We start from the raw sequence: 144,179 nt of genomic DNA, 5'->3' as shown, positions 1-144,179 counted from the left end.
CTGTAAGCAATTATAATCAACCGTATGACCTACAACGATCAGATCTTACCGTATTATGAGATATAAAAGGTCCGACAAGAAAAATATGGAACAATTTTATTGAGAAAACTAACGGCTTTATTTTCGATAAAAAAATAAAACAGGAAAAAAAACCACGACAACCACTTAACTACAGGCTCCTATTTTTCGACAGACCTTTAAAAATGTAGCGATGTTAAACATGTCAGTGAGCGCTGAACCCTCACCTAACATGAACAATAAGTGGTATAGCTCAACATGAAATGAATTAAAATGGCTTAACTCATCTGGTAGATACATTGTAGAAAAGGAGCTCGCATTAACAACAGCAAAATAAAGACAAAACACAAACTGTAAAAACCCGAAGTGTAGTGTATTCATACATCCCTCACACAAAAAATACAGACATGAGAGTACTCGTAGTTATTGGCAGGTTGATCATAGCCAATAACAACTTTTACAAAAAATATGAGTCTCAGACTAGAATCTGTTTAATTAACATTAAGTTATTTCAGTATAAATGTCAAATCTCCGGTTGAGTTGGTTGAGTTATTCATGGCATGCCTGTATATTGTCTCGGATGTTGTTTTTTTTTTTAAATTTTATATGTAAATGCTAATGACTGATTTTCAAGATACGATTTATAAATCCTACATACTTTTAAAGTACATTTCAATAATTAGAGAAACACTTCCGCATAAAGGTCTGATCTGTTTTTTTCAGTTTGTTACATTTGGTATCCTTTATGATTAATTATCGACTAATGCGTTTGCTTGTTGAACAGGTACAATGACAATTGATTAAACTACTTTTAATCTATTTCCCATCTACAATTTTAACACCAACATTCATATATTTTAGTTATATTGGAAAAGGAGATGAAGATAAACTAATTATGAATACCTGAATTTAGATATTTTAAGACAAACGTTTTACAATGTTTTAAGGTTTAAAATGTCAATTAAAATGCGAAGTTGCAGATCACAGAGATTCCAACATTCCGAAAGGTTTTGTCAAATAAAAGCTAAGGTTATCAATGTTTCAATGTGACGTTATCACAATCCCATTTTCACATTGTGACCTACTGAATAAGACTACCGTGTTTTGTACTTACAGGAGCAACATGATGGGTGTCAAATGTGGAACAGGGTCTACTTCCTTTCATTTAATATTGAAGAGTAGATAATATCAATTATGTAAGACCCGTTTATAGTTACTTGGTTGTATTTTGTTTGCAGTTGTATTATCAATTGATTTAACACACTATACTCTAACGTAAATCATGTGGTCCCGCTTTGAAAACTATTTGATATAAGAAGATGAGATATAAGTGCAAATGCGACAACTCTCAACCCAAGTCAAAATTTATATAAGTAAACCATCAAAGGTCACAGTACGGTCTTTCACCACAGAATCCTGGCTCTAACCGAACAGCAAGCTATATAGGACCCCCAACATATTATTACAACTACTGAACTACTGTATTATTTGTGCAAAACCATTCATACGGGAAATCGACGGTCTATATAAAAATCGAGAAACGAGAAACACTTATAAATCACATCAACAAACGACAACTACTGAACATTCAGTATTGTTACATTTTACGTTTTTTTTTGTTAGGTGCGTTTACGTATAGTTGAAACATCAATGATTAGTGATCTTTTTTATTTTGGGAAAGCATCGATACACGATAAATCACTGATATATTGTATCTGCAGAGCGGTTGCTCCCCTTTCCATGGCGATTGGCTGGCCCCATCTTACGGTTTTGGACAATTAAATTGAAAACTGTTGCATGGTTTAAATGTTTAAGAATGTGATGAGTTATTTGAGGGGAACCACGATAAACAAGTCAATACGTAACCACATATAATGCACATTTTAACAGCATAAATTTCCTTACATGTATGTTCTTCAATATAGATAATAAGTTCGTTATCACTTCACACATGCAATTCAAGAAAATTTAATAATGTTTGAACTTGTTCGAAACAACGTGCACATGTATATCATTAATCAACTGATTTTTTTCAGCTTGTTATTCATAAGTAAGATTTAAGGGGCACTAGCTGCCAAATTCATGTTCACCGATTTGACTCAAATTCTCATATTTTATTTATAACAATGTAAAATATTTTTCCAAACTATCAAAAGTATAAAATAATCAATTTACAGGACATGGTCTTAATAAAATGTAGCTTCGTTTCGTGTGAATTTTAGCCAAGACGCCATCTAATTAACTATCGAGTTGACCTCCTATTATCACAGTAGCGATGCAAACATTAACATAGATATAAATAGATTAAGCAACTCGTGCACTTGTAAATTTACAGGTCTGTTAAATTTTGTATTATAGATTAAAAAATTATGTTTATCGTTGTGTTTACCTAAATAAGAATGATGTTTTGTGGATCGAATCAGTTAATCAAATTATTTACCTGTGTTTCACTGTCAATGTTGACATTCTTATCCTTTAAATAACCGTACACGGACAATGCATGCGTTATTTGATCTCTTTTTACGGGGTTAAATTGGAGTTCATATGAATACGGATTTAGTGTGGTCGCGTTTTTCACTTGCAAGTGAATAATTCACTATTGGATGCCGTGTTGTGACCACTAGTAGTTGCTATTTACCCTTTTGGCGTCCGTAGGTTACTGGTGCATAATTTTCTCAATGGCAAGCTTTCTCATAATTTCTTTTTTTTTTTTGCTTTGAACATGTTGACATTTTACTAAAAAAAAATTATTTTGTTGAAACATCGAATGTGAGGTTTTGTGTGGTTGTCGTACAAGTTGGCAACTAACATCACTTTGTTTATTAAACCTTCTCTTTGTAACCTCAACATTTATACAAATTTCACTATAAAAATGGCCTTATATAAATTCGTTCGATCTGAATATGCATGCTATATTTGACACTGAACAAGCAAAAACCAATCATATTTTCGATAAATTCCCCGAGAAAACTCGCTTACACTTAATCTCAATTTGTTTTCAATAAACAACATTGATGAATTTTATAACATTGAGAATAGTACAAACAGTCACAGACGAGATTTATTAAGTTTGCATTGTGAAAATCGGAGAAAGATTAACGTTTTACGGCACTGAAGTTGATGTTTGATTCGTTTATTTTCAGAACGTCTCGCAAGATTTCTACTAAAATAACTTACCAGACCTTGATTGTCTGCTAGAACAGAAAATAAAGGTAAACGAGTAAACAATACAAAGTTGCATGAACATATGCTTAAATTTCTGCAAAACAATTTTCTCAGAAGGGCAGGATCTGCTTACCTTTCCGGAGCACCTGAGATCACCTCCAGTTTTTGATGTATGAGTTTGACTGTCCCTCTGGTATCTTTTGCCCCTCTTTTGTCATAAAAAAAATATAAAATTAGAGGTTGTTTCATATATGATGCATATTTTAGCAGCATGTTTTTTCACAATATATCTAAATAATAAGTTCGTAATCACTCTGCGTACACATTTTTTTAAAAGAAAAATATGAATAATGTTTGAACTTGATCGTAACAACGTGCAGTATAGTATACATGTACTTATTACATTAATCAACCTGATTTACCCAGTTTGTAATCAATAAGTTATTTGGATTATCTTGGAAATAAATTTAACAAAAATGATATTAATGATTTGCATGCATGCAACCAAAATAAAATAAAAATCAATTGTATATTTAATGTCAACAGTATTTTCTTACTTCCAATTTCATATACTAGTACATGTGTATGTCACATTACTCAATGCACTGTATTGTTGTTTTATATATTACATTTAGTTTGTTACTACTTTTCATTTGTTCTCGAAAAGAAATCTTCTATTGTTGTTAGTTATGCTGAACTTCTACGGCAAAGTTATTTATGCATTATGCACTATTCAAGATGGTGGGGCTTTTTCTTTAAAGCTAAAATTGAAACCAAATACCAACCTCAAAATGATGATAATTTTGTACTGACAGCGCATTCACGCACAAAAAACAAAATCCGAGGAAAATAAAAGGGGACAGTTCCTGATCAAATGGCAAAATCAAAAGCTTACAAACATTCAAACGACTTGACAACACCTGTTAATTGCCAGACATTGAACAGACATTTTCTAATGCGGCTTTATAGCTAGCTAAACCACTCACTTGTATGACGTTTGTATAACGTTCCATTATATAGACAACAATGTGTCAACAAAACAAACAGAACATAGTGTGAGTGGCACGTAAAATAAATCCCACCCAAAGCAAAACAGAAGTCGTACACACTATAATAACTATGTAGAAGATGAAATCACGCAATCACATCTTAAAACAAGGAAAGATAAAGCAATGTTCAAATAAAATTATAAGACTTGAATCCAAGACAAACAAAACATGGCAATTGCTACTTAGTTTCAAACACTCGCTATTAAGTCAGAATAATGTGTCCCATCAGGTCACATATATTCTTGTTACCGATGTATTCTAAAATCAAATTTTTCGCTTTAGTATAAAGCTCAGTATATTCTTATTAATATAAGCATGTCCTGAATGCGCATGTTATATTTTCAATTTTAGTTTTAACAATCAGTAATCAATCGGTAAAACCATACATATTTACTTCCTAGTCGACAACCGTCATGAAGGATCTGCAAACATAATCAAATCATTTGATAATAATGGTTAATTTGTTTATATAAACACAAATTATGCCATAGTATTGTACGTTTCTTAAAACAAATTTACATATTAAATCCAATTGCAATTGCCATTGCCTTAATACTTGACTCACGCAAACATGTAATTGATTTGAACTGAAAATTAAGTACTTGCTTTATTACAAACAGTAGGCGACGAAAAGATCAGATCAACTTAATAACATCGTTTGAGGACATGCACTTCTGCTACATTTGCAAAGGTCATTAGGTGACAAAATAATATTAGCATGAACCTTTGTTAATCACAATTACATATTACGTTATTGTAGAATATGGAAAAATCTGCTGTACAAAAAAGTATATTGTGAACAAGTTACAACCGATTGCATTGAGTTTGTATAGAAAGGTAAAATTCTTGTTTAGCCTCCTTTCAAAGTAGTCTAGTCTTACAGACAGATATCTTAGTTATCTGTATGACTAGACTACTCTTAAAGGAGGATAGTTTACCTTACCTAATAATGACTTCACACTCAATGCAATTGGCGTTAACTTATATCAGTTTTTCTTCCATCAGTTAAAAATATAATCAAAGGCCATTACACGTTCTGTTAAAAACATATTCACGCTGTTTTCAAATATCATTGACTTGTAAAACAACCAACCTATTATTGAGTTGGCATAAATGTCAGAACGTATGCTATTTAAAAAAAAATAAAGTCTAGGCCTGAAAATAAACCCGCTGAATTAACTCTTTAACGTGTATGCCAATGACTATTTATTTTCTAATGAAATATAGTTTTGAAATTAAATATTTTATGAATTTTCTTTGGTTTGTTTTGGTAATTTTACCTATAAATTGTCACGGAGGTTTTAATAAACTAAATTTGATGTCATAGAAAACAAGTTCCTTGTAATTTTATTGTTATCGGACTGAGTGAGCTAATGCAAACATATGTACTGTTGTCTGCTCTATAATCGGGTCGTTGTCGCTTTGACACATTCACCATTTCCTTTCTCAATTTTAAACTAAGTCCTGTACTCACAGTCTTTTTAAAAAATATTTCATATTTGTAACACTTTATCGACAAATAGAAATTCATCCAAGGATTGATAATTGGAAACTCAACTGTCGAGATTGAGTCCCACGTTTTGCCTGGATTTTGACATTGATGAACAATCAGCACGAAGGATATTGAGGACATATTAAACAAGTAAATTGACGGACCGAGGACATATTTTCAAAGTGTCCAATTTGTTAATTAAACTTCAAAAAGTTTTTAACATGATTTAAATGTATCAAATTAGCTCTTTAAAAACTGTTTTTTTTTAATTTATCTTTAAGCGTACGTGTATTTACATTCTTTCAATACCGGTTCCCTGTGCACTTACGCTGTGCTGTAGTTAAAGTTCTAAAGAGAGGTACAATGTATAGTAGCTTAGGTCAATTCATACGCGTAAATTCGGGCGCATTATAGTGTAGAGGAAGGCAATAATTCGATAGCAGTATATTGATAAAGATTTGAATTTCTTTTGTAAGATAGTTCACGCACACATGCTATACAGTACAACTCAGCGACTCCAGTAGATATGAAATATTAGATTTTAATTTATTTTATGTTTCATGTTTCATTATGATTTTAAACGTCATAAACAACGTTGTGTAACGTAACTTAAGACATCAATGAAATTCTTCATTACGTACACACAGAAAAACCCACAATACTGCACTTTTTATAAACAAGGTGAGTCCATGAGCCCTTAGCGCTCACAAACAGTTTAATATTTAATTAACGTGTCATCTTTCTTTCAAAAATGTAAACATACATAAAACATCTATTTATTATAGAATTCCAAAGCTGCTACAAACACAGTTATAAGATACGATAAAAGCAACACAGGATACATACACGTATATTACATTGTACATAATTTGTACATTTCTTACAGGATTATTAAAGGAATAGAAACCGGAATCTTTATATAAAAATAAGATAGCAGATTTTGGCACAAATTGAAACTACATTTGATTCTAATATAGGAACATAAAAATATCAAACATATATCTCATAAACATGTTTAACCCGCCGCATTTTTGTCTGTCCCAAGTTAGGAGCCTCTGGCCTTCGTACGTCATGTATTATTTTTAATTTTAGTTTCTTGTGTACAATTTGGAGTTTAGTATAGCGTTCATTATTAACTGAACTAGTATATATTTGTTAGGGGCCAGCTGAAAGACGCCTCCGTGTGCGGGAATTTCCCGCTTCATTGAAGACCTATTGGTGACCTTCTGCTTTTGTATTTCTATGGTTGGGTTGTTGTCTCTTTGATACATTCCCCATTTCCATTCTAAATTGTATTATTAGATATGTAAAGATTGGTATGTATTAATGTAGTACTCGTGCATCGCATTAATGATAATTAAAACATTGTAATAACGTTAAAAGTGTATTTCAAGGACAAGTGTGTACAAAATTTGTTAATTGTTGTACAAGAACTGTTCGACAGTTGAAAGGCTATATACATGTCATAAATCTGTCATGAACTAGAAAAAGAAATTTCAAGAAAGTACTAAGCAACCACTAAAAAAGGTTTTAACATGAATTATTTTTTATAAAAATATTACTTGTCCCTATTAAGAAAATTTATATATGTCCGTTCGATCATAATATGCATATACTATTTTTAACTACATTTTGAGCAAGCATTAATCAATCATATTTTTGGTTTTTCACTCGATTATACAGTTTATACAACACGCCAATTCCTTTCGTCAAACAAAATCAAAGCGTACATGAGTTTTATATGTATTATTACTAGCGCCGTCAACATATAGACAAATCAAGTGACATTGATAATAATGTAAACATTTACAGACGAGCGTTTATTAAGTTTACATTGAAAAAGAGAAAGATTAACGTTTTACGACATTGAATTTGATGTCTGATTAGTTTATTTCGAGCACTTCTTTCAAGATTACTTTTAAATAATTTTTCTCTTCCAAGACTTCGATTGTCTGTTTTATTTGTATTGGTGGTATAAACAAAACTTTAAACTAAAACTAAAACCAATAACTAAAAAAAACTTTTCCAGCTCTGTGTTACCAGTTTTTTGGAGGACAATAAAATGTATAATGTATCTGAAACAATGTATTTCAAAATAAAAACAAAAGATAGTCAACGCTTGGAAAAATTTAAAATAACTTATCAAAATCTCATTGTATGAACACAATTATAAAGGAATTTTCCTATTAGGCACTCTTCAAAAGCATATTCTCCTAACTTTAATATTTTTGAATCGAGTTCAGAAGTTCGCCGAACGTTTGAGAGCGTATCAATCGTTTATCAAATAATAATTTATGTTTTAACAACGTGTAAGCGTACTAAGATGATTCTTCAATTTGGTTTTCTCAGCTTGTAATCTAAATGTCAATCGGATTAACTAAGAAACTGATTGAAATATATGGACAAAAAGGATAATCGTTATAATTTGCCTGCACGGAACTAAAATCAAAATGACTTTTGTTTGTTTATTTTCTTTTAAGCCATAGCCTTGTCGGTTTATGTTTGACTAGTGCGTTTGAATGTCATTTTGGTATCCTTCGTGTCTCTTTTATATATATTCATTTTGACAGGTTATTTTTTTTTACCTTGATTATGTATATGTCACACTATTGAATCCACTTTTTTTCCTTTATTTCTTAAAATGTCCTGTACAAAGTCAGGGAAATGGGCATTGTTATATTATAGTTCGTTGCTGTGTGTGTTGCATTTTAATGTTGTGTTTCTGTTGTGTCGTAGTTCTCCTCTCATATTTGAAGCGTTTCCCTCAGTTTTAGTTTGTAACCCGGATTGTTTTTTTCTCAGTCGATTTATGAATTTCGAACAGCGGTATACTACTGTTGCTTTTATTGTCTGCGTTTTGTGTTCCTATCTTTAAATTGCTCGTATTAATCTGTTGTCTGATTGGGGTTTGAATTTACATTTTATCTGAATCAAAACATGGTTTTATGGTTTTAATATCTACGGTAACGTAATCTTATAGTCTTTGATGTAAACAAATATCTAAACCGAAATGAAGAAGCAATTACGTAACATACTATCAGAAGCAGTTGAAACACATAATTATTTGTCCACAAAGTCAATTTGAAGCCCTCCAAACATCATCTATTCACTCTGACTATCCTGAACATAATGATGTAATGTCCGTTTAAAAATAAGGGAAATCAAACAATTTTCGAATGAAGTTAACAGACTCAATTGAACGACAAACCAAATATGAAAATTGCTATGTGTGTGTCAAACCTACGACATTTATAGGGTTTAAAAAATATCGGAAAAGGGGTTAAATATTGTCTCAGCAAGTCATAACTCCCTATAACTGTTCAAATCCAAACAATGGGATTGCTCTTTTACAATGCCAAGCATGCGTCGATGGCATTAGCATATGCTTCATGCGCATGTAATACTTTCAATTGAAAATTTTAAAAACAGTTAATAATCAATTTGAAAAAATAAAACATTTCATTCATTGACAAATGTAATACAACCGTCATTGAGGTAATGCAAGCGGAATCTAATCATCTGATAATAATGGTCTACCCTTTTTGAAAGATGTAGTTCAATTACAATAGCCATAATATCTAACACGCAAACATGTAATGTATAATTGTTGAACAATGCCATTTATTAGTTGAACTTGCTTTTTTATTTTATAAGTAGGCGACGAAAATATCAGATCAATCGAACAACATTTTTATTGACATGCACTTTTGCTGTTTTCAAAGGTCATCAGGTTACAACATAATAAAAGTATAGAAATATTAGATGTGTTAAGATAAAATGTAGGGAAATCTGCTGTTTAGGACAGCTCATTGTGTACGTGGTGATATAAAGCATCTAAAGGCGAATAGTGTTTTACATATTCATAATAGATTGTTTGAGGCTTTTTTGCTAAAATGTTAACAACACACAGTTATTGAATTATGTTTTAATTCCAGTAGATTTTTTGAGGCTAGCGTAATAAAAAGTTGAAAATTTTAATTAAACATTATGCCATTGACATTCTTTCTTAAATCTTTGGATACACAGCTGAGGCGTACTTTGCTCATTTTTTGGAATTTTGGGTCCTCAATAATCGTCAAAGTACTTTTTTTACTTTTTTAGTTTTTTTTTTTTTACTATTTTGATCTGAGCGTCACTGATGAGTCTTATGTAGACGAAACGTGCGTCTGGCGTATTCAATTATAATCCTGGTAGCTTTGATAACTATTTACACCATAAGGTCGATGCCACTGCTGGTGAACGTTTTGTCCCCGAGGGTATCATCAGCCCAGTAGTCAGCACTTAGATGTTGACATTAATATCAATTACATGTTCATTTTTATAAATTTCTTATTTAATAAACTTTGAATTTTTCGAAAAACTAAGGATTTTCTTATCCCATACATAGATTTCCTTAGTCGTATTTTATCACAACTTTTTGGAATTTCTTAACCTGTTGTTTTTAGAATTAATTATGAAAAGCAATTTAACAATGTGTAATTTTGTTTTTAATTCTGTTAAAATTTCATGATTGCTTTAGATTGGTTGGCAGCTAATTTACAATGTATGTGTATTACTACTTTGTACCTTATGTGTTTGTGTCATTAGCGGCAATAGTCAGTTAAACAGACAGTTCTTACCCTAGCAACCTAAGTTACAACAGCATAAACACACAAAGAGGGACGAAAGATACCAAAGAGACAGACAAACTCATAAATCTAAAACAAACTGACAACGCCATGGCTAAAAATGAAAAAGACAAACAGAAAAACAATAGTACATATGACACAACATAGAAAATTAACATTTCTCTGGAAAGTATGAACACATGATGCACCGAACTGACCCGCAATTGTTGAATAATAAAATCACATCATTAAACAAATGAAAGCTCGAAAACGACAAAATCACATCAAACTGTTAGAAGTGCCCTGTGTCTTAAAATTTAGTGTAAAATTACAAAAGTCTACAAAATCATTGCACATTTGAATTATTGTACTACATTGACAAAAGTTCTGAATTCTTACTTTTTAATTCATAAAATTGAGAATGGTAATTGAGATAATGTCAAAGAGACAACAAACCGACCACAGAGCAGAGAACAGCCGAAGGCCATTAATGGGTCTACAATGTGGCGAGAAAATCCGATACCAGGAGTTGGGATTCATTTGGCCCTAAATCAAACGTGTACTAGTCCAATAAAATGGACATCATACTTCAAAACATATAGCTAAACTAAAATTAAAAAAAATGTCAAAACTGTCAAAGACAATACGTCTTCAAAAAAAAAAAGTGTTTATCAATTCTCATTATTAGCTGCTTACGTTGTGAAATAAATGTACTGCTCTACTATTTAAATATTTCGGTTAACGCAATTTTTTTAAAGGTAAACCAAGAAATATTTCGAAATTTCAAAAGTAATATTACTATGTCTCAACAATAATTATAATGAAGTGGTTTGAGTTCCAATAAAGGAACTCTCCTTTCAAGTTACAAAAGGTGAAATTAAACCATTAGGGGTCAAAAGTACGGTCTTCAACACGTAGAATAGGCTCACAAATGCAATCAGGACATGAATTCACCAAATATTACTAGTGTAAAATCATTCAAACATGAAAACCAGCAGTATTACCATTATATAAAAACAATTCAACACTTGTTAAACACATAAGCAAACAAAAACCACGTGCACTGAACATCAGTTGCAAACAAATGCAGCGGGTTTAAACTTTTTATTATGAATCAACCCTCATGCATCCTAACATGAAACAGTAGTGTAACATAACATAATAAAAAGGAACACTATAAAATATCAATTGAAATGGCTTCAGGTGGATCGGGTGTCTTCCGCCATCTTGGATTGTAAAAAAACAGATAAACTAAGGTCCAGATTTTCTATCAAGTAAGCAAAATTTGATGCAGGATTGCAGATATTTAATGAGATTTTTTCATTTAAAAGAACCAATTTATATTTCTATTGGTTTTGTAACAATTTTTGCCTCTATTGGTATTGTATCAATCTGCAACCTTAAATATTTAAATAAAAAATAGAAATCCAAGCGGGATGATGTATCAAATATGTTTCTTTTATACTTTTTCAAGACACAGTAGTTGACTTAACACGCCTAAACCTAAAAAGTTTTACTCGCCTTTCTCTTTGCGGTGAAATTATAGCTTATTTTGAAAATTCTACGTTTAGCAAACCATTTTCAGTATAACAAATGCCTGTACCAATTCAGAATTATGGAAGTTGTTGTTCACCTGTTCCGTTAATTGATATAGTTTGATTTTGTGAGTTTTTTTATGGACTTCGACATATTTGCATGGGAGTTTGGTATATTTGTTTAAATGTTTCAGTTAGTTTTTATTCAGTGCATATTATGGTTTCTTATGTTTCATGTTTTCTTATTTCATTTTTTTAACTTCTGTCAGATTTTCTTTGGTCAAATTATAAAAATACCCAACAGCCTCATAACTCAGTTAAAAAAAACATTTTGATTTCATGTCGTTTTTCAAATATAAGTTTCTTATTTACCGACTTCAAGTATTTAATTGAGTGGGCGAAAAATCCGAATAGATGCTATTTCAATACGACTTCACATTGATACTAAGACCAAGGCTATATACAATATTCAAAGTATATGTCAATGAACAATAGTTTGTCAGATAAATATTTTGATAACCTCTGGTAGGTCTTCACTACGGATTGAATTTGAATAGTGTTTAGTAATATTTATCACTGAGAGAAAGAAACGTGATAATTCAAAACACCACAGGAAGTTCAAATTATAAATAATCACGAGTGTTTTAATTAACTAAATTTAAAACAATACTGAACATCTAATAACTTAGTACACAAGAGTCTTAAACAAAAAGTATTTTAACGTATCATCATTGGTAAAATAAATCAAACATAAAACGTGTAGTAGCTCTAAAATTCGAAAGTCCCTCAGTACAGTTAAAAAACGGTAAAAGCTACACATGGTAACCGTCTGTCCTTAACATTTGTGGTTACATGACAATAACAATCAAAACCAAGGAGTAAACCAAGACTCATAAAACCAAAAGATATTACTTTTTTTTTTTTTCAACGTAACAATATCTTTATTGCAATCTTGCTGTAACAAATTACTAAGTTTACAGCTTTAACTTAGTATCCCTCATGTTAGCTTACCAAATAGTTAAGGGAAGCACTATTTGGTAAGGTATTATTTATTCATAATATTAGTATTCATAACATAAAATTTTTCGCAAAATATATTCTATAAATTAATGTGATTATACACATACATTACATTTTGTTTCTCTTTTTCATAGTATTTATTTTTTCCGGAATCAACTCCGTTATCGGTATGATCCGTGTTTCCATTAGTATTGGGCACAGTATGTGTTGTTTTTCGCATGTGCGTTATCGGGTATAGTTTGGATGTGTGTCTAAATTATATAAAAATTATCCACTGGATTTAACTATTATATATGGTGAGTTTACTATTTAAGTTTTCTTAAGTTATCTACTGATAATGTATGTGTGTAATTCACAAATAGGTAATTTAAGTGTAACAAGTTGAAACACTCGACATCCGAAATGATACATTACTTTTCCACATATATTAATAAACGAACGGATACATTTATACTATAACTTTTTTTTATCATTGTAAATACACATTTTAAAATTAAAAAAAAAATGCTGTATAATTTACATGTGGTGACTCATGCATGGCTGAACATGCTTACAAACATTGAACATGCATGGTTGAACTTGATAAAGATATTACATTCACAGTTATAAACAATAAATAAGAAACAACACGAACTCCATTAAAAACCGAGAGTGAAACCAAGTGCTCCGGAAGCGTAAACATTCCCTGCATCGTATACGGCACTCGTCGTGTTATTTCTTAGTTCAGTTCGGTAAAGATGGAAGGTTATTATAACTGAGTAAAAATATCAGATATGATTTTTGACACACTTTTTTCAAAATGGCCAATCAGTTCATGATGACAACCATCAAATTTCTTGAGTGATGACCTTAAATTGATTGATTCATAGCCAACTTTTGAGAAAGCAGTATTCCTCGTTCAACAAAGTCGACCTTCTGTTTGGCTAGCTTTAGAGTAAAGTGTCAATTGAGACACATATACTCCATATGCTGGTGCCGCTGGAATGTTGCTACACAGAAATGGAAAGTTGACTATTTGAAAATTAAAATCATCGCGTTTGTCATAAAGTTTGATATTTGACCTACCATGTTATTAACTTAAATACGAATGTTAGTTTCACCTTATCAATTGTGTCCCATTTTGTTATCTGGAAAATATTTATAGTTTTCTATTTGGGTTTCCTCATTGCTGAGGAGGTGTTGAAACCAGAAGTAACTGTTGTTCACCTTTTGTTGGTCATATAATAGAATTGTATGCGACTGTCATACAAGTAGTAGGTTAAGCGTGCTATAAAACAGGGTTAATCTACATTTTCTGCAAACAAATGTGTATTACCAAGACAGAAAGATAAAAGTTGTTGATCCATTCGTTTGTTGTGTTAACGCTTGAACTTCCGTTTTGAATTTTCCTCTTAGTTTGGTATTTTTTTTTATTTTACTTTTTACCTTTCGACTATTTAGTATGAGTTGAATACATCTAGCAATCAAACCATATTTCCTTATTTTTATATTTTGACTGTTACGTTTGTTTCCTTTTAGTTTGAATGTTCTTTTTTTTCAAAGTTTTTGAGTAAGCGACCACGCTAAGACATCAAAGCCCACTAGAAAAAATGTGTGTTATCCTTATATTCTTATATTCTTAACCACACCATTGGAAAACCGATAGCAACAATGTTTTATTCATTGGCTATGTATTGCTTTCAAATCAAAGGTTTTTTTTAAATGCTTCAAACACAATACCTGTTCGACATGATGACTCAAGTTCTTATATTTGAAAATCAAATTCTATAATGTATATTCAGGCAATATGTTCCAATGAAATGGTAAGCAAGCAACTAACAATGATGATTTTGTATTCATACCCTGACAATACTCTCATAAATATGAAAATGTTGTTGTGAACCTCGGTATCACACTTTAAACACATAATTAAACAAAACATTCAATTGTTTAAAATAAGAAAGTCACTACTTATAAAACATGATTTATTGTTTGTATGCTTTTGATGTATATCAATTATCAAAAAGGAAAGTGGATCTGTTACTTACAGTGTATTATAAAACAATGACAATATATATAGGATTTACAGCTCATGGTTTTTTTACCAAGGATATTCCTCAAAGTGTATAGGAGGTAACATACAGTCACAGACACGTTTAACGTTCCAAAACGTCTAGAATAGAGGCCTTTCAAACATCGTTGTTTCCACTCTGAATATTTCAGAATATGACGGGGGGATATTCATAAAAAAAAGAAAGGCAAGCAAGACAGTGTCCCAATTAAACAAGATATGACATGACTAGATAAGATGATGTATTACAACTGATGCACACGATCTGTGCTACAAGATGATAACAATTTTACATTACCAATTATATAATTAAACAGCTGCAGGCAAAATACACTATAAATACATAAGTGATTTCTTACAATAGAATTCAACTTAATATCACGACAAACAAAAAAAAAACAGAATAAAAACACGCGACAGATTGGGCTTTAAAAAAAAATGAATGGAAGGTCCAAATAATGTTTTTTTCAGTGGGTGACATGTTTTCCCGACAAACTTGGGGTTGACACATTCTCCATTCCCATTCTCAATTTTATTATTAGTTCTAGTTCATTAAAATGCAAGCTCTGATAAACAGTGAAGCATATTTTTAGTAACATTAGCATGAACTAAATTCATTTAAATTTTTCCACTGGAACTGAAACCGTCATTAATTAATCAATAATTAAATTAGATGTATGTTTCATTATAAGAGAGGGACGAAAGATACCAAAGGGACAGTCAAACTCATAAATCTAAAACAAACTGACAATACCATGGCTAAAAATGAAAAAGACAAACAGAAAAACAATAGTACACATGACACAACATAGAAAACTAAAGAATAAACAACACGAACCCCACCAAAAACTAGGGGTGATCTCAGGTGCTCCGGAAGGGTAAGCAGATCCTGCTCCACATGTGGCACCCGTCGTGTTGCTTATGTGATTATAAATCCGGTAAATAGTCTAATTCGGTAGGTCACTTTCATGAAAGGGGATTGAAGTAACGACGTAAGGAACATATCCGATATCATTTGTGAAACGGTTATTCCATAACGGTCAACCTACTCGTGATGGCGTCGTAAAATTTACGAAGGAATGATTTCAACTTCACCATTTGGAACTCTTGGTTTAATAGCTTCCTTGTGAGCAGTAACCCTCTATCAAGAAAATCATGATAGGAAATGCAAGCACGGGAATATCGTATCAATTGGGAGATATATACCCCGTATGCAGGTGCTGCTGGAATGTTGATACTTAGAAATGGAAAGTTCACAATTGGAAAACTGAAATCATCTCTTTTGTCGTAAAGTTTTGTCTACAACCGACCCTCATTGTCAATTTCTAGATGTAAGTCAAGATATGAAGCCGACTTAACTGTATCTGAAGTATCCTTTATCTCCAATAATTCGATGGGATAGATGCGTTTCACATAGTCACCAAATTTTGAATTGTTTAGTGAAAGAACGTCATCTATATAGCGGAAAGTAGAGTTAAAGGATATTGCTAACTTCTTATCCTTCTTCCTAAGAAGTGTCTGCATGAAGTCAGCCTCATAATAATAAAGAAACAAACGGCAAGTAGAGGGGCACAGTTTGTTCCAATTGGGATGTCGACAGTCTGTTAAAAAACACGTCCGCCGAACGTAACAAATATGTTGTCAATCAAAAAATCAAGCATCTTGATAATATAGGTTTCAGAGAATTTTTTGTTTGAATCAGAATGATTCTTTACAAAGTAGGATTTATCCCTCCCTAAGACAAGATACTTGTATCTACGTTGGCCATTCTTTTTTATGAAGCAAAGTAATACCAACTCTTTTAATTTTTCATTATAATACGTTATTTTGATTGGCCAACTGCAATCTCGCGTTATTCCTTAACCAACCTTATTACACAATAAATTGTACCATTCATAGTGACACCAGGTCCCACAATAATGTGCATTGGAAAAATTCAATAAAAACTTGATAAAAACCCTGTTTAAATAATCCTAGCTAAAATTTATTTAATCATCAGTATTGAATGCTTCTTTAAGTAACTTCATTTTTTTTTAAATAAGGCTTTTTTTTTTTTTACCTCAGGCATAGATTACCTTGGCTGGTTTTGGCCAAACGTTTTGGAATTTTGGTCCTCAATGCTCTTCAACTTCGTACTTTATTTGACCTTTTTAACTTTTTAAGATTTGAGTGTCACTGATGAGTCTTTTGTAGACGAAACGCGTGTCTAGCGTATATACTTTCGTCCTGGTGTCTATGATGAGTTTATTTCATAAAGTTATAAAAGCGTTGCCCGTGAGCACATTTTAAAAATGTACAAAATGGAATTCGATCAACGCTTTAACACACCAATGAAGTTACAAAAAGAAGCATACAACTCTTAAGTAAAATCAAGCATACAATTCTTAAGTAAAATCAAGCATACCATATCTGATGAAAGTATTTATCGACTAACCGTCGTCAAAATAGTAGAGTTTCAGCAAACAGAATCAAATCATTACATGATAATATAATACTTTTTGATTTAACAAAAATACACCTCAGTTTTGCGGGTTTTTTTTTTCGGCTTCAACATACTTAACCCATTTACAATAGCCATGACACTTTGCTCACGCAAACACGCAACTAATCAGAATCGAACAATTAGATACTTGTTATATTACAACAAGTAGGCGACGAAAGATCAGATCTATTTAACATCATCGTTTATTGACATGCACTTTTGCTGCATTTTCAAAGGTCATTAGGTGACAACAAAATAGGAGTATGGACCTTTGTTAATCAAAATTGTTTCAGATAAAAATAAAATGACATGTGGGAAAATCTGCAGTCTAAGACATTACATCCCGTACATGTCGATATAAACATCTAAGGGGCAAATATATATAAATATGTTATATTCATTTATAGATTGCTTAAGGCGCATCCTTTAAAATGTTAACAGCTAATCGTAATTGTATTATTTCTTCTATGTTTTAATTCCAATACTTATTTTGAGAGTTACGTAATAAAAAGTTGAAAATTCTTATTAAACAAGTTAACGTTGTCCTCCTTCATCTTTGAAACGCAGGTGATTTCTAAATTTGAAATGTCTTTCAACGTAAATATAATTAGCTTTTGCCTTAAAAACAATTGTCTTTCCAAAACAACAGCACCATCGTTTTGGACGATTTTGTCAATATTATAACTCTAGATTGTTTGAACTGATAAGTCGGTCATTGTAAAAATATGTATTCGGTTAATTATCATTTTTTCCTTTTATATTTTGAAGTCGCTGTTTTCAACAGTGGTGAGCAGTACTGCGATATCGTTACATTCGATTTTGTCATGCAGATATTATATGATGGTCAAGTGCAGAAAATCAAAATTTATTATTTGGACCTAATTTCACTGGTTATTTAAAAATCATATCGTTAATACTCTTACTCGCCAATTGCATAAAATTCTAACGTGAACATCCGTCTCATCAATACAAAATATGATGTATATCGTTTTGTACACTTTTGTTTCATTGTTTGTTAACGATTTGTATTTTGTTTTTACGTGTAAACATATAAAATGAATTAGACTTATTTTAAATATAGCGTCACTGTCCTTAAGTTTTTTTCTTTCTTTAATTCCGATACAAATGTTCATGGAAACAAAATTTAAAAAAAAAAAAAAAAAAAAAAGCCAATCCCTGTTAACATTGCAAATCAGATTTCTCTACATTGTATAAAAGTATAAAAAATATGTTAATAATGCACTTTTAAATAAACATAATAGTGATTTCGAAATGTCTGTCGCCTACATCGTAGTTTAAATTACTATAATGAAACAAAAACTAAAAGTACTTTTCGGAAGTTATCGACATTACATAATATTAAGACAACAAATGCAAATTATTATTCATCATACGGTAAAAACTGTTATGGAAACGTAAATTATGACAGTTAAACACCAAATAAATGATTGGTATGTATTGTTTTATTGATAGAATCTTGACAGTATACATAAATTTTTATTTTGTTATAGGAAGAGATATGATTTGCCTTGCATTTTGGTTTTATTTTTTTTTTTTTTTTTTTTTTTAACAACATAAATAAATATTTATTTCAAATATTGGCTTGTTACAATATCATTCAAGAGTCCAAGTTCCTCCTGATGTTCCCTGTTACAATCCACTAATCACTCAGGGTAGTGATTAGTTGCAAAATACATATTACATTTTTTACATCATATTAGATATATATATTAGATAATATCAATTAATCACGTAATATGTTTTCTAATAGTTGCTAAAACATTACTTTTAACCTTCAAACATACTCTTCTATTGAACTCATTGCGAAAAATTGAGTAAACATTGACATTTTTTGTCTTTTGATCAGATATGTAGTAGGCTTTATAAATTGAAAAGCCTACAATTGTTAAAAAATAGTTTAAGTCAAAATATTCTTCTTCAGAAGTTTTATATCCAAATACTAAGTGTCTTAGTTTTACCTTAAAAGTTATTTTACTGTTATTTAAAACTTCATTTATTTTATTCCAAAAAAGTTTTAAATACGGACACAGTATAAAGAAGTGATCATAATCTTCTTCTTGTGTACAAAAATTACAAGAACTATTGTTTACAATTTTCCACCTGCATAACAGTTTCTTTGTAGGTAGAATATGTTGTAGTAATTTCCATCTAAAAATTCTAAGTTTATTTTCTTTTAAATATTTGAATAAAAATTTATATAGATAATTTTGATATAACACATCATCTATATCAAATATACGCAGCCATTTTTTGGGTCCAATAGCTGGTTCAATTTTTTTATTTATCAGAGACTTATATACAAGTTTATTTGTTAATGCTTCTAATTTTATAGGTAAACCATCCAATATAAATTGGTTTCTTTTTATATTAACAATACTTTTTATAGAATTTTCCGATTTTAATATTGCTGCCCAGTCTTTTGGTATAGATTTCTTAACTAAATTAATTTCAGCCATCCAGTTTGATTTATTTTTTAGTTTATTTAAAATTATGTCTTGAGAAATACAACCTTTTTCATCTATGATATCATTTACATAAATAAGATCGCTTTTAATCCAATATTTTAAAAATATAGCTTTATTTTCAAATTTAATAAATTTATTGTTCCATAATATTTGTTTTCTTATATCTGTAAATGTTTCTGGTTTTTTTTTTTATTTTATTTTATAGTTTTGGTTTTAAGGTTTAGTTTTGTTTCTTTTATTGACATATTAAGCCTTTTGTTTTGGTGTTTTAGTTTTAGTTTTATCATGTTCAATAAAATTAACAATACGTTGTCAGCGTTGATTTTTTATGGTATTGTGTGCGTGCGTCTGAGGGTATGTGACTTTTCTTTTCATAATTAGTTTGAATCAGACTGGATTTATCAAACTTTGTTGTCTATTTAGTTGTCTATTAAGTCTGTTGTCAAACAGCAGTATATTACTATTGCCTTGATTGGATTATGATTTTAAATATGTTAATTTCATTCCCGGAAAAATTCATATGTTAGCAAACATGATTCACATATATCATCAGTCATTTCAGGAACATGTATATTTGACGATGTATAATCGGTGATCAACCTTCATATATTGGTACGTAAATTCAACATATAAAATTAACGTAAATTTCAGAGACGATCAGGAATGTAGAGGACGCGCGCGATCCTGAAGTGAAGAAAAATATTTTGATTCTCCCTAAGGCAAAGTAATTGTATCAGGTTATTCTTGTATGGCCCGTTTGGTCATATAGCTCCTTATTGCTTTACATATTTTATACATGAGCATGTCTGGTTTTCGAATTTTAAGTTTTGAGCGTTCCTGGTGAATGTTCATCGAGAAAAACACTTCAGACGGACACACTTATAAAGTGTTATTTTTATTTACCAGCACTAGGTTGATATTACTGCTTGAAGGCTGTTTTTTTTCGGGGACATCATCAGCTCAGTGTTTCACTCGGTGTGCTTTGCTCCAGACATCGTGGACATCATCAGCTCAGTGTTTCACTCGGTGTGCTTTGCTCCAGACATCGGGGACATCATCAGCTGAGTGTTTCACTCGGTGTGCTTTGCTCCAGACATCGTGGACATCATCAGCTCAGTGTTTCACTCGGTGTGCTTTGCTCCAGACATCGGGGACATCATCAGCTGAGTGTTTCACTCGGTGTGCTTTGCTCCAGACATCGTGGACATCATCAGCTCAGTGTTTCACTCGGTGTGCTTTGCTCCAGACATCGGGGACATCATCAGCTCAGTGTTTCACTCGGTGTGCTTTGCTCCAGACTCTGCCTTATTACATACGTTTGATTGATTCCACGTTTATTAATTAAAAAATCATTATCAATATTATGTTCCAGGAAAACTTGATCTTAAAGTAAAATAAATTTGGTAGTATTTTTTGGATGCCATTTGTGATAAAAATCCTCGCATTTTCATGTTTTATTTTTGGCATTCATATTTGAGACGAGGAAGTGACTGGGCGCTTTAACGAAGGTAAATCCAGAATTGCGCTTCGGAGGAACAAACTTAAATCAAATTTTATTTTCATTTTTCAACTCCTCCTGGTACAATGTGGTAGGTTCCTCAAAGATGAATTTGACTTTATTGGGTTTTTTTTGTTATTTTTCTGTTGTATTCATGTGTTGTGTTGGTGATAAAACTCATCCAGTTCATTTGGTAGATTTAATTTTGGATCAACATAATTTACACTCTATATTTGGTTTGCAGTTTGATCAGAAGAAACATCCACAAAGCTAGATAATACCATTAACTATCTTATAACTACTACAATTGAATATTAATTAGTATTATAATTTTTACTGTTCACTAATATAAGTTAGATAAGTCATACAAATCTAATCTTTTATCATTTTTGGTTACATAGCTAAGAACGCTTATGCATTCAAGGTCTGAGCATTTTTATAAAAATGGATCTAAAAAATACATTCGAACGACCGATATTTATAGTTAGAGGTAGTTTTTCTTTTTACAAGCCCTGTGTCGATACTTCTAGTGATAGACTGTCATCGGAGCTATCATAAGCTTACCAGTCAGTGTTTTGGATACTGCACTGATTTATGATATACTTTATTTATTTTACTTTAAATCTGTTCAGTCTTTTTTCAGACTATTAATTAAAATATTTTTACCTGGAAACAGCAACAAAATACTTGATTATCAGTACCGGATTGATTGCAGTCAAAAATTTTCAACAAGAAAAAATAATTTCAAAACTTTAACACTTCAATAGACTAGTATAGTGAAAATAATTGTATGAATTTCAAGATTACATATTCGTCAAATGAATTCGTACCTATTCTTTTTATCCTGTGCTGTCGTGTCATGGAAGATTTTCGTTGTTATTCTGTTGTATTCATGGTGAAACGACTATTATGTTTTAACTGACTATGTGGTATGGGCGTTGCTCATTGTTGAAGGCCGTTCAGTGACCTGTAGTTGTTTTAAAATGTCTGTGTCATTTTGGTCTTTTGTGGATAGTTTTTTCATTGGCAATCATACCACATCTTCTTTTTTATATTATGTTATTTATTTGTGCGTTTCTCTGTGCTGAGTGTTTTGTGTATTTTTTTGTTATATTCATTTCAAATAGTGTTATCATTTTAGTAGTAAGTGTAATTTTGCCATATAAGCAGGAAATTTTGCTAGACATAAAACCAGGTTCAATTCACCATGTTTTCTTAAAATGCCACGTATCAAGTCAGGAAAATGACAGTTGTTATTAAAAACTTCGTACCTATACATGTTGGCGTTAGTTTGTGTTGCACTTCAATGTTTTTGTTGTGTAGTTGTTTTCCTTTTTAGAGTTGATGTTTTGTCTGTGGGTTTCAGTTTGTAACCCGGATATACTTTTTCAAATTCGATTTGTGACTTTTGAACAGCAGTATACTATTGTTCCTTTATTTTACCAGTTTATGTTCATATTTTGCAGTTGAAGTTAGATAAAATGTATTGAAAACTAAAATATTATAATCTATAATAATAAATATAAAATATTGAATACTTTAACTCTTACTTTTCCATATTTGTTAACCACAAGATGTTGAAAAAAAAGAGTTCCACGAGATTTAAATTGTAAGAACGGTCAGTAAATAGTTATCAAAGGTACCAGGATTATAATTTAGTACGCCAGACGCGCGTTTCGTCTACATAAGACTTATCAGTGACGCTCATATCAAAAAAGTTAAAAAGCCAAACAAGTACAAAGTTGAAGAGCATTGAGGATCCAAAATTCCAAAATGTTGTGCCAAATACGGCTAAGGTAATCTATTCCTTGGATAAGAAAATCCTTAGTTTTTCGATAAATTCAAAGCTTTTTATAGAGGAAATTTATAAAAATGACCACATAATTGATATTCATGTCAACACCGAATTGCTGACGACTAGGCTGGTGATACCCTCGGAGACGAAACGTCCACCAGCAGTGCCATCGACCAAGTGGTATAAATAGTTATCAAAGGTACCAGGATTATAATTTAGTACGCCAGACGCGCGTTTTGTCTACATAAGACTCATCAGTGACGCTCATATCAAAAAAGTTATAAAGCCAAACAAGTACAAAGTTGAAGAGCATTGAGGATCCAAAATTCCAAAAAGGTTGTGCCAAATACGGCTAAGGTAATCTATTTCTGGGATAAGAAAATCCTTAGATTTCGATAAATTCAACGTAAACGCCAAATTCCAAAGTGCTCACGGTTATTACAATACTAACAGTTAACAATGTTTAGAAAATTAGACCACCGTGGCGATATGATATCAGCTGTTCTTTCTTAAAGGGGCACTAGCTACGAGATGCATAAAAAATTAATATATGATTTGTTTTTGTTCAATCAATAATAAAAATGAAATAGTGAAATAATAATTCGCATTTAGCAGCCAAAATGGTTCAATTTATGGCGTTTATCGCGATTTGTTTGCAAATCAAATTGCAGACAATTTGTTTTCGACTTGTGATTTATTAGAATTGTTTTCTAATTGGTTACTGTTTACGAGAAAGTTGCTCAACTAAGGGTTCGTTATCACAAGGTGATAGTAACCTATTGAACAAATAAATCACTTGGCTGACATTAAAGGAAAATGTGTGTCATACATGAACACGGGTTACTATATTTATCTTCGTCATAACTTTAAAAATTATTGTGTTTCTATGATCAATACACGTATGCTCTGTTCAACGGCCTCCATTGAAATAATCTTTCTCGTTCACAACTTTTTATTAAGAAAACTTTTATCATTGAATTTCTATATGTAATGAGAGTGAAATTGTCAATAGAATAAAAGACATTACTGACATTTTAGATTAAATGAGTTGAATCCTGATTTTTCTTAATGTTTGTGTTGTTCAGTCTTTATGTTCTCTATACTGTTCTGTTAAATATATTTTTTTCCATGTAATTGCATGGTATGTCCTCCGATTGATGTGTTCGTATCCATCTAACTGATATTTTTATGTTTTCTCAATAACAAATGTTTATCAATCTGATGTTAAGTATTAGTAAAAACTTGTAAATAATGATGTATAAAACTTCTATAACCCTCATGACACCAAGAAGAAGTTCATGAGATGTTAATCTCCTAAATATATTCAATAAATATCTGTAACTACAAAACTGTCATCATATTTCAAAATTAAAGTTAATTCGTGCAGATATTTATTACATTTTGTAACCAATTATCTTAGATGTAATCAATTCAGATATGAATTCTCCCGCAACATTAGTCCCTTTCTCGATTAACATCTCAGGAACTTCTTTTTGGTGTCATGAGGGTTATAGAAGTTTTATACATCATTATTTACAAGTTTGTCTTTTTCATTTTTAGCCATGGCGTTGTCAAGTTGTTTTAGATTTATGAGTTTGATTGTCCCTTTGGTATCTTTTTTCCCTCTTTTTTTAACTAATAAAAATAAAAGTTTACACGAATCCACGAAAAATGTTACCCATGATATGCTGTTTCTTTATTTTCGTGGGTATCATTTTTCGTGGATTTGTGTAAACTTTTATTTTTGTGGATATCATGTTTCGTGGTTTTATCAATCCCTGCATACAAGGCATATAGACAATTTGTCTAATTTGAATATTGAATAGATATAAGAATATCTGGTATGAGTGCCAAGTCACAATTTATAAGACTATATGTACCATTATATGTCAAAGAACGGTCTTCATCGCGGAGTTATGTCTCACACCGAACAGTAGGATATAAAGGGCCCAACAAGTACTAGTGTGAAACATTCAAACTGGAAAATTTATGGTATAAGGTCAAGTTACAGTGAATGGGCATTATTACAGGTTTCAGTAAAATTTGGCATACAACTCGGGCTCGGTGAACTTCAACTGAAAATCGAAAAAATATTGCATTTATCTCATTTAGCATTTGAAATATTGCTGATTGAATTCTTACAAAATGGGTGAACATTTGTATAGAAAGCACATAAAATCGGCGAAAAACCTTCTAAAATTTGGCTTAAAATCGCAAAATCTCTAATTCTACTCCATACATTTTTCTTAAAAAACTATATGTTGTTGATACATAAATTTCCGTTATAATGATGCAAAATAAAGATAGGGTCACCGACTTTGTTTTTACGGTATAAATCATGCAAAGTTACGTTCTTTGTGAAAAAATCCAACAAAACGTCGAAATAATCGTAACGTTATCGCGTTGCAGGCCGTAAAACGTTGATTTATGACGTTTTTCACTACCAACAAGGTAACACATTGATTATTATACAAAAAACGAAGTCGGTGACCCTATGATTATTGTATATCATTAAAACAGAAATGTATGTGTCAACAATATATAGTTTTTTAAGAAAAAATCGATGGAGTAGAATTAGAGATTTGGCGATGTTAAGACAAATTTTATAAGGTTTTTCGCCGATTTTATGTGCTTTCTATACAAATATTCACCCATATTTAAAGAAATCAATCTGCAATTTTTCAGATAATAAAAGAGATAAATGTAATATTTTTTTCGATTTTCAGTTGTAGTTCAACGAGCCAAGGTTGTATGCAAAATTTTAGCAAAAAAATAGCCCATGTACTGTTCCTTGACCATAAGTTATATATAAAAAAAAAAAAAACGAAAAACACTTATGAACGACATCAACAAACGACAACTACTGAACATCAGATGTATGGTTCAACTGTACCCACGTACCCATCAAAAGCTGTATCAAACGAATAATAATGAGTCATCATGTACATGAGGAGTTTCCTATGAAGATGCACATACAATACTCATCAAAGACAGAAGTCTTAACAATTTGTAACACAGGCTGGGAGCGTTTCGTCTACAAAAGGCTAATATGTAGTTACCAGAGGTACCAGGATTATAATTTGATACGCCAGACACGCGTTTCGTCTACATAAGACTCATCAGTGATGTACATATCAAAATAACTCTAAGGCCAAACAAATACAAAGTTGAAGAGCACTGAGGACCTTAAATTCGAAAACAGCTGTTCCAACATTCATCAAAGGTACCAGGACGAATAATCCAGTACGACAGACGCGCGTTTCGTATACATAAGACTCATCAGTGACGCTCATATTAAAATTACTATAAAGCCAAACAACTCCAAAGCCGAAATACGGCTAAGGTAAATTATAAGTGACGCGTGAAAAAGAATTCAAAGTTGAAGAGTGTTGAGGGACACCACTATTGAAATTCTTTGATATGCATTATGTACAAAGGAATAATTTAATCTTGAAGGTAACGCGTCTTCTGATTGGTTGACAGTGTTTTCATAAGCAGCTCATAGACATTATTTTGTCATGTGACCATGACGTCATCAATATTTTTTCATAATCTACATCGGCTTAACATGGAATTTAAAATTGAATTATAAGGGATGACTGTAATGTTTTTCTGTCGATTAGAAATAACATAAAAAATGTGGTCCACACTTTAAAATACGCGGGTTATTCAGTGTGAACCACATTTTTGATGTAATCTTTTCTTTTCATCGTCTACAAGTAATTATTTTCATAGACGAGAAAATAAAAAATAACATAGTCCAGGTATACGTAAAATGGTTAAAATGGAGCAACTTCGGAAATTAAAAAACAATAGAACTAAAAGGATATTAAATGTCAAGTTTAATGTTTACATGGAGATGAATTGGAAGTTTCATTGGCGTTATTAAGACTTCGTCTAAGTAAACACTGTTCATTGAAGATTCTTGTAACATTGAATTGATTTTATAAAATTTGCATCATTGCAAAATAAGAATGTCATTTAGATCGTAACTGTTCTACATATTTAAAAATTGAAAAAAATTGTCTTCATCATTCCATTAACAGAGCTTTTTTCTTCCAAAAAAGTAGATTCAATGTTTTATATACTAAGTCATTAAAAATGTTATTTTGTGGGACAAAATCTCACAGATTTCCACAACAGTTACAAAGGAGAAGAAATATGTCATAAACATAAATGACTTTTCGGTTAACATGGAGTGATATTAAACAGGCAGGCAATTTTGAAATAGTGCACCACTACTGATTGCAATAAGTGCTTACATTTAATATTTCCTTTAATTTACCAATTTATCCAAATTCCGATTGTGACATGATTACTGAGCTTGAATTCGTTTATATTGGAGTGATGTCCACCATACCAACGCACCTGTTTTTGCTCCAATATAAGTTCATGGCATATAATCAGTTTATGTTTGTTACTTTGATTTGTCTCTTCCTAGTCGATTTACGAGACTTGAAACCCGGTTAACAAATGCCGCATTCATTTCAAATGGTGCGTAGAATTAAAGATAAAAATTGAAAACCGCGTCGGGGGCAGAAAAATTCAAAACAAAAATGTAAAGACACGTGTAATTTTTTTTTTTCATCTTTTAATAGACATTTCACTGTACATCTCTTTTTACATTCCCACACATACAAATAAATCTGACGGAACGTGTGTCATCCAAAATGTTCTGTCTTTCTACAAAAGAAAACCACTATTTCCTCTCAGTACAAAGCATCAACCATTAACCATTATTTCAGAATTGCTATTTTTATAGATATTCACTTACAAGTACAAGCAATATGGATGTTGTCAATATTTGGTAAAGTGTAACGAATAAAATAAATTGTGTAACATTAAAAACGGTATTGTTTGTTACAAAGATTCATACTGTGGCACTTACATGTAGTAAGTAATATGTTCTTTGAATCATATGATTGGTGATGCATATACAGCATGCAGACACTCATGCACCTTGAACGTTTGTATTTGACCGACATGAATGCATTTTAATAGTTATCATCGTTCATGGCCCTTAAATTCAATAGGATTGCGAAGCATTAAAGTAGAAAATTGAAGTAAAATAACAAATGTAGCCAACTCTATGGGAAATTCAAAAGAGGAAGTACTTAATTTTAAATGGCATTTTTTCAAAAGTGGTACTGTAATATACTTGAAACTATTAATCAATGAAAACATTTTTAACTATGAATTTCAATGGTTAAAAACTAACTCGTGTGTAACATTTATAGAAATTCAGTGTGGGCGGTTTATCGTTAACACGCGATCAGAAGTAGTTATCACTGGGTTGTTTTCAAATGACCATACATCAATCCAAAGTTCTCAAAATTAGATAATTGGTCACATGAATTCGTTAAATCGATATAAACCCAGTAAGTAAATTCAACATGTCATTCGAGATTTGCTTGCTCTCGACCAGTATATACTTACTGGTCACGTATATACCATATTTTAATAAAAGAAACATGTAAAATCATTGATTTAGTTTAATAAGAATGATTTAAGTTATAATTTTCGCAACGATCAATATTCGTGTTATTTTTCTTCTCGCAGAAGTCACGAAAACAAAAAGTTCACTAAAATAAGTAGCTATATGGTAGACACAGTAATAAATTCCACATGGGTTTCGAGCTTCGCTTGCTCTCACCCTTTATATAATTACTGGTCCCGTATATACCATACCAGTTCACAAGTACAGAAACATTTGATATAGTGCCAGTTTTAACAAGGAAATTCTTAGGAGAAACAAATATATACGTTTAGAAAATTACTGAACTCCGAGGAAAACTAAAAACTAAAAAAATCAGTAATAAAATGGCATAATCAAAAACTCAAACAAATGGCCAACAACTGTTATAATCCTAACCTGGTATAGACATTTATTTCCTAAAGTAGAAAATGGTGGATTTAAACTGGTTGTAAAGGTAGCATAATCTATCACTTATATGACATTTGCATTTAATTTTATTTCTTATTTCTTATTTATAACTGTTGATGTTAATGTCCTTTTTTTTTTAGACTTTGTTTACTCCTTGGTTTTGATTGTTATTGTCTTATTTCCATTATATTGACAACAATGAGTGAACAAATAGACAGACATAATGGGTAAAAATGTTAAAAGCAGGGGTACAGCAGTCAACATTGTGTTATCATATTTTTCGCTAAAATATCAAACAGATATGGCACTTTAACACAATGCCGGGGTGTATAAGTTCATATTATTATGAACAAAGAAATACAGAAAGGCAGAACACATTTATTCGGTCACGGTGTATTAATTTACGTTCTTTGATTGAGTTACGCCTGCCAATTGATATTTTATCATGTGTTTTTCTATGTTGTGATGTTATGCTATTGTTTCAGAAAAAAGGAGAAGGTTTGGTACCATTGAAACGTTTAATCCCGCTGCAAATGTTTACACCTGTTCTTAGTCAGGAATCTGATGTACAGTTGTTGTCGTTTGTTTATGTTATTCATACGTGTTTCTCATTTTCTTTTATTTTTATATAGATTAGACCGTTGGTTTTCCCGTTTGAATGGTTTTACATTAGTAGTTTTGGCGCCCTTTATAGCTTGTTGTTCGTTGTGTGCCAAGGCTCCGTGTTGAAGGCGTACATTGACCAATCATGGCTATTTTTTTAAATTGTTATTTGGATTGAGGGTTGTCTCATTGGCACTCACACCACATCTTCCTATATCTATTTAAACAACGCATATAAGAAAAAACGGAAGACAAGAATACATAAAATAAAATTGTCACAATAAAAACGATTTTATTATAGGGAAAAAAAGCTACACTATTGTGTTACCACTGAAGCTAACGCTTCAGAACCATCAAAGATTTTGGTCGTTATAAAAGGATTTGAAGCATGTATTTGAAGACTCAAAACCAAAAGAGTACAAAGATTATATTTACAGATGCGTAGGAGCCCATTTGTATATTCTGTGTAGATAGAATTAAGCTATTTTGTTTGTATCAATTCTTGTGCATCTATTTAACCTTCTTTAAAGTACAAGATGAATGTTTCACAATAATTTATTCAGTTGTAGAGGAGTGAAGCAGAATTATACAGTATCATATGTTAATCCCTGAAGATTTTCATTAAACGCAAATAGTTTTCTCCTGAAATATAAGCATCAATAGGGACTTCAATGATTGTCATTCACGAAGGAAAGAGTAAAATCAATTGTATAGATTTGATTAGATATGAAACGAAAGCTTGAAATTTGATTCCAGATTTATAATAATGTTTTTATTCCGTCTTTATTTGACGCTTAAGGTAAATCATACATAATTTATATTGTTTTCAGGACAACCGTTAATACAAGATTTATTGAGAGAATAAATTCTTCTACTTGCAATAAAAAAAGAACCATGTGGGCTAATTCCATTACATAGCATAGACTATTGTCTTGCCAATTTGATAAAGAATATATAGACATAACCCTGTGCATTGTAAGTCTAATCACCATTAATGTTCATTTATACAGTGCATTTCCAATAATTTTCAAGGTTAAGGGAGTTGTTCGACAATAAAATTCTTACCTCGTATCTTTTTATTTGTCTGTAATGTTTGCAGTCAAAATAGTTTCTGTTTCATTATTTTTGACGAAACTAACATGTTGCTCACGCTGTAACATTTCATGCGCTACGATACTCTGATTATAAATTTAAAGTACTTTTCAACTCGCCTAACGTAGTTACTTGTAGAGACTGCCTTTAAGTAAATAACAATGTTTTATTATGATTTTTCAATCTCTGTAAATAAACGGAGATGCGTTGTATTTATCGACGAAACACCATCACAACGCAAAATAAATCTAAAAAGACATCTAAAGGTAAACAAACGGTATGCAATTGAAATCAGGTATCTAAATAAAAGATATCTCTATATAGAACAAACACGGATAAGAAGGTCACATATATGGTCTTCAGAACTATGTATATGTTAATTAGTTTTGAAGGTATGTCTATGTTAAATAATAAACTAATTAATCACAAGGATATATGCTATTACTTTCTAAGATTGAATTTATGATATCGATAATGGTAAAAATAAGGTTGGTGTTATACCTTTTTATCTTTACTTTTAATGCATAGATGGGTTGATAAGTTTTATAAAACACACACACATATCAAGTCCACACCATGCAGTTACACAAACTGCATCATTGCAAGGCAAACCAAGAAAAAATTGGTTGTCTTCTTATACATATGTATATGTAAAATCAAATCCAAGTATGCTTCGGTCATATTGAAATACATACTCATACTTTTATTATGTGTTTTATTTTGATTTTTATGTTGTTATATTTAAATTTGTCATCTCACTAATATAGCAACACTGTCGATCCACTTTTAAGATCCTACCTAAAGGCTAACTTGAAATTGTCTAATTTGTTCTATTTCTAATATATTTATAAAGTACTTGCCCGTAGTCATACAAGAGAACTACGAAATTTGAAAGAGTAGCTCATCGTTATATCGTAATTTTAATCGTATCAATGACCAGATGACATATTTTTATGCAAATATTCTACATAAGCGTATACTGCTGTTCTTGTAATCTGAAAAAAGAAAGAAAGGGGTTTTATGGAAATTAAAATCTTACACATAGTTCATACTAACACTCACTGCCTCGAGATGTGTGCTCTAATCTTAAGTATTGAATTTGCAATAGGATTGAAGATTGGAGTAAAATTATGACTTTTTCATTTTGCATTGTATTGTATATTTCTTTATAAACAGTAATTTTCTGTCGACAAAACAATATAAAATAAGATGAAATGTGGTATGTTGCCTATTCGACAGTGATTCAACAAGTTAGACAGCGATGAAACAACCACAATCCCTAAATTACAGACTGCTAACTAGGGACAGGCACGTGTAAAATGTGGTGGGGCTGAACATGTCTGTGAGCGCTCAAACCTTCCATAAACTGTAGCGGCACCGCATAAGAACAAACTATAAAAATCTGTAAAACATGGCTCGACTGCTCATATTGACACGAGCACAAATCTATATAAAAAAAAAGAACGACACAAAGTAGCAATGTGAGATACTTGCAGATGCTGAAATTAAGTTGAAAGTTGATAGCAACTATTAGATAAATAATGTACTCCAAAATTCTTCAAATGCCACAATGAAGTACAGAATATTGGCAAAATGTATGAGCTAAATGTTTCAAAAACGTGTAGCAATATATATATATATATTCCACAACTGTAACAAGTGTATTACGATAATTCGCCACTTGAGACAGTTAAGGTGGTATGGGTGTCGTCCGCCATTTTGGATTGTGAAAAAAACCCAGAGAACCTAAGGTCCAGATGTTCTATCCAGTAAGCAAAATTTGATGCAGGAATGCAGATATTTAATGTAAATTTTCATTATTTTAAAGATCCAGTTTATAAGAATAAGACTATTATATAGTATTTAAAAAGTGTTGATTATATTTTATATAATTGGTTGTTTTTAATGTTTTTAAATTGGCACTTTTAGTATAGGTAACTCTAAAACAGTGCATTTTCTGAAGGAATCTGCATGGAATTTTCATATTTAGTATTTTAGCCGGAAAAAAACTTACTCAATTCTATCATTTTGTTTGGTTTGTGGTCACAAAATTGTGTTTATCCTGTATAATCCATACAAAAAGTGTTATTTTGTGACAACCTATAGCTTGAGAAAAGCAGTGACCTATCATTTTTATTATATTTTTTAACATATATCAATAGAAACTACATTTTGGCAAAGTGTGAAAAGATTCTATCATTTTTATTTTAGACTCCCATACCACCTTAAGTTTTAATATTTAAAGCGCGAGGCTTGCCGAGCTTTTTAAATAATTACAACTTAACTGTTGAGTGGAGAAATATCGTAATACACGAATTACAGTGGTGTAATCTGTTTCTCTAATGATTTTTATCCTTCCTTTTCAAAGATTTGAGGACAGTGGTGTACTTTTGATGTAATGTCATCAGGCAGGGTCGCCTTTTTTCATGACGTCACAATAAGAAAGTTCAGAAGAAAACAAGGAAATTTAACGTCACCATTAAATTTCAACTAATCATTTGCCGAGAACAGAATTTTCACTAGTGAGAAGAAATATTTTTCTCACACCGGTCAGGAAATATTAAAAAAAGCACAAATATAGAGATATTTGATTATGCTAATCCATTAAAATCGACCGATAAAAACAGTATTCAAAGATCTTACCACGGTGTTAAATGATATACTATATTGTACAATAGTTAGTTTGTTTTCGGAGAATCAATAATTACTTAACATTGGTTGTATTTTAGTTTACGTGATTTATAAACAACATTATTTGTAACCCGGAATAGTTTTCGCTTGATCGATTAATTACTGTTAATCAACGATATTCTAATGATTCCTTGATAAGAATGTGAAATCGCATCTTTTATAATAATGCTATGCTTACCTTTAACAACTGAGTTTTTGATGTGGTTCGTGTTGCCCGGATTTCTTTTTTTTTGTGTACAGCTGTTCGTCTGTTTGTCTTTTTCTTCTATAAAATCAAGGTGTTGTCATTTAGTTTTGTACTTGTTATTTTGAATGTCTCTTTGGTATCATTAGCCTTCTGCCTTTACAGTACATACAAGTTGAAAATACAATCGATTTATCTATGACCAAAATTAGCAAAAGTTTTGCGTATAAAGGGTAACGAACTCCAACCTCTGATTAAGTTATTTACCAGATATACACAAATAACTTTTATTAAATTCAGACAAGAGCATATCTAACGAGTTGGAAAATGTGTACATCGTAGAACGGACAAAAGAAACATCACCGTACAAAACAAAAAACAAAAAATATACTGAACGAAAAATCATTAATATTCGTAGAGGTTTAACGTTTGAAACTGAATTACTATAACTATGTCTTGAAAAGGACAATAACAACTGTTGATTTTAAATTTATATAACGGCAGTCCCCTGTGGTATATTTTCACAGTATAATTATAGAAATCTTGATTAGTTGAAGTAATAATATCATCTAGGGTACGGTAAGTTTTTTCAAATTGATCAATTAGACGAACATTTACTGAGTTTGACCATAAACTGAATAATTAAAATTACTGGCAAAAACCTGTCGATAAACGTATATGAATGGAATGCCTGTTTAAAAGCAAAAGTACAAATTTAATCATTGCATTAAATTTAAAAAGTAAATCTATTATTTTAAAGATGAACACCTCTGAGGAGCCAATTAAATTTTAAAATAGTTTTTCTTAACCCTTTTTGTTTTAGGCTTGTATGACTGTATAACATAACTGGTGAATAAAAAATTGGTAGTGAACTTCCTGATTTACTACGGCCGTTTGAAAGTGACCAATTCTGAAGATTTATCTTTTTTTTATTTTATCAAATTTAACCTATTTACAGGTCTATTGTCATAAAGAACATTATAGTTTCATAATCAACATTTTCTTTTCATACTTTTACTCAAGATGACGAGAACCAAACTGAATAAATTTAACTCTAATAAAGGCAAGTGTTAATATTAGAAAATTATATAAGATTTGGTTGTTTTTCGTATCAAATTTATCATGCTGTCAATTTTGTAAATTTTGGATTCCCAATTGTCGAATCTGCTGTTCTTCTTGTTGTCTACAAAGATGTGTTTCAAGATGAGAATTGTTAATCATATTGAATATTGTATATTTTGTCGATGATGCGAAATAAAGTAAACAACTGATCCAATTATATACAAAATGGTGTTGCAGTCATCATTTATTGGTGTACAAGTATCTAGTTTATATAAATAATGAATTTGAAAATAAGATTTGGTATCATGTTTCAAAGCTTATACATTTAATGTAATCCCTTTTTACCGTAACCAGAGTTACCTCCCATTTTACTTCAACATACAGCTGGTGATCCTACAGTAATCTCATTTGTGAGAAAACTAATAAATGTTTTAAAGACACAGTATCAAGTTACTCTTAAATTATATTTCTAATTAATTTTGAAATAGGCAATTGACCAGAACCAACAATTTAAGGAAAATATAAAGTGAAAGTTGTGAATGCTGTGACCAACCTTGATAGTGGAGCCAATATTGTAAAAAGTAACATTCCAGAGATTACTTCTTTGCACAACTTCAAGTTTACAGAAGATGCTCTAGTTGTTTGAAAAGCATATAACATTGGAGAGGGTAAGATTTCACATGATTTAAAAATCTGCATTATAAAAAAAGGGAATTTACACTTGATTGTCCTTTTGTCAGACTTTTAGTTTCAGGATAGTAGAGAAATCTTTTTTAATGTGGAGAAATTTGAATCGGATAAATTGGACCCAAAATGGCATTTAACATTATGAGAATAAAAAAAGTAAATGTGGTATGATTGCCAATTCATCAACTACAAGTTTGTATATTTAATACACATCCTCTTAAATAATTTTTGTAAATGAAGATTATATGTTTTAAAACTTTATATAACTTTTTAAGAATAGCAAAAACAAGGTTTTATGTTTACTCTATTGTCACATTTTTCCTGATCGGACATTTCTCCATAACCAGCAAACTGATTTCCATTTGTGAAATAATTTGAAAAATGTATTGTTTAGAATTGAGAATGGTCTTAAATATAAAGATTTACATGCATCATTTATTTTTATCACACAGGTAAAATGTTTCTATGGACACAACTCAAAAGCAATAGCAATAAAGAACTCTCTGTTGTTTTAGACTGGAGAGATGTTGCTCTTACTAGATTCCAAGAAGGTATGTTATATTTAGAACTTTGAAAGAGGGTGATAGATAACTATGGAACACAATCAAACTCTTATTTAGAAAACAAAATGACTCTAAAACATTTATAAAAAATAGAAATCGACAACACAACAATCTAAAAACTGAGCAGCAAGAACTCCACAAAAAATGGATTGATTGCAAATGCTCTTGAAAAGTAGCCAGATCCTGCTTTACATGTAGCACCTGTCTTACCTGTACATCTGTATAAACTTGGTTGCAAATTTCAAATGTTGGTGTCACTTTTAGAGGTAGTTACTTATCGATTAGGAATTGACAAGTGGTATAAATCAGTGCATAAGATGTGTGTTTCAACTTAGAATGTCATGTTTGAAGTCAATACAAGAAAACAATTTCTTAAACACTATTTTTCATGTCACACCTTGTTTAATTGTTATGTTATAAAATCACATGAAATTTTTAGATAAAAGTGAAAAAATAGGATCATTTTAATTGCCAAAAAAAAACCATTTTATTTTAAAAAGCATATAATATACGCGCGTTATTCTGTGTGCACCACATTTTTTATGTTTTTTTCTGCATAGCCAGAAAAAATATAACAGTCATTCCTTAATTGTATTTCAATGTGTTGTCGACATGTCGTATCTTAGCATTTCAGTATAAATAGATATAGGAAGATGTGGTGTGAGTGCCAATGAGACAACTCTCCATCCAAATAACAATTTAAAAAAGTAAACTATTATAGGTCAATGTACAACCTTCAACACGGACCCTTGGCTCACACCGAACAACAAGCTATAAAAGGCCCAAAAATTACTAGTGTAAAACCAGTCAAACGGGAAAACCAACGGTCTAAGTATATGTTTGTAACTTGTAAAGAGCAATCTGTATAGATAAAATAATGTAAAACTAAATCAGTACATTCAAATTCAATAGCTTTTATTAATAAGACCCTTCATCCTACAATAAATGTAGAACAATCCAGATATCTTTGAAAACAAAGCTGGATCTCCCAATTTCTACAATTACATTGTTTCCATTTCAATTCTGGTGCATGTGCCTGTTCTGTACTTCTATCCATTCATCTGTATTTTAATTATAATAAGTTTTGTGCTCTTATTACGATTCATAAGAATGTACTTTGTGTTGTCGGTCATTTGGCTGCTCATCCACAACTAAATGTAGATAATTCAATCTATAGTTTAAGGAAAACGGTATTAATTATACTGCCAAAGGCGAAAATACTAACATTTTCTAAATCGTACACTTTTTTAAAATAGCAGACAAAAACGTTAACGTTATATGTAGCACTATATTATTCTGTTTTATAAATTGAAGTCAAATAGTATCAAGATTATCTTCAAACGAGTTAAATTAGCAATATCCATGCCATCCCTTATTTTAAATCAAATTGCTGAAAATTTGGAAGTCTTTTTGAATAAAGTTCCAAGAAAATATTTCAATGGGTTTCAAAGCACCAGTAGTTCATAGATTAGTGATAAATTATATTGTACCCTTACATCTTACTACATCGCTCCAAAATGTACTTCCTTCATCTGACTGCGTACACAATAGGATAACCTAAATCCGCGGAAATGTGAAACTTCTTTTTTTTTCTCTCTAAGGACATTGATATGTTGCACAGCGTAGATATTTTAATTAATAATTTTCAGCACGTACAACATTAATGCCAGAAACTCTACAAAAAAAAAATAGATTTTCTCTAATAAAAAAGTTGTCGTAAGAACTGCGGATATCTCTATGCAAGATATCATTTCTCTACTATTTCTGATTTCCCTTTTAGCACTTTGATTTGCTTCTATATATTTCACCTCGTATATATTTTGATTTATAATTCAAGCACGTTCAACATTGCCGGAAACTCTGTAAAATGTTGACTTTCTTCTATCATTTGATTTCAATAAATGTAAGTTATTGTGTCGTAAGAGCTGTGGATATCTTTAAGCAGGATATAATTTCTCTTTCTTCAAAAGAGTATCGTCTTCTCAAATATTCAGGTCAACTATTGTGGTTCAATGAAATGTTCTCATTGAATGGTTAAAACATGACTGGCTTTCTTATATACACAAAAGATGCCCTGTTCAAAGTAGTCCCCATGGTTCTGACTGTACTATTATAGTTTATATTTGTTTAAGTTTATGAACAAGATAAATCTACAATTTTGCAGTGTTTCTGGCATTACCGATTAAACACGGTGAATTGGCATAGAATCATAATAACCAATGCTACGGTTATTATCTAAATAAAGGCAACAGTAGTATACCGCTGTTCAAAACTCATAAATCCATGGACAAAAAACAAAATCGGGGTAACAAACTAAAACCGAGGGAAACGCATTAAATATAAGAGGAGAACAACGACACAACACCGAAACGGACCAAGCAACAGACAAAACACCACGAGAATAACAAATATAACATCAAAACCAAATATATGAATTAGGGATAGACAAGTACCGTGCCACGTCTTATCTCAAAAATAAGAGAAAAAACATGTATTTTCTGGTACCTTTCTTAACAGAATGTTTTATTGTTTTTTTTTATCTTCAATTTTCTATTTCGATTTAATACACTGTATGATTTAAACAGAAATTAAAGGTTATACCGAGCACTCTTTTCTTTTCAAAGTATAACGTATTTGAATTGTCTAGTCATTATAATCATAACATAGTGCATTGCTTTGTAATGTTTGATGACTGTTATGTGTCTAGCTATCAATTGGATAGTGATGACCATGATCCATTTGCACATGTCATACATTTCTGTTACTGACGACCTCGTCGGTTGTTTGTGTTGCAGTTTTGTCACGTTCTACACACGTTTGCACACGTGAATGTTGTTCTGACATTGATTGTATATTTGACGCCTTCTTATTTGTCCGATTTCTTTTTTATTCTTCAATGTAACTATCTTTTACCTCATTGCACTGGTCACGGCACCAACATTTGAACGGACTGATCTAACATTCACATTCAAAAGAGGCAAAAGGTATGAGAGGGACATTCAAACTCATAGATCGAAAATATACTGACAACGCTATGGATAAAAGGGGGAAAACAAATAGACAAATAATAGTACACAGACCACATCATAAAAAAACTAAAGGCTAAGCAATACGAACCCCACCAAAAAGTGCGGGTGATCTCAGGTTCCCCGGAAGTGTAAGCAAATCCTGCTCCACATGTGGCACTCGTAGTTTTTACTCGTGTTAGTACAAACCCGGTTATAAGTTTTAATCGGTAGGTCACATTGGTGAAAAGGTAGCGGGATTATAGTTACAACATAAGGAACTTATCCGATAGCATCTGTATCATTACTGGCAAATAGCAAATACTCGTACATTCAGGTATTTCCTAATGTATGTCTGTTGGATTGACCCTGGTCCTACTCTTGTATCGCTGGCCATATTATCATTTAAAAAAAACCCGTTTAAGTCAAATAAATACTTTAAACAATAAAATATAATCAAATGATAAAAAGAAAAAAGAAATTACAAAAAAAAACATAAAATTGGACATTACCAATCAGTTAAATTGGGCTTACTCTGGGGAACACATTTTATAATTTAAGGTCATATAACAGCATCTATGTCAATAACACATTATTACGTCTTGAATATCTGCGATATCAGGCAAGATTTAGTTTCATGTGATAAATAGCGATAATACAATAAAAAGGCTTTCTTGTATCTATTTAAACAATTCGGATAATTGGCAATAAGTGACTGTAGTTAATTTTCAGGTTTACTTTTCTAATAAAGGTTATTTTTATATTATTGTGAATGTCGCATTTCTATGCCGACTATAATAAAAAAATAATATAGTTTGCAGATAATTTTGGAAGTGTTTTCTATAGTTTAGTCTTTCTTTATCATTCAAAATTTGTTTAAATACGTTGTACCAAACAAAAACTCTTAAAATATAACAACAATAGTCTTAATGAATGTTGAATATAGCCTTTGGAATTTCCTGTCTGTCAATATTCGAGCTTTGAATTAAATAAATTTTTAAACTTCGTTGGCTATAATTCTAGATTGATAACACAAATCCTTCCAGCTAGTTCATTCAATTTTACATGGATTTATAACGAAAGATTTATTGCTATGTCAAATACAAAACAACACATTTTGCACTTAGTAATTGCATTAGGCAATCCCTGTGTTAAATACATAATCAAGAAACATCGGGTTTATGACAGGTTTTTATAAATAAAGAAAAGTTTTTGACAATGTTTTTGTACTACAGTAGTCTTAGAATGCAATTTGTCTTAATGTGATCATTATCAATTTATAGCTTGCGGTATAAACTTGTATACTTTTATGAAAGAAAAAAAACTTTGTAAGTTACTCCCTTCAATCGGAAAAGGAAAAAAAGTAACGTTTTATCTAGACTGGTGTATTTTTGTGATTGAAGTAATAATATGTCTGATTGTATTTTAAATAATCTTTTAGCTGCCATGTTATCAATATAAGAGCTCAAAATTTGTAGATAGGATATTCCATCTTTCCTTATTGTAATGTCTATACTCAAATAGTTTTTATTTACCAATATGTATATTGGGTTTTTTATAAATATCATGTATGAGAGATGATTTTATATAAATGATTAAACATTTTATAACGTCATACTGGTTGGAGAATCGTTCAGCGTTTTTAAGTTCGCGCATGACCATGATGACAGTAGTCTCTTGTACTGTCGACGCACCACGTCAGTCTCGTTTTGAGTACATAAGATTCCCTTTGTTTTTTAGTGAAATTTATTTTGATTTGTTCCTTTTTGATGGAATTATAATATACGCTTGCCTATTATTTACATCTGTATTTCTAACATTACCCAAACAACAAATGTATAGCTTAAATATAGAGGTCAACTAATAGCATCACGATGACCCAAGAACTTAAAGTGATAATTATAATCGTTCTTTTGTATAACTCACTGTAATCCGTATCTAATAAATTAATATTTAAACGATTAAAAAGTTTGTATGATATAAACATAATTCTAGATAACAGTGAATGTAATAAAATAATTGCAAGACATTAGTTAAATCAATATATTTCAATATGGTTACTAACATGAAACTTGCATTGTTCTATAAAAAAACAATGAAAGTAAGTTTGTGAAGATGAAGAGGGAAGCAGTGTACGTTTGGTTTCGATTTAATTTTAATCGTTAAATATTAATTTCTAAGATACGAGTTAAAGTTGGACTATTGGATAATAAAGTTGATCTTCAACACATCTATAATTCTGAAGGAACGAACTTGCGAAATTTTCAGGAAACGCATGCGTTAAAAATAGTAAGATATAGGTATGAGTGTGCATGTTATCTAAATTATAATCCTGGTACCTTTGATAACTATGTACACCACTGGGTCGATGCCACTGCCAGTGGATGTTTCGTCCCATAGGGTATCACAAGCCTAGTAGTCAGCACTTCGGTGTTGACATGAATATCATTTATATGGTCATTTTATAAATTTCCTGTTACAAAATTTTGAATTTTCGAAAACCTAAGGTTTTCTTATCCCAGGAATATTTGCTTAGCCGTATTTGACACATCTTTTTGGAATTTTGGTTCCTCAATGCTCTTCCAATTTTGTACTTGTTTGACTTTATAACTATTTTGATCTGAGCGTCCCTGATGAGTCTTATGTAGACGAAACGCGCGTATGGCGTACTAAATTATAATCCTGGTACCTTTGATAACTATTATCATCACATTAAAATACTCGATCTTAAAGGGGCACTAGCTACGTGATGTATAAAAAATCTAAAGTTTGATTTTTTTCTGTTCAATTAATAATGAAAGTGAAATAGTGAAATAACAATTCGCTTTTTGCAGCCAAAAAGGTTCAATTTCGTCAAATTACGTTAAGAAACATTGATAATTAGTAATTCACTTGCAAGTGAATGAGTCGACCTCTTTAAATCCGTATTCATGTGAACTTCAATTTAACCCCTATAGCTAAAAAATGACAACGCATGCATTGTACGTGTACTGGTTATTTAAAGAAAAAGAATGTTAACAATGAAAGTGAAACTACGGTAAATCATTTGGTTACTAATTCGATGCACATAAAATCATTCTTATACGGTTAAAACAATGAGAAGCATCTATTTTCAATCTTTTAAATCAAATCAAACAGACCTATAAAAATCCAATTGCACGTGTTGGTTTAATCTATTCATATCTTTATTTATGTTTACATCGCTTATATGGTAATGTGAGGTCAAATCGATAGTTAATTAGATGGCGTCTGGACTAAAATACACACGAAATGAACCTATATATTATCTATCTCGTGTTCTTTAAACTGATTATTTTAGACTTTTGATAGTTTGGATAAATGTTTGACATTGTTACAAATCAAATATGAGAATTTGAGTCAAATCGGTGACCATGAATTTGACAGCTAGTGCCCCTTTAAGGCATGCACTTGTATTCCTAGATCTTTAATTTAAAAACGTATTCTCGATGTTCTTTTGTAAATTAAATTCTTCCTACAATCACAACCTCTAAAATGCTTGAAGACACATATATTCATAATTGGAACTTAGATATATGCACACACGTATTTACAGCATTTTCACTGTACAGTGAAACTGTTTAAATGAGAAAGAGGTTACTCAATGTAATACTTATTAGGGTTCGGTTGATTTCTCCTTGACGTGTACCGAACATTTCCTTAAATGTATTATAATACCGATATCTCTATGGTATAATCAATCGAATGCCTTTACCAACAATCATTTGACTGATTTACACATTACTAGAAAATTCATTCTAAAGTGAAATTTAGGGAAACTAAAAAGGCATTCCGTTAAACAACCAGTCACATCGACAAAATAGTTTAGTTGTCGTAGCACTTTCCCTCATTCCTTAATTATGTTATGTTATAAAGATACGGATTTGTATCTATATAGTTTATGTTAAATTGAATAATACATGTATACGTTTATAAAAGTAACTCTTCTTGATAACAATGGACAATACTTTCTTCATAAAAGCTTCATACTGAAGTATTAACATGCAGATGATATTTTAAATACATTTTGGTCTATTTGATAACTATCAAATGTTATATATTATAAAGTTTGTTTATATCCACAAAAAAAAAAGATGTGGTATGATTGTCAATGAGACAACTCTCCACAAGAGCCCAATTGACACGTAAATTAAACTTTATAGGTTTTTTTCCAGCTTTGAAAGTATTCAAATGCATCACGAACTATCGTAAAAAAGGGAAAGTTTTTCGATTTTAGTTAGTAAGCCGGATTTGTTTTCTTTCAATCGATTTATGACTTTTGAACAACGGTATACTACTGTTACCTTTATTTCTAGATTTTGAAAAAAATATATAACTGTCAGGATTGCTTTTCAATGCAAACACACCTTGTATCAGTTTTTTTTTGTTTATTTTCGTATACATTGTTTTACATTTGAATTTTTCATCAAGGGTTTAAACTTACTGTATGCTTAGGCCTATAAGGCCAAATAAAATAATATGTGTGTTTCCTGTTTCATCTTTAAAAAAAAATAGGGTAGGTAGGTAGGGATTTTTTTTTATTTTACCATTTTTTTTTACATTGAGTCTATGGGAGAGAAATCCTGACTTTAACAGTGCTTATTGAAAAATGACAAAAAAAACTTTAGGGTAGGCTATTTCTAAGCTTAAAATATAGGGTAGGTAGGGAAACAGGAAACACACATGCTTTTTTATTTGGTCTAACTAGAGTGCTCTTATTTCGATGCTGTGTGTCTATTACTTATATGCTAGTGTTGTTTTTGTGTGCCTCAAACCAACCTTTTGAGTTCAACTAATGGCGCTTGATTTTTTTATAGTTTGTTAATAACGTTTTCGTGTTGTGCTGTTACACCACTGTCTTGGTTAAAAATAGAGTTGAACGCTCAAACATATTTGTAAACCCTACCTTATTCTTTATATGCTTTCAAGCTAAAAGTCTGTAGTATAATGGTTGTCGTTGGTTTATGTCTGTGGTCGCCTTTTTTTTTTGTTTTTGTTATCAACATTCTGCACAAAAATATTCGTTTAAATGTAACTTCCTTGTGTCTTTATTGGGAATACTGGTACATTTGTACTGCCATCGGTTCTCCTATGAACTGTTATTATGCAACCTACATGTAACGAAATTCAGATTATAGTAAAAATCTTAGCGGTTTTATTATCTCTAAAGGTTATTTCCCTAAAGGTGTTAGTACATGTATGCAATGTCTATAGGTTTTGGTTAATGATGAATGTCGTATGTTTTACTTTTAATTGTTCATAATTTATCTTCGTGATACATGCACTCTGATACACTCTAATGTATACATGTAGTTGTCTCTTGCAATTATAAAACAGTCGCGCGTGGACTAGCTCTTAAATTAACAGAGTGCATACTGTCGCGAATGTACTCTTCAGTACATACGCGACACAAAGTTTTAAGTGCGTTTATTCTTAAACAATGTTAAAAGCACTGTCATGTTTTGTGATCTTATTAGTGCTAGCGTACAGCACATTCAAAGTAATTCATGTTCTCTGTTTTAATTGTTCAGCAAATATTTTTTCATTAACTAAACACAGAAACTTGTATTTATACTCTATATTATAAAAACAAAGTTGGTAGGGATCATTTTGGTCGAGCTTCCAGGAGCCCTCTTTTCATTAATTTTTAGCATCACATGAGCTTAATATTTTATAGTTATTTTTCAAGTCACATTGGTCAGATGTCAAATAGAGTAAAACATGTATCATACACATTAGTATATTGCATGAAACCTTGACATTTGAACTTGAAGACTAAAGGTTCGCCTCACAAAAACTCGCTACATTCGATATAGATGACCTATTGTTTTAAGCATCTCTATGATCCAGACATAGCCACAAATAAAATGAATATTAACCGATGGACTATGAAAATGAGGTCATGTCGGATTTGTCTGTGTGACTTTTTGTGTTATTTTGATACATATGACGTAGGTCTATACTTCTGCTATTGTGTTATGTTTCTATTATAATTTTTGTATTCTGATCTTTCATATTTGCTAATGCTTTGTCTATATGCCATTTTGGGTGTCTTTAGTACGCATCGACGTTGCTCATTTTTTAGAAGAAATACACAATAAGCCAATAGACAAGCGGCAAGAAGGAATGGTAAACTTCTTAACTACATTCTGCAGAAGGATAAAAGAACTATTGACTGTATTCTTACATACTTTGAACGACAAAATTATTTGATATCTCTATACATGTGTGACTTTTACATTCAAACCATTCTCTGCAAGTACTAAATCTTACAATCGTTTATTAAATAAATTAATCATAAAACTGAGGTCATGGACAATGGAAAGATAACAGACGGGAACTTAGTTAGACTTTATAACATAAGACATCTGCAAAACAAGGTATGAAGAGGCATAATTGTCTTATACCTTTTAAATATCATTTTATAAATAGTTAACGCCGTCGACCATGCCGGATAGTAATCATCATTGTGTTCGCATTCTCAGTGGCACAAACATGATCAAATCCGAATTGGTGCCTTGGGGTATACACCATGGTGTCTCATTTAAAGGTAATGTGACCTTTATAATATGTTTTAGACCAACTTAGTAGAATCAGATCAGTCTAGATTTGTATAGTTTGCTAAAAAGTAACCAGATGACTTGATGTGATATTGTACCTAGTATAATTGAGTTAATAAGCAGAACTCTTTTTAAGGTTCAATATACGTGCTATTGCCATTAATATCATACCACGTTTACTAATAAGGATGAATTACATTCAGGTCATGTATAAATCATTACTTATTGTGGGCTTTACGTGACATATCCTTTCTGATAAATTTCTCATAATGATCGTAGAGCAGATCAGTCGGTGCAGTAATCACTGTTCAAATTATTCCGGAAATAGTCAGGAAATAAGAAACAGGTGGTAAAATTCACAAACAATTAGCAGATTTCATTTCAGATGGATATACAATGAAAGATACCAGTGAAGAAAGTGAGGAAAATTATATAATCAGACACATTTAAACTACATAAAAAGTTTTATAATACATATTAGCACTACATAACTTCTGATCATTAAAACACGAACATGCAACAAGTTCAACACAAACATGAAACAGATACAAGACAAAACCTATCATCAGTTTTATATTTTACATCATCACGATCCTTTAAAGCACAGAGACATACATGGTTACTTCCGGTTCATATACACTGTTTGGTCTGTTTGATGCATTGCTCCATGGGTCGGACGTGTTGAAGTATAAACCAAAGGGGAGGTAATCCTCACTTGCCTTTTGACGTATAGGTAAAAGGTCTGTTCGAATATTTGCCGTTACACTGTAGCTGTATCTGTTTTTGAAGAAACATGTGTTGATGATAGGCCTAGCACAAAGATAACCGATACCCCCACCAAGCGTTGCTGAAAGTAACATCCATATGTTGTAAGACATAATACACATCATTAAAAGGTACCCGACAAACAGTTTCAGCATACGGACTACTGACAGAAGACAATGGGTTCCTATGAACGACTTGAATGCGTACCTGTAAATAAAGGGAACAGTATTAAAATACAAGGTCACATTGAGTCACATTGAAAGGCAGTTCATATATATCGATCTAACTGGTTCAATATCATATAATAAGTGTTCCATTAATTTTGTATTTACAGTACATTGTAGCTTTAATGTCAATTATCAACTTATTAAAATCTCAGCGTTTTACAAGTATTTGCGAGTATTTCCACATAGTCCACCATGAAAATAGTGCTGGGGTGTATACTACAATATTGTTGACCTGTTCCTCGTCACTTTGAAGTCGCTCAGTTTTAGTTAACACATATTCATTTCAAAACCATGCAGTTTTTAAATTTCCATATCAAAAATGGATGAAAACAGTTTCAACTCATCAATTCCGTGGATGAGTTCAATAAACTGAAAATGATTTTTTTGACTTTTGAAAAAAAACAAAAAACATGTAGTATATTAACATCTGTATAACTTTGAAGTCTAGGATAAAAATTATATTTGTAACTCCATAGTCAAAGTTGCACACTTCTAGCCGTAAAGAGTTCCTATGGATAACTGGTTTCACGTTATTAAGTAATACAATTCTGTGTAGGTCTTCATTTTTGAACCCTATGACTTTTTCATATATATAGTTATTGTATTATTTAAGTTATTTTCAGACAGCTGAACAATTTTATAATAAATCTTACAAAACGAGAATATATAAAAATTGATATTGCTTAGTATTATAGCCAATGAGACAATTTTCCATCAGAGACAAGAATTCAGAAAAAATAATAAAGGTTACCAGATATTGTGTATGCTTTATAAGCTATTAGCTATTTTATGTTCAACAGTCGTTAGTTCAGACCCAATACAAGAAACATCACTTTTATTGTTTTTGATAAACTTTTAGTTGCAAAAAGAGTGAAAGTGTAACATGGTTAAAGTTTGAACTGACTGATTAATGACAATAGTTACAGAAAAGGAAGCACTCAAAGGGATAGGACAAATGTATTTACGTTTGTTATCTCCTTATATTTTTGTTAACTAAACTCCTAGAAAACATACTAAAAGATTGTATTCTTGATGATGTTGTTATCAGAGGGAAAATCCAAGAAATATGTTGCTGGAAATCCGTCTCATGAGGAGGGAGGTAAAATCCAAATGTTCACCAAAAATGTTTGCACAATACAAATAGGTTTGATTTAGAAGAAAGAAAAAAAAAACTCTTTTATCGTCGTCATGTAAAAAAAAAACACAATTTGACCATTGTCTCTTGGAGTAGATAAATAATAAAATTTAAAAAAAATGCCTAATCATAAATTACTTACTTTCCATTCCGTTGTTGTAACAAAGATTCCCTGAGCTGTATATAAAAAGTAAGAACCTCATACACAACTGCAAAACCTGTGGCTGCTAATAATGCGAATACCAATCCTAAAAAAAATTGTTAACAAAATCCATAATGCGAAAAAAGATATATTCCATGTTTTCATTCTTAATTTTATTCTTATATGACACCGTTAAAAAGACAAACCTTTAATATAAAAAAAAGAAGATGTGGTATGATTGCCAATGAGACAACTGTCTACAAGAAACCAAAATAACAGACATTAACAACATTACTATAGGTCACCGTACGTTCTTCAACAATGAGCAAAGCCCATACCGCATAGTCAGCAATAACATTGGTTTGTAAATTCGCTTTGAATGACACATTTAACAAAATGGGTTTATAATCTTATCATCCGATTCACTTTGGGCGTACTAGGTTTAAGTGTTCCAAATCATTTGGACCAAATGTATTAATTTTAGGCATTTGTAATAATGTTACATGAGAACTAGAGAGAACATATATGATGTTGCGATCTGTTATGACCACAGTGAACATTGGAAAGATTTTTTGTGAATGGCCCTTGTGTGAAATATTATAGGAGATATTTGACCTACGTCAGTTATCTTATTTTTATCAAACTTAGATAAAAACAAGTTTCCCTTCTATTCATTTCATACCAGGGCCCCATTTAAAAGGTATAAATAAAGCAAAACTATACGAAATGTTTTGATATTTTGGATTTTCATAAATTTAGGACTCGTTGAACAGCAGGACTAATAGTTATCAACTTCTGCGCAATTTCCTACTCTGATTGAGTTCAACTTGTCTCATTGGCAATCATACGTGTACCACATTCTTTTTAATATAAAATGGATCCAATTAACAGTCTCAGTAACTAAAATAACAGTACAAAATACGCATTTTGTTCTTTGAATAACAAAACCGACAGACTCAATCGTAAATTTAGGTTTTAATGCATGTTTATTTTTGTAATTTTCTGTACTTTAAATAGCTTTTTATAATTGGGTATATATATGCCATTTTCTTTTAAGTATCGGAGAGGGATGGTATACCAATAGCTGGTTCTGGTATACAAATGTTATACAGACTGATGCAGATTTTGCTCGGTTTTCAGTCTTATATTATATATTATTGTCAAGCTAACGTACGTCAAGATCAAATAAGAGTGCCCTTTCACCTAGTTTTTGATGTTCTCTGCAGCACATGTTTGTGACATAATAAAAGTTATTTGAATGGACAACTTACCTTGTAATGTTGACAGATTCCAGTCAGCAAATAAAAAGGGGGAGTCGGTCTTAAGGGTAAAAAACTGAAAAAGAAATTCGATTACAGTCGAGAAAGAATAACCTATGGCAATATAGACGTATGGAGGTAAACTTGCATCACAAGAGTTCGTATTGCTTCTTATTTTGGACAAACGAAAGATAACTCATTTATGTAAAAATGGCTTCTCGACACTCTTCTGTTTAAAATGGAAAAGATCGGGGTGATCCAGATGCAATGATTCTATTCGAATTAAAAACAGGATCATAGATGTCCCCGTGACATATTTCTGTTCAGTTTTTTTTTTAAATTTTTGTTGATAATCCGGCTGTAACTTTAACTTATAATAAACATTAACTTTTAATAAACGAATTTAAGAAAGATGTATGCTTATATTATTTGTTCAAATTAACGTGTACCATTTAGAATTACCTTACTTTATTAGACAGAGTGATCCAGAAATTTACATTGTAAACTTAAAAGACACAAATTGTAAAAATATTCGAATTAGCTCTCGCCGCGATATAGCCTTTTTGTGCTAATGCGGCGTGAAGCAACCAACAATCAATCAATAAAAGACACAAGAAAAGTATTGAATAACGATTTTCCAATATTATTCAATATTGTAGTTTGTGTTGTTATGTTGCTGTTTCGTTGGAATATACGGTTCCGAGTACACAGTTATCATTCTTTGATCGTTGTTATCATGCACATATAGTTCCTAGTTTGGGAAGTGTTTAAGTTACTGTTGCACATAATTTCATACGCTTTACATATTTCTGTATATTGTTGTATTTAGGTATTATGCTAAACAATCCAATAATAGGCGGACTAACTGACAAAAACTGTTCGTTTAACAAATAGGCGGACTAACTGACAAACAAATGTTCGTTCAACAAATAAAGTACAAGAAAAAAGGACATGCATACATGTTTATTATAATAAATATTACTATCCCCGGCTAAATATAACAAAACAATACATACATGACCTACATAATTAAAGTACTTACATTGTTTGTAAAAATGATATTTCAAAGAAGAATGCTTAAACTAGGCAATAGTCGTGAATCGAAAAATATATATGTATAAAACAATCACAAACATTTGTATATCATGTTACTATATTAACATACCTTGTTCAACATTTTCGGAGCGTCTTCAACAGAATTATGACATGATTTCGCAATACTTCGAATGATATATTATTACTGAGCTTGGCCTCTTCATTAGTGATGAAATACAAAAGATTTTGAGTAATATCATTTCTTTGAAATCCTAATTAAAATATTTATCATTCATGTCTACATGCCTATATTTAGCTGTAAGCTTGGTAGATTAGTAGCGGCATAGATTGATGATATCGACTGATTATTACCGAAATTTATGATTACAATTAATAAGTATTTTTTAACCACGTGACGTGATAGCTATATGCATTTTTTTCCAAAACGGAGAATGGCTATACAGAAGATACATGTAAAGCTTCAGGGTATGGTCATTAAATAATAAATCAGTGGACAAAATATGAAAAAAATCATTGTTTGCCGGTAGAGACCGAAGGACAAGCTTTTCTGAAATAGTATTTTTTTATTGTATCTTTTATAATTAACACGTTTTGAATTCGTAAGTCCTCAAGCCTAAACTCCGTATTTCAAATAGAAGGTATTTTAAACACTTTCTGTATAAAGCATGGAAACGAAATCCTTTCAGTTTCTGTTCGGCTCCACAGCTGCCAAAAATGGTCCGTAAATCTCAAAGATAGACGTTCCTGATTGAACTACTATATCTATATAGGATTTCGGACTGAAAAGTGTATTAATTTGTGATCTTTTAACAATATCATTTTATTGAATTTCATTACACATACTTCAGTTACAAAGGTCATAATGGTAGAAATAATAATTTATATTGTTTTAATATACTTTGTTATTTTAATGCATTATAAATAATAAACATAGCAATCAATTATTATAGACAGTTTATAACCTATAGTTTTCGGACGTGGAATAAGCACAGATGGTCTGTGTATTCGAGATAATTTCCTTTACGCATGTACTTATATGTAGACAAATCAAAATGTCGGTCTACATAAAATGTTTTATTTTTCTCATCATTTTTATGGAATTTGATTTTTCATCGCAGCAGGTAAGAATGTTAATAATGAAAGTACAAGAAAAAGTGTTAGAATATGGGCATACATGTATTTTTTTTCATATTACACAATTCATGAAAAAAAAACAATGGTCCTGTCTTTTTGTCGAAATCATGACTTTATAAGATGGGGGCTTTATAATTGAATGAAATATTTTTTTATACATTTGATTTGATTTGAGTATAATTAGGTGAAATATATATAAGAAGTGTTTGAAGATAACAAGTGGTAAATGAGGAGACATAAGAAAATCATATTTACATTAAAATTTTAACAGGAATATAGTTATCTTTTGGAAAACTCGCGATGTACAAGTCGGAACTAAACACATTTATTCTAAAAGCAGTTGTTGGCATGACACATGTTATGTTCATCTCATATATGTTATGATGGTATGATACTAAACCCCTGACGGGAAGGATTGTGCCTGATGTTCATATGATGAAGACATAATCTTTCAATCAGTTTAATTGAAGTCTGGAGCTGGCATGTCAGTTAACTGCTAGTAGTATGTTGTTATTTATGTATAATTGTTATTTTGTTTATTTCCTTTGGTTACATCTTCTGACATCAGACTCGGACTTCTCTTGAACTGAATTTTAATGTGCGTATTGTTATGCGTTTACTTTTCTGCATTGGTTAGAGGTATAGGGGGAGGGTTGAGATCTCACAAACATGTTTAACCCCGCCGCATTTTTGCGCCTGTCCCAAGTCAGGAGCCTCTGGCCTTTGTTAGTGTTGTATTATTTGAATTTTGGTTTCTTGTGTACAATTTGGAAATTAGTATGGCGTTCATTATCACTGAACTAGTATATATTTGTTTAGGGACCAGCTGATGGACGCCTCCGGGTGCGGGAATTTCTCGCTACATTGAAGACCTGTTGGTGACCTTCTGCTGTTGTTTTTTTATTTGGTCGGGTTGTTGTCTCTTTGACACATTCCCCATTTCCATTCTCAATTTTATTGATATGGATGGTTATTAAAACATACTGGCTGCCAGTCTCCGGATACCCTTTGGGTATATTTTTAAATTCATCTTCTGCCTCTAAACATTCTTGTTCAATCAACCTTTAGACGGGTTGGTAAATCCACCATGACAGCATTTTCCTAATTTTCCAACAAAACACTAGTAAAGCAGATTCGTTTTATTTAGTCCGTTTGGAAACAGATTGTCAAGTTTAAAGTCTTAACAAGTATTAGCCTTTCAAAAAGGGCTAGTCGTCTCTTAGTTGATGCAAATGGAAAGTGTTCTCGCTTTGTAGATTTATTCATTTACTAGAATAGACATGTGCACCAACCAACAAAATTACAGAAGTAGTACATGTATATATCGTTTAACGTTGATATTTACGAAAATCAAGATGATTTATAGATAAAAGTTACCCGTGTACCAATATCATGAATATGCATGATTAATGACCTGGCAAAATCTAACTGCTAAAAGAAGGACGAAAAATATTAAAAGGACAGTCAAACTCATAAATCTAAAATCAAACTGACAACGCCATGGCTAAAAATAAAAAAGACGAACAGAAAAACAATAGTACACACGATACAACATAGAAAACTAAAGAATAAACAACACGAACCCCACCAAAAACTAGGGGTGATCTCAGGTGCTCCGGAAGGGTAAGCAGATCCTGCTCCGCACATAGAGAGGACACATTTGATACTCTACGGGATTGAAGGACATTAGGTCTTTACTAGGTTTGGATTGTCATAACCAACCAATCAATTAACTTTGATTATTCACGTCTCGTATCAGGTAAAAAGAAGCATTCACGCACTAACTGTCCATCGTTCAATTCTTAATATCTTCTCCTAGGAGACGATAATCAAACCATTTTGTAGAAAAATGATAGTGAATACCAATAATTTACATGTGTATATGCAATGCACATATTTCAAATGATTGCTTTAATTATATTTGTTTGGTGCTTTTATAGTTTTAGTATCAAGTAAATGAATTTTGTTTTCATTTCAGGATGTTAGTTGTGACATACATGACCGAACTAACTCTTGCCCAGATGGGTTTTGTTGCGTCAGAGACCAGTTTCTTCCCCAATATGTGTACTGTAAGAAAATAGGTCAACCAGGATCTCATTGTCGACACGTCCAAGATGAATCTGTGTGTAACTGTGACGTTGGACTGACGTGTGTTCCAAACTTAGACGTTCCTACTTTTGTCTCTATTTATGGCACGTGTCATAATTTAACAAAACCAACATAATTATGATTAAGATCCTCCAATTTCTATATATAAATACTTAAAATTATCGTGTCCCAATGCATTTCACAGGATGACGCAAGAACCATCATGTTGTCGAACTAATAGGACTTCGGACTAAGAGATGTTCGGGCTTATTAGAATGAGGGATATTTTGGACCATCATCTATTTATTTACTGACTGGCAAAATAGATAAGTCGATTAACGAAGATTCATAAATTGTCACAATGACTGAGTTTATAATAATAGTAAAGTATTAATAAATAATATACATGTATACAATTTGAAGCACCGCATGGTTTACACAAAACTCAAAAGAGACAAAAATAGTATGAATATATAGCACTACATGAATACACATTAAAGCACTACATGAATACACATTAAAGCACTATAACATATATAATACACATTAAAGCATTATTACATGAATACACTTTAAAACACTATTGCATGTGTAATCTTTACAGACAACAATTTGAAGCTTATTATTTCTACATAACATTATATTTACATTATTTGAAAATGAGAAAAAAAATATTTAAAAAATCTACAAACTACAAATGGCCTGTTGTTTGTCGAGATCACTAGTTTATTAAACATGACACAATCTTAATACATGTAGGTGTTGCATTTCTTAATTTCCTATTTTGAAATGTGTTATTTTTTTTAAACATATATGTACATGTACACTGGATCTGATATATTCAAATTAATCACGTGATACCATTCCATCAAAGGTCACTAAGCATCCGATTACAAACATCATCAGAAATATGAAAATACCGACTCTGTCAAGCACCGTGGCTAAGTACATCCATAGCGTTAGGCCTTCTGGTAGAGATTCGTTCACCATTTTATCTTCGTCCTGAAATCAGAATATTGAACAGTCGAAACTGAAATTATACATTGTTTGGATAACAAAACAATCAAAAATGATAATATGCACTATATGTAACATCTTCGCTAGCGAAGATGTACTATCTTTACAACATGAAGGAAATTAGTATATCTCAAAACATTTGCAGGTTTACATTTCTAGAAAATGTTAGGAACTATCGGCTTGTAATTAAACTACATTTTATATGTACACGAAATCATTTAAATTAATTTGCATCACACAGTACAAATGAAATCACTACTAATTGTAAGCACTATATTTTGCCAAAAGCAACATCACTGATGAATAATTCACTTGCATCCGTATTCATATGACCATTAGCTAGGGATTGGAACGCATGCATGAGTCGTGGTCAGTCATTAAAAGGAAAAGAATATCAAGATTGAAAGGGAAACACATGTGCGCCATTTCATTGACTGATTCGATCCACAAAAAAAATATTCTTATGAGGTAACGACAATTAACTTATTGTTTTAACTTAAAACATAAAATCAAACAAACCTAGAAAAATCCTTGTGTACGACGTCGCTATTTATATTTATGTTTATGTATATATCGCGCCCGGGTAATGTGAAATGTCGGCAGCCATTACTGTTAATCTTGAAAGTTAACAAAAATGAGTTTAGACTCCAGTATTCATGAAATTCTTACATAATTATCGAGTGCATGTACATGCAGTGTTAACTGTTTATTTCAGACTTACTGTAATTTGAATATACGTTTAAGTATGTAATAAATTAAATATGAGAATTTAAGTTATTTAGGAGAACATAAATTTGACAGTTAAAGTCGAAAACCTATCATAATTACTGTCTTAATCATCATCACAGCATTCTGCGTAAAAAGAAACAGTTCGTTATGATAATTACATGTATGTTAACGTCAGTGCTAAATGGTATAGCTACGTAAAGGAATCCCAATATACAGACTGAACAAAAACTACAAAGTTTGAAAATGCCTTGAAAAGACAAAAGCAGAGAGAAAGAGAACAATGGCTTACCTCTAATTGACCATCTTGAGAACAAGTACGTTGTAAACCTGGAGTTCCGACACCTGATACTAGAGCAAGAGGGTAGAGAATATATCTTTTCGTCCAGTTGGACATATCCTTATCTTGGAAATGTACGCTTATAACCAGAACTTGCAGAAGACTTGCCACCCCACATAATATTAGAGTGAAACTCAGGAAGACAGCTGAAATACAAATCGTAATATTTGAACCAACAGAGTTCGGTAAGAGATCGCACTCGCAACCACACATGTCATATCAGGATTGATCCGGTTGATGTAATTTATTCGAAATATGTTAATTTAATTCCCAAACCTATAAAAAGATATTAGCATGTTCCAGGTATTTTTTTATGAGCTAGAATAATATAGCTTGTATAGTTTCAACATTTAAAAGTATAGGATCTTAGTAACCATTAAAAAAAGAAAAGGAAAAAAATGAAAAGCAATTTGCTGATATAAATACATTATTATAATAATTTATTGCACATATTTGACACTTTGCTTCCTTGTTTTAATAAATTGCTAAACGCCTATAATTTTTTAAGCAGTCACAAAAACTGAAATACTATACTGGGCTCTACAAAGATTATCTTTGCCCATCATACACATTTTTTTTTAGTCTCGTCATTTAAATGTATTATATAAAAAACAGTCGACGACTTCTTACATATCCATGGCGTAGAATCTGAAGAAGGCGGTAATTGGTCTGCTACAAGTACTTGGAATACAAATATCGCCAACATAACTGTCAGTTGTAGCCCAACTTTCTCTCCTGATTCAACCGGAATTAAAAATCCAAGCGCCGATATGAGAGTGATCAAAATGGATGGTATTATGATATTGGTGACGTATGATGCTGGCTTTCGTCTGATGTGAACGTAAAAAGTTACGTCGGGATACGGCTCTGGGTAGAAAACTACATGTCTTACGATTGGAACACGTTCAACAACCCATTCCACGTGGTCTTTTATAGACGAAACATCGGCAAACTTTTTACTCGAAAATACATCTAGATCCGATCCTGAATATACCCAGGATCCGAACGTTAATAGACATATTTGAGTGTCATAGGGAAACTTCAGTGCATCAACTTGACACACGGATTCTACTAAAGTGGGAAAATTATAATATACTGTTCCGTCAAACATAACCCTAGGTCTGTAGTCTCTATAGCCATAAAACTCTTCGGCTACACTGCAAAATAAAATATAAACTGTTAACACAAATCAAATCAAATCAAATAATAACCAGAGTGCACACACTGAAATGTCTCGCCTCCTTTACTAATCATTGTTATAATGGTGATAGTCCTAAGTATAAAGCTTTATTAAAACGGTCACATAAAACTTAACATTAACCAAGATAGCTAAACAAAGACCAATGAACCATGAAAATGAGGTCAAGGTCAGATGAACCATGCCAGGAAGACATGTACAGCTAACAAAGCTTCCATACAACAAATATAGTTGACCTATTACTTACAGTTTAAGAAAAATAGACCAAAACACAAAAACTTAACACTGTGCAATGAACCGTGCAATTGAGGTCATGGTCAAATAAAACCTGCGGGACTGACATATAGATCATAATATATTTCCATACACGAAATAAAGTTGACTTTTGGCATAAAATATTAGATAAAAAGACCAAAACTTAAAAACTTAACTTTGACCACTGAACCATGAAAATGAGGTTACGGTCAGATGACATCTGCCCGCTAGACATGTACACCTTACAATCATTCCATACAGCAAATATAGAAGACCTATTGCATAAAGTATGAGAAAAACAGACCAAAACACAAAAAATAACTATAACCACTAAACCATGCAAATGAGGTCAAGGTCAGATGACACCTGCCAGTTAGACATGTACACCTTCCAGTCCTTCCATACACCAAATATACTAGCCCTATTGCTTATAGTATCTGAGATATGGACTTGACCACCAAAACTTAACTTTGTTCACTGATCCATGAAATGAGGTCGAGGTCAAGTGAAAACTGTCTGAAGGGCATGAGGACCTTGCAAGGTACGCACATACCAAATATAGTTATCCTGTTACTTATAATAAGAGAGAATTCAACATTACAAAAATTCTGAACTTTTTTTTCAAGTGGTCACTGAACCATGAAAATGAGGTCAAGGACATTGGACATGTGACTGACGGAAACTTCCTAACATGAGGCATCTATATACAAAGTATAAAGCATCCAGGTCTTTCACCTTCTAAAATATTAACCTTTTAAGAAGTTAGCTAACGCCGCCGCCGCCGCCGTATCACTATTCCTATGTCGAGCTTTCTGCAACAAAAGTTGCAGGCTCGACAAAAATAGAAAACCGATATTACAAAGTCCGTGGACCGTGGACTACATGTATAAGGTTTCACCGCAAAATAATTTTTATGGAACTCGACTTGCAATTTACGATGAAACAATTGCATATCAAATATTGTTGGCTTTCGCAGTCTTTAGAAAGTCAGATTTTTGCATGTAAACTGTTTTAAAAGCACACTTTTTTTTTTAAGAGTCTTAAGATAGCAAACGTAGTTTAAAGATAAACAAAAGAAACTATGAGGTATACGTCAATGAGACAGCATTCCAATGACAAAGGAAAACAATACCTGTATATATCTAGAGGCAAACACACAGTTTTGTTTGAAGTGCATTAGGTTTTTAATACATTGACTTATAGTTCCCATCTCATTTTATATACTTAGTAAACAAACCTTTCGTATAAGGTTAGATCTGGGGTCCACAACAAATCAAAAGGCAAAATAACTTCTGTGATGTTTCCAAAATCCTCAGGATTCCAGTATAATCTACAATCAGTCCATTTCTAAAAAAAAATGTTAGGTCATCATTCATATAAACCTATAAATATCTACATTTTACGTCCATTTATATTGTTCCTAGAGAATCAGACGGGTATTCTCTGAATTCAGAACATGAATTTTCAGAATTGTAGGTATACTCTGCAGTGTGTGACCTACACTAGTATGTTTGATTAATATTTGAACTACATGTAGAAGATCATGATTATCCAAGATATACGTTTTACAAAAGAGGCATACTTATCAAAGTTATTCTTTTGAGATGTTATGTGAATTTTTAGAGTGGTCTTTGTTTTATTTATCACATACATTCATATCTTTTTAAAGATAAGAATTTTAAAAGTCATACAAAAGTAACAAAGACAACGACCTCCAGGGTAAATTAAAATGAGTAGTCTATAACACTGACAAAATCAAGTAGTCCATAACACTGACAAAATCAGGTAGTCCATAACACTGACAAAATCAAGTATTCCATAACACTGACAAAATCAGGTAGTCCATAACACTGACAAAATCCAGTAGTCCATAAAACTGACAAAATCAAGTAGTCCATAGCACTGACAAAATCCAGTAGTCCATAACACTGACAAAATCAAGTATTCCATAACACTGACAAAATCAGGTAGTCCATCACACTGACAAAATCAAGTAGTCCATAACACTGACAAAATCAAGTATTCCATAACACTGACAAAATCAAGTATTCCATAACATTGACAAAATCAAGTAGTCCATAACACTTACAAAATCAAGTAGTCCATAACATTGACAAAATCAAGTAGTCCATAGCACTGACAAAATCAAGTAGTCCATAGCACTGACAAAATCAAGAAGCCCATAAAACTGACAAAATCAAGTAGTCTATAACACTGACAAAATCCAGTAGTCCATAACACTGACAAAATCAAGTAGTCCATAAAACTGACAAAATCAAGTAGTCCATTGCACTGACAAAATCCAGTAGTCCATAGCACTGACAAAATCAAGAAGCCCATTGCACTGACAAAATCAAGTAGTCCATAACACTGAAAAAATCAAGTAGTCCATAGCACTGACAAAATCAAGTAGTCCATAACACTAAAAAAATCAAGTAGTCCATAGCACTGACAAAATCAAGAAGCCCATAGCACTAAAAAAACACAAGAAGCCCATAAAACTGACAAAATCAAGTAGTCCATAAAACTGACAAAATCAGGTAGTCCATAAAACTGAGAAAATCAAGTAGTCCATAGCACTGACAAAATCAAGTAGTCCATAGCACTGACAAAATCCAGTAGTCCATAAAACTGACAAAATCAAGTAGTCCATAAAACTGACAAAATCAGGTAGTCCATAGCACTGAAAAAATCGAGTAGTCCATAGCACTGACAAAATCAAGAAGCCCATAAAACTGACAAAATCAAGTAGTCCATAAAACTGACAAAATCCAGTAGTCCATAACACTGACAAAATCAAGTAGTCCATAAAACTGACAAAATCAAGTAGTCCATTGCACTGACAAAATCCAGTAGTCCATAGCACTGACAAAATCAAGAAGCCCATAAAACTGACAAAATCAAGTAGTCCATAAAACTGACAAAATCAGGTAGTCCATAGCACTGAAAAAATCAAGTAGTCCATAGCACTGACAAAATCAAGAAGCCCATCAAACTGACAAAATCAAGTAGTCCATAGCACTGACAAAATCAAGCAGTCCATAGCACTGACAAAATCAAGAAGCCCATAAAACTGACAAAATCAAGTAGTCCATAAAACGGACAAAATCAGGTAGTCCATAGCACTGAAAATATCAAGTAGTCCATAGCACTGACAAAATCAAGAAGTCCATAAAACTGACAAAATCAAGTAGTCCATAGCACTGACAAAATCAAGTAGTCCATAGCACTGACAAAATCAAGAAGCCCATAAAACTGACAAAATCAAGTAGTCCATAAAACTGACAAAATCAGGTAGTCCATAGCACTGACAAAATCAAGAAGCCCATAAAACTGACAAAATCAAGTAGTCCATAAAACTGACAAAATAAGTAGTCCAAAACACTGACAAAATCAAGTAGTCCATAGCACTGACAAAATCAAGAAGCCCATAAAACTGACAAAATCAAGTAGTCCATAACACTGACAAAATCAGGTAGTCCATTGCACTGACAAAATCCAGTAGTCCATAAAACTGACAAAATCAAGTAGTCCATTGCACTGACAAAATCAAGTATTCCATAACACTGACAAAATCAAGTAGTCCATAACACTGACAAAATCAAGTAGTCCATAAAACTGACAAAATCAAGTAGTCCATAACACTGACAAAATCAAGTAGTCCATAACACTGACAAAATCAAGTAGTTCAAATAACTGACAAAATCAAGTAGTCCATAACACTGCCAAAATCAAGTAGTCCATAAAACTGACAAAATCAAATAGTCCATAAAACTGACAAAATCAAGTAGTCAATAACACTGACAAAATCGAGTATTCCATAACACTGACAAATCAGGTAGTCCATCACACTGACAAAATCAAGTAGTCCATAACACTGACAAAATCAGGTAGTCCATAACACTGACAAAATCAAGTATTCCATAACACTGACAAAATCAAGTAGTCCATTGCACTGACAAAATCAAGTAGTCCATAACACTGACAAAATCAACACTGACAAAATCAAGTAGTTCAAATAACTGACAAAATCAAGTCGTCCATAACACTGCCAAAATCAAGTAGTCCATAAAACTGACAAAATCAAGTAGTCCATAAAAGTGACAAAATCAAGAAGTCCATAACACTGACAAAATCAAGTAGTCCATAACACTGACAAAATCAAGTAGTTCAAATAACTGACAAAATCAAGTCGTCCATAACACTGCCAAAATCAAGTAGTCCATAAAACTGACAAAATCAAGTAGTCCATAAAACTGACAAAATCAAGAAGTCCATAACACTGACAAAATCAAGTAGTCCATAACACTGACAAAATCAGGTAGTCCATAACATTGACAAAATCAAGTAGTCCATAGCACTGACAAAATCAAGTAGTCCATAACACTGACAAAATCAAGTAGTCCATAACACTGACAAAATCAAGTAGTCCATAAAACTGACAAAATCAAGTAGTCCATAACACTGACAAAATCAAGTAGTCCATAAAACTGATAAAATCAAGTATTCCATAACACTGACAAAATCAGGTAGTCCATAACACTGACAAAATCAAGTATTCCATAAAACTGACAAAACCAATCGTTGTCTAACTAACGGAACGAGTGAAGTACAACTGTCATATTCCTGTCTCGGTAGTAGCATGGTGGATGTTACCTGGTTTAAAGTAGCTAAACCTTCCTGTTGCATTGCAGTTCTGTATAGTTTCCTATATTTTGACAAAACTGGTTGAGCAAACTAAACTGACGCAAAATATCTTGGAGTTACCATCAGCTCAGATTTAAATTGGAGTACCCATGTTCATATCATCTGCCAAAAAGCAAATAAAACTATTGGGTTTTAAAAAGAAATATAAACATCACTAATAAACAACTGAAAGAAAATGCATACACGTCATTAGTACTTACCAACACTAGAATATACAAGCGCAGTCTGGGACCCCCATCAACAAAACAACACAAACAAAATTGAGATGGTACATCGCAGAGGGGCTAGGTATGTTTCCAACAAATACCGTAACACATCATCAGTAGATGCCATGATAAAGCAACTCGAGTGGCAACAACTAGAAGAGAGGAGATCAATAACAAGGATGTGCATGATGTTTCCAGGTTCCTCTTTGTAGAACAGATATAAGGAAAATGTCATTCTATCCAAATTTATACGTAAAATTGAGAATGGAAATGGGGAATGTGTCAAAGAGACAACAACCCGACCAAATAAAAAAAAACAACAGCAGAAGGTCACCAACAGGTCTTCAATGTAGCGAGAAATTCCCGCACCCGGAGGCGTCCTTCAGCTGACCCCTTAACAAATATATACTAGTTCAGTGATAATGAACGCCATACTAATTTCCAAATTGTACACAAGAAACTAAAATTTAAATAATACAAGACTAACAAAGGCCAGAGGCTCCTGACTTAGGACAGGCGCAAAAATGCGGCGGGGTTAAACACGTGAATGGAATGCCTTACCACTTTCCACTACCACCGCTCCGAGTTTTGAATACTTTAAGGCTCGGTTAACAAAATAGACATACACACTTGTTTTTAAAGAGCACCTGTATAAAGGATTTTAAGTTTCACAAAATGTGAACATAATTAAATTTTCATTTGACTTTCATGCGCAACACACAGTGACAGAATAATTAGACAGTTGATTGTGGTCGCTTAACTGGAAGAAGTACAGAAGACGCTATAGGGCAATGTGATAATAATTGGGATACAGCAGCCATTCATGTGTTATTATATGCATCAAGACATACAACACGACTGACTTAAACATCAAACAACGATACAACACGACTGACTTAAACATCAAACAATACAACACGACTGACTTAAACATCAAACAACGATACAACACGACTGACTTAAACATCAAACAAATATACAACACGACTGACTTAAACATCAAACAATGATACAAATAACAACACGACTAAATTAAACATCAAACAAAGATAGAACACGACTGACTTAAACTTCAAACAAAGATACAACACGACTGACTTAAACATCAAACAACGATTCAAATAACAACAGGACTGACTTAAACATCAAATAAAGATACAAAAAACAACACGACTGACTAAAACATCAAACAACGATTCAAATAACAACAGGACTGATTTAAACATCAAACAAAGATACAACACGACTGACTTAAACATCAAATAAAAAATACAACACGACTGACTTAAACATCAAACAACGATACAAATAACAACACGACTGACTTAAACATCAAATAACGATACAACACGACTGACTTAAACATCAAATAAAAAATACAACACGACTGACTTAAACATCAAACAACGATACAAATAACAACACGACTGACTTAAACATCAAACAAAGATACAAATAACAACACAAATGACTAAAACATCAAACAAAGATACAACACGACTGACTTAAACATCAAATAAAGATACAACACGACTGACTTAAACATCAATCAAAGATACAACACGACTGACTTAAACATCAAATAAAGACACAACACGACTGACTTAAACATCAAATAACGATACGAATAACAACACGACTGACTTAAACATCAAACAAAGATACAACACGACTGACTTAAACATCAAACAACGATACAACACGACTGACTTAAACATCAAACAACGATTCAAATAACAACAGGACTGACTTAAACATCAAATAAAGATACAAATAACAACACGACTGACTTAAACATCAAACAACGATTCAAATAACAACAGGACTGGCTTAAACATCAAACAAAGATACAAATAACAACACGACTGACTTACACATCAAACAAAGATACAACACGACTAACTTAAACATCAAACAACGATTCAAATAACAACAGGACTGACTTAAACATCAAACAACGATTCAAATAACAACAGGACTGACTTAAACATCAAACAAAGATACAAATAACAACACGACTGACTTAAACATCAAACAAAGATACAACACGACTGACTTAAACATCAAATAAAAAATACAACACGACTGACTTAAACATCAAACAACGATACAAATAACAACACGACTGACTTAAACATCAAATAACGATACAACACGACTGACTTTAACATCAAATAACGATACAACACGACTGACTTAAACATCACATAACGATACAACACGACTGACTTAAACATCAAATAACGATACAACACGACTGATTTAAACATCAAACAACGATACGACTGAATGAAACATCAAACAAAGATACAAATAACAACAGGACTGACTTAAACATCAAACAAAGATACAAATAACAACACGAATGACTAAAACATCAAACAAAGATACAACACGACTGACTTAACATCAAACAAAGATACAACACGACTGACTTAAACATCAAATAACGATACAAATAACACCACAACTGACTTAAACATCAAACAACGACACAACACGACTGACTTAAACATCAAACAACGATACAAATAACAACACGACTGACTTAAACATCAAACAAAGATACAAATAACAACACGACTGACCTTTACATCAAACAAAGATACAACACGACTGACTTAAACATCAAATAACGATACAACACGACTGATTTAAACATCAAACAACGATACGACTGAATGAAACATCAAACAAAGATACAAATAACAACAGGACTGACTTAAACATCAAACAAAGATACAAATAACAACACGAATGACTAAAACATCAAACAAAGATACGACACGACTGACTTAAACATCAAATAAAGATACAACACGACTGACTTAAACATCAAACAACGATACTAATAATAACACGACTGACTTAAACATCAAACAACGACACAACACGACTGACTTAAACATCAAACAACGATACAAATAACAACACGACTGACTTAAACATCAAATAACGATACAACACGACTGACTTAAACATCAAACAACGATACAAATAACAACACGACTGACTTAAACATCAAATAACGATACAACATGACTGAATGAAACATCAAACAAAGATACAAATAACAACAGGACTGACTTAAACATCAAACAAAGATACAAATAACAACACGAATGACCAAAACATCAAACAAAGATACAACACGACTGACTTAACATCAAACAAAGATACAACACGACTGACTTAAACATCAAACAACGATACTAATAATAACACGACTGACTTAAACATCAAACAACGACACAACACGACTGACTTAAACATCAAACAACGATACAAATAACAACACGACTGACTTAAACATCAAACAAAGATACAAATAACAACACGACTGACTAAAACATCAAACAAAGATACAACACGACTGACTTAAACATCAAATAACGATACAACACGACTGATTTAAACATCAAACAACGATACGACTGAATGAAACATCAAACAAAGATACAAATAACAACAGGACTGACTTAAACATCAAACAAAGATACAAATAACAACACGAATGACTAAAACATCAAACAAAGATACAACACGACTGACTTAAACATCAAATAAAGATACAACACGACTGACTTAAACATCAAACAACGATACTAATAATAACACGACTGACTTAAACATCAAACAACGACACAACACGACTGACTTAAACATCAAACAACGATACAAATAACAACACGACTGACTTAAACATCAAACAAAGATATAAATAACAACATTACTGACCTTAACATCAAACAAAGATACAACACGACTGACTTAAACATCAAATAACGATACAAATAACAACACAACTGACTTAAACATCAAACAACGATACAAAAAATAACACGACTGACTTAAACATCAAACAACGATACAAATAACAACACGACTGACTTAAACATCAAACAAAGATACAAATAACAACACGAATGACTAAAACATCAAACAAAGATACAACACGACTGACTTAAACATCAAATAAAGATACAACACAACTGACTTAAACATCAAATAACGATACAAATAACAACACGACTGACTTAAACATCAAACAACGATACAAAAAATAACACGACTGACTTAAACATCAAACAACGATACAAATAACAACACGAATGACTAAAACATCAAACAAAGATACAAATAACAACACGAATGACTAAAACATCAAACAAAGATACAACACGACTGACTTAAACATCAAATAAAGATACAACACGACTGACTTAAACATCAAATAACGATACAAATAACACCACAACTGACTTAAACATCAAACAACGATACAAAAAATAACACGACTGACTTAAACATCAAACAACGATACAAATAACAACACGACTGACTTAAACATCAAACAAAGATACAAATAACAACACGACTGACCTAAACATCAAACAAAGATACAACACGACTGACTTAAACATCAAATAACGATACAAATAACAACACAACTGACTTAAACATCAAACAACGATACAAATAACAACACGACTGACTTAAACATCAAACAACGATACAAATAACAATACGACTGACTTAAACATCAAACAACGATACAACACGACTGACTTAAACATCAAACAAAGATACAAATAACAACACGACTGACTTAAACATCAAACAACGATAAAAATAACAACAGGACTGACTTAAACATCAAACAAAGATACAACACGACTGACTTAACATCAAACAAAGATACAACACGACTGATTTAAACATCAAATAAGTTAACGTTTGACTTACCAAGCGCAACCACATATTGAATTTCACGATTTGTTCAGGTTCATCCTGCAAAGTATCATTGAAATAGAATTAGAATTTTTAAACAAATAAAAGGGATCAAATAATATATATAAAAAAATGCAGCCAATGGCACTTACAAAATACATTTGCCGAAATCAATCCGCTTACAAGGAAGCTATTGAACTAAGGGTTCGTCATAAAAAGGATATGAAGTCACAAATTGTACATGTTTTACCACTGATTTGTCCATATGTCGTTGCTACATTTATTTGATGTTGTAAGTGCACTAGAAAACAATAGATGTCAATAATGGAACAGTTACCATTTCGTTTTTGAATAACATGAGTTCGTACATGTATTCCTCAATCTTAATTGTTTATGGTTATATTTTGAAAGTTGTTGTTGGTCTTTTTTCCCGTTACCCAAATGTCTTGTATGTCATTTTCTATCTGGTTATCTTCGCCTTCAAGTTGTCTCAGTACTACACATGCTTAATGTTTCACGTATCTATATATTTAAATAGAGTCAGCCTTATAACTGGATGTTTAAAATAGTGTAAAGAAAACACGTCCATTTTGTATTTTTAACAAGTATTTTCTTGCAACAGAAATGAAACCGTTAAAATGCTTGGTTTTTTTCTAATTTTATAACGGTGCATCAGTTAATACTAGTTTAGTTTTTTTGATAAAAATAAAGTCTATGATATCGAAACAACTATGAACTTTTAGAGGATGTACTTACGAGTAATATCAGTTGTCTTACAGCCATGTTTATGTCTAAAACTACTCGTTTCCGACCGGTACATTTCGGCAACAGTGCTTGGTCATAATTTGTTAATATTGTTGCCGTTAAGTTTGCCAACAAAGAGGCCTCCCCTGAAATAATAGAGTTGTTTGTTTTAGTCAATGGAAAGGATGAAAAGCGTTTATATTTTCTGTATACTATTTTTTTTATAACTTGTGGACTTATGATATTATAAAGAAGCCAGGTAGAAAATATATACAGTACTGTTACATTAGTTGGTTGTCACGACTGCAGTGAATAATCGGAATTGGTTGAATTAAGAAACTGACTTGAAATGAGTTATTAACAAAAAATAAATGTTATTATGATTTTTGCAAATATTATTGATTTTTGACAATTCGAAGAATGTTGATTAAAACTAAGAGAAAAGTCTGTATTCTACCTAAAACATGATACATTTTACTTAATATATCTTTATATATAGAATCGATAAAGCTTTAATATCTCAATTTTATATTTTGGAAGTTAATGTCGGTTTTGTCTTTTCTTGTGTTTTGCATGTTCTCCCAACTCGTTCGCTATGATTGCATGTGTCTGCGGGGAAGTTGCTGTTTCAATAAATTTCGTCTAATAAGGAAATCGACGCATTTAAGAAGTGTTGTGTGTAAATCATACAGTACCGTTGATATTTGCTGTGTTTGTGGACGAATCGCCACTTTTAGATGCTTTGTCATTCTTTTCCTTATTCAATAACTTCTGATCTGTAAAACCTATCATAAATAACATTTTCTTAGATACATGTAGATATAGGAAGATGTGGTGTGAGTGCCAATGAGACAACTCTCCATCCAAATAACAATTTATAAAATTAAACCATTATAGGTTAAAGTACGGCCTTCAACACGGAGCCTTGACTCACACCGAACAACAAGCTATAAAGGGCCCCAAAATTACTAGTGTAAAATCATTCTTAGTCCACTACAAACTGATTTTCTTGCTGCGGTTTTGTTAAGCCAAGTTTTGGTAAAAAATATCTTAAAATCAAAATTTCATATTTAAGGTTCAGAAAAAAATCTAAAACTCCCACTGGTTCGAACAACAAATACATTGTACATGTATACGATATCATTAGTGCTAGTTATTTTGGTCAACTTTGATGTATTTCTTTTCAACAAATTGCGGTGGGCCAATAGTTCATTTTACATTGTAATCTGTATATATCCAGAATGGCCGACTTGGTTTTTTTTTAAATTCTGAGTTTCGATAGTTTCCATAAAAATTTCTTAAGGTGTTCCGCAAACCCTCTGTTTATTATGCTATTGCTGCTGTCCGTGTAAAAGTGTTATGTTGACTAAAAAATGATTGATTTATCAGTAAAATACAGATATTAAAAAACAAATCAAACTTATTCTTTGGATTATGTTCCATGATCTCGAAGACAAGTTTCTTTTAACAAAAAAATAAAAACAACACATTATAAATTGCATGCGTTCGAGACGCTTTTCTTGATTTATCTTCATCAGGAACACTAAAAGTCGAATATTTGAAAGCCTATGATGTATGAAGAACAAAAATCGTTTGTTTATGTGTTACATATTTGTTTTTTTCTTTCATTTTTTTACATAAATAAGGCCGTTGGTTTTCTCGTTTGAATTGTTTTACATTGTCTGATCGGGGCCTTTTATAGCTGACTATGCGGTATGGGCTTTGCTCATTGTTGAAGGCCGTACGGTGACAATATACTATAGTTGTTAATGTCTGTGTAATTTTGGTCTTTTGTAGATAGTTGACTCATTGGCAATCATACCACATCTTCTTTTTTATATGTTGAAGAGTTATAAACCAAAAAAAGTCCTAAGAAAATTAATCCATCTACGGTCAACGTTGCTTGAGGAAGTGTCTATACAATTTCAAAATTTAAAACAACAGTTTTAGATAGTTAGTTATAAATCATGGCAGTACCGAAGTACTGACTACTTAGCTGATGATATCTCCAGGCCTACAGGGGCTGATAGTACAACAGCAAATTAAATGTATCGACATCACATACACCAACAGCGTATTCTAAATTACCAACAAAGATACATGTACCACCTCTCCACAATATCAACTAGGGAATGAAGCACTTTATCAGAAAAAGTCACAACATCTGCTACACTAGCAAGGTTCAAGGACAGTCTTACCATACTACCAGAGGCCTTGACAGGAGCTTCTCACATCATAAACTCTATAGATCCTAGATGTAAAAAGTTTTAATTTGAAAATAGATATTGCAATACCAGCTACTGCTGGATTTGATAATGGAGGAGGAAACTTATAAGGTATAGTGATTAAACCAGCAATAGTCATGTATACACTCGAGGTTCTGAATCTTTATTGAAAGAAGAATAAGACAAGGCTGTCTTAGAGGTATGAATGCCTTGCAAGGTAAACACACGAATCAAATATATGTATCATATATAACTCATAATGAGAGAGTAATCAAGATTACAAAAAAACCCACTTTTTTCAAGTTGTCACTGAACCATAAAAATGCGTTAAAGGACAATTGACATATGACAGACAAAAACTTCACAAGGCATGGTATATACAGTTGTATATGCAAAGTTGAAAGCATCAAGTTGTTTCCTTTTTGGAGTTTTTAAAACAGTAATCAGGAAATTAAGGCAGTCGGATCACCTTCCAGTTTCGCTTTCTGCAACATAAGACTCAGGCTCAAAGTAAAAACTGAAGATAGCCAAAAGCAGAACTGCTTTAGTATACAAAATATAAAAGCCGTTTATAATAAATATGTTGAAAAAGAGACAACAACCCATAGAACAGACAAAAGCAGAAGGTCACCAATAGGTCTCCAGGTGTAATACCACCATTGATATTCCCCTATTAGTCTTTGTTAAATTTGCACTTTTCAAAAAATTGTGCAGAATTTATCTTTGTTTCAAATAAAGAAATACTTGGCATGAGTAAAGTTTTATCCTGTCCAGTTCTATAGAAAAAGTTTCACATAACATTTCATTGCATATAAGAAATTATATACCTATATGGAGTTATTTTCTTTCAGAACGTCAGGTCATTCTTTTTCAGAATCAACCCGGACGATACCATGTTTATATGGTATATGCTCCAAGGCATAAAATAATTACCTGTGTAAGGTCATTATTTTCCTTAATAAACATGAAATCTACGATTTATTTCAAAATTTTATTCGTCTAATAGTTTTTTGTTGACGATTTGGAAATTTATTTTCTAAAGTTCAACCGATGATAGTTGTAAAAGAAACCGTCATTGTAGTCCCGCAATTTAATTTTAGAAATAAATAACGTGAAGTTTTGTTGATTTATCGCTATAATAAAGAAACATTATCATATATGTCAGATGAATTTTAATGTAGACTTTCATAAAATAAATCCAGATTTAACATATTCGTGTGTAAGATTTTAAAAATCTTATTGAGTCAAACTGAATAGGTTGATTGATTTTTGGTTGCTTGCTTAACGTCCAGTGGCAAATATTTCATGCATGTTCAGAACGATACACACTGAATAGGAAATCATACTGTGACCTACATGTATTTATATTCGTCTTCGTGTCAGTTCTTATCTTTTTTTAAATTTATGTATACCACTTACTCTATATCAAATGATCAACTAATAAAATAATCTTATATTCTATTGAATAACATTAACGTAACTCACGAAAGGGTCGGGTGCGAAGGGTATATAATTTTATCCTGATTATCTTATATTAATAAAATGTATTGCTATTCGAAAGACAATCTTTCTGAAATTTTCATTCGATTCTAGTAAAATGGTTAAATAAATAACAACTTTTCCGCGATAGAAATAGCATACCAAATAGAAAAAAGCATACCCCTCTCCCTTTTCCATAAGCTAAGTGGTTAAATAAATAACTTACAATTTGTCTTACTTCATGCAGTTACAGTAATATTTTTATTGTGTATGGATAACAATTTTAAAAGGTTTATATCTAAATTATTTAGTGAGTTTTATTTCACATTTTAAATGAGCCGCAGGGCGTATTAAAACCCGAACGCATTAGAAAGGAATATCCCACTTTAGTGATGTCGGTAAAAAAGGATACTAAATTTTACAAATCTTTATAAAATTAATATTTTTTGACGGTATATAAGTCAGATAATGCATATTTTAAGGTTTTTCTTGTCGTAGAACACACCTTGGGGTGTCAGGATTGTTCAAAGAAAGACCTCCCTCCGGTCGGTCTTTCATTTGATCAATCCTGACACCCCTCGGTGTGTTCTACGACAAGAAAAACCTTAAAATATGCATTATCTATAACGTAACCTCAAGATTACAAAATTGTCTATAGAAATCACAAATAAAAAATAATGGTGTTTTGAAATACCCAACACATGTGTTTATGACACAGAAATAGTTTTACTGCAATAAAATGTAGGATTAATTACCTACAATGGTCAAATTCAAGGGAATATTTTTTTAGACCTACTTTCGGATGTGACGTACCATGATTTGGTGGTATTACACCTTCAATGCAAGGAAAATTCCCACACCCGGAGTCGTCCTTTAGCTGGCCCCTAAACAAAGGTATATACTAGTTTAGTGCTACTATGATGAACGCCAAACTCCAAATTATACACAAGAAACTAAAATTAAAAATAACAAAGGCCAGAGGCTCCTGAGTTCATTAAAACTATAAAAAGTGCATATTATAACGTATAATGTTACTGTATGTGCATGTCAAAACAGACTTTCAACAAAGGTTTATCGACAGGTTGTAGGTATCCCCATGGGCACTTATTGTGCCTCTTTAATAGCAGACTTGTTTTTGTTCTGTTACGAGTCACAGTTTATGACTGAACTCAGTAAAGACCGGTCGAAATTGCATTTAATTGATAAATTCAACAACACTTACCGTTCTTGATATTTTTTCGTTAAATAATCAAGAATTTTCTTTCTCAATATACTGCTGAAATTTACCCCAAGGAACTTACTTTAAATAAATCAAATGTATTCGGTAATAACTGTCCTTTCTTGGATTTAGATATTTCGGTTTTAAGCGGGAAACTACACACTAAAATTTACGACAAAAGAGACGATTTTTCGTTCCCTATTGTTAATTTTCCATTTTTAGATGGTGATGTTCCTTTGGCACCGTCTTGGCGGTGTTTATATTTCACAACTTGTTTGCTATGCCCGTGTCTGTTGTGACGTTTTTGACTTTAACGAACGCAACCTATGTATTACTGGTAAATTATTAAACCAAGGATATCGTAATAATGAATTACTTAAAACCTTTACTAAATTTTTCCATAGATATAAAGATTTGGATTTGAAGTTTGGTTGTACCTGTAAAAAACTTATTTCAAACGGGATAGCACATCCTCATTTTTACGGAAATGTTGTTAACCGTGCCCGGAAATTTAGAAATTATCCATGTAAACTTGTTGCTCCTTTAAATAAACTTATTCTAAAAGGTTACCTATAATTCATCACTGTAATAAGATCATTGAATATTGTTTTTATTGGTATAAATATTGATTTTCTGATCAGAAGATTAAAAGCTAACTAAATATTACTAATATGTTATATACATATACATTTTCATGGATCTTCAATCTGTAGATACCTGTAACTTGGCATTGCACAAGGTCATGTTCTTCTCTGGCTGTTTATGACGTCTTTATTCAGGAGCCTGTAATTCAGTGGTTGTCGTTTGTTTATGTGTTACATATTTGTTTTTCGTTCATTTGTTTTACATAAATAAGGCCGTTAGTTTTCTCGTTTGAATTGTTTTACATTGTCTTATCGGGGCCTTTTACAGCTGACTTTTCGGTATGGGCTTTGCTCATTGTTGAAGGCCGTACGGTGACCTATAGTTGTTAATGTTTGTGTCATTTTGGTATTTTGTAGATAGCTGTCTCATTGGCAATCATACCACATCTTCTTTTTTATATTTCGTAGATATACGAAGATGTGGTATGAGTGCCAAAGAAACAGCTCTCTATCTAAGTAATAATTTATAAAAGTAAACCATTATAGGTCTAGGTACGGCCCCCAACAAGGAGCCTTGGCTCACACCGAACAGCACTAATAGTAAGTAGGAGACTTCTTCTTCCGTAATTCCATCCGGTGTAGGAGCATTCGGATGAGACAGGTACATTATATATACAAAACTAAAAATAACAGAAGGTGTAAATTGTAAATATGACAAATAATTATTACTTACCGATTTTCAGCATAAATATAAACGCTAATATTGCTGTGCTTGCCAAATTCTGTTTGATAAACATAGTTAGTTTTTCACAGTTTAATTTCGCTGCAAACTTCAGAACCTGTTTTAAATTTGCCAGTGAGTCCCGAGTACTTTAAATATCGAAGACTTAGAAATGATATATGTGGCTTTAACTGATTGACTAATGTTCAAAGGTTGACCAAGAAACCAATTAAACCTGAGGCATATTGACTGTAAAGTGTGTTTTGAACATTACTCTACAATTCTTAAAGGTCACAATACAAGTTTATATCAGTTTTCATTGTGAAGCAATGTTTTCGAGAAAAGTTTTTCTTGTTTTCTATGTTTTGATGATACAAGGTAAGATTTTTTTGCTTACACATTTGATAATTCATATTCATATTTTAGTTTGTTCTTATGGTTTCATATGTCAGCGAAAATTAAAAAAAAATCCTATCTCTAACGTTGTTAAAAGTGATATCCCTTTTTGCGATTTATATGAGAATAAAAAAAAAAATTTGAGCCATATATATGTACAAGTACGAGAGACAACTCATAATAAAACTTGACATGCAAAATGACTTAATACAACCATAAACCTTCTCGACAATTAAGACGATTGCATTTGTTTATTGTGTCTTGCCTTATTTGTTATTTTATTTTGTGTGCAGCTTCATGTTCATTACAGTAAAACAAAATCACTAACCAACCAATACCTTCAGTCTACACATGTAACCGAGTGCGTTTCCATTGATGAAAATGCTGGAATATCTTGGAAGAATATGACCTCTACGGTCACAGTGTCTAGCATTTCCATGTTTTGGGAAATAAAACAGGGAAATGCTATACATGTATTTACATTTTTCAACACAAGTGCTCGAACAACTTATTCATCATACGTACTGGCAGTCTTCAAATATATACATATAGAGATTAAAAAGCCCTATCCTGATTTTTTTTTCTAATTAAGTGTCAAAGATGAAACATTTAAAATGACTAAAATATAAAATATGTAAATCTATTAACCTTATCATCCTACGGGGCGCCGAATTGGACTCTTGTGGTTTTGTACTCGAAATTCAATTTTGTACGGACAAAAGTGACTTTTGTGCAACAAAAATGAGTTCAGTTTAACAAAATTTGTAACATACTACAAATTTAAAATTTTGTCATACAAAATTATCTTTCAATGAATACATGTAGTTTTACATCACTGGTAACTTTTTGTTAGCTTAATTCATCTTGGTACTATAGTTTCTCTTGTATACTTATGCGAAGAATCAGAATTCATCAGGGATAAGTGTATCTTGAAATCGCCCTGAACTCTTTAAATATTCTCTTATCATATTCACTGTTCTCACTTATCCCTCTGTCTTTGCTGGTGGCTAGAAAGAGACCTGAAGATCTATTGGGATGTTTTTATCTACAGCTGTCTTTTTATTTATTATCTTTCCTTGTGGTATATCTTACGATTAAGTAGGTAGTGTTCTGTGTTTTCTTCTCCACAACATTCGAAGAATGACGTACGGGATTGGCCTACATGTATCTGATTGCGGTATTTATTTATTTTTTAATAGCCTGTTCTAAATCCTGACCTGGTTCTCTCTATAACTGGTTTCTGATAATCAAGTGGATTGGTCTTACTTACAATATAGGAACTAATTCATGTAGTTGTATCCCTGTTTTACTTTTCCATTTAATTTTTGTTGACATCTGAACTGCACTTTAACATCTTATATTGTGGCGTTATACTGGTCCTGAAGACTGGTGCATCTTTTGCTGACTGGTCCGCTACCACGTTCCCTGCTGTATAACCATGACCTGATATCCAAAAGTAGATTTGTATGCCCTCTCTCAGGAGGGTCCCACTGCTTTCTACAAGTTCTATAATGTCTGTGATAGTGTCGATGTAGTAGGTTGACTTTCAGTTGAGCGTAAAATACCAACAAAAAAAGGGGGCGAAAATATTGAAGACAGTAGCCGTTTTCAGAGAAATTTAACCAGAAATATAATTTGCCTATCTTGCAGCATTATCAACAGCCGATGAAAATACTTCGACAAATTCTTGCATGACTGAAACTTCAACTGATGTCAAAACATCTACGTTTACAACTGATGTCAAAACATCTACGTATACAACTGATGTCAAAACGTCTACGTATACAACTGATGTCAAAACGTCTACGTATTTGACGTCAACTACTCCAATGACAACCACTGAAATGAATTCAAATTACAGTGTTGATTTAGAAGGCAATGAAACAGAAGAGCAAGTGTCATTTGATTACAGAGGTAAATCATATTTATATTAATATTCACGTATATGATCGTCGAGTCACATGCTCAGTTGTCGACTCTAATATCGTCGAGTCACATGCTCAGTTGTTGACTCTAAATATCACTCTGAGTCTCGGAGCATTATTGATCTCATTTAAAAAAAAATCATAGGAGAAAAAATAATCATAATTTTCACTTCAGTATAAAATGCTATCAATGTTTATCATTAGAATTTGTTTATAAGAGCCCAATGGCATGTGCGATTTTAGTAATTTAATACCCCACTTCGATTGTGAGTTTTCCGTTTATACATAATGTGCTTTAAATTTTGCAACAACCGAATGTGAGGTTGAAAAGATTTGGCTGTTATGGTTCAGCTTCTGGTTTCCTCTATATCATTTAACATGTGTATAATCTCGAACATGTCCCCCCCCCCCCCCCCACCCTAAAAAAAAAGAGTGAACAGAGCAAACAGATAAATATAGATTCTTACATTGGTACCAGTGGATTATCGGATTTATCCAATCGAGATAGTTAAATTAATATCAATTTTAAAGTCCGAGCCGCCTTTCACATTGCACGAAGTTGTCAATTTCATTAACACCTGTTATAGTAATTTGATTCATTCCTGTTAGCTAAAAAGGTCATGACCCTTAAAATCATCCAATGATCTTCTGAGATCACCGGCAACCACACGTTGATTAAATTTTTTTATACAATGGGTTCGGAAAGGGATAAATTTACATAGAATTAGAGAAATTCTAATTCTATAGAAATTTATCCCTTTCCGAACCCATTGTATAAAACAATTTAATCAACGTGTGGTTGCTGGTGATCTCAAAAGATCATTGGATGATTTTAAGGGTCATGACCTTTTTAGCTAACTGGATGAATCAACATTTGATACCAGGTGTTAATGAAATTGACAACTTCGTGCAATGTGAAAGGCACTTGAAGGGGATTTTCGGTTAACAAAAAAAAGAAAATGTCTTTTTAATCATTAGAGAAACAGATTCTTACATAGCTACTCGTGGATTATCGGATTTATCCAATATCGATAGTTAAATTATAAATTTTAAAGTCCGAGCCGCCTCGATAATTTAACTATCTCGATTGGATAAATACGATAATCCACTGGTACCAAGGTAAGAATCTATATGTAACTATCTACTTATACATATAACTTTTATATTTTTCTGTCTGTGCGGCCTGTCACGCTTCAGGTTAAAAATTTTTATCAAGAAAGTTCTAGTTATACACAATGTCATAATATTTGTCCCAGGAGATATTATTTCAGAATATTTCTTTATATAGGAAAAAGTATTATGAAGGGAATTATTTCATGGCAACTGAAGTAGTCAAATGTAATTATGATTATAAATCCATTGTGGCAGTAAATGTTTGTCAAGGTGCGAGTGTTCCCTGATACTAGCAGTATAGTATAGTTTTATTCAGGCAAATTCAAGTACATATAACAAGACTGTGTCCATAGCACACGGATGCTTGAACAAAACGCTTCACCAAAAATGTTTAACCTTAAGCGGTACAAACGGACAAACGGACGGACGAACGCAGGAACGCACAGACCGAAAAATATAACGCCCATAAATGAGGCATGAAATAATTCATAAGACAACAAAAACAAATCATTATATATTAATGAATACAGTGCTTAAAAAATCCTGGAAAATTCCATAAATTCTTACATAAAAGTGTTGTATAAAAAAGAAATTCAAAATGTGGTATGATTGCCAACGAGACAAATCTCCACAAGAGATCAAAATAATTTATGAATTAATAACAGCTATAAGTAACTATACGGCCTTCAACAATGAACAAATCCCATACCACATAGTCAGCTATAAAAGGCGTCGAAATTACAAAATTAATGTAAAACAATTCAAACGAGAAAACTAACGGCCAAAATTAGTGTACAAAAAAAAGAACGAAAAACCAAAATTTAACAAACAACAACCACGGAATTACAGGCTTCTGACTTGGAACAGAAATATAATATACAGAATGTGACGGGTTAAAACATGTAAGCGGGATCACAACCCTCTCTCCTTAACCTGGGACAGTGGTGTAACTGTACGACATAAAAAATATACTGAGTGCCAATGAAAACGCAACACTTGTTGTTTCAAAAATAAAATTTATAGTAGAAATAATAATCTTTCAAAATAAATTGTTCTTGAAAATTAACAATTTTAACAATAGATCGATATCAAACAAACATGTTTCATAGTCATCTTTCGGACGCAATAGGTAAACGAATCAAACATTGTCGAATCATCAACTCACAGTCCTAACAAAAAATGTTACAACCCCGTGATGCAGCGCAATCTCGACAGCGTCGTGGAATTGATCACCCCGGACGTTGATATTGATGATGGTTTTCATCGTCTAAACCATGTCAAATCTGATGCAAAATTTGCTAGATCGGACCAAAAAACCGGCGAAAAGCATGACTTTTGGCCAAGGCGGGTGTTAAATGTCTATGTAACCACCACTGACGAATTTGGTACATAATTAATGATTTTTTTGTCTACATAATTCGATGTGTACGCCAAACGGCCTTTTAGATGTCACTATAAAGAAAAACTGTGGCGCTCTTTAACAATTTCTGCGCAAATGGTGCTTTACTGAAATTGCTCCAAAGGTTCTACCTTGACCACCATTGAACTCTTGTGACCTTTGGACAGCCATCAGAGTCAATGTCGGATATGTTAAAGACCAAATGTATCGGTCTTGCTGAGTGTTTCTTGCTTTTTGTACCCCGGGATGTGGCTTATTATTAAATGATCCATTTTGGTTGAATTTGTGGATGATTTGGGTTATTGTAGAGGCTAGAACCTCAGTCTCCACGTAATTGTATGCTGTGAAAGGCTTCATTGGATCATGCCCAAAACTGCATGTTGCTGGTTGTCAGAAAGTCCTGGCATTTACTCAGATGTTTATCAGAATTTCTTAACAATAAGGGCGGGAACATTCATGATATTAGTCAAGATCTAAATGACAAAATCGTGAAACTGGTGCGTTTGTTGAAAAGCGGTGAACTCGGTTTATGTCTATTCACAATAACCCTTACTTAGCATATGTTCCTAAAATCGCCCAACTGTAACGTTGTCGACAATTGTTTTAAAAGTCATTTTCAACCAACTATACAAAAGTTCTTATATAAAAGAAATAAAAATTATAAGATTAAAAAAAAAAGTGTTGCGTTTCCATTGGCACTCAGTATATTTCCAATGTTTGAAAATATATAAAAATAATATGTTAATGTTATGTTAAAATTTGACATTCACAACCATAAAAAAAAAGGAAGATCATTTGACAAAGGTTGACATGGAAAAAAAATCAAAATTCAGACACACCTTTTACATTCAATTAATATTTGGCTTTAATGTAGGTATGGACACCGGTTACATAGATTTGTCACTGGATATCGGAGAAAGTTATGAATCAAGCGTGATTCCCTACTGTGAAGCATCAGATAAGGTCACTGTTACTATAGACATTGCAATACGTCAGCTCATCAATTTGGTAAGTTACTAATGTAACGTGTACACAGGGTAAGCGTGTCTGTTTCTATTTTAGAATGAGTTCGTTACCAGTTTGATACTGGATCAAAAATATTCTATTAACAAAATACATAACCATTAAACTTTATTCCTATATTTACGTCAATGAACCAAAATATGTGCAACTGCTCTTTGCGTTCTCATAAACTATAATATACAATAATTCTACTTCAAATATATACAACACTATTACAAACTTTTCCTGGGGTCAGGAACAAACTTGTCCTCCTGGCACAGTTATGTACCTTACAAGTTGATAACACAGACTCACACTTGTCCTTGTTCTCTTGGAACTATTTTGCACCTTACAAGTTGGTCACACAGATCCATACTTGCTCTATACATGTTGATACCCTTCAAGCTATGACTTGTCTTAATGGTACATTGTACCCTACAAGTTGGTCACACAGATCTATACTTGTCGGAACTAAACACATTTATTCTAAAAACAGTTGTTGGCATGACACGGGTTATGTTCTTTCATATATGTTATGATGGTATGATACTAAACCCCTTACGGGAAGGATTGTGCCTGATGTTCATATGATGAAATCATAATCTTTCAGTCAGTTTAATTGAAGTCTGGAGCTGGCATGTCAGTTAACTGCTAGTAGTCTGTTGTTATTTATGTATTATTGTCATTTTGTTTATTTTCTTTGGTTACATCTTCTGACATCAGACTCGGACTTCTCTTGAACTGACTTTTAATGTGCGTATTGTTATGCTTTTACTTTTCTACACTGGTTAGAGGTATAGGGGGAGGGTTGAGATCTCACAAACATGTTTAACCCCGCCGCATTTTTGCGCCTGTCCCAAGTCAGGAGCCTCTGGCCTTTGTTAGTCTTGTATTATTTAAATTTTAGTTTCTTGTGTACAATTTGGAAATTAGTATGGCGTTCATTATCACTGAACTAGTATATATTTGTTTAGGGGCCAGCTGAAGGACGCCTCCAGGTGCGGGAATTTCTCGCTACATTGAAGACCTGTTGGTGACCTTCTGCTGTTGTGTTTTTTTATTTTGGTCGGGTTGTTGTCTCTTTGACACATTCCCCATTTCCATTCTCAATTTTATTGTCCTGTACGGTTAACTTCATACTTGACAAACTACAGTTGAACAAGTATAAAGAACAGGCACAAAACTTGTTCTTTGTTGCATTACATCATGAATGCAATTCTATATTAGAGAATATGAACAGGCACCAACCTGTTCTTTATTACACTTAGTAATAGACTGATATAAGAGACAACAATCTCAAATATCCTTTCTCTAATCACGTACCGTACGTATCATTGTCATCGTCTTTGTAGCATCAGACGAATGACAAAGAGCTAGGATTCTATCCTGCTAATATACCCCAATGATAGCCGTACTATTTTTGAATGAGGGGTGTTCTACCAAAGTGTATCGTTACTCATTTGGACAGTTTCCTTTGGAACACCCCTTCACATTTGACCTGACCCAAAGTTTACCTGCGGAACATCTTATTCTGTTATACGTTTATTAAATAAAATTGAGAATGGAAATGGGGAATGTGTAAAAGAGACAACAACCCGACCAAATAAAAAAACAACAGCAGAAGGTCACCAACAGGTCTTCAATGTAGCGAGAAATTCCCGCACCCGGAGTCGTCCTTCAGCTGGCCCCTAAACAAATATATACTAGTTCAGTGATAATGAACGCCATACTAATTTCCAAATTGTACACAAGAAATTAAAATTAAAATAATACAAGACTAACAAAGGCCAGCGGCTCCTGACTTGGGACAGGCGCAAAAATGCGGCGGGGTTAAACATGTTTGTGAGATCTCAACCCTCCCCTATACCTCTAACCAATGTAGAAAAGTAAACGCATAACAATAAATTAAATTAAAGTATGTATACAAATATATAAAAGAAGGCTCCTGCCGAACTGTAACTAAATTATAAATGTAAACATTCTTACCGAAGATACAAAATCATCACACTAATACACCTTAGATTATTTTTACCTGATAAAAAAGTGCTTATATGCTTTCGTTTAAATGATACGTAAACACAAGTATAGTCCAGCAGAAATTGTTAATATCTTTTATCGTAATTTTTGTCGAGCCTGCAACTTTTGTTGCAGAAAGCTCGACATAGGGATAGTGATCCGGCGGCGGTGTTAGCTCACTTCTTAAAAGCTTCATATTTTAGAAGGTAGAGAACCTGGATGCTTCATACTTTGTATATAGATGCCTCATGTTACGAACTTTCCGTCAGTCACATGTCCAATGTCCTTGACCTCATTTTCATGGTTCATTGACTACTTGAAAAAAAGTTCAGATTTTTTGTAATGTTAAATTCTCTCTTATTATAAGTAATTGGATAACTATATTTGGTGTGTGCGTACCTTGCAAGGTCCTGATGCATGTCAGACAGTTTTCACTTGACCTTGACCTCATTTCATGGATCAGTGAACAAGGTTAAGTTTCCGTGGTCAAGTCCATATCTCAGATACTATAAGCGATAGGTCTAGTATATTGGATGTATGGAAGGACTGTAAGGTGTACATGTCCAACTGGCAGGTGTCATCTGACCTTGACCTCATTTTCATGGTTTTTTACTTTTGTTCTATTTTTCTAATACTTTATGCATTAGGTCAATATATTTGGTGTATGGAAATATTTTATGATTTATATGTCGATTACGCAGGTTTTCTTTGACCATGACCTCATTTTCACGGTCCATTGCAAAGTTTTAAGTGTTTGTGTTTTGGTCTGTTTTTCTTTATTTATAAGCAATAAGTCAACTATATTTGTTTTATTGAAGAATTGTTAGCTGTACATGTTTGCCTAACATGGTTCATCTGACCTTGACTTCATTTTAATGGTTCATTGATCAATGTTTCATTTTTGTTGAGCCTGCGACTTTTGTCGCAGAAAGCTCGACATAGGGATAGTGATCCGGCGGCGGCGGCTACGGCGGCGGCGGTGTTAGCTCACTTCTTAAAAGCTTTATATTTTAGAAGGTGGAAGACCTGGATGCTTCATACTTTGTATGTGGATGCCTCATGTTACGAAGTTTCTGTCAGTCACATGTCCAATGTCCTTGACCTCATTTTCATTGTTCAGTGACTACTTGAAAAAAATGTTAAGATTTTTTGTAATGTTAAATTCTCTCTTATTATAAGTAATAGGATAACTATATTTGGTATGTGCGTATCTTGCAAGGTCCTCATGCCCGTCAGACAGTTTTCACTTGACCTCAACCTCATTTCATGGATCAGTGAACAAGGTTACGTTTTCGTGGTGAAGTCCATATCTCAGATACTATAAGCAATAGGTGAAGTATATTGGGTGTATGGAAGGACTGTAAGGTGTACATGTCCAACTGGCAGGTGTCATCTGACCTTGACCTCATTTTCATGGTTCAGTGGTTATAGTTAAGTTTTTGTGTTTTGGTCTGTTTTCCTTATACTGTATGCAATAGGTCTACTATATTTGGTGTATGGAATGATTGTAAGGTGTTCATGTCTAGCTGACAGTGTCATAAAAAAAAATTATGACCATGACCTTATATTCATGGTTCAGTGGTCAAAGTTAAGTTTTTGAGTTTTGGTCTTTTTTTCTATTACTATATGCAATATGTCAACTTTATTTGGTGTATGGAAATATTTTATGATCTATATGTCAGTTGCGCAGGTTTTATTTGACCTTGACCTCATTTTCACGGTTCATTGCTTTGTGTTAAGTTTTGTGTTTTAGTCTGTTTTTCTTAAACTATAAGCAATAGGTCAACTATATTTGTTGTACGGAGAATTGTTAGCTGTACATGTCTTCCTGGCATGTTTCATCTGACCTTGACCTCATTTTCATGGTTCAAAGGTCAATGTTTAGTTTTCTTGGTTTGTTAAATTTATGTGACAGTTGTAATAAAGCTTTATACCTAGGACTATCAACATAATATCAATGATTAGTAAAGAAGGCGAGATGTTTCAGTGTGTGCACTCTTGTCATGTACAGGTTCATTATGAGTTTCATTGAGTCAGTTATACAACATAGACCCAAGAACAAGGATGTAAATAATTATAAAACATCAAACAACCTTCAACAACCTTCAACAAAACCCAAACCGTAGAGTATTGATCTATGTAAAAAAAATCAAAGAAGACCACCAAAGTTAATATGCTTTATAAAAAAATTAAACAAATACAGCAACCAACGAAACCATTGAGGTATATAATATCGAACAAGGGAAAGAACAAATTATATGTGGTAGGGTATGAGCTCTCAGCCGCTTTATCTTCTTTACCTTATAACTGTTATATTCTGTCGTAAAAGAATTGTTTTTTTCTTACATTATTTCATTATTAAAAACTAAAATTACCACTGGAAATTATATGTTAACGAACCAATCTTATGCAAATTTAAGAAGGAATATCATTCATATTCTATGTTTGGATTTGACGGAAATAACCAGTATAAAGTTACAGTGCCTGATAAGTTAAATCTTTAGAATGATACATATACAATAGCCCCGATATCGCTTACCTGACATGTGAACGTTATAATTTTACGACAGGCAAAACTATATTTTTAAATGTACCTTCAATGTTTTCTTTGTTGCAGGACGAACCAGAACAGATATTAGTACTCAGTGCATGGATGCGATGGGTAAATAACTATAATTATAAGAGAGAGGGAGCAATATCTCTCTTGAACGTACATTGTAAAAGACACCCTAGATTTCGAAAAAAGAGAAGGCTAATGCCGCTACATGGCAGCACTCGCACCAGCAAAGCATAAAGGGGTTGATATAAGTTGTTATAATTTGTTTTTACAATCCACTACAAATGAATATGTTTAAACTAAATAGTGTAAAAGTGAAGAAAAAAAATAAAAGTAACCATATAAAGCAAATATACGAATTTACCTGCCAGATGTGTTCATTGTTTTTCATTATTATCATTTCCATTATTGATTTCAATGCAAATTAACCTATTTCTTTTGAATGAAGGCATGTAATTATTGCATCATTTTAATCCTTCACACAGGGCTGGTTTGACTGTAATTTGGTTTGGAACGTAACAGATTACAACGGAACAAATAAAATCATTTTACCGATAGAATCTGTATGGATGCCAGATATCAGTCTATATGAAAGGTACTTATCCTTTTTTCTGCTAAAACTTGCTAGCCGAACAAATAGCAACTGACATAATTATAAAGTTCTTTGTTAATTAGGAGATAACTGTATTGTATTATAAGCTCCGACGGCATCAATTGGGGATTTGATGGTCGCAAATTAAGTTTACTGGCGACGCGTCAGCGGAGACAGTAAACGGGTATTTGCGACCAGCAAATCCCAAATTGATGCCGTCGGAGCTTAAAATACAATATTGTTATCTCTATTCTAATGAAACTGATAAAACAACGTTAAAACATGTATTTTAAATCTGTCATATGCCGTCTGCGCTTACGCGTACGTTCCATAGCATCAATAGTCAATTGATGCCATGTAAATAAGTGACGTTATCCAATCAAAATGAACGTTACAAAGTTGTTGCATTAGAATATCACATATACATGCTGAAAAAGTATATTTCTTGCAATGCTGTGAAATTTTAATCTACAGTTACAGAATTCATTTGAAAATAGTTTATTTTAATATTAAAAAAACTGACGTTGTTTCAACTCGATTTCTTCGGTTGCACGAAATGCAAAAGTCACGTTTGCCTCTGGACTTCAAGCAAATAACAATGAATTGGTAAATATTCATGAAAATATAGATGAGAAAAAAACAAAGAATCTTATAAATATGACATTCCCAATATTTTTCAGTGTTGCAGAAGAGTTTTTTGGATTGCTTGATTACAGAGCTATACTCCACAATGATGGTACTGTGAAATATACGTTTCCAACAAAACTAGAAACCTTTTGTCAGTTGGATGTGTCTCGATTTCCTTTTGATTCACAAATTTGCACGTTAACGTTTGGTTCATGGGTTTATAATGGATTCGAAATCGATGTCACTTCACTGGTTGGTAAAGTGGACCTGTCCCAGACTAAAGAAAACGCAGAGTGGAGTATCACCAAAGGTGAAATCGTCCGACATGAAGTTATTTATGGATGTTGCCCAGAACCGTACCCGGATGTGACAGTTTACGTCTATATGAAAAGGAAACCAACCGGTTATGTAATTAATATTATTATCCCGTCAATGCTCGTAACGTCTATTGCTATTCTTGGATTTATACTTCCAGTTGACTCGGGAGAGAAAATAGGATTACAACTAACTGTGATGTTGACCATTTCCGTTTTCCAGATGTTGGTTGCTGAAAAATTACCACCTTCTGCCGATGTTGAACCTTTGATATGTATGTAGTCTTTTTTTCTTCTTTTGTACTGTTTTTAACGTCCTCGGTTTGCCTTCCTCTGTCAAATAAAACCTGCCTGTCAAGGTCGCTAAAAGTGACAAACAAACTAACTGACTTTCTTGTCAATTATAATACATGTAGTTGTAGTCTCTGATGCATGATTTTTTGTTATGAATTGTTTTTGGCTTTTAACTAGCTGTCAGTAACTGCGAGTACTCCCAAATCGTATTTTCTTGTTAAATCGACCTGTTGATACTGTTTATAATGCTTTTTGTTATTTTATATTAATATGGATCTTGTCTATATACCAGCTTTGATTGTTTTGAATATCTTCTAATTTTCACTTACAAAATTTGTATAAATTTTAAAATTTATCTGTATTATTTTTTCAAAAGTGATAATTTTCGAAGGGTTAAATATTTCGCAGTGGTGTCTTGCCATGGTTTTGTTTTGACTTGTTTGTTTGCTTTTTGGCCTTGAATGTTTGTCCCTAATATTTTATTAACTGCATTTGCATTCAGATATCGCAGATCAAATTTATGATTCGTTCATAGTGTATTAATTTACGTTTTTTGATTGCCAATTGATATTTTATCGTGTGTTTATCTATGTTGTGATGTTATGCTATTGTTTTAGAAAAAAGGAGAAGGTTTGGTACCATTAAATTGTCTAATCCCGCTGCAAATGTTTGCACCTGTCCTAAGTGAGGAATCTGATGCATTGTAGTTGTCGTTTGTTAATGTAATTTACACATGTTTCTCGTTTCTCATTTTTTTTATGTAGATTAGACCGTTGGTTTTTCCGTTTGAATGGTTTGACACTAGTAATTTTTGGGCCCTTTATATCTTGTTGTTCGGTGTGAGCCAAGGCTCCGTGTTGAAAGACGAACATTGACCTCAAATGGTTTACTTTTTTAAATTGTTATTTGGATGGAGAGTTGTCTCATTGGCACTCACACCACATCTTCCTATATCTATATGTAAATTTTGTGTGTTTTTTAATTGTATAGGACATGACAACTAAACAGGCAGAAATAAGATAATACTTAATTTTACGTCGCACCTTCTGAAATGGTTTATGTTAACATAGAACTTTAATATACTACAACAGTCTTAACAGTCTGATGAAAGAATAAATATTTATAATTATAATATACAAAACCTACAACAAAAATATTAATGTAAGTTTGACCTTCAATCATCAGGTCAATTTGTGATTGAGTTTGAATCATCATAGATATCAAGACTAAAACTATATTCGCTAGACACACGTTTCGTATGCAAAAGACTCATCAGTAATGCTCCAATAAAAATAACTTAAAACCACCAAATAAAGTTCCTAATTCATGGCTAATGCATTTTCTCTTTGTTTCAGCAACGTTCCTGAAGTTTACACTTGTATTAAGTGGTGGATCAACTCTAATGCAGGTCTTAGTTTTGAATGTATATTATAAAGGACACAAAAAAATGCCAAAGAGTGTCAAGTATTATGTCTTACAACCTCTGTCAGTTGTAACGCTGGTTCCAATACCAGGAATGAAAAATCACATCTGTAAATCTAAACCAGTAAGTGTTCTCTAACAATGTTTGTTAGTACAACGATATATATTTATATAGAATTGAATTATCTTTTATTAAGTCTTTCTTTTGGTGGAAATTTTTATCAGCGATGAAAGCAAGTAAGCTTTATATTTTGCAGGAATCGCGACCTTATATTAAAAGATTTTGGAAAGAAAAAAAAACACATTTGCGGAAGCCCGTTTAGTTCCTGGGTATTCGAGATCACATTATTTGTTAACATTTAATCTGAAAACACAAAATTACGACAAAAGTTGGGCAGAGTGAGTGGAAGCAATGAGTAAAATTCAACGTGGAATGAGTGGAAGCAATGAGTTTCATTCCACGTCGAATCAATTGTAATACGGAATCTGATGAAGTTAGCATAATGAAGACAAGACAACTATAGTGAAATATTTATCAAATTACAATTATTTTTTATTTAGTCAAGAATTTTTATATAACACAAGGAAGATAACTTAAGAGTTTCATTTTTCTTTTAGTTGCTCTAGAACTTATTCAGTGATCCAGGCTTAACAAAACCCAATCACAATCAATAAACAATCACGTAATACCGATTTTGATATGTTTCTTGTAGGATACACAGCTGGTTAGACTATTCCATGGAATGACTGGCCGGAAGTCGCCATCAGACGACATAACGATGGAACCAAATGACCCTGACCTGTGGATGTACCTGTCTGTCATACTTGACAGATTAGGCTTTGGTTTGTTTGTTCTTGTTTTGATCAGTGGTACAGCGCATATATTCGTGCGCATGAACACAGAATAATCCTTTTCGGAAGGTGTAAAAATAAGTTGCATATTGTACATACGTATATTAAAATTAAAAACATTATTTTCAAGATTTCAGGAGAAAATGTGTCATTGAGTTTCATTTAATCTCTCATGTTATAGAGAACACATATAAAATATGTGATTTCTGTTTGTTTGTTTGTTTTTTATTTCATCATTGATGATAGACCTTTAAAATCAAGCCGTGTTCATACACCATATATATCATCTCTCTATCTCTAGTTAGGTTTCTTGAAACACAATAAGGGAAGTAAGCAAAACATAATAAGTAACAGGACCAAACTTTAAACTTTTGGAAAATTTAAAAAAGTGGACAATTACTTTCAGGGATAGAACAAAAATATAGCATCATATAAATAAATGGCCAATCAATTAATGTTGTGAAAACGTCAATATAATATGATGTACAACACGTAAATGCAGCACACATGATCACCCCCGGTCCAGTTTTTGGTGGGGGTTCGTGTTGTCAATTCATTGTTTTTCCTTTTTTGCCATGGTATTGTCAGCTTGTTTTCGGCTTATCAGTTTCAAAATCATATTTGAATCTTACCTCACGCTTTTAAAAAAATGTGAGGTATTTATGTATACTTAGTAGCGGTTCCATATGAAGGTCATAAACGATAAACATGCAATATGTAGCAATTCAAATGAAATTGCACTCAAAGAAAACAACTTTATTTTAGCCTATGTGTTTTAATAATTCGTTTTACTTACTTGAAGTATTTTATATACACATGCACGCCGATACAGTATTGCAAGTACATAGTTAGTAAGTACATTACACAATGTGTTAAACATTCCAAATAAGTATTGATATAAAATTATTTATAATTATATATAAAATTGAGAATGGAAATCTTGAATGTGTCAAAGAGACAGCAACCGATTAATCAGCAGAAAACAGCCGAAGGCCACCAATTGGTCTTCAACACAGCGAGAAATCCCACACCCGGAGGCGTCTATATCTGGCTATGCCACTATCTGTTATCAAGTTTGGCATATACATTGTACGTTAGGTTATTGCCTGCATGTATATAAAAGTTTCTTTGAATCCTCATTCAGATTCAGCGTTTGTGATGTTTCCGAATACAACAATACAACCGATAATCAAAGTCAATGATAATAATGCTAGACCAAGTCTGTCTATAGCGTTTGAAAAACATTTCCATATGGTAGCATTGTCAGAAGTTCCTGTTTCCAGTTTTCCTTTAGTGAATTTTTCGACATCATCCTAGAAAATAATAATCACAGCAGTTACATTGTATGTTCAGCACGTTTAAAGTATTGCAGGTCACTCTGTCAAGTATTAGTTTTGATTTGTTCGAACAGTCCAGTATGTTAATGTTGTCATTATTTAGTGTTGTATTGCAGAATCTACGCTGATAAAGAAGAACATTTTTTTTAAATCAAGGCAAATATGAAATAGGCAAGTCCATAAAAACTGATGAGAACAAACGCTTACCTATCAATCAATGAAATAGGTGAAAAACAAATGCGATAATGATTCTGAGGTATCACACCACCAATTACTTCCTCAAATTTAGACCGTAGTCCTACTCGGACGAAAAATAGTGCATTTGATGTAATTGTTTACTTTAACTTCCCAACAAATTTGCAGAAATGAAACTTTTGGTGCAAGAGACCCAAATTTACTTGTCGATGAGTTGACATTAAAGATGTAAGATTAATGCGCTCCATAGTATACTAATTTAAGATTTCAAGAAAACAAGGGGTTATTTTTAGTACTACATCAGTTCGGAAGGTCTCTTCTTTCTTATATGGCTTTAAAGGTTTGTTCAAAATTGGCACAACGAAAGGTGATACCTATGCGATTCATGACATACCTGGTTTGTAAGGGGTTAAACTTAAGATAAAATTTTTAGAAAGCTATGAAAATTGCAAAAATTGGTTGAACAGATAAGGACTTTTAATTGGTGGTCTGACACCTTTGATACCGAAGAAAATGATGGGTTTTACCTGGTTTTATAGCTAGCTAAACCTCCCACTTGTATTGCAGTTATGTATCGTTCGTAATATTGACAACTGTGTGAGCAACCCGAACAGACATAATTCTTTATTAAATTAAAGCAAGAGGAAATCTCTGTAATTTTAATCATACTTTTTCCCGCCAAAAACTATTCATGCAATGGGCATTAGAAATCTAAGCTTAAAACCAATACATTATTCTATCCATGGTACAATTCAAACGAATATAAAACATATACCTTTTTCGCGCAGCAGTTGGTTCTTTCCACGCCAGGTAGAGTAACAAACGTCATCAGGCATGCTGGTATAATCACACCCTTCATTAGCCAGTGTGGTATGGCTTGCTGACCCCGGTAAAACACATTGATTACAACTCCCTGGAGGATGGTTGACACCCCAGATAATCCAAGTATAAAGTTGAAGAAGATAACTTAAACAAAGATACATAGGGTTTATATTTAGCACATAATACTACTAAACTCAATTGAATGCATGTATCTGTGTTGCTAGACCTTTGTATAAATAAAGAGTAAAAAACGTGAGCACTCTTACATTAGACAAACCCGTTGACTAGTTCTGAAATTGGTCGTGTAAGTTTTCTTAGACTATTTTTTTATTATAATTTCACATTATATAGATAGTGATTTCATAATGTGTATATTACTTATACGTGATATTGCTGTGTTCTCATATTCAATCTCTATTTAAATAATTAAAAATGCAAAACGAACGTCAATCAGTTCTATCGAAATTATTAATTTCTGTGTATAATTTGTTTATGTAAATATCTCAGGAATTCGCTAACTCAACTGTACATATGCTTTTTAAATGACAATGTATTAATTATGCGGCTTAATTAAAGTAAAATGATACAATTCTTACCAATCCATGGTGTTGCTTCCGCTGACGGAGGAAGCTTGTCCGCAACAAGAAGCTGGAAAACAGACATTGCTAACATTACGGTTATCACTAGCGATACTTTCTCACCGGAACTAACCGGAAGTATAAATCCAAGGGCCACTAATATCGTAATCATAATCGACGGTATTATTATATTCGTCACGTAGAACGCTGGTTTTCTTTTCAGATGAAAGTAGAATGTAACATCTGGATAGGGTTCTGGGCAGCATCCATAATAAACAACGTGTCGTTCTACGGTTAGTTTCGGAACCTCCCATTCAACGTTCTGTTTCATTGATGATAAATCGACAGCACTTGATCTTGGAGAAAAGTCTAGAGAAAATCCATGATAGGCCCAAGAACCAAAAATCAACTCGCATTTTTGGGAATCGAAAGGGAAGTTTGCAACATCAATGGGACACAAAGCTTCAATAACTGTAGGAAAGTTATAATATACTGATCCATCAGAGTAAATCGTTGGTCTGAAATCTGCTAATCCAAAGAACTCGGATGAAATACTGAAACGGAAGTGGATAATGTTTTCAATTGAAATAATCATGAAATGTAAATATACATTTATGTTTTAGGCACACTTGTATATGTATTCCGAATATACACCCCAAAAAATCAAAAGAATAGGAAAATGGCCAAGGTGTCATCTGCCGTCATATAATTGTGTATTTATTATTACTTCAATATATTGATCTGAAAGTGCTAATTTATAATACTTTCTAACTTATAAATTTGTTTGGAAACTCTATTTTCATATGAAACAATCATACTTATATTTAATTTTGCTAGTATACAACTGTATACAACTGCATACTAGACATTTGCTTTACAAAAGTGTTCATTAATCTAAAAGCGCCTCAGTAACCGTTTTCTCCTAAAATGAAACAACGCATGTCATATATTGTATGTGTTTAGTAGATTAAATAGCAATATGTTATAGATAATGCATTTTAAAGGGTTTTCTTGTAAAACACATCTAGGGCTGTCAAGATTGGTAAAATATATTTTGACATCTCTCTTTGGGCTACATGTATCCTGACATCCCAAACAGAATACCATCAAATTTGGAGAAATTTCAAGTGCGTCAGTAAAACAAGGTATGAGTGTAATTAAATATTTCTTGTAACCATTTGATTTTTAGGGGGGGGGGGGGGGGGGGGCTAGGATAAAATTTGAAAAAATAGGCAGGACAGGAGTTTCGAGTAAAAAAAAAAGCAGGATGAGACACTTGCCAAAATGTCAGGATGACAATTTATGTAAAAAAAGTCAGGATAAACTGAAAAAAGGCAGGACCGGATAGAGTGAAAAATAAAAAGGCAGGACAGAGATTACAACTAAAAAAAATGCAGGACAAATTTTTCATCCTAGCCCCCCATAAAAATCAAATGGTAGCTCCCTTAATATTGTATACGAAAAAAATGTAAAATAGTCGTACGTTTAAGGTACCATTGTTATAGTTTATTCAACTTGGCTGGCAACGAAAATCACATCGCCCCTTGCATTTGAGGTAAACGGATAAAATATTTACTACATTGCAATAGTACCAATATGAAGCTGTAGCGGCATTCACATCAATACTGTGGAACTTTCAATTAGGACTGTATGTTACCTGTCATAAAGGGTTAAGTCAGGCACCCAGATCTTTGTATAAGGTTCGACTGTATGTTACCTGTCATAAAGGGTTAAGTCAGGCACCCAGATCTTTTTATAAGGTACGATAATGTTAGTTATTCCATCGAAATCATTTGGATCCCATTGAAGAAGGCAATCATTCCATTTCTGAAACATTTACATATTATTATAAATCAAAGGTGCACTGCGTTAAATAATGAACACTGAAACACGATTCAAAATTGATTATCTCATATTTTTTCATAATTATTTCAACTAATCTGTTGTCTGTGTTTTAATTTGCGTGGAATTTCCGTACTTTGACCTATTATGGTTTACTTTTACAAATTGTGACTTGGATTTAGAGCTGTTTCATTGGAACTGATTCTGTACCACATCTTTCTATATCTAAACTAGAAGAAGAAAATTGTCATCAAAGATGCCAACATCTAGTTGTGTACGCCAGACGCGCGTTTCGTATAAAAGACTTAAAAAATGTAGCAGTGACGCGCGAAAAGAAGATAGAGGCCAAATAAAATACAGACAGCATTAGTGACTCAAAATTCTGAAAAGTTTATCGAACACAACTATAAAATTAAGGTAACCTATCCATTGGGTAGAAAAATCCTAAGTATTTCGAAAATTTTATGGTTTTGTACCAGTTAATTTATAGTTATGGCAATATCAATGATACAGTATTTCCTGTCAACACAAAAGTGCTGACTACTTGGCCGGAGATACCCACAATTCGGAAAGTTTTTTTTAACCTCCACTAGCAGCGACATTGACCAAGTGAGAGGTTCTTAAGAAAACACAACAAATAAATTACCATTACATATATTTTATTTCATGCGATACACCAGGTAAAATAGTAAAGTTATATACACTTTGTCGGTTATTTAGCTTTTTTCTCTTTTATATATATATAATGAGCGCAATCAGTCATGTGTAAATGCTGGAACCATATATCGGTCAAATACTTAATTGGGTTTACATGGGTGAAATGTTTTACCATGATAAAAATTTGAACTGGTTTCCCAAAATGTTTCCCTGTATGCTAAAACTATTTATCAATGCTCATAGTTAGAACAAAACATACCAGACGTATCCATAAATTCAGCTTGATAACTTGGTTAGGCTCGTCCTGTTAAAACAAATAAATAACGTAACATATATTATAAGATAAAACAGGAGTAAGCCACATTTTATGTAAAGTGTACCAAGTCAGTCTATCTTGGATATGTGCTCTCTGTTATTTTTGTTTGTTTGTGATTCTTTGTTTAGGAAGTCGGACGGTTTGATCAGCTCTATTGCTAAATAGTTTAGTAAATTTATTTAATAAACTGCAATAATAAATAAAAGCAACAGTAGTATACCGCTGTTTAATAGTCATAAATCAAACAAATTCGGGTTACAAACTAAAACTGAGGGAAACACATAAACAAGAGGAGGAAAACAATAAAAAAATAGAAAAACTGAACTACAAAAAAAAAAAGAGAAAATCCAACATACATAGAAACGGACTATGTTTTGTAACAATTGCTATATTTCTGAATTGATATAAGCCTTTTTAAGAAAAAAAATAGTGCGTTGAACCGGATTGAATCTGGTTTTATAGCTAGCCAAACCTCCTGCTTATATGGCAATGTTAACAAATACCGCTAAAATGATTAAACTACGCGACAGGAATACAATGTAAATTTTGAATAAATGCAAGCACATGCAGGACAGAGAAATGCATAAATGAATAATACGATAGTGCATTACAACATGATGCAAACTGAAGAATAATAACGGACATCTGCCATACATTTACGACAGCACACAAAGACACCACTAACGAAGTATAAACTGTTTTGTTTAGCTCCTGGTGTATTATTCCCCTTAAATTGACTAACTTGTTCAAGGGTATTTTTACCTAGAAATTGGCCTTGATTTGCTAACGTCTTAAAATTCAACTTAATTTAATGATGGTATCGTCATTGTCAAAGTGATGGATGGTGTGTTCTGACAAATGTAACTGTTATGTTTAATGGTTCAAATTTGTCTCAAGTAGCTATGGATAATAGATATCATTCTAACATTTAATGATCAACCCCTTTAACAAATATTTGGAGTACTAAAGTGTTTTCACATAAATCTACAGGCTATCATTTCGATGTCTGTTTAGCTTCAGTTAACAATACCCTACAAACTATAAGAAATAGTAAGTTATATTACATACCAATTCTATAACTTGTCTCAATGCAATGCCTAGAGTAGCATTAACTTGTGTAGTCCCATTACATACTGGTCTTAAGCTGCTATCATAGTCTGCAAATATCACATCACTAACATTCTTAACCGGGCTTGTAGTACAATAAACAGCTAGAAATACAAAAATACGATGGATGCATCAACATGATCTAAATATTTCTCAAAAGCAAAACCTCTACGAGTGACTTCTTTAGGGATGAGAGACATGTAGGTAGTAGCAACAGGATCAATCATAATGGAATTCCAAAATATTTACACTTTTATCCATTGTATGCATTGTCTGGTCTGTTCAATGAAATTATTTGGAAAACCATAATCGTAGGCAACGTCATAGACAGTTTTGAATTATTTATGAATTTAACCAACATACTTATGTACAATGTATTTGCAGTTAACTCTTATATAAGATCATCTTATTTGTTATCCTGTTTGCTTTGTTTATATATATGTAACCCAGTATAATAACCTATATGGGATTTGAATGATATTTACTGGTGCATAGATATTGGGGTTTTTTTTTCAGAGAAAATTATAAACAGGTGATTAAAAAATTTATTAACTACAAAATAATAAAGAAAAAGTATGCTGACAAGAAAAGTTAATACATGTTGATTTTCAAATGATCTATACATTTTTTAAATTAATATATGTAAAGGAGAGCCGTATGATACCGGAGGGAATTGAAACAAGTAAAGAGGAAACCGATAATGTCATTGCAAAATTGACGACGAAAAGATAAACAAGACCACGAAACAATGCATACACAACTAAAATCTGAGCAAAACGAACTTCACCAAATATTCATGTGATCTCATACAATCTAAGCAGTTCTGGTCCCAATAATGGCACCCGTCATGTTGCTCATGTGATGTTATGTACTGAACAAAATTGTGGTAGTTTGTGATACAAATATTTCATAACGGTCAATCAACTTGTGATTGGGTCACTTTATAATGAAGTCATCATATTATAAACGTTTTATACTTATTTCGATAATAATATTGAAAATCTGGTTTGTTTTATTGGTCGGTTTCAAAAGGCTTTTACAAAAAGCATTTAACAAAAACAATCTAGTCATAAGGCAAAAGACATGTTCATTATTAAAAGGTAGTGCTAGTTTGACATCAGTGGGTTTTTTTTCTCAAAAAGAACTACTTCAATATTTTACTAAAATACTTCTGGATTCAAACAAAATTATATATCTGAACAAATGTAATTTTGACAGAGGTTGCAAATTTTTTAGTATCGATACAAAAAATATAATGATACAATGAGCATGATAAGCACAAATATCATGCTACAGAAAAACGTATAAATATAACATGTATATTTCTTTCGTCTTTTAGTTTACTTCTGTGATAAATCCAGTTCCTTTCAACAATAAGGTTGGTATAGTCTTTTTTTCTATTCTAATACAAAATACGTATTTATCTTAAGTGTCCAGACAGCGTAAAAAGGCAGGATTCTCAACATATAGACGATATAATACTTCTGATATATAGATATGATTTTAAACACTGTAATTTGAAACTTAACGTTAAGAAACGAATTAAAATTTACACAACATCATCAAGTCTCTAGTAACTAACTGATAAATTACAGAAATTGGGCGAGCATTTGAGGAATTCAGTACTACTTCTGACATTGTTACCTCTTGCGTCTGTGTGTTTTGCTCGCAAGTCGTTGTCAATATAATAGAATTTGATGCAACTGCCATACAAGTGATGTTAGCCAGGTTTAATCCATCATTTTCTACATGCATGAGAAAAAGTCTACACCAAATTAGGAATATGACAGTTGCTATCCATTTGTTTGTTTTGTTTGAGCTTTTGACTTTGCCATTTCATAATGGACTTTCCTCCGAGTCAGTGTTTTTGTGATTTTTATTTTACAGACGAAGAAAATGTGAAAGATGAATCATAATCAGGGAAAATTCAACTTAAACTCCAAAGAAACTCAGGGATGTTAACCTTGACGAATGTATGTATATGAATCGGAATCTATCCAATCCAACCTGAAAGTAGTGTTAAACGGGACATTTTAAAACGAATTAATTCAATACATTTTATGTCAGTCGATAAGGCACTGAGAAATGTTATCACATTACACTCCGGGTATTACCAAGAATAACTGACCAATGGAGGATTCTATTCATGGTATCAAACATAGTATCGACCACATACATGTAATGAGAAACATTAAAAACCTGGTCTTCGAGTGTTAAGATTCCTTGAGCTTATTTAGAACATGAACAAGGAACGTGTAAGATCTGCATAAAGTACGCGAATCACAAACGGAAACAACACAATCACGATTATGTTCTTATGCTCATTCGAGCAGAACGCTTTTCTAATTACTTCAATATGAAACAACTGACGTGTATGGATTGATAGAAGCACCAATAAATAATAGTGGATGGACTAGAGTGTTTCAATATAACATAATAATGAAGTTATTAGTAAAATCATTATGATACCTTTATGTTCCATTGTTAATATACAAGGCTTCTTCCTGACGATATTGATTTAAAGTCCCACTTACCCGGAAGAGAAAACTATTTGTCTTACTTGTATCACTCAAATGTTACCAACAACGTCATCAACGTAAACTTCAATGGATTTACTGCAGTGACATATTACGCGTTTTGGGAGACTATTTTTTAGACTATGTTTTTTTAAACCAATAAAAGATGAAGATGGTTATCAATTCAGTGGTTTTAAGCGCTATTTGATATTCCGTAGAGGCCAGTGTTTAATGGTAACGGAAGCCTTAAAGCCCGAAGACAGTCAACACCATTCGGCAAGGACACTGACAATCGTTGTGACAGCATGCTGCAAATTATGTTTATTTTTTCATTAATATAAAAACAAAAAAGCTTGAGGGGAACTTAAGAAAAGGCATTTTCAATCTTTAAAAAAGGACAAATTGTGTTCACTTGACATTTCGAGACATATTTTGTTTGATTCCCGCTGCTTACAGACGTTACGGTTAAATACTGATTGTTGTCGACTTTTCCTAGTCCGCCATTGCTTTAGAATTATCTCCTTAGAATTGTCTTATAACGATATTTTATAAAACATATCGTAAGGTATAATAACCTCATGCATGCTTAGGACCTCTCTTACCATCGAGTACTACGACTTCTATTACGATGACACTTTGGATATATTATAAACGTTAGTAAAGTTATTTTTATTTTCCGAAAGCATACGCATTGGAAACTTCCTTTTGTAAACGAAAACATCGTCTGCAATAGAACCATGTTCAGGCTTTCTTTGATTGACACATATTTTATTTTTATTAAACCATATGTTAACTTATTTTGCATCATACGTATAAAAAAGACCTGTTGTGAAAATTGTTATGACGTTATTTGTCCAAATACACAGCCACATCCTACAGTTACAGTGAATATAAATAAAAGTATGCCAAGTCTGTCTAGTGCAACAGAAAAACACTTCCATAAAGCCGTATTACTCGGTTCTTTGTCTTTCTCAAATATATCTTTAACTTGGTACTGCAAAAAAAAACAGTAAAGAAATTAATCTGCTTATCAATTACAAAAGAGGGACGAAAGATACCAAAGGGACAGTCAAATGTATGTACTAAATTCAAAGTGTAAAGTGGAAATCAACCATTTCTCTTTTATATTGAATTATCATCCTAAAAAGGTTGATGCGCTATTCATGGATCTTACGCCATGCTTATCTTCACCAAATTCAGAAAAAGGCATACATTCAATTATAATAAAAACCCTTACATTATCCTTAAGGGGCATTATTTACGAGATATAAAAAAAAAATATTGATGTTTTAGGAGTTAATCATAATTGAAAGTGAAATAGTGGACAATAACTCACTTTCGAATTACCAACTATGTTTAAACGTTTTATAACTTCTTTTAACTAGGCGGCATTTAAACATATCATCTCCAGTAAATTTGATCAATTTGAATTACCTTTTGGCTACATTTTGGTGAATTGTATCCTGGAATCTGAACCATTGTTATGAAACACAGTGGTACTATAATATACTTTGTCATCCACGCTAACACAACCTTCTCTCCACGGTAATACGTATTGATAACGGCTACCTGTATCATTGTGGAAACGGCAGACATCCCGAGAATAAAGTTGAAGAAAAACACTGAAAAAGAGATAAAAAAGACCTGTTGTGTCATTGATTTTTGTTTTCAAAATTTTCTGTTAAATATTTTGGACGAAAAACCAACACTCTTTAAAAGAAACAGCTTAATTACACAGAACACAACAATTTTATAGCCAAGGATGTTTAAGCGCAGAAACACGTGAAGAGCTATATGACAAAAATGGACTTAAAACATAGGACCGGACCTACAAATTTGTTTTGAAAATACCCTATTTACGCTGATATTGGAAATGTTTACGACTAAGTAAGTCAAATTTCAAATAAGCTTAGTTATCCACTTTAATGTCAATGCAAAATATAAGATTCCTTCAATCAAAATGGATATAACAATACTTAACTATCCACTTTGCATTTGAAACAGTAAGGTGAAATTTTAGATATAGATATTTAAGATTATCTTTCACTGCATCAATATTTAACCCTTATGATAAATAAAGGCAACAGTATTATACCGCTGTTAGAAATAAAAAAAATCGATAGAGAACAAACAAATCCGGGTTACAATTAAAACTAAGGGAAACGCATCAAATTAAATATAAGAGAACTACGACACAACAGAAACACAACCTTAAAATGTAACACACAAAGAAACGAACTATAATATAACAATGGCCATTTCACTGACTTGGTAGATAAACTCATCATAGATACCAGGACTAAATATAATATATACGCCAGACGCGCGTTTCGTCTACAAAAGACTCATCATAGGGCATTTTAAAATAAAAATGATGGGTTAAACCTGGTTTTATGGCATGCCAAACCTCCCGCTTCAATGGCGATGTTATTTATAAATTTTATATGACAAAATTGCATGACAGGACTACAATACAAAAAAATCGGAGAAAATATAGGACAGAGAAACAAATGAATAAAAGTCTTAAAAGGTTGTGATCAATACGCCTGGGACAAAAACATAATTATTATTAAGAATAATTCATACTTTTGAGAACAGTAATTCTTACAAAATGCCTATATAATATATCTACATGATGAAACTGAAGTGGTGACAAGCAATATAATAAAATCGAACTCATTACAAAAATCTACAGCTGTGTTAACTAAAACCCAGTGTAACGTTCAAAATGACGTCACATTTGAATTTGTAAAACGAGTTCCCAAGAATTTGTATGGACTTCAAGATTAGTTTTGTATGACTATCTAATATTTATTATATATCAAATTCTAGTAGTAATTATATAATGAATAGTATTATTTAGCTATGTTGGTGTTTCTTCTGAAATAAACTTGAAACTAAATATTCGTTTAAAGGAGTAGATTCAGTAAGACCCCTTTTTGGCCCCAAAATATAACAGTTTTACAAAATTGTTTAAATATAAACTTTAAGTAATTTTTTGGAAGGTATAATACCTCTGCTACATACATATGGGTTTATTTTGGCATTACAATGCACATTTATCGGGTACTTGCGTCATAAGTTCATGCTAAATTACTGAAATCTTCTCAATTTCAGCAATTTGGTTAAATTTTAGACGGTTACCGTCTGAACTGAAAGTGGCCGCATTCGTGTTCATTCTTGATATTGAAATGTAAGTTGTGTTAAATGATAATACATAACATATATAAAGGTCGTGGATGAACACGGATGCGGCCACTTTCATTTTTGACAAAATCATATGAAAAGTTACAGTTTTTGACATATTTGATAGATTTTTCATACATAAGCTTGAATCGGAGCGTTTTTTAATGAGTTAAAATCTTTTAAAAAAATATTGAAATAATTGAAATAGACATTAAGTGTTTAAAAAGTGCCCAAAATCTTTCGTCAGATGAACGTGAAAATTGAGGCCAAAACCAGCCCTTACCGGACTTACTCTTTTCGTAGTCATAAACTAAGATTTAATAAATGAACTGGATGATAAAACTGTGATGATAACATAAGAACAACTTACTTAACCAAGGTGTTGCATCAGCGGATGGTGGTAACTTGTCTGCTACAAGTAACTGGAAAACTGACAAGGATAGCATGATTGTGATGACTAAAGACGCCTTTTCACCAGATTCTACTGGCAGGAAATAGCCAAGGATAGCAAGCACGGTAATAATCACTGACGGTATAATTATGTTTGTTACATAATATGCTGGTTTACGTTTCAAGTAAATATAAAATGTAATATCTGGATACGGTTCCGGACAACATCCGTATTTTAAAACATGTCTTTGAACTTCAACCTTTTCAATTATCCATTCAACATTCTTCTTCATAGATGACAAATCACCAGGATTATTCCTTGCCTGAATGTCAAGCTGCAACCCATGGTATACCCATGAACCAAAAACTAGAGGACACATCTGAGAATCAAAGGGAAAGCAGGTAACGTCTATAGGACAAATGGATTCGATGAGCGTTGGGAAGTTGTAATAGACTGTTCCATCAGGATAAACAATAGCTTTATAGCTTTTCATACCGGAAAGTTCAATGGTGATACTTAAAAGAAAGAAAAAGGTAAAGGTAAAAACACAGATATCACATTCGGCTAATTTCTGTTTTTTTAACAAGTTCAGGTCCCGGCGCCATAAAACTTTTTTTTTTCTGAGTAAAAAAATATTCTCAGAATGAATAATTTTACTCAGCTAAGAATGAGAACTTTTTGATCCGCCAAAAAAAATATTCTCAATGTTGAGAATATTCTTAGCTGAGAATTTTTTTTCTTTGCTGAGATTATTTTTCTCAGTGACGTAAGCGGTAAAAAAGTAATCTAAGGTACCAGGATTATAATTTAGTCCGCCAGACGCGCGTTTCGTCTACATAAGACTCATCAGTGACGCTCAGATCAAAAATATTTATAAACCAAGTACAAAGTTGTAGAGCATTGAGGATCTAAAATTCCAAAACGTTGTGCCAAATACGGCTAAGGTAATCTATGCCTGGGATAAGAAAATCCTTAGTTTTTGAAAAAGTTCAAAGTTTTGTATACAGGAAACTTATAAAAATGACCACATTATTGATATTCATGTCAACACCGAAGTGTTGACTACTGGGCTGGTGATACCCTCGGGGACGAAACGTCCACCAGCAGTGGCATCGACCCAGTGGTGTAAAAAGTTATCAAAGGTACCAGGATTATAATTTAGTCCGCCAGACGCGCGTTTTTGGCATAGACAAAAATAGATGTTTGAAAATTAAAAAGTATACCACACTTCACTAATACTCAAGTTTTATTTCTTTAGCAATAATGTAAAACATAAAAAAGAATCTATGATAGATAAAATGACAAGTAGCATTTTGTAAGCATCGGTAAATGGAAAGTTTGTAACCACCTGTTATTGTTAATGGACAAAAAGCTACCGGATTATCCGATACTGTATAAAGTAGGCAATTGTTTTAAATTATAAGAGACAATTCCTGAAATATTTTGAGTTATTTACTCTTTCGTTCTTATAAATATATATTACTTTTAATATTTATTTATTTTGTTCATATATCTTTTTAATATAGTTTAAATGTATTCTTCGTTGACGTTTACGTGAAGAGTGCTTTCTTTCACGTCCGCACTTCTATCGTGTATGGCATGCCAAGTCAACATTTGCTACGGATCAATAACATTCATTATGTATTCAGACGACATAAGAAGACACCATGTGACAATTTTAAGTCATTTGTTTATTAAAGTGAAAAACAAAAAAATACATTAAAAAACCAGATGTTTTTCATTTGATTTTCTGGGGGGTGGGGGATTTTTTTGGATTTGTTTTCAGTTTTAGGAGAAAGAAATTATTTGTTTTTGACCCTGAGAAAATAAAAGTTTGTTTCACCCTCAGCTGCCACTATATTTAATGCTAAAAGTGACAGAAAAAAAATCTTTTCGACAAAAAATTTAATTCGTTTTCAATATTCGAGATATTGATACAGAATTTAAAAGTTTTAATACAATTTAACAATTATATGCAAGTAGTAAAACTACTCTGAGTTAAATATCATATTGCCCTGTCAGAAAGAGAAAATGGAAGTACAACATCGTGTGAGAAGGCATAGCATATTTTATTAGTCATTTCATTTATTAACAACACCTTGTAAAAACATTTTTTTCGAAAATAAAAACTGTTTAATTTAACAAACAAACTACCAGTCACAATGATATATGAGGGTCTTGATAAGGGGAAAAGGGGAGTGGGGTGGTTCTATTTTTCCGTATTCTGTAATTCTATTGGCCCTTTTTCTTTATTCAACATGTTCAGTTAGAAATGTTTTCTGTTAATTTTTTGTGTTCTGATCATGCATATTTGTTGTCTGTATCAACGACATATATATGACGACACTACCCAGTCATCCCCCCCCCCCCCCCCCACACACACACTTTTCCCCTTCCCCCGAAGCTGCACAAATGATACATTAATCAATTTTGACTACGATCTGTTTAAACCCAAACAAGGGGAGGGGAATTATTTAACTTTCTTCCTAATAATTTGGATATCTGAGATATGAACAGTAGATATGGTGACATCTGGTATATTTGATTGTTATACATGTTTTGGTAAATGGACATCAAGTTTTAGGAGTATCTACAATGAGAAGTTGTATGATTGGTGGCTTTTTTGTGGTCTCTTTTAAAATTCAGTAAGATTAATATGGAATAATTTCATTTAAAGTAGAAATTATAAGATTTGAAATGTCAAAATTTCTACTTTGAAAAAAAAAATTCAAGACCAAATTTATGTTTACTATATGTCTCTAATACGCTTTGGAATCCTTAAAAACCTTATTGACATTTTAAAATTCTATATCAAAATACCCTCTTAAGCGACACGTAAGATTTTATTTTTTACTTAAGTATGGTATTGGCTATACTCAAATATTTAAGAATATTCTTAACTTTGAGTAAAACAATATCTGAGAAATATTTAATGGCGGTGTATTTTGCTGAGAATCAAAAAGTTGAGAAAATTCTCAGGCTGAGTATAAAAAGTTTACTCAAATAGTTTTATGGCGCCGGGACCAGTTCTCTATAACCGTAGTACACCTGTAATTTTTCATGAAATTCTTATGCGTATCTTGTTTTTGATAGGCATTAATGTAACCAACTGCAATAACTCGTTTAACATTGTTGAGAGGTAAGATTGTTTACCGTTATCAAACGTAATAGACTAAATCACGTCCTCTATCCTTGTCCGCTTACTTTACAGAACTTATCTTTTTAGTCTAGCTTATTTATTACATATACCCAGGTGAATTTAGCAAACACTAATCCATGATTCAAAACGTCAAATCAGTAGCTTAAAACCACTGAAATTAACCTGTACTTTATAGTGCATGACATTATGAAGCATTTCATTGGGTTCCATTGTATCATTAAGATTTGTCATTGTGTGATGCAGACATATTCACTTGAAGACTGGTATCGTATTTTATACAAGAAATGCGACGTCAGTCACATGTGAGTCATGATCTGCTTAGTCCTCTGAATCAACCCTTGTTAGTTGGTGGTGTTTGTTGTGTGAATAATTCATTTTGTAGGAAGCGTTTTTAGTGTTTTAAACGTTGATGACTACAAAATAATACCTGTCAAAGAGTGTTACATCTGGCACCCAGATCCTTTTGATCGGCACAATGATGTATTCTGTATTATTGAAGTCGCTAGCATTCCACTGTAATGAACAGTCATTCCATTTCTGAAAAGAAAATACCAAAGGTGACTGTTTACAAGAAATAAAATTGAACAAATAATGGATATTTTAAATGAAAAAATAGCTTGCTCTTAGAAAATGTAGCAAGAATTATATAAATAAATGTACAAATAAGACAGACGTTGACTCATTATTATATAGGGAGTGGATAATATCATTCCATTAAAAGTCCAAACGTTTCTGGTTAGGCTCCATTTTTATATTTCCATTTGATTAGGGACTTTTAATTTTGAATTATCCTCTGAGTTCAGTAATTTAGTGATTTTACCTTTTGTGACAAAACGAATTAAAAAAAACATTAAGTGAAACAGCAGTACAAACACTTATGTCAGCGTCTAGTGGTAAATCACATGCATATTTAGGACGAAAACATGATTATTTTATATGCATTTATACCCTGCTTTCTCTTGATCCACAGGCCGTACCAAACTTTAAACGCGATTGTTCAAAAGTTAACATCCTACTAGGCATTTACTCAATTTTTTCATGACAGGTTAATAGTTATCAAAGGTACCAGGATTATAATTAGGTACACCAGACGCGCGTTTCGTCTACATAAGACTCATCAGTGACGCTCAAAATATTTATAAAGCCAAACAAGTACAAATTTGAAGAGCATTGAGGATACAAAATTCCAAAACGTTGTGCCAAATACGACTAAGGTAATCTATGCCTGGGATAAGAAAATCCTTAGTTTGTAAGCTTTGATCACTTAAAACTAAATAAATTTTGAAATCTTGTGTTCTCAAAAAAACAATTATAGAAAAAAGAAGGTTTAATCCAGCATTTTTACATAAGGAAATGCGTGAACCAAGTCAAGAATTTGACAGTTGATTTCAATTCGTTAGATGTGTTTGACCTTTTGAATTTGCCACTTTATAAAGATTTCGGTATGTTTGGAATTTACCTTTTTTTCGTGATTTGCTGACCTGAATATATGATACGTATTTTTTTCATTGATATTGCCAAGTTTATCATTCAATGTTTTGTTATAACTATGTGTGGGATTAAAATAAATCTTAATCATTTTATGATGTTCGTCGTCATAGTATTATTCTATTCAAATAGTTTTGTGAAGTAATCTCTTCGGTGTTTTTTTATTTATATATTTGACTTAATATCATCAAATTTCTAGAACACACACACATAAAGCAAAAAGCTGAATTCTGCGTTTAAACAAACAGATTTAGTTCATGATATGTCTTGTTTTAATTATAGAACAACTTTGAAGTGGAAGATTCGACAAACAAATTTAAAATTACATTGAATCACAGTTGTAGGTGCATGCAAGGATTTGACTATACAAATCCTTGGTGCATGCCAACTTAGGAATTGTCTTGGGATTTATGCTTATGTGCATCAACCTAAAACATCAAGTTCAACAAACTTTGCGATAAGTGTCAATACTCATAAACAATATATAAAATTATAAAATATACCGCATGACATTGTACAGAAGTACTAACCGATATTATAGTATTCAAAATATCTATTCAACAACTAATAGAAATTGTGTTTACTTATATTAAACTAAACACATCATTTGTAAGTGATGATTACAATTGAACAAAGGAACTATACACTTTAATGTGATTGATTAACTGGTTGGGCAAAATTGATCGCGCAAAAGTGTAGCAGTTTATAACAATAAGTTATAATTGTGCTTTTGTATAATTTCCTTATGTGTCGATTTTTTAATCAAAATTAAATTTCGCGCAAATATTATGAGTGCAAAAGAAATATAATACAAGTAAGTAAAAATCATTAACTTTGTAGATTTTAAGCTAAATGAAAAAGAAACGTTCTTGACATAATAACTCGTTTTTTTGCTTTAAAATTTGTGTTCTGACAATATATTTATAATAAATACCAAAGAGCAAATCAACTGGTATTCCTTTATAACTATAACGAGATGAGATGTAAATGTCATTAAAACTATAGGATACCCGCTACATCGCGGTAAAATTGGGCAGGTGTTGAAACAAAGAGTGTGAACACAGTAATAAGGTGAACACAGTAAGGATTTGAACATTTAATTATATTTCTTTTAAGTGATGAACATAAGGAATATAATGCAAAAGATCCCATTCATCTTTTATGTATTGTATTCTAATATTTTTTTGTTGTCGGAATGGATGTAAATGTATTCCTATTTCATTGGTTGGTTTATCTACTAACAATGTTAACGAACATGTATGACAAATATCTGCACGAGAAACGTTTTTCTTTCTCTTAACCTTTTTCTTATCTTATATATATCGTTTTAGATGTGTCATGTCGGGTACTCATGTAACTGGCTATGAGGTATTAAATTTGTTCATTGTTGAAAGTCATACGGTCTCTAATGAGAGTTGTTTCGTTGACATTCACATAAACTCTTATTTCTGTATAAGCCACTTATCTTATGGAGAAGCACACTAGCACGTCGAGGCAGTGGAATTACATGAATCTTTTGACTATTACTTTTACTACTTATAAAGTATTTATGAAAAGTTTGTAACTTACCAATCGCACCCATAAGTTTAATTTTACTACCTGGTTTGGTTCATCCTATAAACGAAAAATAAGATTCAATCATTATAGCGTATAAACTTACTACTTTCCTATGTTATATGGTCTGACCTCGTATCATCTTTGTACTATTCATAAAATTTCCACAAAAATTGGAATGTATCCTCAAGAGCAGTATAATATAATTCATGATTCTCGATCAACCAAACATCAGCTACATCTTGGTCATAATATTAAAAATATTTTAAATTATGATATTTTGTTATTGTTACCAAATGTATGGGAGTAATGCATTGATTTTGAAAACACATTATAATTTTAGTTTCATTGACTTATCAACTTCAAAAATACTTTTTTGCAAGTACCTGTACTAAGTCAGGAATATGACAGTTGTTGTTTGTTCGTTCCGTTGGCTGATTTAATCAATATTTGATTAATACTTTTTTTGCGTGGTTTCATACATTCTGGTGTTTTCAAAAATAAAAAAATAAGACCAGAATATAAAATTTAAGATTATTTAAATAAAAGTTTAATAAATCTTTATCGATCGTTATATTCTTTATGATGAGAATACATACCAAACCTATCAGTTGTCTGACAGCCACGCCCATTGTTAGATTTACTTGTGTAATTCCTTCACATACTGGTCGAAGTCCTGTGTCGTAGTCAGTAAATATAGACTCAGCTATCTGCTTTGTATAACTGCTACAATTCACATCTAAAAATTGTAAAAAGTCAGATTTAGGCAAATGTTTACTTCTTATTAAAATGCCTTAGTGTCGGAACTCAAATTCATTCCATGATTTACGTTTTCCTGGTAAATACCTAGACTTTTCCATCAGGAGACACAGATAATTTCCATTCAAACTTAGGTTTGGTGATAAAGAAAGGGAAGGGAAGTAGTTGGTGTATAAAACTAACGAGTGAAAATATATAAATGTAACACTGACAATCATACCAAATCTTCTTTTGTATATGTTTTTACCCAACACTTTGTTTCGCTTTAATCATTGCGTTGGAAAGTTAGTGCGAAAAACTGATTTTGGTCTTCTGTGTAATTTTACAGAATTGTCTGTGGTTCGCCATCACGTCATTTCATTACGCATGCTAATAGACTTGAGGTCTAACTGTGACCTGCTTTTCAATTGTCTACAACCTTTGATTTATAATTGCATAAATTAAACATGGACATATGTGTCTCTTCGGGTCAATGAGCCTCCGGCAGTAAGTGGCCTTGTTTAATGTCAATAGAAATCAATTTTCAAAACGATTCAAATTTCTAAGGTACTCTATTTCTGATTACGTTGGTCTATGACGTTAATGTATCTCTCCCAATCTTACTTCGACTCACATATCAAATCAATTTTTTATTGGATGACAAGTTTTGCGACAAGAAAATGGAAATTAATAGCAGTAATTATATACATTATTCCATATTAATTTCCATTTGTTGCGATAAAGTAAACAATCTAAAATATCAAAATCCTCTAGGGTCATTAAAATATTAGATTTATATTATTATGATATCATACAATACTTAGTTACAATCGATTTGGGATCTAGTTATACAGACTTCACATGTAACCTATTTGGCTAGTTATCTCGTTTTACTCGATATTGCACGAAATAAAAAGTATCTTTTTAATCATTTTGTATAGTTTGTTCAGTGTATTCAATCCAATTACTTTACGCTATTATTTTTTTGTATTTGTATATTTATAATAAAATTGGAAGGTACATGTAATGCCTCAGTTCAGTCATTATTTTTCTTATATGTTTAGACTATTTTCTTGCATTTTGCAGATAAAAATATAAGCTTCTTCTAATATTGCATTGTATTGAAAACATAACAAAACATGATCTTATAAGATTCAGTGGCTTTTTCCATAAAACAATTTTAGAGTAAAATTACTCGTAAGTCAGACATATTTCAGTACAACTTACAATACATGTTTAGATGTTTTGCGAAAGGAATGGCAGGCCTTTAAATCAGAGAAAACTTTTGCTGAATCGGTATTATTTCAAAACCATACAATATCAAACTGCCAATAGGTGTATTGCAAAATATAAAAACTTAAGACTATGGTAATTTCTTCATTTGCTTTCCTTTTAGAGTAAGATGGTTTGTTATTGAATGTGTCATTATTAAGCTGTTTCTATAGCACAGGCTTATTTTTTTCATCTAAAGTTGAAACAAATCTCATAGAAAAAATAATAAAATCCACTTTTAAAATGACGCACTGTAACATCTCACTTAATTAGAAGCCTTATTTAGAAAAAAAAAATAGTACTGTTTCATGAAAGACAGATAAGATCCCACTTAAAACAGGACAAAGTATCTTTCAAAGGGACATTGGCTTTAATTCTTAGAGATGATTGATAAGTTAGTGAATGTCAAATAATGAAATAGATTAAATATTCTTTTCTTAGAAAACTAATTATTAAAATAAACTTATTATTTGATTAACTATCACAAAAAGTCATATAAGACTCTCAATGTCATTATGATTTTTTTTTAAATACATTTGCATTTTTACAGTTCATTACACAAATGTTCTTTGAATGAGGTTTGCAGGAAACAGAGAACGACTCTAACTTATAATTTTTTTTCCTAGATTGCTTAACAAAAATACAAATATCCCAAATGCTTTAAATAATTTCTAATAGACTTTGAAAGTAACTTTTTAGGATATTTTTAAACAAAAATTGTATGTGTTACTATTTATCTAATTGATTAATAGATTAACATAAAGTCTTGTGTTTTTGCCTCAACAGTGGCGGATACAGGGGATAAAGAGAACCCCTTATTTGATTTGAACAAATTTTTTTTAATTTTTAGCATAAGATGCAAATAACGTCCCCTTTCCAAAATCATAGATCCATACCCAATATTGTACAATCATTGAATGTTGCTCAGTACCACTTTAATAATCAACACACTTATTAATTCGACTTTTAAGAAATGACTATCATTCTTTGATATGGCATGAAATTGTTTCTTATCTTTTATGTTATGTGGTTATCTGTCAAATAGTTATTTAAGGGTCATTTGATTTCCCAAAACAAATTTGTTTTATATGTTTGTAGTTCTTTGTACGTTTTGTTTGTTCATTGATCGAGATTGAAAAGGGTGAGATAGGTTAAGACTTTACGAAAACTTTTTGAACGCCTATACTTATTTGTCTGTCAGTACCAAGTTATGATATGAGTCATAGGTTGTCTATATTATTCCATACCTTATCGTATTGTATTTTTTCTTATATAAAGAATTTGTTATTGATGTCTGATTATATGGTTCAAATTTTATTTGTTAACATCCATATTTTTGTTAAGACTGACTAAATAAACTCATTATAGATACGAGGACTAAATTTAGCATATACGCCAGACGCGCGCCTCGCATACAAAAGACTCATCAGTGACGCTCGAATTAAAAAAAAAGTTAAAAAGGTCAAACAAAGAACGAAATTGAAGAGCACTGAGGACCAAAATTCCCAAAAGGCTTTGCCAAATACAGCTAAGGCAATCTATGCCTGAGGTAGAAAAGCCTTATTATTTAAAAAAAAATCAAAATTTTGTAAACAGTAAACTTATAAATATAACCATATCAATGTTTCTGTTTGTTATTTCATTCGGGCTAATTTCACACTTTCATGCAATAATAACAAAAGAGATTAATTATGAATTCCAACAGCATGCTACTTGATTATTGTTATCAGTATAAAAAAATGTGTTCTATGTAACACATTATAATCTAAAATATGTACATATTTATTTTGAAAGCAAATAATGTTAAAATTTGTACTTATAATGATAATAATAATGATAATAACGATAATATTATTAAACAGTAACAACATGTATGACATATGAAAAATACCAAAAATGTATAAAACTTTCATGAACACACACACAGATACACAAACAAGAAAATGAAGCAACCAATTGATGAATAAAAAAAAAAATTTAAGATATGTACTTGTAGTACTCATCATATATACCAGGACTAAATTTTATGTATACCCCAAACGCGAGTTTCGTCTACAAAAGACTCACCAGTGACGCTCGAATCAAAAACAGTTTAAAAGTCCAAATAAAGTACGAAATTGAAGAGCATTGAGGACCAAAATTTCTAAAATTTTTGCCAAATACAGCTAAGGTAATATATGCCTGAAGTGAAAAGCCATAGTATTTCATAAAATTCAAAATTTTGTAATCAGTTAATTTATAAATATAACAATATCAATGATAATTCATGTCAGCACCAGCAGTGCTGACATCTGGACTTACTGGATACCCTCGGGAAATAAATCTCCACCAGCAGTGGCATCGACCCAGTGGTTGTAAGTAACAGTTCAACATTTATTTAAATAAAATTACTAACCTGATAAAAGAAATATGAACGCCACATGGTACAAAATATAGCAAACAAAAGTTTTCATATCAGATATGTTCTTCGATATGGCCAATAAAGTCTAAGAGAAATTAAAGAACAGCACTGTTAAATATCGATATGAAAAGCAAATATAAATATGCATATTAAAGTAAAAGTAACACCTAAATAATTAAGAAACGATTTCCAATAATTTATTGAGGAATTAAACTAACGTTGTTGGCGGAATTTGTCATTCAATACATTTAAGAACGGAAATACCAGTTACATATTTCAAATTTATTTAAACAAAATGTTTATTATATCAGTCAGATTTTAGGTACAGAAACAGTAAATGATCGATCTCAAAGAAATTTGTTTTAGATTTCCTTTAAACTTAAAATAAGTCATTTGACTTTTTTTTTATTTTCCTTAATTTTATGGATTTATTCTGTCAATTAGTACATTGTTGGCAGATTGTTTTCAATTTAGATAAATGTAATTGTGAAAGGATCGACGACTTCGTTTTTGGTGTGTGCATAATTGAAAGTGCAGTTCTTAATAATAAAAAATCCAAAAACGTCAAATTGTTCATATTGCGGAGTGAAACATGTTTTCAAATACAACATAGAAATAGAATTGATAATAATTAAATTGAAAAAAAAAAATTCCTAAAAAACTTCATTGTTGCATACATCTATTTGATCTAATATCCTATTTAAAATTATTAATTTTATAGAAAATGGATGGACTGAGATTTGATGATTTTAAGACAATTCATTGATTGTATTTTCATTTTCTTCAAAAGTGAATAGTTTTAAAGAATGTATTTAGAAAAGCAGTATTTCAAGAAAGATAATAAATGCATTACGTTTTCAAGTTGAAGTGAAACATGCAAAAGTAATGCAAAAGTAATGCAAAAGTAATGCAAACGTAATGCAAAAGTAATTCAAGAGTAAAGCTAAATTACGATAAGACGTTAGTTTGAAATCATTAAAAGTTATATATGTGTACTCAATACACAGTACTTACTGTTTGTTGTGTCACTATCAATGGAACTTTCAAACCAGCACTTTCATAAAAACAAACACGCGACAAAAGATTGCGAATTAGACAATCAAGTGAAAAAGAACACGAAATTTAACGAATAATAATTATAAATTCATCGCAATGTACATTATTTCTCTATTTTTTTTCTATTTTTTCTATTGACAAGAAGATAATTGAATTACAGGTCACTCTTATAATATGTTTTAGCCAATGGTACGACGAGGGTGGTTGCATTCGACCTTGACTACCCATGAGGTGTAGCTATGTCCTCGTCAGAAGTAGTATAGAATCAGCAATAAGGTACCTTATCGAGAAGATTGATTTGTTTAATCCACCATTGACAGTTGATTTCCATTTTTTTGATTTGTTTGAGCTCTTGGTTTTGTCATTTGATTATGAAATTTTCCGTTATGATATTTTCACGGAACTCAGTATTTTTGGTGATTTTGTTCTTTGCACAAATGAGTGCTTTTTGTGTCGCAATAAAGAACATCATGATCATACTTGTGTGTTAATATTAAAGTTTACATCTTATATTCAAATATGTACAGATGAAGATGATGAGATGATAATGGAGACGATGTACAATGTAACAGTCCAATAAGAGAGATTTTACTCTTCCCGAAAGTATAATTCCTACTTTATGACGACTCATTCTCTCATTCAAAATTCCGCATGCTTACCGGAATATCATTTTTTTTGTTGGTTTGACCACGCCGGGGATCAAGCCCACAACTTTGCACGCTACAATAAAACCAATGAGATGATGCTGCATTATTAAATTATACTTCAATACAGTTGATTTTGAATAAATGTATAAGAGGTATCTTAAAAAAATAAAAATAGAAATACACAAAATAATTTCTACAACATTTAACTTCAATGATATGCATTACGTTGAAACAGTGAACTCTTTGCTGTTAAAGCGTCGGAAATGTTTATTGAATGAAAATTTGTGAGCAATCCATGTAATGCAATATCATACCCAAAAAAAAGGGATGTCATCACAATGATATTAATTTGATAAAAGAAAGGTTATACGCAGTTTCACGCAGTATAGTAGCATATTTTTATGGAGGAAAATTGTGAAACAGGGCGAAATCTTGAGAGTAATGAAAATGGTAAAAGATGGAGGAAAGAAACCAAAGGGACAGTCAAACTCATAAATCTGAAATAAACTGACAACGTCATGGCTTAAAATGAAAAAGACAAACAGACAAACAATAGTACACATGACACAACATAGAAAACTAAAGAACAAACAACACGAACCCAACCAAAACCTAGGGGTGATCTCAGGTGCCACATGTGGCACCCGTCGTGTTGCCTATGCGATAACAAATCCGGTAAATAGCCTAATTCGGTAGGTCACATACTTTTAGGGTCATTTCTATAGTATGTATCGCCGGGACGTCAGATAACTCTGACTGGACCTATGATATAAACCCTATCATGTAGTATGAATGGACAAGGACATGCAACAATTAAGGCATTTTAACGTGTGCATTGCAATATAAAAAAAGCACTGTGTCTAGAATTAAGGTATTCATGTAAGTTGAGTATAATCAAGAAAAAGGATTTGCTGTATTGATAGTTCCTATATTGAGCAGAATCGCTCATTACCGGCAGTTTGTCTTTCCAAATGAGATGAAGAAAAAAATAATGCAATTACGATATTTTTCTTTTGTTTTATTGAGATCCATAACGGATTTATTCCTTTTAATTATTTTTACTCAACGTCTAAGTAAGGCGATGATATTGTTTAGTAACATGGACAGAAAGAAATACTTCTTATTTGTGTTGCTGTTGCGCATCTTCTTCACCCACTTTAACGCATTTCCTATTTGTTTTCTGTTAATTTTATTAACTAATGAAATGACCGTGCGAAGGTTATTTATCAATTATGATATTGATCTACAATACAACTAACAACGGATGACAACTATTAAGTGTAAATAAACTCATCATAAACGTTAACAAGATCATCAAACCATGATAAAAAATGAATAATTTATCAAATATTGGCCTCTATTCCATAACTGTATGTGTTTGAATCCTATATTCAATTAAACAATTTCATTAATACTTTAAATTAATAAAAATAATCTAATCATAAACAAATGTAATAATTATTGTTGTTCCTTCTTCTGTTTTTATAGGTTGTCAAAAGTTTTTCTCGTTTGTTTGTTTGTTGTTTTTCAAATAAAAAAACATATGCACAAATTTAATATCTTTTTTTTTATATGAAAAGGTGACATGTTGCAAACTAACAGGTCTGACCTTATAAATTACAACCCCATTTTCCATTTCTAGGCCTTTATAGTTTTTCATCCCTAACTTTTTATTTACTTATATAATCACGTCGTACATAAGCATGACATAATTGACACTAGACATTGGTGGCTTTCGGCTGTTGTCTACTCTATAGTCTGAGTCAATTGTTCTCTATTGGAATGTTGTCTCATTGGCAGAAGTGTTACATTGCAAATAAGAAAAAAAGACTACATAAATCGTTTGAAAATACTAAAAGAGATGCGAAAGATACCAATGGGACATTCAAACTCATAGATCGAAAATAAACTGAAAACGCCATGGCTTAGAAAAAAAAGACAAACAGACAAATGATAGTATGTAAGACACAACATAAAAAAAACTAATGACTAAGCAACACGAACCACATCAAAACCTGGGTTGATCTCAAATACTTCGAAAGGATAAACAGATCCTGCCCCATAAACTCTATGTTTAATAGCTTCTTTGTAAACAAAAACTCTCTATCAAGCAAATCATGGTAGAAAATACAAGCAAGGGAATATCGTTTCAGTTTTGAGATATAAACTCCGTATGAAGGCGCTACTGGAATGTTGCGACATAGAAATAGAAGGTCACAATTGGGAAGCTGAAGTCATCTCTTTTGTCGTAAAGTTTTATTTTCAACCGACTCTCATGGCCAATTTGTAGATGTAATTCAAGTTATTGGGCAGAATTATATCTGTATATGTTGTATCCATTATTTCTAGTTTGAAAGGATAGATGCGTTCAACATAGCCACCAAATTTTGAATTGTTAAGTGAAAAAACATCATCTTCATCGTGTAAAGAAAAGTTAAATGATGTTGCTAACTTGTCTTCTTTTCTTTCTTCCTGAGAAGTTCCTGTTTACAATCAATGGAAAGACACCAAGCCCAACGCAACAGTATATCCACAATTATCATCACCATAAGTATCTACTTGACCCATAATCATACTTTCTCTGTACTAAAAGACATACAGTGCTCATTGCAGTTTACATCCTCACCGTTTTGTTACTGGTGTATAATTTAACTCATCGGGGAATCATACGCAGTGCATTACATCATTACATTTGCGCGAAATACTCATTATGTTTGGTGCCGCGTTCGATTTACGCGTATACATTTTTATTGTGCGCAAATGTAATGCACACAACACATTTTTATTTTTATAATAGTTATTCATTTTCTTAAACCGGATTTTCAAAGAAAAAATGAAAGATATGTAAAAAAAAATAACTTAAAAATTTGTCTCTAGATTTCATTACCGTCTTTACTGTATGCCTTTTCATGTCAGTGAGACTTCTTAATAAGAGTATACGAGTGTTTATGAACTGTTCTTCAATTACAGAACTTACCTGAAAACAGTAGGAAGGTAAACCCTACAGAACTTTTTATCTTTTGCTGAAGTTGCATTATAAGAGGTCCAATCTTCATTATATTCCACAGTGAATCATTTTTTTTGTCTATGCTTTGTTATTATACAAAATATTATCCCTGCAATGTTTAAAATTTATTCTAAATCATAACTTCAATATGTTTGTTTTAAATTTCGTGTTGTTTATAGAGATGATCTTAAAGTCTATAGTAACGAATGTAAAAACACGAGTTGAAAGGTAATGCAAAGTAAGCTAAGGTATTAAGATGACCGAAATATATACGATATTTTTTTTAAAGATTTTAAATGTATCAATCACTAAAAAGTAATAAACAAAAGCTTAAAATATCCCTATTAAGTGATAGAATATCATCTTTAACCGAATTATCTATTATAGTAGTTTTAATAATTTAAATTTTAATGTCACTTTTGTGTCAATGTCTGAAAACTAATATCTAATAATTATGTATTGTGTTGTTTATATGACAACACAAACTACATATGCATTAGAAAATTCAGAATATTTTTGCAATTATACACCTGTCAAGAAACGAAAATAGCCAGCAGTTGAACTTTATGCCCAAAAAAATGCAAATACGAAATTATATTTCCAAAAAAATTACTCCGTAAACAAAATGGATCGGATCGTCGGTTTTTATTTCAAAATTCGTGCATACTTTTTTTTATCAGTGTCTTATAATGTAATTTCATTTTTTAATCTTCTTTGTTTTGTTTTGGTGGACTTATTGTTTGTTTTGTTGAGTTTTGTTTAGGTTTTTCGATTATTTTCACTACTAAAAAATCATTTAATAATTTGAACTGTAATAAATAACCTACAGTAGTATTAAAAACGATACCATATAATTCGTACATATGACTACCGTTAGAAAATTGATAGTTTATCGTATTACTAATAACGTACATACCAGCCAATATAAAGACTCTTACATTTATGGCCTATATTTTGTAGTGAATCAACCCTTTGTTTCTATGTTTTAATAAAAAGAAAGTGATATATTTTGTATTCGATTACTTAATAAGAGGGTTATATTTTTATGCCCCATTATGTGTTTTGGTCTGTGCGGCCAACTGTTTATCCGTTCGTCCGTTCGTCAGTCTGTCTCGTTTCAGGTTAAAGATTTAGTTAAAGTTTTTGGTTAAAGTAGTTTTTGATAAAGGGTGAAGTCCGATCGACTAAACATTTAAAAAGGCCAAATAAAGTACGAAGTTGAAGAGCATTGAGAACCGAAATTCCTAAAAGTTTTGTCCAATACAGCTAAGGTAATCTTTGCCGGAGGTGGAAAAGTCTTAGTATTTCAAAAAAATTCAAAAATTTGTAAACAGTAAATTTATAAATATAACCATATCAATGACAATTCATGTCAGCACAAAAAGTGCTGACAACTGGCCTTTTTATACCCTCGAGGAAATAAATCTCCACCAGCAGTGCCATCGACCCAGTGGTTGTAAATAAACTCGTCATTTATACAAGGACTAAATAGTATATACGCCAGACGCGCGTTTTGTTTACAAAAGACTCATCATTGACACTGATTTTATTTGTCTTAAATATTTTTCTCTAGCAAAAACAGAAATTTGTTATCTTTTTTCCGCATCTACTCAAGTTTTTAACACATAAATGGTTTAGGATCACATCGTATTATAATACAAAAAATGGAAATTTTATTTGTAAATTTGAATATTTGCTGATTCTATTGTTAACAAAACAAATACGAAGTTGTACATATATGTTGTTTTGGTTATCAACCAGAGACCAAGGAACGAATTGTCCAGAATATAAACAACTGTAGTGCATGGTAAGGCATTAAAAAAAACGTACAACACTCATATCGATATCGTAAATTAATCTACATGGGTGAAAGGCCAAGACATGACACCACATAAAGGCACCAGTAGTATACCGCTGTTCAAAATGGAATAATTCAAACGAGAATGGGTTTGCTTTAATAACGGTTTGCAATAATTTTTTACTTGAAAACAATTCATATAAAAACATGCACGAGTTTTTTTCCTGCTTATTATTCAAATATTCGAGATCGTTGGAGGGTTTTCTCGGGATACACTCATGAGATATTTATTCTTAACAATAAGACTTTATACATTTATTTTATTTTGTTACAAGTACTTTTAAAATTAATTCAATATTGAAACATATTTGCTGTAAGAATGATAATTGATCAAATTATATGAGTCAATTTTAGATAGATATACTATGTACAATGTAAATAATTTAAATACTTTTACAAATAAAGACAGAAAATTAATAAGTTGCAAAAACACTCCACTAAATAAGTTCACTTCAACGTAATATCAATAACTAATGTTGTAAGTTTATTTCATACTTGATGTTTATATAAGGAATCTGACATATTGTTTAGACTCTTGTCTTTTGTTGAAAACTGAATGTTGTTGTCTGAGTGTCGTTTCTTTATTTTGACGTCTTGATGCTGTCTTCCTTACGGAAATGGTTTTATTTCTAAAATGACAATATTCTGCTCTTCAACTGAATGAAAAAAATACTCTGGTCAAGCAGATGACCAAAATGTAATGTGCATCGTAAAAATAAATAAAAATTCTGCTTCAGAAAAAACATAACCCTCTTTAACGATAAATTGTTGCTCCCTTTGGTACATTTCAAAACATCTCCTATTGTTGATACTGAACATGATGCACCATTGCTGAAAGCACTGAAGTAATATCATATTTGTCTTTTACTATATCAATATTTTTAAAAACTGGATAGACAAAACCAAAATATTTACAGCAACATCCGCAGCTTTGCCTTAATGAATTTCAAATTTGTTCCATTAAATTTCTGAGCTGAAATTTTTATAGTAAAACCATATCCTTTAATAATGCGAAAATTAAATTGTGAGAATGGTACCTCCCACGGCAAAGCTAGCTAAACCTCTCATTTGTATGACAGTCGCATCAAATTCTATTACATTGTTAACGATGCGTGAACAAAACAAACATACTCAAAGAGTAAAAATGTCAAAAATTTGGGTACAGCAGTCAACATTGTGTAATCATCTTACTCACTATAAAAACCACATATGTAACGAAGAAGCACAAAAAGGCTTACATCAAATTTAACATACTCATTTTGCTTATCTTATACGACTTTTTTTTTATCTATATAAAGTCTACCCGTAAAGGATGGAAGGTTTTCAGTACTGGTGTAAATTTGCGCGTTTGAAATTCGCACAGGTAGACATAAAATAATTTTGTCGTTCAAAGTATGACGCATACATAAATGCAGAGTCACGTAAAGTAGATATAACAAAAAAACAGACTAACAGTACAAGTTATAATGATAAATAAAATAGTTTTGTGGTTCAAAGTATGACGGGATACATAAGTGCAGAGTCACGTTAAAAAAAACAGACTTAACAGAAAAAGTAGTATTAATGAATAAAATAGTTTTGTAATTCAAAGTATGACAATATCCATAAGTAAAAGTAATATTAATTAATGAAATAATTTTGTCGTTCAAAGTATGATGTTTTACATAAGCACAGAGTGACGTCAAATGAATATCTCAAAAGTTATATTAATAAAGACAAATAAAAGAATAATATAACACGTTATTAAGATGATAACCAACGTCAGTACGCAAAATCTATACTTCAAGACCATCTTGTATTCAGAGAGGCAGAAGTTATCGGAAAGCTATTCAAATTCATTAGTAGAAGATAAACTGATAGAATCCTGACCAAAAAATCCCGAAAAACGACAAATAGACAAACAACAATCTTTAGAACACGACACAAAAAACAAAAGACTGAGCAACACAAGTACCACTAAAAACGGAAGAGTATAAATCCGGCGCTGCAGAAAGTTAATCAGATCCTGCTCCACATGTGTAACTGAAACAATCAACATGTATGTACAATAAGTAAAATAACGGTTAAAAATAAAAATAAAAATCATTCAACTGTCTTAGGTAGTAGCTCAAAATGGCATTACAATTATTCAGCTTCTATTTCAGAACACTAAGTACACCATAGTTACATAAAGGATAAATACAAAACTACCCACACTATGTTTTATATTCTCTGTTGAAGATCAATATATCACCTGAGCCGGGTATGTAAATTTATAAAAGTAGGAGTATCTTCATGTCCGACGCTCATTGAAACACCATTTGATTCTGTATATGTTTTGATATTGTAGACTGTTAAAAAAAAGAAAAATATTTATAAGGCTATGCTTACAATGAATGAACGTTTATTTTCATTACAAACGTTGATTAACTTTCGAATTCATGTAAAATCTTGCATAATACACAATAATTTTTTAAAGATTTTTATGATTAAAAATCGATTACAATTTTAATTACAATTATTAGGATATTTTGTACAACACTTATTATGTTACTATCAATTCCAGCATACTATTATATTAATATACAATCAACAGCTGCTATGACTTTTGTCTTATGAATGCTTTAAGTGAAATATGTTATAATTCTAAATAATAACAAGAGAAAATTAAAAGTAAAATAACAAAAAATAGTGAACTCCGTAGACATTTCAAAACGGAAATTCCCGAATCCAATGACAAAATCATAAGCCAAAACACATCAAACGAATGGATATAAACTGTTACATTCCTGACTTGGAACAAGCATTTTCTTATGTAGAAAATGGTGGATTGAACCATTTCGGTTAACCGTTTAAAAGTATCATTGTGTGTCATCTATTAATATATATATATTGTAAAGTGCGAAATTGGTGGTTCATATTTCAAGCAATTTATTGTCTATATATTCAAGTATATCTCGTCAGCCATTAACAGAGATACGTTTTTCAAGAATGATAAACAGCGGTACAATAAGAATAAACGTTTTATACTTATTTCGATAATAATATTGAAAATCTGGTTTGTTTTATTGGTCGGTTTCAAAAGGTTTTTACAAAAAGCATTTAACAAAAACAATCTAGTCATAAGGCAAAAGACATGTTCATTATTAAAAGGTAGTGCTAGTTTGACATCAGTGGGTTTTTTTTCTCAAAAAGAACTACTTCAATATTTTACTAAAATACTTCTGGATTCAAACAAAATTATATATCTGAACAAATGTAATTTTGACAGAGGTTGCAAATTTTTTAGTATCGATACAAAAAATATAATGATACAATGAGCATGATAAGCACAAATATCATGCTACAGAAAAACGTATAAATATAACATGTATATTTCTTTCGTCTTTTAGTTTACTTCTGTGATAAATCCAGTTCCTTTCAACAATAAGGTTGGTATAGTCTTTTTTTCTATTCTAATACAAAATACGTATTTATCTTAAGTGTCCAGACAGCGTAAAAAGGCAGGATTCTCAACATATAGACGATATAATACTTCTGATATATAGATATGATTTTAAACACTGTGATTTGAAACTTAACGTTAAGAAACGAATTAAAATTTACACAACATCATCAAGTCTCTAGTAACTAACTGATAAATTACAGAAATTGGGCGAGCATTTGAGGAATACTACTTCTGACATTTTTACCTCTTGCGTCTGTGTGTTTTGCTCGCAAGTCGTTGTCAATATAATAGAATTTGATGCAACTGCCATACAAGTGAGATGTTTAGCCAGGTTTAATCCACCATTTTCTACATGCATAAGAAAATGCCTGTACCAAGTTAGGAATATGACAGTTGCTACCCATTCGTTTGCTGTGTTTGAGCTTTTGATTTTGGAATTTCATTAGGGAATTTCCTCGGAGTCAGTATTTTTATGATTTTTTTTTACAGAACAGGAAAATGTAAAAGATGAATTATAATCAGGGAAAATTCAACTTTAACTCAAAAAAATTCTGGGTTGTTAACCTTGACGAATGTATGTATTTTAAAAATCGGAATCTACCCCAACCAACCTGAAAGTAGTGTTAAACGGGACATTTTGAAACGAATTAATTCAATACTTTTTATGTCAGTCGATAGGGCACCGAGAAATGTTATCATAGTACACTTAGGGTATTACAAAGAATATCTGAGCAATGAAGGATTCTATTCATGATATCAAACAAAATATCGAACAAATACATGTAATGAGAAAAAATAAAAACCTGGTCTTCGAGTGTTAAGATTCCTTGAGCTTATTTAGAACATGAACAAGGAACGTGTACGATCTGCATAAAGTACGCGAATCACAAACGGAAACATCACAATCACGATTATTTTCTTATGCTCATTCGAGCATAACGCTTTTCTATTTACTTCAATATGAAACAACTGACGTGTATGGATCGATGAAAATACCAATAAATAATAGTGGCTGGACTAGAGTGTTTAAATATAACATAATAATGAAATTATTAAAATCATTCTGATACCTTTATGTTCCATTGTTTATATACAAGGCTTCTTCCTGACGATATTGATTTAAAGTCCCACTTACCCGATAGAGAGACTCTGTGTCTTCCCTGTATCACTTAATGTTACCAACCATCCAGCAACGTAAGTTTCAATGGATGTACTGCGGTAACATATTACGCGTTTTGGGAGACTATTTTCTAGATTATATTTTTTAAACCAATAAAAGATCGAAGATGGTTATCAAGGTGAAGGTGGTTTTAAGCGCTATTTGATATTTCGTAGAGGCCAGTGTTTAATGGTAACGGAAGCCTTAAAGGCCGATGACAGTCAACACCATTCGGCAAGGACACTGACAATCGTTGTGACAGCATGCTGCAAATTATGCTTATTTTTTCATTAATATAAAAAAAAAAAGCTTGTGGGGAACTTAAGAAAAGGCATTTTCTTTAAAAAAGGACAAATTGTGTTCACTTGACATTTCGAGACATATTTTGTTTGATTCCCGCTGCTTACAGACGTTACGGTTAAATACTGATTGTTGTCGACTTTTCCTAGTCCGCCATTGCTTTAGAATTATCTCCTTAGAGTTGTCTTATAACGATATTTTATAAAATATATCGTAAGCTATAACCTCATGCATGCTTAGAACCACTCTTACCACCGAGTACTACGACTTCTATTACGTTTGCAACGCTACTTTTATTTTCCGAAAGCATGTGCATTTGAAACTTCCTTTATAAAAGAAAACATCGTCTGCAATGGAACCATGTTCATGCGTTCTTTGATTGACACATATTTTATTTTCATTAAACTATATGCATTCGTAGGGATTTGCATCATACGTATGAAAAGACCTGTTGTCATAAATTGTTATGATGTTATTCGTCCAAATACACATCCACAACCTACAGTTACAGTGAATACAAATAAAAGTATGCCAAGTCTGTCTAGTGCAACAGAAAAACACTTCCATAAAGCCGTATTAGTCGGTTCTTTGTCTTTCTCGAATATATCTTCAACTTGGTTCTGCAAAAAATTTAGAAAAGAAATTAATCTGCTTATCAATTACAAATTACTAAATTCAAAGTGCAAAGTGGAATTCAACCTTTCTCTTTTATATTGAATTATCCCACCCTAACAATGTTGATGCGCTTTTCATGGCTCACGTGCCATACTTATCCACACCATGTTCAGGCTTGTAAGTTACATTGAAGACCTGTTGGTGATCTTATGCTGTTGTTTTGTCTATGGTCGGGTTGTTGTCACTTTGGTACATTCCCTCTCCATTCTCAGTTTTACGTATATTTAATTATAACAAAAATATATACTGAGTTTAAGGGGCATTATCTACGAGATAAAATTAAACGAGTTCGCTATCTTTTTATAACCTTACTTATGTTTATAGCGGATTATACTACCATCGGCAGTATTCGGATGTCATCTGAATTAGATGGCGTTTAGACTTAAATGTACATACAAAGCTGATGAGAGAATTTCATTCAAATTTGTGAACATGAACATGACATCTGCTGCCTCTGTAATGTCTCTATTGATACCGTGTACCTTTTTCTAACTTCTTTTAACTAGGCGGCATTTAAACATTAAATAACCATCTCCAGTAAAAAGTAAAATCACAAAAATACGGAACTCAGAGGAAAATCAATACGGAAAGTCCATAATCACATGGCAAAATCAAATAACAAAACGCATCAAAAACGAATAGACAAGAACTGTCATATTCCTGACTTGGAACAGGCATTTTCAAATGTAGAAAATGGTGGATTAAACCTGGTTCTATAGCGCTAACCCTCTCTCTTTAATGACAGTCTCATCAAATTCCGTTATATTTACATGATGCGTTAAATAAACAGTCACAATTACTAAAATAGTCAAAATATGTGTACATCAGTCATCATCGCATAACAATTTTTAAAAGGGACAATTTAACAGAACACAAAAACATCTATCTACGAACACATGGATTGACTTGAGTGTCTGACGTCATAAAATTTGTATACGTCACATAAATTTGTCGTTCAATGTGCATACAAACAGTTTTAAAATTTACATAGGCAATGTAAGCATACAGAAATAGACCGAGATTTAAACTAGTCCAAAAGTTATAGGTAGAATTTATGAGAATCCAAAAATAATTAATTCCACTACGCGATTGAATGATTTTGACGTTTGTGGTTCAACGTATATAGTAATTCATAACAGAAATATATCATAATGACATATAACAGACCAAAATAATACTGACGGGATCCCTCAAAATACAGAGTCACGCAATAAGAACAAAAGAAATACAAAGAGTCGCATATACAAAACAAACCACCAAAAAATGAAAGCCAATACACACACATTGACGAGACGCACAAGCACCGAGTCACGCCAAACGGACATTACACAAAACCACTCAACAGTAAAAGTAATATTAATAATAGAACAAAGACAAATGAAAGAACAGTAAAACATGTTGTTAAGATGATAAACAACATCAGTACGCAGAATCTATACATCAAGACCATCGTGTATTATTTGAGAAGTTGATACGGAATATTTTTCAACAAGGTCCTGGTACCTTCCGATGACCTTTTTTTAGAAAAAGGACGACACGTTCTTTGACATCCCCCTGGTTCATCAACTTTCTACTCAGACACTGATGACGTTTTACAAAGTCTGAGTAGGAGCTGCAAGCTCTTGAATATCGAATAAGTTGGGAAATATATATCCAATTCGCAGGTGAAGTTGGTATGTTGCTACTGAGGTGGGGGAAATTTATAATTTCAAAATTAAAATCGTCTCGTTTGTCATAGATTCTGGTACTGAGATGACTGTGTAAGTCAAATTCGAGATATAAGTCTAAAAATGAGGCGGAGGAAGCGGTGTCTGTTGTTTCTTTAATCTCTAGTTCCGGGGGATATATCAATGGAACCCAATCAGAAAAGTTCGGATTGTTTATGGAAAGAACATCATCAATATATCTGAAAGTGAAATTAAATAATCTGGCTTCTTTGATCCTGTTGTTTTTGACAAGTGTCTGGAGGAACTCCGATTCATATGAAAATAAGAAGAGTTCGGCAAGAAGAGGCGCACAGTTTGTTCCCATAGGAATGCCGACAATTTGTTGGAAAAGTCTACCTCCAAACTAAACAAATATGTTGTCGATAAGAAACTCCAGCATACTGACCAATTGTTCTTCTGTGTAGCATAGTTTACCTTTTTGTTTGTCACTGTTAACGAAATATGCCTTATCAAATCCCAAAGTAATAAATTTATTGCGTATGCTACCATTTTTATGTTGAAAGGCATTGTGGATAATTTCTTTTAGGCGATTTTTCAATTTTACATGGGGAATGGTGGTATACAGGGTTGAAAAATCAAAAGTTTTGATGGAACTAATTTCAGAAAAAGACCGAGATTTAAAATTGTCTAGAAGTTCTTTAGAATTTTTAAGAATCCACATATGGTTAATACCACTACGCGATTAAACAGTTTCACAGTATTTCTGAAGACCCTCTTTCACTGCGGACAGAATCTTAGTCAATCTAATGGACAATTCTTTAGTGGAACATGAAGATGAGCCAGCAATATACCGTTATTTGTACGGAATTTTATGAAGTTTTGGTATCCAATACAAACAAGGTAAGTCCTCCGATTTGGTCTTCAATGTAAAGTTTATTGAAGCCATGAAGGACTTATGATTTGCTAAAATCTCATCCTTGTCAAATGATATGTCTTTGTATGTGGGATTACCTGAGTGTTCCGTTTTACCCAATTCTTTTACAAGACATTCGTAGTAATACGATTTACATACAAAGACAATATTATTTGAAGCTTTGTCCGCAGGAACAGTAAATTTGATCAACTTGAATTACCTTTTTGATACATTTAGGTGAGTTATATCCTGGAATCTGGACCATTGTTATGAAACACAGTGGTACTATAAAATACTTTGTCATCCATGCTGACACAACCTTCTCTCCACGGTAATAAGTATTGATAACAGCTACCTGGATCATTGTGGAAACGGCAGACATCCCAAGAATAAAGTTGAAGAAAAACACTGAAAAAAGTGATGAATTTGTTTTATGACATTGAACTTTTCCACATACCTGTACTCTTTTGAAACCTTATATTGTAATAAATAGAAACCACACATTCTTGGGTTAACCAAGTAAGCAGCCATTATATTAAATATAACTTCTTTTTGTTATTTAGCTATATGACATGATAATTTTTACTTCGCAACGTAACCAAATGAAAATAACACTATATAAATGTAATGCATCCAAACGGCTCTTTGGGTCTAGTAATACCTTTATGTAGAAGCTTAATTAAAACCAAACAATTAAGATCCAAGGATGTATAAGTACATGAACACGTGGAGAGCTATACAACTTAAATGGTACTAAAACATAGGACTGAATCTGTAAAAACTACGAAAATACTCTATTGTAAAAACAGTTCAAGACTACGGATTTCAAAGTTCGGATTAGCTTACTTCTCCACTTTAATGTTAATATAATATATATGTTGCCTTGAATTAAAATGAGTTAAACGATACTTACCATCAACTTTGCATTAGTTTTGAATCAGTAAGGTGTAATTTTAGATATACATTTTCAAGATTATCTTTTACTGCAGCAGTATTCAATCCTTATGTAAAACTGTGCTTTTATAATATGAATAGCAGATTATATTTTACTGCATAAGTATTCAACCCTTATGATAAAACTGTGGTGTTAACATTAGAATAACTTACTTAACCAAGGTGTTGCGTCAGCGGATGGTGGTAACTTGTCGGCTACAAGTAACTGGAAAACTGACAAGGATAGCATGATTGTGATGACTAAAGACGCCTTTTCTCCAGATTCTACTGGCAGGAAATAGCCAAGGATAGCAAGCACGGTAATAATAAGTGAAGGTATAATGATGTTTGTTACATAATATGCTGGTTTACGTTGCAAGTAAATATAAAATGTAATATCTGGATACGGTTCCGGACAACATCCGTATTTAAGAACATGTCTCTCAACTTCAACCTTTTCAATTATCCATTCAACATTCTTCTTCATAGATGATAAATCACCAGGATTATTCCTTGGCTGAATGTCAAGCTGCAACCCATGGTATACCCATGAACCAAAAACTAGAGGACACATCTGAGAATCAAAGGGAAAGCTGGTAACGTCTATAGGACAAATGGATTCGATGAGCGTTGGGAAGTTGTAATAGACTGTTCCATCAGGATAGATAATAGCTTTATAACTTTTCATACCGGAAAGTTCAATGGTAATACTTAAAAGAAAGAAAAAGGTATAGGTAAAAATGCAGATATCACATTCTGCTAGTTTCTGGTTTTTTTTAACATGTTCAATTCTCTATTACCGTAGTATTCCTGTAATTTTTCATGAAATTCTTATACGTATCATGTGTTTGATAGGCATTAATGTAATAAACTGCAATATTTTGTGCAACATTGTTGAGAGGTAAGATTGTTTGCCGTTATTAAACGTAATAGACTAAACACGTCCTTAATCCTTGTCCGCTTACTTTACAGATCTTATCTTTTTAGTCTACCACCACTAGGTCGATGCCACTGATGGTCGACGTTTCGTCCCCGAGGGTATCAACAGCCCAGTAGTCAGCACTTCGGTGTTGACATGAATATCCATTATGTGGTCAATTTTATAAATTTCCTGTTCACAAAACAGACAATTATTCGAAAAACTAAGAATTCATGTTTGCCATTAGTTGTTTGTTTAAACTCTGGAAAGACATTTTCAGGGAAGAAATCCTTAATATTTTTTCACTTGATATTTGTAAATATCTAAGATATTTCAGCTCCTGAAATGCATCTGCAGACAGTACTTTTATTGAATTCTTTCTGAACGCCAAACTAGTTAAGTTATTGTTGGAAACATTTCGGAATGTGTCCATGTTGATACGTGATAGGACATTGTTTTCCAAATGCAATTTCACTACATAACGTGGTATACTCTTGGAATATATGTCAAACGTCTACATCTTGCGCTACTATGATTCTTACTGCATTTGCAGAATATTTCCAAACATGGTACATCGCTCTTTTCGGTCCAAACTTCAACATAAATGATCCAAACCAAGCAAAGAAAATATGAATGTAAAATTTCCATTCTTACTTGTTCTGACACTTAGACAATAATGCTCTTGATATTTATGTTTGGTCATGAACTTTATTATTACAACTTCCTTCCGAACCATCGCTGTATTGAACTCACGTACCATAATGCCATCTTGGGCCATTGGCACTCAAAGCAACAAATGTATTAGTTCTCATGAAAGAAGAAGGACTTTGATATCATTTTGATTGATTTTTTTATTATTATTGTTTCTTCTTTTATTTTACAAAATAGTTTCAAACCAGGAAATAAAAGATACACTTGTTTAGAATTCATACTAAAATGTATTGATAGCTTTCAAATTTCCCATGATGACATTTTTCTTTAGATGCTTATCCCAGCTGTCTTCCAAACCCAATTTTCAGCATGAAAAACTTCATAATATAGTATGTTAATTTTCTATTCATTTATTTTATAGAAACCATTTTCAAGATATCTGCCAATCCTTCAAAACAACTCAAAGATACACAGCTTAATTAGTGTATTTCGAAGTTATGTGTACGTAGTCGGGAATATGGTAGTTGTTATTATCGAAAGTTACTATGTATGTTGGCATTTATTTTTGTAGAAGCTAAGTGTGTCTATTGTTCCTTTGTTTTCCTCTAATAGTTTATGTGTTCCCCTCTGTTTTAGCTTGTAACCAGGATGTGCTTTCTTTCAAACAACTGGTATACTATTTTTCTTTTTCTTTTTCAAGTTTCGGAGATAAAGATGTGTGTTGTATGTGCGGCACATGTTCAATATAATTGATTTTGGTTCCGTATGCTCTTTGGTTAAAAAATTCACGAAAGTAAATATTTTATTGTTTTGAATCACGACGTACGAGAAGTTAGAAAAGCTTCAAGTTCTTTTTTTTAATTTAGGCGGCTTTTAACAATTTTTTAACTTCACGATTTATTATTTTGAGTCATACAACTGGAGCAAATAAGTAATAATAATACTAAAAATTAATCACAAATAGGGGAATTAAACCCCGAGCGCCCGTGCATAGTTTGTGTCTTACATACGCTTAATCGGCCAATCTAGTACGTATTATTTGTGCAGTATCTATGTGGTACGTTCGACTTAATTTTAAACTTGACTTTAAACTAAATCCTTTAAGAATATATAATGAATACGATGGAAAAAATCACACCAGTTCGATTCTGTAAACAAGAAACGGTATTTGAAACTTCACCACTTATTTAATTGATCATTTCCACTTTTAAAATTTAGAAATTATTAGCATCGTTAACGAACTAAAAGAAAGGAAACTTAAAATAGCAGTTGTGAAGACTTTGTGTGCTTACGGTGAATTTAACAATATATTTCCATGTAATGCTTGCAAGATCAACAGTGTAATTTAAAAATAAAAAGAATGAACTTAAATAGACACTTATGATTGTCACGACCCTACGGTTTGAAAAGTTTTCCCTAGAGTTCACTGTATTTCTTTGTGAATAAAGACATATGATGAATGATAAATATTTTTTGTTACCGTTTTCAAAACCAGTAAACAACTAAGAGGATTCCCCAGTCCAGTAGTCAACACTTCGGTGTTGACATGAATATCAAGAATCCGGTAATTTTTATAAATTTCCTGTTTACAAAACTTTGAATTTTTCGAAAAAAAAATAAGGATGTTCTTATCCCAGACATAGATTACCTTAGCCGTATTTGGCACAACGTTTTGGAATTTTGATCTAAATGCTCTTCAACTGTTTACTTATTTGGCTTTCCAACTATTTCGATATGAGCGTCACTGATGAGTTATGTAGACGAAACGCGCGTCTGGCGTATAAAATTATAATTCTGGTACCTTTGATAACTATTATTTATTACATATACCCAGGTGAATTTAGCAAACACTAATCCATGATTCCAAACATCAAATCAGTAGCTTAACACCACTGAAATTAAGCTGTAATATATAGTGCATGACATTATGTAGCATTTCATTGGGTTCTAGTGTATCATTAACATGTGTCATTGTGTGATGCAGATATATTCACTTAAAAACTGGTATCGTATTTTATACAAGAAATGTGACGTTAGTCACATGTGAGTCATGATCTGCCCTCTGCATCAACCTTTGTTTGTTGGTGGTGTTCGTAAGAGGAATTATTCATTTTGTAGGAAATACAAAATAATACCTGTCAAAGAGTGTTACATCTGGCACCCAGATCCTTTTGATTGGCACAATGATGTATTGCGTATTATTGAAGTCGCTAGCATTCCATTGTAATAAACAGTCATTCCATTTCTGAAAAGAAAATACCAAAGGTGACTGTTTACAAGAAATAAAATTGAACAAATAATGGATATTTTAAATAAAAAAATAGCTTGCTCTTAGAAAATGTAGCAAGAATTATATAAATAAATGTACAAATAAGACAGACGTTGACTCATTATTATATAGTGAGTGGATAATTTCATTCCATTAAAAGTCCAAACGTTTCTGGTTAGGCTCCATTTTGATATTTCCATTTGATTAGGGACTTTCAATTTTGAATTATCCTCTGAGTTCAGTATTTTAGTGATTTTACCTTTTGTGTCAAAACGAATTAAAAAAGAACTTTAAGTGAAACAGCAACACAAACACTTATGACAGCGTCTAGTGGTATATTACATGCATATCTAGGACGAAAACGTGATTATTTTATATGCATTTTAAATCCTGATTTTCACTTGATCTACAGGCTGTAATTAACTTTTAACGCGATTGTTCAAACGTTAACTCTACAAGGTATTTACTCAAATTTTTTTCATGACAGGTTAATAGTTATCAAAGGTACCAGGATTATTACTAGGTACGTCAGATACGCGTTTCGTCTACATAAGACTCATCAGTGATGCTCATATCAAAATATGTATAAAGCCAAACAAGTACAAAGTTGAAGAGCATTGAGGATCCAAAATTCCAAAAAGTTGTGCCAAATACGGCTAACATAAATCTATGCCTTGGATAAGAAAATCCTTAGTTTCTAAGCGTTGATCTGTTAAAATTAAATAAATTGTGAAATCCTGTGTTCGTAAAACAAATTTTCTAGAAAAAAAGAAGGTTTAATCCACATTTTTTTACACAAGGAAATGCGTGTACTTAGTCAAGAATATGAAAGTTGATTTCAATTCGTTAGATGCGCTTGACCTTTTGAATATGCCACTTTATAAAGATTTCGGTATGTTTATAATTTACCTTTTCCCTTGATTTGCTGACCCGAATATATGATAGGTTTTTTTCATTTATATTGCCAAGTTTATCACTCAATGTTTTGTTATAACTATGTGTGGGCTTAAATTCTATCTAAATCATTTTATGATGTTCGTCGTCATAGTATTATTCTATTTAAAAGGTTTTGTGAAGTAATCTCTTTGGTGTTTTTTTTATTTATATATTTGACTTAATATCAGAACAAACAAAAATGAAGCTGAATTCTGCGTTTAAACAAACAGATTTAGTTCATGATATGTCTTGTTTTAATTATAAAACAACTTTGAATTGGAAGATTCGACAAACAAATTTAAAATTGCATTGAATAATATTTGTAGGTGCATGCCAACTTAGGAATCGTCTTGGGATTCATGCTTTTGTGCATCAACCTAAAACATCAGGTTCAACAAACTTTGCGATAAATGTCAATACTCATAAACAGTATATAAAATTATACAATATACCGCATGACAGTGTACAGAAGTACTAACCGATATTATAGTATTCAAATTATCTATTCAACAACTAATAGAAATTGTGTTTACTTATATTAAACTAAACATATCATTTGTAAGTGATAATTACAATTGAACAAAGGAACTATACACCTAAATGTGATTGATTAACTGGTTGGGCAAAATTGATCGCGCAAAACAGTACAAGTTTATAACAATAAGTTATAATTGTGCTTTTGTATAATTTCCTTATGTGTCAATTTTTTAATCAAAATTAAATTTCGCGCAAATATTATGAGTACAAAAGAAATATAATACAAGTAAGTAAAAATCAATAACTTTGTAGATTTTAAGCTAAATGAAAAAGAAACGTTCTTGACATAACTCGTTTTTTTGCTTTAAAATTTGTGTTCTGACAATATATTTATAATAAATACCAAAAAGCAAATCAACTGGTATTCCTTTATAACTATATAAATGAAAGAGATGAGATGTAAATATTATTAAAACTATAGGATACCCGCTACATCAGGGTAAAATTGGGCAAGTGTTGAAACAAAGAGTGTCGACACAGTAATAAGGTGAACACAGTAAGGATTTGAACATTTAATTATATTTCTTTTAAGTGATGAACATAAGGAATATAATGCATAAGATCACATTCATCTTTTATGTATTGTATTCTAATATTTTGTTGTTGTCGGAATGTATGTAAATGTATTCTTATTTCATTGGTTGGTTTATCTACTAACAATGTTAACGAACATGTATGACAAATATCTGCACGAGAAACGTTTTTCTTTCTCTTAACCTTTTTTTCTTATCTTATATATATCGTTTTAGATGTGTCATGTCGGGTACTCATGTAACTGGCTATGAGGTATTAAATTTGTTCATTGTTGAAAGTCATACGGTGTCTAATGAGAGTTGTTTCGTTGACATTCACATAAACTCTTATTTCTGTATAAGCCACTAATCTTATGGAGAAGCACACTAGCACGTCGAGGCAGTGGAATTACATGAATCTTTTGACTTCTACTACTTATAAAGTATTTATGAAAAGTTTGTAACTTACCAATCGCACCCATAAGTTTAATTTTACTACCTGGTTTGGTTCATCCTATAAACGAAAAATAAGATTCAATCATTATAGCGTATAAACTTACTACTTTCCTATGTTATATGGTCTGACCTCGTATCATCTTTGTACTATTCATAAAATTTCCACAAAAATTGGAATGTATCCTCAAGAGCAGTATAATATAATTCATGATTCTCGATCAACCAAACATCAGCTACATCTTGGTCATAATATTAAAAATATTTTAAATTATGATATTTTGTTATTGTTACCAAATGTATGGGAGTAATGCATTGATTTTGAAAACACATTATAATTTGAGTTTCATTGACTTATCAACTTCAAAAATACTTTTTTGCAAGTACCTGTACTAAGTCAGGAATATGACAGTTGTTGTTTGTTCGTTCCGTTGGCTGATTTAATCAATATTTGGTTAATACTTTTTTTGCGTGGTTGCATACATTCTGGTGTTTTCAAAAATAAAAAAATAAGACCAGAATATAAAATTTAAGATTATTTAAATAAAAGTTTAATAAATCTTTATCGATCGTTATATTCTTTATGATGAGAATACATACCAAACCTATCAGTTGTCTGACAGCCACGCCCATTGTTAGATTTACTTGTGTAATTCCTTCACATACTGGTCGAAGTCCTGTGTCGTAGTCAGTTAATATAGACTCAGCTATCTGCTTTGTATAACTGCTACAATTCACATCTAAAAATTGTAAAAAGTCAGATTTAGGCAAATGTTTACTTCTTATTAAAATGCCTTAGTGTCGGAACTCAAATTCATTCCATGATTTACGTTTTCCTGGTAAATACCTAGACTTTTCCATCAGGAGTCACAGATAATTTCCATTCAAACTTAGGTTTGGTGATAAAGAAAGGGAAGGGAAGTAGTTGGTGTATAAAACTTACGAGTGAAAATATATAAATGTAACACTGACAATCATACCAAATCTTCCTTTGTATATGTTTTTACCCAACACTTTGTTTCGCTTAAATCATTGCGTTGGAAAATTAGTGCGAAACACTGATTTTGGTCTTCTGTGTAATTTTACAGAATTTTCTGTGGTTCGCCATCACGTCATTCCATTACGCATGCTAATAGACTTGAGGTCAAACTGTGACCTGCTTTTCATTTGTCTACAACCTTTGATTTATAATTGCATAAATTAAACATGGACATATGTGTCTCTTCGGGTCAATGAGCCTCCGGCAGTAAGTGACCTTGTTTAATGTCAATAGAAATCAATTTTCAAAACGATTCAAATTTCTAATGTACTCTATTTCTGATTAAGTTGGTCTATGACGTTAATGTATCTCTCCCAATCTTACTTCGACTCACTTATCAAATCATTTTTTTATTGGTTGACAAGTTTTGCGACAAGAAAATGGAAATTAATAGCAGTAATTATATACACTATTCCATATTAATTTCAATTTGTTGCGATAAAGTAAACAATCTAAAATATCACAATCCTCTAGGGTCATTAAAATATTAGATTTATATTATTATGATATCATACAATACTTAGTTACAATCAGTTTGGGATCTAGTTATACAGACTTCACATGTAACCAATTTGGCCAGTTATCTCGTTTTACTCTATATTGCACGAAATAAAAAGTATCTTTTTAATCATTTTGTTTAGTACGTTAAGTGTATTCAATCCAATTACTTTACGCTAACATGTTAGACTATATCAAAATTATTTGTCTTTGTATATTTATGATAAAATTGGAAGGTACATGTAATGCCTTAGTTCAGTCATTATTTGTTTTATATGTTTAGACTATTTTCTTTCATTTTGCAGATAAAAATATAAGCTTCTTCTTAGATTGCATTGCACTGAAAACAAAACAAAACATGATCTTATAAGATTCAGTGGCTTTTTCCATAAAACAATCTAAGAGTAAAATTACTCGTAAGTCAGACATACTTCAGTACAACTTTCAATACATTTTTAGATGTTTTGTGAAAGGAATGGCAGGCCTTTAAACAGAGACAACTTTTGCTTAATCGGCACTATTTCAAAACCATGCAATATCAAACTGCCAATAGGTGTATTGTGAAATATAAAATAAAAAATCCAATGGAAAAAATAATAAAAGACACTTTTAAAATGACGCACTGTTACATCTCACTTAAATGTTAGGGCTAATTAGAAGCCTTATTTAGAAAAAAACATTGTACTGTTTCATAAAGGACAGATAAGTTCCCACTTAAAACAGGACAAAGTACCTTTCAAAGGGACATTGGCTTTGATTCTTAGAGATAGTTGATAAGTAAGTGAATGTCAAATAGTGAAATAGATTAAATACTCTTTTCTTAGAAAACTAATTATTTCGCAACTATCACAAAAAGTCATATAAGACTATCAATGTCATTATGTTTTTGTTTTAAATACATTTGTATTTTTACAGTTCATTAAACAATTGTTCTTTGAATAAGGTTTGCAGGAAACAGAGAACGACTCTAACTTATACAATTTTTTTCCTAGATTGCTTAACAAAAATAAAAATATCCCAAATGTTTAATAGTTATCAAAAGTACCAGGATTATAATTTCTTACGCCAGACGCGCGTTTCGTCTACATAAGACTCATCAGTGACGCTCAGATCAAAATAGTTAAAATGCCAAATAAATACAAAGTTGAAGAGCATTGAGGATCCAAAATTCCAAAAAGTTGTGTCAAATATGGCTAAGGTAATCTACTCCTGGGGTAAGAAAATCCTTAGTTTTTTCGAAAAATTCATACCCTCGGGGACGAAACGTCCGCCAGCAGTGGCATCGACCCAGTGGTGTAAATAGTTACAAAAGTACCAGGATTATAATTTTTTTAAAACAATTTCTAATAGACTTTGAAAGTAACTTTTTAGGATATTTTTGGACAAAATTGTATGTGTCGATGCCACTGCTGGTGGACGTTTCGTCCCCGAGGGTATCACCAGCCCAGTAGTCAGCACTTCGGTGTTGACATGAATATCAATTATATGGTCATTTTTATAAATTTTCTGTTTACAAAACTTTGAATTTTTCGAAAAACTAAGGATTTTCTTACCCCAGGAGTAGATTACCTTAGCCGTATTTGGCACAACTTTTGGGAATTTTGGGTCCTCAATGCTCTTCAACTTTGTATTTGTTTGGCTTTTTAACTATTTTGATCTGAGCGTCACTGATGAGTCTTATGTAGACGAAACGCGCGTCTGGCGTATAAAATTATAATCCTGGTACTTTTGATAACTATTTACTATTTATCTAATTGATTAATAGATTAAAATAAAGTCTTGTGTTTTTGCCTCAACAGTGGTGGATACAGGGGATAAAGAGAACCCTTATTTGATTTGAACATTTTTATTTGTTTTTAATTTTTAGCATAAGATGCAAATAATGTCCCCTTTCCAAAATCATAGATCCATACCCAATATTGTAAAATCATTGAATGTTGCTCAGTACCACTGTCATAATCAACACACTTATTAATCTGACTTTTAAGAAATGACTATCATTCTTCGATATGGTATGACATTGTTTCTTATCTATTATATTATGTGGTTATCTGTTAAATGGTTATTTAAGTGTCATTTGATTTCCCAAAACAGATTTGTTTTACATGTTGGTAGTTCTTTGTACGTTTTGTTTGTCCATTGTTCGAGATTGAAAAGGGTGAGATAGGTTAAGACTTTACGAAAACTTTTTGAACGCCTATACTTATTTATCTGTCAATACCAAGTTATGATATTAGTCATAGGTTGTCTATATTATTCCATACCTTTTCGTATTATATTCTTTTCTTAATAAAGAATGTGTTATTGATGTCTGATTATATGGTGCAAAACTTGTTGTTAACATCTATTTATTGTTGAAGACTTATGTTGCATTCTGAATGTTTCTGTTTGTTATTTCATTCGGGCTAATTTCACACTTTCACGCAATAATTACGAAAGAGATTACTTATAAATTTCAACAGCATGATACTTGAAAGTCGCTTATTGTTATCAGTATAAAAAAAAATGTTTGCTGTGTAGCACATTATAATCTAGAATGTGTGCACATTTATTTTGAGAGCAAATAATGTTAAAATTATTACTTGTGTAAATAATAATAACAATAATAATAATAATAATAATAATAGAAATAATAATAATAATAATAATAATAATAATAATAATAATAATAATAATAATAATGATAATATTATTAAACAATAATAAGATATATGACATATAAAAAATACCAAAAATGTATAAAAATATCATGAACACACCCACAGATACACAAACAAGAAAATAAAGCAACAAAAACATGAATAAAAAAATTAGTAATTTAAGATATGTACTTGTAGTAACCGTAACAATAACAACATGTTTGACATATAAGAAATACCAAAAATTTATAAGAATACCAAGAACACACCCACAGATACACAAATAATTAAAAAACGATGTATAATAAAAGGAATATAAAGCAACAAAAACATTAATAAAGTTAAGAATATTAAGATATGTTTGTAACCGTGGAAAATTTAAATAAATAAAATTACTAACCTGATAACAGAAATATCAACGCCACAGGATAAAAAATACAACAAACAAAAGTTTTCATATCAGATATGTTCTTCGATATGGACAATAAAGTCTAAGAGAAATTAAAGAACAGCACTGTTAAATATCGATATGGAAAGCAAATACAAATATGTATATTAAAGTAAAAGTAACACATAAATAATTAAGAAACGATTTCCAATAATTCATTGAGGAATTAAATTAACATTGTTGGCGGTATTTGTCATTCAATACATTTAAGAACGGAAATACCAGTTACATATTTCAAATCTATTTTTAAAAAAGTCAGTCAAATTTTAGGTACAGAAACAGTAAATGATCGATGTCATTGAAATTTGTTTTAGATTGTCTTTTAACTTAAAATAAGTCGTTTGACTCTTTTTTTTTTATTTTCCTCAATATAATGGATTTATTCTATCATTAATAAGTACATTGTTGGTAGATTATTTTCAATTTAAAAAAATGTTATTGTGAAAAGATCGACGACTTCGTTTTTGTGTGTGCATAATTGAAAGTGCAGTTCTTAATAATAAAAAAATCCAAAATCGTCACATTGTTCATATTGCGGAGTGAAATCATGTTTTCAAATACAACATAGAAATAGAATGGATAATAATTAAATAGAAAAAAAAGAATTTCATAACAAAACTTCATTGTTGCATGTATCTATTTGAACGAATGTCCTATTCAAAATTATTAATTTTATAGAAAAAGAATGGATTGAGATTTGATGATTTTAAGACAATTCATTGATTGTATTTGCAATTTCTTCAAAAGTGAATAGTTTTAAAGAATGTATTTAGAAAAGCAGTATTTCAAGAAAATATTATAAACGCATTACATTTTCAAGTTGAAGTGAAACATAAAGTAATGCAAAAGTAATTCAAGAGAAAAGCTAAATAACGATTATGAACACTCATCAATGCAATTATACTTTAAGACACTCTCTAGTTTTAAATCATTAAAAGTTATATATGTATACTCAATATACAGTACTTACTGTTTGTTGTGTCACTATCACTGGAACTTTCAAACCAGCCCTTTCATAAAAACAAACACGCGACAAAAAAGATTGCGAATTTGACCAAGTGAAAGTGAAAAAGAACACGACATTTTACGAATAACAATTATGAATTCATCGCAATTTACATAATTTATCTACTTTTTCTATTATTTCTATGGACAAAAAGAAAATTGAATTACATTCACTCTTATAATATGATATAGACAGAGGTACGAAAAGGGGGGTTGCATTCGACCTTGACTACCCATGAGGTGTAGCTGGGTCTTCGTCAGAAGTAGTATAGAATCAGCAATAAGGTACCTTATCGTGGAGATTGATTTGTTTAAACCACCATTGACAGTTGATTTCCATTAGTTTGATTTGTTTGAGCTTTTGATTTTGTCATTTGATTATGAAATTTTCCGTTATGATATTTTCACGGAACTCAGTATTTTTGGTGATTTTGTTCTTTGCACAAATGAGTGCTTTTTGTGTCGCAATAAACAACATCATGATCATACTTGTGTGTTAATATTAAAGTTTACATCTTATATTCAAATATGTACAGATGAAGATGATGAGATGATAATGGAGACGATGTACAATGTAACAGTTCAATAAGAGAGATTTTACTCTTCCCGAATGTATTATTCCGACTTTGTGACGACTCATTTCTCTCATTCGAAATTACCGGAATAGCATTTTTTTGTTTGGTTTGACCACGCCGGGGATCAAGCCCACAACTTTGCATGCTACAATAAAACCAATGAGATGACACTGCATTATCAAATTATTCTGCAATACAGTTGATTTTGAATACATGTATAAGAGGTATCTTAAAAAAATAAAAATAAAAATACACAAAACAATTTCTACAACATTTAACTTCAATGATATGCATTACGTTCAAACAGTGAACTATTTGCTGTTAAAGCGTCGGAAATGTTTATTGAAAGAAAATTTGTGAGCAATCCATGTAATGTAATATCATACCAACAAAAAAAAAGCATGTCATCACAATGATATTAATTTGATAACAGAAAGGTTATATCACGCAGTATAGTAGCATATTTTTATGGAGAAAAATTGTGACACAGGGCGAAATCTTGAGAGTAATGAAAATGGTAAAAGATGGACGAAAGAAACCAAAGGGAAAGTCAAACTCATAAATCTGAAATAAACTGACAACGTCATGGCTTAAAATGAAAAAGACAAACAGACAAACTATAGTACACATGACACAACATAGAAAACATAGAAAACTAAAGAACAAACAACACGAACCCCACCAAAAACTAGGGGTGATCTCAGGTGCCACATGTGGCACCCGTCGTGTTGCTTATGCGATAACAAATCCGGTAAATAGCCTAATTCGGTAGGTCACATACTTTTAGGGATCATTTCTATAGTATGTATCGCCGGTGTTATATAGTCATTCTTCCCCCATGCCAGTTTTTCCCCCGGGGGAAAGACTGGCATGAGCCAATATTTCCCCCGTAGAAATTTTGGATCATTGCCATTCTTCCCCCGCGGAAATTTGACAATACGTTTACATATAGTCACTTTTCCCCCATGCCAATCTTTCCCCCTATATTATAGATACCACTGTATATATGTACACGTCCGAAAATTAAACCGAACAGTGTCAGAAATAGGTTTATAGATACAAATGTTTAGTTCTTTTACATTAAAGTCATAAGAAACGAGTGACCGGTGAACAATAATGTTCGTCAAATTCTTAAACCAATGCATACAAACATCATAAAGTTAGTCTTCTGTGCTCGAATTTATCATTTTTTTTCGTGTAAATTTGGTATAATCGTCAATTTTTTTTTCAATCGGTCAGTGTTGTTGTGAAAATATGGCAGGTAATTAAAGTTCGTGTTTTGAAGCCGAAGTTTAACGATTGTCACCTGTTTGTCAAAAATTGACGAAAAATAAACAAAAAAGCATGGAAATTGAGCACTTGTTTAACATGTAAATTCAGATAATAGTTTATTTTAAGGACATCCATGCGTATTGTGGTCACCGGATTTTTACGAGATGGGTCACACTGAGGTCACCTTGCATACGGAAAATATATCGGGGGAATTGCTTGCTGGAAGGAAGCGATTCAAATAAAGTAAACTTCTTCTAAATATGAATAAATTAAAGAATTTTCTTCAGAAAAAAGTATATGTACATAAGTTTTACAATGAAAACTATCCATTGAGTTATAAAAAACATATGCCATATTTTGTTTTGATTTGAGGTTTCTTATGACTTTAACACAAGTCATGTCTACAGGTTTATCAGTCTGTAAATGTTTCAACTAATCTGTCTTTCTTTGTGTCCCCTAGTCTTTCTACATTCTCAACTGTATTTCTGTCTATATGTCGTCAAGTCTGTCTACATATTCACCCGTCTGTTTACATGTTTACCAGTCTGTCTATGCCCACTAGTCCGTCTATATTTTCATTAGCTTTCAGTAACTGCGAGTACTTTTATTTCAATTTCGGTGCTTTGTTTCTATTGTTTTTGTGTAAGTGATTATATTGTTCAACGTTTCAACATTTTTAGTGAAGCCAATTGCAACTGATACTGTTTTCCTTGCGCTGTGTTGTCCTAGGTTGGGTTCATTGGGCAGGGTTGAGTTTATGGCCACCACATTGTTTATGTACCAATGCCCAATCCAAAGCCATGAAGATGTAGTACCGGGTACAGTGGTTCATGTCGTTTGAGTTTGTTTTAATTGTAAATTATTTTGTAATCAATAAGCCTGTTAGTTTTGTTTGTTTTGTTTCCTAATTTTTATGGTCGAAGCGTTTTATAGCCGACTATATTATATGTTGTTTTTTTCATTTTTGGAGGCCGTACGATGGCCTTTTATCACTTACTACCAGGTCTGTGTAACTCCGGTGGATATTTGTATCATTATAGTGCTAGATCGTGGTCGACCCTATAAATACACCTTTAGGACAGGTGGAATATGTTTGTAGATCGTGTACAGCGAGTCACAATAATGGAGGTAATTCCTGTAATTACATATCTCCCCTAGGTTTGATGAAGTTTTACCCTTATCGAACTTCTTCTCCTGAATGAAAGCTTTAAGGCGATTATTATTTTTCTCTATCCCTGCCTTTGATGGGTACATTTACATTGTGGTACAAAAAATATTTATCATGTAAAGTCAAAATCTCCAAACTGACCAGAAGTGGTTTAAGTAGTTGTATTCAGTAGGTCAATGATACCAAGGGTTCACGAATGAGAATGGATTGTATCACTGCATCAGAATGTGCTTCGTGTGTATAAATATAACTTATATATTCGGAAGAAGAACTTGTATGTAGACATGGTATATGTAAATACATATTAATTTATAGTAATACGATGGAGCTTTGGTACCGCTAAACTAATCAAAAAAGTTAATAATCTTTTTTTTTAGTCCTGATAAAACTGACGTTATAAATTTATAAAGGGGAAAAACTAGCTTATCATGCCGATAAGGGGAAAAATTGGCCTGATCCTCGTTTTCCCCCTATAACGTTGAGGGGGAAAAATTGGATCATGCCAATTTTTCCGGGGGGAAATATTGGATCGATCCAGTTTTCCCCCCAGGAAAAATTGGCATGGGGGAAGAATGGCTATAGGACACCGGGATGTCAGATAACTCTGACTGGACCTATGATATAAACCCTATCATGTAGTATGAATGGACAAGGACATGCTACAATTAAGGCATTTTAACGTGTGCATTGCAATATAAAAAAAGCACTGTGTCTAGAATTAAGGTATTCATGTAAGTTGAGTATAATCAAGAAAAAGGTTGCTGTATTGAAAGTTCCTGTATTGAGCAGAATCGCTCATTACCGGCATTTTGTCTTTCCAAATGAGATGAAGAAGAAAAATAATGCAATTACGATATTTTTCTTTTGTTTTATTGAGATCCATAACGGATTATTCCTTTTAATTATTTTTACTCAACGTCTAAGTAAGGCGATGATATTGTTTAGTAACATGGACAGAAAGAAAGACTTCTTATTTGTGTTGCTGTTGCGCATCTTCTTTTATTAACTAATGAAATGACCGTGCGAAGGTTATTTATCAATTATGATATTGATCTACAATACAACTAACAACGGATGACAACTATTAAGTGTAAATAAACTCATCATAAACGTTAACAAGATCATCAAACCATGATGAAAAATGAATAATTTATAAAATATTGGCCTCTATTCCATAATTGTATGCGTTTGAATCCTATATTCAATTAAACAATTTCATTAATACTTTAAATTAATAAAAATAATCTAATCATAAACAAATGTAATAATTATTGTTGTTCCTTCTTCTGTTTTTATAGGTTGTCAAAAGTTTTTCTCGTTTATTTGTTTGTTGTTTTTCAAATAAAAAAACATATGCACAAATTTAATATCTTTTTTTTATATGAAAAGGTGACATGTTGCAAACTAACAGGTCTGACCTTATAAATTACAACCCCATTTTCCATTTCTAGGCCTTTATAGTTTTTCATCCCTAACTTTTTATTTACTTATATAATCACGTCGTACATAAGCATGACATAATTGACACTAGACATTGGTGGCCTTCGGCTGTTGTCTACTCTATAGTCTGAGTCAATTGTTCTCTATTGGAATGTTGTCTCATTGGCAGAAGTGTTACATTGCAAATAAGAAAAAAAGACTACATAAATCGTTTGAAAATACTAAAAGAGATGCGAAAGATACCAATGGGACATTCAAACTCATAGATCGAAAATAAACTGACAACGCCATGGCTTAGAAAAAAAAGACAAACAGACAAATGATAGTATGTAAGACACAACATAAAAAACTAATGACTAAGCAACACGAACCACATCAAAACCTGGGTTGATCTCAAATACTTCGAAAGGATAAACAGATCCTGCCCCATAAACTCTTGGTTTAATAGCTTCTTTGTAAACAAAAACTCTCTATCAAGCAAATCATGGTAGAAAATACAAGCAAGGGAATATCGTTTCAGTTTTGAGATATAAACTCCGTATGAAGGCGCTACTGGAATGTGGCGACATAGAAATAGAAGGTCACAATTGGGAAGCTTAAGTC

The 144,179-nt window shown here is 31.9% G+C and overlaps 4 protein-coding genes, 2 long non-coding RNA genes and 1 pseudogene across 7 annotated transcripts; 3 read left to right on the top strand and 4 right to left on the bottom strand.

Moving 5' to 3' along the window:
* Positions 1–45,998: 45,998 nt before the first annotated feature.
* Positions 45,999–49,166, bottom strand: LOC134713677 (uncharacterized). Its single transcript, XR_010106364.1, has 3 exons — positions 49,087–49,166; positions 47,816–47,921; positions 45,999–46,518 (listed from the first exon to the last, which is right to left on the bottom strand). It is a non-coding gene; the product is annotated as an uncharacterized LOC134713677 (long non-coding RNA).
* Positions 49,167–51,159: 1,993 nt separating this feature from the next.
* LOC134714484 (uncharacterized) lies at positions 51,160–54,067 on the top strand. Its single transcript, XR_010106544.1, has 2 exons — positions 51,160–51,251; positions 53,243–54,067. It is a non-coding gene; the product is annotated as an uncharacterized LOC134714484 (long non-coding RNA).
* Positions 53,698–73,726, bottom strand: LOC134714483 (neuronal acetylcholine receptor subunit alpha-10-like). Its single transcript, XM_063575769.1, has 8 exons — positions 73,517–73,726; positions 67,972–68,061; positions 67,289–67,422; positions 66,548–66,592; positions 58,126–58,235; positions 56,066–56,592; positions 55,388–55,581; positions 53,698–54,354 (listed from the first exon to the last, which is right to left on the bottom strand). The coding sequence occupies exons 1-8, from the start codon at positions 73,578–73,580 to the stop codon at positions 54,199–54,201; spliced, it is 1,320 nt and encodes a 439-aa protein (XP_063431839.1). The 5' UTR covers positions 73,581–73,726; the 3' UTR covers positions 53,698–54,198.
* Positions 73,722–88,222, top strand: LOC134714482 (neuronal acetylcholine receptor subunit alpha-10-like). Of its 2 annotated transcripts, XM_063575766.1 has the most exons (8): positions 73,722–73,882; positions 75,551–75,814; positions 79,212–79,345; positions 83,973–84,017; positions 84,398–84,507; positions 85,185–85,720; positions 87,095–87,285; positions 87,875–88,222. In XM_063575766.1, exons 1-8 carry the CDS (start codon positions 73,834–73,836, stop codon positions 88,067–88,069), a joined length of 1,524 nt encoding a protein of 507 aa, XP_063431836.1. In that variant the 5' UTR covers positions 73,722–73,833; the 3' UTR covers positions 88,070–88,222. The 2 variants fall into 2 exon arrangements, with proteins under 2 accessions (XP_063431836.1, XP_063431837.1); XM_063575767.1 differs by lacking the exon at positions 75,551–75,814.
* A 927-nt stretch (positions 88,223–89,149) lies between these two features.
* On the bottom strand, positions 89,150–111,690 carry LOC134714376 (uncharacterized). Its single transcript, XM_063575618.1, has 14 exons — positions 111,568–111,690; positions 107,762–107,901; positions 107,178–107,222; positions 104,548–104,657; positions 100,940–101,475; positions 98,818–99,005; positions 98,246–98,377; positions 95,678–95,738; positions 94,829–94,971; positions 93,704–93,748; positions 92,663–92,772; positions 90,964–91,499; positions 90,315–90,511; positions 89,150–89,326 (listed from the first exon to the last, which is right to left on the bottom strand). The coding sequence occupies exons 1-14, from the start codon at positions 111,623–111,625 to the stop codon at positions 89,150–89,152; spliced, it is 2,478 nt and encodes an 825-aa protein (XP_063431688.1). The 5' UTR covers positions 111,626–111,690.
* Positions 111,691–113,970: 2,280 nt separating this feature from the next.
* On the top strand, positions 113,971–114,064 carry LOC134717368 (small nucleolar RNA U3; annotated as a pseudogene).
* Positions 114,065–123,455: 9,391 nt separating this feature from the next.
* On the bottom strand, positions 123,456–138,184 carry LOC134713676 (neuronal acetylcholine receptor subunit alpha-10-like). The gene is made up of 7 exons (XM_063574964.1): positions 138,069–138,184; positions 134,093–134,232; positions 133,509–133,553; positions 130,921–131,030; positions 127,390–127,925; positions 126,503–126,690; positions 123,456–123,647 (listed from the first exon to the last, which is right to left on the bottom strand). The coding sequence occupies exons 1-7, from the start codon at positions 138,124–138,126 to the stop codon at positions 123,492–123,494; spliced, it is 1,233 nt and encodes a 410-aa protein (XP_063431034.1). The 5' UTR covers positions 138,127–138,184; the 3' UTR covers positions 123,456–123,491.
* Positions 138,185–144,179: the final 5,995 nt, after the last annotated feature.

Source organism: Mytilus trossulus, chromosome 4, assembly GCF_036588685.1.
Source record: "Mytilus trossulus isolate FHL-02 chromosome 4, PNRI_Mtr1.1.1.hap1, whole genome shotgun sequence".
Lineage (NCBI taxonomy): Eukaryota > Metazoa > Mollusca > Bivalvia > Mytilida > Mytilidae > Mytilus > Mytilus trossulus.
Note: the sequence above shows the minus strand (reverse complement) of the source record. Positions and strands in the feature narration are given on the sequence as shown.

Excerpts from the sequence above, each read along its gene's own strand:
- LOC134714483 (XM_063575769.1), bottom strand. The coding sequence starts at position 73,580 with ATGTTTATCAAACAGAATTTGGCAAGCACAGCAATATTAGCGTTTATA. Across the intron at positions 67,423-67,971 it reads AAACACAGCAAATATCAACG|GGGAGGCCTCTTTGTTGGCA; the intron begins GTACTGTATGAT and ends CTATTATTTCAG. Across the intron at positions 58,236-66,547 it reads TCAATATGTGGTTGCGCTTG|AAATGGACTGATTGTAGATT; the intron begins GTAAGTCAAACG and ends ATTTTTTTTTAG.
- LOC134714482 (XM_063575766.1), top strand. The coding sequence starts at position 73,834 with ATGTTTTCGAGAAAAGTTTTTCTTGTTTTCTATGTTTTGATGATACAA. Across the intron at positions 75,815-79,211 it reads AGTGTCATTTGATTACAGAG|GTATGGACACCGGTTACATA; the intron begins GTAAATCATATT and ends GCTTTAATGTAG. Across the intron at positions 85,721-87,094 it reads CGATGTTGAACCTTTGATAT|CAACGTTCCTGAAGTTTACA; the intron begins GTATGTAGTCTT and ends TCTTTGTTTCAG.
- LOC134714376 (XM_063575618.1), bottom strand. The coding sequence starts at position 111,625 with ATGAAAACTTTTGTTTGCTATATTTTGTACCATGTGGCGTTCATATTT. Across the intron at positions 107,223-107,761 it reads TCAGACAACTGATAGGTTTG|GATGAACCAAACCAGGTAGT; the intron begins GTATGTATTCTC and ends TTTCGTTTATAG. Across the intron at positions 92,773-93,703 it reads TGAATTTATGGATACGTCTG|AAATGGAATGATTGCCTTCT; the intron begins GTATGTTTTGTT and ends TAAATGTTTCAG.
- LOC134713676 (XM_063574964.1), bottom strand. The coding sequence starts at position 138,126 with ATGAAAACTTTTGTTTGTTGTATTTTTTATCCTGTGGCGTTGATATTT. Across the intron at positions 126,691-127,389 it reads TGACGCAACACCTTGGTTAA|TGTTTTTCTTCAACTTTATT; the intron begins GTAAGTTATTCT and ends CACTTTTTTCAG. Across the intron at positions 123,648-126,502 it reads CACCTAAATGTATCAAAAAG|AACCAAGTTGAAGATATATT; the intron begins GTAATTCAAGTT and ends AATTTTTTGCAG.